This window comes from Toxotes jaculatrix, chromosome 14 (assembly GCF_017976425.1).
Source record: "Toxotes jaculatrix isolate fToxJac2 chromosome 14, fToxJac2.pri, whole genome shotgun sequence".
In the NCBI taxonomy this organism is placed as follows: Eukaryota; Metazoa; Chordata; class Actinopteri; family Toxotidae; genus Toxotes; species Toxotes jaculatrix.
The window spans coordinates 6,510,725-6,648,104 of NC_054407.1; the positions used below are offsets into that span (position 1 = coordinate 6,510,725).

Below are 137,380 nucleotides of genomic sequence, written 5' to 3' on the forward strand. Positions count from 1 at the left end.
TCACTCGGCCGCCGGTAAACGTTTCTTCCGTGGTCTCGCGGTAACGTCGCCGCCTCTCTCTGTCTTGTCTGCAGTCTCAGTTCAGTTCAGTTTAAAACTCCAAACGGTCTAACGGCAACAGGAAAGTAGACTGCACCTTCCGTTGGCATGAACTGGGTTCACTGTCTCTTCCTCTCATTGCCCACGTCCATCCGTCTCCCCTCCATCCACCCCCCCACGAGCACAAACGTCCCCTGTTGCTGATTGGCTGGAGTAGAGTGGTGTCCGAGTCACTTTGTTGCAGGAACACCTGATTTCTTTTCAGCCATTTTTATTTTAATTAATCATCATTAAATCCTTATGTTATTACTTAAACCACACTCTGATTGGTTCAGAAAGGCACACACCTGTGTATGTAAGATCCCACAATTCACACTAAGAGCGACGAAATGAAATATAAACCCGTTTCTAAAGCAGAGCACAGTGGCCTCAATAATTGTGAAATGGAAGATGTTTAGAACCACCAGGACTCTTCCTAGCATTGGCCATCTGACCAAACTGACCGAGAACCTTGCAGTCACTCTAACAGGGCTTCAGAAGTCCTCGACAGAGATGGGAGAACCTGCCGGAAGGACAACCACCCCAGCAGCGCTCCATCAATCAGGCCTTTGTGGAAGAGTTGTCAGACAGAGGCCACTTTGAGTAAAAGTCCTATTACAGCCCACTCAGAGTTTGCCAAACAGCATTTAAAGGAGTTTGAGAGCACAGGGAAGAATATTCTCGGGTCTGATGGGACGAACATTTAGCTTTTTGCCCAGAGTCTGGCAAACACCAGGCACTGCTCATCACCTGGCTAACACCGTGAAACCAATAGTACGACAATGACCTGAAGCATTCGGCCAAGACGACCTGCATTTTAGGGTGGAATTACTTCTTGTATATGTTACTCAGTGCATGATCTGACATTGTGAATCAATAAATACACCTTAAATGTCAATATGGCAGCTGACCATTCCATAATGTTTTTATTGGCTCTCTTGTTTGTCATACACTTTGAAGATGATTGTGTCTTCAAGCACTTAAAAATGTATAGCAATTTCAGCCAAATTATGCAAACTGCATTTATTCCTCACTTTGGGAAAAAGAGAAGTGATGGTGCCAAGAAGACACAAAGATGTAATTGCTTCCAAAGTGGGCTTCTACCAAGTCTTAAAATAAGAGTCTGAATACTTTTGCAATTGAGAAATTTCAGTTTTTGATTTTTTTAAATTACATTTTAAATAAATTCTAAAAACACATTTTTACTTTCTCATTATGGGATATTGAGTGTAGACAACAGGACAAACGTGGCAGTTTTATGCAATTAAAAATTAAAGTTAGAACACAATGAAATGTGAAACAAGTGACGGTGCCTGGATACTTTCTGAAGCCACTGTATATGATGTCCACCGTGTATGATGTTGGCGTGAGTAATGTAAGTATAATTTGTTTCAGGCAATTTGACCTTAGGGAAAACAGGATAATGCTGTTTTTCTCATTTTTTGTTACCTAAATGTTACATCATCAAAACATATAACATTTCTTTTCCATTTCAGAGTACTTCATGAGGCTTTCAGACAAAAGAAACCCCTGATAAATACATTATACGCTTTAAGAAAAACAAGGAAAGTGAGTACCTTGAGAGAAACTCTTTCATCCATCATAAATAAATGAAGAGTTCCTCAGAGTTTCAAACTGAACTTGGTAGTCACAATGCATTGTTAATGTGTAAAATGTCTGGAAATGGATCCAGTGTCTGAAATTGTGTGATTTGAATATGTGTATATGTGTGTGTATGTGTGTGTGTGAGTGTGTGTGTGTGTGTGTGTGTGTGTTGTCATCATCTTTCATCTTCAAGAGTACAGGCTCAATGTCAAACTGCCAGCTGATGGAAGGCTTTTGTGCATTCCCTCTTTCTGATCTACATTCCCCAAGTAAAGATTTTGCATCAGCGTATCCCTGAAGGAACGCGACCAGACATGGAAAACCAAGACAACAAAGAATACACACACCTGCATAAATATCATAGGAGTTATAGTATAAGGGAGAGGGGGGGGGGGAAGGGGGGGGGGGGGATCTCTACAATCACTTGGGACAGGAATGCAAGAAAAGATGTGCTCGTGAACAACAAACACAACAAGAGCCAAGTGAGTGATAATCACAGTAATGATGATAATCATCAACCATCTAAGCAGAGAGAAAATAAAGTTTGAACAAATCATACGCTGGTTAATTTTTCCCTCACCCAGCACACAGAGAATTGAGTTGGCAGTGGCTGAACAGCTAACAATGATAAATTGTCCATACCTGCGATCATATTAACAATAATTATAGCATTAGTGTATTTCATAGAGTGATGAAAGCAGACTCTGTGAGCAGAATACAAAGTTGAAGGTGGAATGTGAAAGTGGAATTTTTGTCGTTGCTCCATGTAATGTAATTTCCCATCATGTTCGCTTTCTCTTTCATCAGGGGCCGGTATTGTTTCGGCACTGCTCCGGCTGACAGAGTGTAATTTACAGGTGGAGCCAGGCTTCCTGCCATCCACAATAAATTGGTCTCCATTTTCTGACATCTAGGCTTTTGGAAGTATGATTTCTTTGATCTTTTCAGCCCTACCAGACGTTTTCTGGTGTTCCATTTTACATCATCACCCTCTGTGTTTCCTTCGCTCGCTTTCTCTTTGTCCTGTCTAGATCTCTTTCTGTCTCATCAAACTATCTGCCTCCCCTATTTTTTTTTTCAGCCTTGTCACTTATCTTTTCTTTATCACAAGTCTTACTTATCTCAGTTTGTCTTCTTTTACTTTTCCTTCTTGGTGTGCTGCTGTTATTAAGTGTAACATACCATGTCATGCCTTTTCTTGCATCTCAGCAGACCACAAGCTTTGTGTAGTTTTTACTCCATATCTATGTGCGTTTCCGTGTTTGTCTTTTTTCCCACATAATAATAAGCACATCAAAGTACATCCTCTGTGTAAAAATTTAAAAAATCACGTTTATCTCGGAGAGATAACAAATTAAAATTCAGTAATTATATTAAAGGTGCTAATCCCATTAATGCTCCGGTCCTTTGACATTTCGAGGGGTTAGGGGTCCAGGATGTGTGAGCTCAATCAGCACTGAGGCTGGAGGTTTGCAAGGTAGTTAGCCTCTTTCAAAAGAGGAGGAAAACACCTTTCACTTACTCCAAAGTTCTCTGATTGACATATTGTGTCATGTTGGCATTCGTTAGCTTCCTTTTAGAAATAGCCTGGGTTTTAACGAGAGGACAGGACTTTGACTTGGAGTGTTACGTGAATGTCGCTAGGGTGAAAAGCCAGTAAATACCTCCATACACACTCTTTTCAACAGGTTTGGAAAAATGTACATATGCACTGTTCTCTTTTTAAAAAATTAATTACTGGGAAATGGTATTCATGTCCACAGTCCTCATTTCCACTCAGTTAGCTATGAATGGATGCACCCTTAATCAACCGTTCATGAGTCCGTCCGTCTGCTTCATAAGTCTTTAGACCTGTCGATGAAAAGCCAAAGAGGAATGATCATTTTACCATAAGTCTATACTGTGTCAGCGAGAACAGAACGGCCATCTAAATGCATGGCTGCAGCTTTTTATAGCAAACAAACTGTAAATAATGAATCTTAAATCATACATGCAACTATAAACGATCATGTTAACAGTAAACATTCATACATCATCACTTGTTAAATGGGAACATGCTCACATTTATAACGATCCAGTGGCATTAATACTAATACAGTAATATTAAAGCAACTATTATTCATTTATTTGGTACAAAATCAATTTTGGCCAAAGTGGGCAGAGAGCGGCTGAGGCTGGATCCACAATATTCAATATGTGTATGGTCCTGGGCAGACGGTCTGGGCCAGAGCTCTGATGTTTTTCATCTGCAGGTCCCTATGCCTCAGTGTAAGGGGCCAACTCAATCGCCAGATGGGCAACAATTATTCTCACTTCTGCTCGTCAGTTCCATTTCATATTACACATATTCCACAAGTCAAAATGTAATTTTTTTTTTTTTTTTTTCCTGGAGAAGTGATCCAAGGTTTGAGTGTTGGTGTTACCAGCCTGGGTGTTACACAACTCCATCTAGGCTTTGGCCTCTCTGTCCTGACGATGATGGTTTGTACACCAAAAACACATTACACCTTTTTGCTCTTGTACTTTTAGTTTTCTGCACAACATTCTTACCCTGTCTTTACTCCTTTTTTATTTCACAAGGCAACAATAAAAGTCTCTTGTTGCAGGTCTGATCATTTGCGTGTGTGTATGTGTGTGTGTATTTCTGAGTGACTGTGCTCCACATTACACATGACTGAAATGTAGAGTAAGTGTGTTTTATAATTATCTCAACAAGCTATTTATGATTAGGATTACTTTGGATTTTTTTTAATGCCAGAGCAAAAACACCATAAATCAACAAAGTTAATGACTTTACTTGCCAGTCACTTGATAGTGTGAATTTTTTACGATTTTTTTAAAAACAAATATTGGCCTAAAATACTTATCATTAGCTTGTTTTCATTAACAGTGGTGCCAACATTTTCTGCAGCACAGAGGAAAAGCCAAGTCTAGTTTGTATCAACTGCTCATGCAAGTGGACGATGCTTCCGTCAATTCTTTAACTCTGATGCTGAATCTTTGCTCCCTCAATTCAGAGGAATATTTGAAAAATATTTTCAAAGGCTCAAAAGTGCTCATCCTGAGGAGGTGCAAATGCAGCCTGGACGAGAGGCATTAGAAAAATAGAGTACCTAGAAACTTAAAAAACCACATGTGGGAAAGCTGAAACAGTCCGACCAGTCTGATTAACAATCCAATTCATTTGTTTCGAGTATTTCCAGGCTCCAACCAGTGCTGCTGTGGCAGCTGAAGCAGCAAGAAAGGGTCAGGAAGGGAGAGCTGTCGCTAATGAAGAGAGACGTAGGAGAGGAGGACAGCAGCCAATACTCTGCTGTAGGAGAGCCAGCTAGGGCAGAAGCAACAGGTGAGACTGACAGCAAACACAGAGATAGAGCTGTATAAACTCTTCAGTTATTAATTTGACACAGAGTGCTTGGCTATTAAAATATCTGCAGTGGAGCACCTATTGTAAGGTATTATTTAACAATAGTATATATAAGGTATTATATATTGTATATGCACTACCAGGACAAAGGTTTTCATTTTTCCAGCTGTTATTTAAATTGACATAATTCAATTGCTCAGTGTTTCTGAAATGAATAAACTGAACTTATTAAACTACAAGAAACAGTTGGAGATTTGAAAAACAAATAATCATGGAATCTTCTTGATGAACTAAATTTAATCTAAATTTTTGACGACTCATGCAGCAGTCAAACACACTCAAATAATGTTCAGTTAGTTCATCCCAACGCTGTTGTATCTTCAGAAAAAACAAAATGTCCATAACGTCCAATACTTCAGAAAACATCACTGAACTATTTGATGTTCCTCTCACAGCTCTGACCCATGTTTAATTTTTTACTTAGGCAGTTTACCACTGACCTTTGTACCACGTAAGGTCAGTCCTGGGACCTGACCTGCTGATATTTCAGTAAAAACTGGAATAATGTGAGTTTTCTAAAACTTTTGACCTGTAGTGTACACACTCCCACCCCACCCATAAACATTCCCCACACAAACACAACACACTCACTCCTACACCATTCACAGACACAATATTTCCCATGAAAACCCACCACCACCACCCCTCCTCACACACCCTTCCAACTCTCTCTCTCTCTCCAGCGCGCCCTCCCTCTTCTTTTCATCTCCCTCGCTTTTCCTCCATCCACCAGATGGCTGACCCATCTGCTCCCCCTCTCTTTCCCTCACTCTCCACCTCCATCCCTCACTCTCTCTCCACTGCTGCTCTGTGCTTCATGTGGTTTAGATCCAAGTTCTGTACACACAGGACCCTCAGTTCCCTCCGACGCTGTGTGCTCATTGGGGGTGACTCGCTCCCCTCCTGCACTGATTGCATGTGTTTGCACGCATCTGCTCGGTTGCCAGTTTCTGTGCATGTGTGCTCGCGTTTTGAAGCCATTTTTGACAACAGTTCTTGAAACTCATGTCTTTCCTTGCACATGTGCATTTATGTCTGTGTACACATCTGCTTAGGTAGCCAAATTTGTTTGTGTGTGTGTGTATGCCACACACCCACCATCTGTTAGAGTATTTTTGCATTTGGGGGGTGTTTGTGTGATTAGAGGGTAAAATGTGTTTTGCTTGAGTGTAATATGTACATGTGATATTTGAGTCAGCTTTGCTTTATCTGCATGCAGAGATGCTTCTTCTCTGTCTTTCTGAGAGTCAAATGTGAAGATTGATACCACTTTCATTCCTGTATTAATATGAAGGTACAGGCAGGTGCTGGTTAGCTTAGCTAACAGATAGCCTAGCTCTGCCAAAGGTAAAAAAAAAAAAAAAATCGGCTCTCCACCTCTAAAGCTCACTTCTGAACATGTTACATCTCGTATATATGCGTGCAAAGCCCGAAGCACAAAACTAACACATGGTGGAAGTGGAAGTTACCTCTCTCAACCAAGAAACAATCCAGCACATAATCGCCATGAAGTCAAAATGTTGCTTTTACTGAAGTGTTTTTGTACAGATTAAACACAACCTACAGATATATCATGTTAACTAGTGATTGTAGAGGAGCTGGTCAGTAGATACTGTACAGAGCCAGGCTGTTTCCCCCAGTTTTCTGCCTTTATGGTGAGATAAACTCCTGGTTGTTGCATATTTAGTGCACAGACAGGAAAATAATAGCCTACAGGATTTTCACAGGACTACTCAACCAACATTTGACATTTTTTTCCTCTGTATAGACGTTTTACAACAATTTTTAATTAAAAAAAAAAAAAGGTTTCGTTTTTATATGACTGATTGTCATTTCAGTCAGTTTGCCAACTTGTTCACTGCTGAGATCAAGGACTGTGTCAGCATCTGTAAAAAGGCAGATGATCAGACAGGTGCTAACAGTTTGGCCACATTATTTGTTGGTAAAACCTAAAATGCCATGTCAGAAATAATCTGTCACTGCACATGAAAACTGTCTGGTAAGTAAGGTGGAGCGAGTTAGAACCACAAAGTAAAGGCCTGTAAACTGTCATGAATGTTTTCAACAAACCCTTTTGGTGATCACTTTACTGTCCAGGTTTTCTTTTCCAGTTGGTCTGTTTCAAACGAGTCTGGTTGGCTTTCTTGCCCAAGGTGATGTCTTTTAGCAGTCTATTCCCAAATTTTAGAAACTGACTTAGCTAATAAATAATTTTAAAAAGATCAGAATTGTTATAAAAAGCACATCTCCCTCAAGGCTTCCTCCTTCACACTGCTGCTTTGAAGGTTCAGTGTTAACTCTACCTGCTTCTGCATGCCTGAGTCACCGTGACCTTGCCGTTACAGATAGCTAATACCCTGCCGAGAGACGTTTGACTGACAGGTGGACTCGCGGTAGCCTTATACAAACACAGAGATTGACGTGCAGACACACACGTCCTAAGCCCACATGTGAATGGATGGGCACAAACACATGTAAGCACACACACGATCCATGAGACAAATTCGGGCACAGACAGAGATAAACAGCATAAGCCTGAGGACGGCAGTTAGTGCTTCAGACACACGTGGCAAGAGTCAACTAGGAGAATAACAGAAAGGGAAAAAAACGGCAAAGCAGACAGTTTGACAGGCATGCTGGACAGTCACACAGATCCACAGATGGGCAAAATGACAGATAGACAGACAGACAGGCAGACAGACCAGCAGACAGGCTTGATATTTTGCTATGCAAGCCCCTGCTGCCTTACCCTGATATGAATATCTAAGCACAAGCATGGCGTAGAAATGAAAAACAAACTGAATTTTGACATTTTCAAAAAAAAATGCACCACATACACCTCCATAACCTTCACCAGTACACAGCCTGTGTGTTTCAGATGTGGAGACAGTGATATTTGGTTTAGAGATAGAAGAGTTATGTCACAAATGTGATCACAGTCATCTGAGGGAGAGGAGAGGGAGCAGAGAACGCAGTGATGGAACACTTCCTTAGATGTTCTGTTTGTTCAAATATTCAATAAAGGACAGAAAATAATGTGAAGTGTGTGCATAAGGTAAAGAATCATCCACCGTTTGCATTCACATTTGTGTGGATGGTACTCACACTCAGGCTCTGTATATATTTGTGTCTCAGTTGGTATTAAGGACACACCTGGCAGAAGCAGCCTGTGCCTTGGAGACCTCAGGTGTGGCGAGATAATGCAGAGCATGGAAGGATAGAGGGAGGGATGGAGGGAGAAAAACAAGGAGGTCACAGGGGTTGCTACCGGCACCAGGCCAACTGTATTCAAGTGGAAGACTATCAGAAACCCACGGCCCCCAATGGACAAGATGAAACCACACGGAAAATAGGGAACGGCGGCCTATATGCCGTCCACTTGTATGTACACAGCATGCACAGATGCTACCCTGCACATGCACACCCTCACACCCTCACCCACCAGATACAAGAAACCACCACAGGCAAAGACAAATGAGCGAAACACATCCCACATGTTAGCAAGCATCATAATTTTCTACAATTTACCCCACAGTTGCCACCAGCTCCTCTACATTGCCTTGGCTAGAGGCTGGGGTCTTGGCAGCAGACAGCAGAGGGAGGAAGGAAGGAAGAAAAAGAGGAGTAGTTGGGTTATGCAGCCTCACACGCTGCCCACACCTCCTGCCCTTTCCTCTCATCTACTGCTTTAACCCTTCATTAATCCCACACAGTGCATTTTAACTCCTCGTCATCTGCGACTGGCGGGCGTCGCAGCATCTCTCCCCTGAAATTCCCCACAGAGGCCATCAGAACCAATTAGGCAAGATGAAAGCCTATGTCGGAGTCGGGCCGCCAGATCACAGGCGGAGAGGAGAGATTATCGAGACTCAGGTGAGAAGCGAAACAAGCAAACAAACAAATTTAATTTACGGCTGCAAATCATTGTGATATCATTTGCAGATTGAGAGGAGGGGCAGACAATGAGAAGTGCAGCGAGACAGGAGCTTCTTTGGGGGTGTTTTTTTCCTCTTCTTTTTTTCTTTTAAATTTAACAGAGCTTACATTTATTTATCGGAATGAGACAAAGCACAAGCAAGCAGAGGGTGGAGAGCATAAGAGGGTTTATATCTGTTTTGACAATGGATAATGGGTACGGTGTTGAAGAAATATATTTATGAAAGGAAAAAGTATACAAAAAGAAGTGTTGCCACACTCAGAGGTGAGAAAAACACTTTAATGTTTTATGTTCTGGGGACAGCGGCAGCGCTGCTGACTGTGAAGGAGACACTGTATAAATACACCTGAACAGTTTTACAAGGTTGTGTTGAAGAACAACAATGCACAGCAGCAGTGAGACGCAGTAGTAAATATCCACAACAAGCATCAGTGCTGGAAGACCCTCCCAAAGTAATAAGAAACCCCACTACTGAATAGTTAGATGAAGGGTATTGTAGTAACAAGCACTATAGGGATTACAGGCAAAGGCGAAGCAAAGACTAGGCTTACTCTGATATGTTTTAACAAGAGAAAAAAAAAGGAAGAAAATGGAAGAGCTGGCTTGTAAGAAACAGACGGGACTGGAAGAAAACAGTGCACAGCAACAATTTTAACATCTGGTAAAGACAATGCCACCCTCCAAAGGAAAAATCCACAGTTAGATATTCAGATTAAAATTTAATACTAATAACAAGCGATGCTCAAAGCTGTTTTGTAAAGAAGTGTTGTCAGAGCAAGAGATTTTGCTTGCAAGAAACATCCCAGTTGTGCCTCCTGTCTTTGCTGCATCAGTCTATAGTCTGCTGAGACCACTGTCTGTGAAGTAATTATCTCTGTGTATTTTACGACGGGGTTCTACCTGTAAAATAGTTGCATCATTGTTAAACGGTGGATCTAGACATAAGCCTGTACTCAGTTACCAAACAGTTACTAAACTGATGTTTATCTTGGATGTTTCCAACAGCTGTGATTTATTATTATTATTATTTTTTTTTTGGCCACTAATCAACAGAAAATCAGACAAAATTCACCAATAGAACAAAAATAATAAATAAATCCAGAAATCAAAGGACATTGCAAACGGGACTGTTTTTTTCCCCCCAGCAAATGTTTTGACTTGTCACAGCAGGAGAAGCGCAGGTGGAACTAATCACATTAATGATGGCTCACGTCCACTGAAGTGTCCCAGTAAGACACTGGCAGTGTGTCAACATGTACAATATCAGGACCCTGGACGTGGCAACACCTGAATGGAACACAGCTATTATTAATGTTATTAGTTACACCTTTCCCTGCTGTACCACGTCAAAATGTGTGTCCTGAAAAAGACCCTTCTTACAGTGGACATTTTGAATTGTTTCACAGAGGCATGACTAATAACATTAATGACAGCTGCATACCAGCTGGATGTTCTCGTTGCAGCACCATGCTATTGTGCATGCTGGAATTATTTCTGTTATGGTATACAGGCACCGTTAAATGAAGTGAAGCCATTTATTATTAAGTGCTTATTTATTAAGCACTTGTGCTTTTCCTGCAATGACAAGTCAAAATGTCCACTGTAAGAAAGATGTGTATTATTTGAAACATGTTTTAGGGTGGACCATAAAGCTGCCCTCATCAGTATTTTTACATTAACAGTCATTCGGATGACAGTGTGTGACGTGTGTTTGCTCATGGTGACAAACCAACACACAAAAATTACTCTAATCTATACTTCCCCTCTATTCTTTTTGAACTTTTTAGCTCATTGTTTTGATTTGCTGTTTTGTTTCACTCTCACTGCTCTCATCAGTGTCATTTCCGGCCATAGGTCTGATAAATCCATCGTACACTACCTGCCCCCGCACCAAATGGTAGACGTAAGAAGTTGACAACTATCTGGTGAACGTAGCGGAGCATTTAGCAGCTACAGAGCTGAAAATTTCCCTCAGGAGTGAGTGATCAAAACAGAGCTAAATACACAGTGACTGTTGAACTTGCATTCATCAGGAGGCCAGAAACACGACTGTAAATGAATGCTAATGTATCATGCACGGTGTGGGAACTTTGAGCACTGAGATTCACTCTCAGTTTTCTGCTTCGTATCTGCACACAGGTGTTCACAAATTTTTCACAGTGTCTGTGTATAACCTCAACACTGATACTGTTCACAGATTATATTCACACACTCTTTTGTTTTTCTTTTTACAAAATACACATTGTTCATGCTCATGTACAAACCTGACTTTTTCACAAAGGTTGATTTACAGCTACAAACTACAAAAAGTATTTGTGAACATCACTTTAGAGGCTCTGATTTTTTTTTTGAGCCCATACAAGTGTGGTCACCAACATGCTACAGGTTTTTATTCCATCCAAAGACCCACTAATTATCTCTCCTTCAGGTACAGAGGAAGAACTCATCAGTAAAGTCACCTGCCAAGGTGATCTGCAGGAATGAAGACATGCAGGCTTCTGACTCTCCATGGCATATGGTTGGCCACCCCAGTTACAGTACATATCACTGTATGGTATCAGTCTGCAAAGGGCTTTGTCCCAGTACTCCCTCTCATTTCAAAGTCACCTTTGTTTAGAGTGGCTCCCGCTAAACAGAGCTATGTGGAGGCTTCTTGTGATCTATGTCCTCGGAGTTAAGCAGCTTAAAACGGAGTAATAAAGACTAAATTGTGCAGCATGAATATGTAACAGTGATTACATTTGCTTCTGAAGGTGCCCTTAAGAGCTGTTAAACTGTGGAAAACACAGCTGCAGCTAATAAAATTACTTATAGGTAAGTTTGATTGTATTTACATTATCAGTAAAGTCTTGGTGCTTACTCACCGACTCATCTAAATCAGACTTAGCTGTTGTTAATTTTATTACATGCAGCTGTGTGTTCCTTAAACAACTTAGAACTGAAGTGAAATCACAATATTATTTATCACATTTTGTCCATATAATGAGAAATAAGTTTAAATACACACTGTTATTCTGCTGAGAAGAACAGGTGAGCGTTGAGCTAAGTGCTAAAGTGTTTATTTTAAGGCTTTAAAAAAAACAGCATGAAATGTTTCTCTCATTATGCAATATTGACATGAGATGTCATTAGCGAGACAACTGTTAATGGGATTCTCTCTCGTCTGGTGCTTTGTTGCAGGGAGACTTTTCTATCCAATAGATCCGCTTTGGCTAACCAAAGAGCCATTCAAGATTTTGCATTATTCCTCGTGGGGCTGCTGGTTCTATCGTCTTTTGTTCATCTGCCCAACTTTCAGTCAGCAGTGGAATTTCTGAGTCCCCGTTCTCTTTAAAACTGTGAATAAAGTCTTGCAGCAAGAATCTTGCTTTCATAAGAAAACCCTCTGGTTATAAAGAGAGAGTTACGACTCTATAAGAAGATGCTTTAAAAATGATTATTTTTCTCACTGTGGCTGCTCTGCATTGCTGCTTCATTGATATTATATTGTCAAAAGATCTGTTGGAAGAGCAGAGAAAAGGAAATACAGTGATGTCACTTCCAATCAATGCTCATTGCTTTTTACAATGCATTCTGGGGGTTTATTTGGTTGGACGTCGGGTGCACTAGAGCAGTTTCGGCCCTGGATAATAGGTTCACCCACTGAACTGAACAATAAACCACTTTACCTCCTGCATGTACTGTGTGTACTGGGACTGTTTCATCAGTAGAAAGTAGTTCCAATTGAATCTGTTCAGAGCGAGGTCTGCAGGTAATTCAGTGTAACCGAGACAGACAACATTTTTTATTGCTTTTAGGAGCACAACCAAAATTTTATTCATCCTACTTGTAGTGGGTTGGCAGCATAAGATTCAGTAGGGTGTGTCTCAAAATGTCTGTAAAACCAAAAGTATGTGCTTCCATAGATCCCATTAGGATTGAGTTAGTTTAGTTTTTTACTTTTGTTTGGACTGACCCTTTAATAGGAGTTCACTTCACATTTAATGATACACCACTAACATCTTCTCTTGTGTACCCCCCCTTAACCTCCAAATCCCCACTGACCCACCAGTGGGACAGTCATTAAAAATCCATGCTGTGTAACCAAGCAGTTTTCAGACCTACAGAACTTCGATTTAAATTCCAGCTGAGACCCCAAAGTATCTACATGTACAGCGCATTCAGAAAGTATTCAGACCCTTCAACCTTTTTATATTTGAGTTTGTTGTTTTGCTGCAGCTTTATACTAACATCGTTTAAATTTATTTTATTTATTATTTTATTTTCTCAGTCTATGCTCAGTAACCCATTATGAAAAAAAATGATTTTTTTTTTACAAAACTTTATTAAGAATGAAAAACTGAAATATCATGTTGACATTAGTATTCAGAGCTTTTAGTCAGTATTTAGTTGAAGCACCTTTGGCAGCAATTACAGCCTTGAGTCTTCTTGGGTATGATGTGACAAGCTTTGAACACCTGGATTTGGGGATTTTCTGCTGTTCTCTGCAGAGCCTCTCAAGCTCTGTCAGGGTGGATGGGGACTGTTGGAGGACAGTCTCAGGTCTCTCCAGAGATGTTCAATTGGGTGAGGACTCTGCCTGGGTCACTCAAGGACATTCACAGAGTTGGCCGTTATCTGCTCCTGCATTGTCTTGTCTGTGTTGCTTAGGGTCACTGTCCTGTTGGGAGGTGAACCTTTGACCCAGTCTGAAGTCCTGAGCGGTGTAGACTGGGTTTTCATTAAGGATATCTCTGTACTTTGCTCGGTTCAGATTTCCCCCAACCCTGACCAGTCTCCCTGTCCCTGCCACCAAAAACACCCCCACAGCCTGATGCTGCCACCACCATGCTTCACCACTGGGATGGTACTGGGCAGAAGCCTGGTTTCCTCCAAACATGATGTTTAAAACCAAGGCCAAAACAGGTCAATCTTAGTTTCATCAGAACAGAGAATCTGTTCTGATGAAACTAACCATCTGGCCACTCGACCATAAAACAGATCTGTGGAGTGCTGCCGTGATGGTCATCCTTGTGTAAGTTCCTCGCTTCTCCACAGAGGAGTCCACTGTGCTCTTGGGAACCTTCAATGCAGCAGAAATGTATCTGTAGACTTACACAGATCTGTGCTCTGACATAATCCTGCCTCAGAGCGCTGCAGGCAGCTCCTTCTAATTCATGGTTTTGCTTTTTGCTCTGATATACATTGTCAGCTGTGAGACCTTATATAAACAGGTGTGTGCTTATCCAAGTCATGTCCAATCAATTGAATTTACAAAAGGTGGACTCCAATCAATGTGCAGAAACATCTCAAAGAACATCAAGAGAAATGGGAGGCACCTGAGCCGGCTGTCACAGAAAAGGTCAGTATGATATTTCAGTTATTCCTTTTTAACAAATTTGAAAAAATTAAATTATATATACAGTATAGTGCTATATTTTCTTTTTTTGCTTCGTCATCATGGTGTAGTCAGTGTAAATTGATGAGGGAAACGAAGCCTTTGAAAGATTTTAGCACCAAGGCTGCAACATAACGAAATGTGAAAAGTGAGGGGGTCTGAACACTTTCTGAGGGCACTGTACCAAATGTGTCAAGCTGAATTTTGGAGAGATGTTTTCAGAATAAGGCACGAGACATCCTGGGGTAGTTTCCTCACAACATTAAAGTTTGTACTGCAATAACATTACATTCACAGGAATGTACAGCCAGATGGGAAAGCATCACAGATGAGGGCAGAGGGAAGAAATGGGACACGGCTTCAGACTGAGGCTGCGCCATTTGCATTTCAGCAAGAATGCGGCGGTAGCAGCGAGAGAGTCAGTTGGAGTGAAGGCAAACCAGAGTCAGCTGCACTGCAGGTAATTCTGAATGAATGAAACATGCGCCATTAGGGATGAATAATAGAAGGTGGTTGTGGTTCAGGTAGTGTGCAGTGCTGGCACTCTCTGGCTGTTGCCAAGATCAAAGGGGAAGTCTTATACCTGAGATCTGAAATAGACTGATTCAGTGTGAGAAACATGAACAGGTGGAACAAAAATTCACATCCAGCGTATTAAATCCTTCCCCATAGTTACCCACACATGCCTGTCTGCACGCATACACAGCTCCCACAACTAGTACTGGACCAGAGTACCTCGTTACACCTCAGTGTTTGCTCCTTCTTCTTTCCATCTACATCTACACCTGGAGAGTCCTTGTTAAATAAAGCAACCGTCGGTACACAAATCTCCCTGTGACCTATATGATAATATCAAGAGGTCACAAGGCTGAGTAGCAGGTGCCACGCTGTCATTGTGCCCACAGAGAAAGAGCCGAGGCTGCTGTCACTGCTGAGTGCTGCTGCATGAGCAAGCTGCAGAGAAAGGCCTTGGAGAGGCACCGGGGAGATAGTGCACCATTCAACTGAATCATCAGGGCCATCAATGTAATGAGAGCAGACCGGTCCTGAGCAAAGAAAGGCAAGGAGGGGAAAGAGGGGGAAAGGGAGCGAGAGAGGGAGTGGGTGAGATGTGGTGGTGGTGGGGGGAATGTAACAGGGGAAAAGGAGGGAGAGAAAGAGGAAAAGTGATGGAGCAGAGAGAAAGAGAAAATGGAAGAGAAGCAGACAGAATATATCATGGGTAGGGTGGACGAGGAAAAGCTGCTGATAGAGGGATAGATGGAAAATGCACTGTGGGCTATGGCTAAAATGGTGAGTGGTGGTAAATGCTTGAGAGAGAGACAAATAAACAATTATTTTTCCACTGCAGTGCTTACATGAAAACATCAGAGGCTTAATAACACAAAGGAGGCCAACTGCTGGGCACTCAAGACTCTGGCACTCAAAGTGTGGGAGAAAAGCCATGACGCAAAGGGCAGGGAGAAGAAAGGATGACACAAAAGAGGAGGATGCACAAAAAAAGAGGCAGTAAGTGGGAGAAAGAACAATGTACCTTAATTTTCTTTGCACCGTCTAAGAACAATATTGATCAGTGAGAATGTCTCAAATGTTGTTCATAGCGGGGTCCTGATATTTAATTAAACTGCCATTTCCATGATTTAGTCCATTAGCTCCTCATTCTCATAACGCCATCAATTCTGTCATTTCCACAGCACTGACAACCTGGGCTATTGTTTGCGATCAGAGAAGCTGAACTTCCAAGAGGTCATTACTCATTTCTGGCATTCGTCTCGGTTCCGGAAGAGAAAGTCATAAATTATTTCACTCACACATAATCCCAGCGCCAAAGCTGCGTGTCAATCACTTCGGAGTCACTCCCGGCCCCCTCACGTCAGTTCCGTCACGTCCGGCCCAGCGGATCATCTATCAGTGGGTGATCGTCCGTTTGGACGGGTACCCTCTGTTATTACCCTCACGTCCTGCCCCCCCCCCCCCCCCCCCCCCCCCCCCCCCCCCAGCTGAATTACAATTGCAGAGTCAGTGAAGAGCCAGGAAGCTGAGAGGGCTGATCCCGGGTAACGAGCTCTGGGGTGGGTAATTAATGCCTCCATTTCCCTGTTGATACTGTCGGTGGGGGGTGTGGAATTGATCAGAGCTCCATCAGAGGGAAGTGGGCGACTGGCCGAGGGCACCATAGGGGGGATTAAGTCAAAATGTAGAACAGAGAAAGGCATGGACGGGTGGTGGGGTGCAACAGAGATGGGGAGGGGGTTGCGGGCTTCAAGCCTGGCAGAGTTGTTCCTCTTGAGATGGGTCTTCCGCTGGGGCTGGCTACTCTGTCAGAAAGCCTGAAGCTCTGACTGACACTTCAAACCAATAAAAAACACACTGTACTTCTGTACTCTTCTGTCAGAATAGTAAAGCAGAGACATCCAGAGGGAGAATAATGTGGAATCCAAGGCTGAATTTTGTTGCATTTTATACAGTAGATGCTGTTGATGCTGTTGATGCTGAACTTGTCAGTGATTTGTTAAAAAAAAAAAATGTCAGCTGCTACCTTTCCACAGTTCAAAAAGAACAACAACAATATTTCAGCAAATAAAAATTATAGAAGCACACTACGGCGTATCAGCTATCGCACAAGGTCAGCCAAACGAAAAACAACAACACTCTGTGAGGGTGCATCACACAAACAAATGTAACTGCTCATATAAGCGGAACTGAACCGCCACTAAAACAGCAAGAAGTCGGAAAAAAGCCCATTGATACTGTGAAACAACAGAAATCCGCAATTCACTTTGCTCTACCCCGAGGGACTTAGTCACCACGTATTAAAAGACGCAGTGCAATATAAAAAAAAAAGCCAGGAGCCACATGCTAGTAAGTGGAGTGACCGTGGCAGCCACCATCGCTCTTACTGCCACATCTTTAGCTGTAGTCTCCCTGACCCTGTCTCTGTTTGCCTGGGAGGCAAGGCCTGGCGCTGCCAACGATAAAACAAACAGACAAGCCCCATTTATACAGTCAGGTGTCATGACAAGGGATAAACAGCCGACCGCTTCGGGCCTCTTGAGGCACAGTCTGCATTAATAGTAGGGGCTATCATCATCCTCATCCTCACCATCACCCTCATGATCATCATCATCAAGAGTAGCAATAGCAGTGTTGGCAGAAGCTCCTAAGTGCCTGCTGGGAATCGGACGAGGACTGACTCAGATTGGACAGAACTCAAGGGCTGCACTGTTTACTTTGCTGGGCTGTATTCATTCGTGTCACTGAATTAATTGAGTCAAAAAAAAAAAATAGCAATTGCCAAAAACATTGCTGGAGAAAAAGGAGAAAAAGGAGAAAAAGGAGAAAAAGGGAGGGGGGGGGGGGGGGCGAAAGGAAAAAAAGAACAGTCTCGAGTAGAGCGAGGCGGCTGTGGCAAGCACGCGGCGGGAATGACAAGAGTGTGACTGTCATCGCGAGGGATGAAAAACAGCACCTCCCAAATGAGGAGAGGCAGCGGCCGCCTCTTGCGCCAGCGAGGAAGGGGATGCGCAGGGACCACAAACGCAATTATCTTCATGCCAGCTTTGTTGTTTGTCATAACTGGCACGCATTTAAGGACTTGGGTGTACTGATTATATGACACCCGGAGAGCCTTTGGGGTGGACAAGAGGCAGCCAGCCGGGAGTCATTACCCAAGCCAAATAGACTTCTCATTTGTTTTTCCGTCGGGGTAAAGCATCAACAGGAATAAACAATGGCTGCCAGATCCTCAATCATCAAAGGCGCGGGCCCTTGCAATTGGTGTTTTTCCTTTCGAAGATCCAATTACGAAGTCCGATGATCAAATCATTGGTAATAACGCCTCATACATAAGGTGCATGTGAATCCAAAAAAAAGGTTGCTGGGGGCACCCTTAGGACTGTGTTCAGATATGATTTGGTGTATGGGAGTGAAATCACATATGACCACCTGACAGATGGCACAATGTGGGCACAGGGGTTATTTTCTGACAGTGTGAAAATCATTGTGCTGGCACCTTTCAATGTTGCCAGCTGGTCTTTTTCATAGCATTCCGTCTAATTTAGACAAAAAAAGAAAGCTATTTTCTTCATTTTGTCATGCCTCCCCATAGTGTCACCATCCTGCCCTGAGTGTAAAGCTTTGTGAAAATATTCTGAAAGCTAGTACTGATAATAGCATCTATTCTGAAAATACCTGTTGACAACCTGCAATCTCATCGGCAGACAGACTACCGTCTACACTGACAGCACACTGCCTACAGTCTGCTGGTCCAGTGCCAAGGTCACACACACACACAGGCTGGGTGAGTGGAAATGTGGCGAAACACCACAGGTGAGAAGTGTTACCTCTTTACATGACTAGACAGATCAAAAGGGCAGACGGATACATCCGCACCAGGAACTACAGATTTATAAACCTAACCCTTTAAACAAAATCAAACCCCGACAATGAGAGCTACTCAAGAATTCAGCATGCTTCAAACGACTTGGGTCATACGAAGTGTATTCTGAACATAAGATCGCTTCCAAGTGGCCACACTCAAAGACAGGAAAGCAGAAAGTCTGCTGTCATAAAAAGGGCAAGACTTACTGAATCACACAGCTGATAAAGTTGCACACGTTTGAACAGTCTCTCTTCAGAGCAGTCATGGTGCCACAGCTAAATGTTAACATCAGTGAGCTGCCACGCTCACAGTGACAGTGCTAACATGCTGATGTTTAGCAGGTATAATGTTCATCATGTTCACTGTCTCAGTTCAGTGGGAACCACGAATGTGTGCACAAAAATAGGTGGATGCAGCCCCCCACGGTTCTGTATTCAGAAAGGTGAGGTGGAGATACTGTTTAACAGTCTGACAACTTCTTCACTGGGAGCATAGTGATGTCTCTTACCCCCCACCCCCAAAAATAAATTTAGCAAGATTGTACTAATATCAATTTCCACTTTTCCGTAGATGACGCGCAACTTTTTCTGTGACCCTGAAAACCAAAACTGCCTTCACAATCTCGTTGTTTGTCTCAGTTTCTCCTAAAACACTGATAAGACAAAGACACTAACCATCTGTGCAGACAGAAAAATTATTGCATTCTCAAATTCTTTAGTTACACTCTCATTCTGTGACCCCGCGATGCTGAAATCTTGGTGTTGTGGTTTGATTACAGCCATAGTTTAGATAAACACATGAACGCTATGGTTCAGTCCTGTTGCCTGCATCTGAGTAACATTTCAAATATTAGAACATTTCATTCAACCAAACACCTCAGAAATGTTACTCTTGCCTTTATCAGCTGATGACGGGAGTTTTATTGTAACCCCCTGGGCTCTGGCATCTGAAAAAAAAATGCCCATCTTTTGTGCTGCTAATTCAAACCTCAGCTGTCAGAAATATCCTGGCATCCCTGTAGTGTCGACCCATTGGTTTTTGAATTAGTCATTAAGTAAATTCTTAGTGATTACTTCCAAAGCCCTGAATAGTTTAGCCTCAATCTTTTTTTTTTTTTTATATATATATATATAATTTACATGCTTTAAAAAAAAAAAAAAAAGTTTTGTAAGTTTTGTAAGTTTTGTGCATACTATGAAAAGCCAAGACAGTGCATGTGTGCCCAAGCATTTTCCCAACCATACTCATTTCCAGTGGATCTGTCAGGGGAGTAGGGATGTTACTGAGTAATGTGCTGGGTGTTTGTTTAAAACGTGGTACAACTGGTTCATTGGGGGGGAAAAAAATAAGTAGGATTTTAGGTTTACTGGTCAAATCTGTCCCATGTGTGCACACATTCCTCTGTGTTTCTGCTCAAATAGTGTCTCATCAACCAATTATGGACCAAAATTGCAACCTCTAAAAGCAGGCTATTTTTTATCAAGGCAAGCTTTCCTACACTATACTTAAATGACAATGCAGTATGTTGGATATTTAATGGCGCTGGAAGCCCCAGCCTTTAGCCACTATTCTGAGGATGTAATTAGAGTCATATTCAGTTCGTCTGTGAAAAATTGTTCCTTTAACCCCTTAACCTGGCTTTGGAGGATGGTTAAGAGGTTTTTAAAGGAGCTTTCTCCACATGTTAACGCTTTTATCCACATTTGCTCCATTTTAGAATATCTCCACGGCCCACACGCACAGTTGCTCTGCCAGTATCGGCTTCTATTGACGGTGCAATTCCCATCACTTCATTTACCAAGAGCAGCACCACAGACGAGACCCGCTCATTTCCATTTATCGAAATCCCATTTCTGTTCCATCTGCTAACTAGTCACCTGTGAAACTAGTTTTTAACCATAGTTTGAAACCGTGCTGGCTTTGGATGTCTACCCCATCCCCTTTATTAGTGTTTATTCCTCACCATAAAAACCAGTGGAGGGGTACAGACTGCCAGCGCAGGTCGCTACATTGTAAAGCACCATGGCAGGGTGGCACACAACATTGCGCATTGAGAAGTTAAGTGTGTCGGGGAGGAATTAAAGAATAAATTTCCCCCTTCCAATTAAAAGACGTATTTGTGCAACGTGAGTGGAGGAAAGGAACATTACCAATGAGGGGAAGAAAACACATTGTTACAACTCAGGAGGCACAATTACTGAGGCTGGTGGTAGACAATTAAATAGTGCTATTTAGACAGTGCTACTGCCTGCTAATAAACACAGAACATATAGAGGAGACAAAACAGGCTTCGCATGTACCTCCCAATCCCAACAGCTGGGGGAACAGATGACTGAAATGTAAACACAAACAGTGGCTAAATGACTACATCAAAGGAGGACGCGGAGACGAGACTATGCATTTACATAAAAGGTAAATCCTGAGAAATACATCAACTCACCATCTTAAGACCTGCAGGTAAAATCAGCGCTTATTAAAAAAATAACAAAAACAACACTCTTGGAAAAAAAAGAACATGTCAGGTTTTATTGAGAAAGATGTAGTTTCCCAGGGTAGGATCCAAATTAAATGTATGTAGGCCAAGCACCACACTACTCCCACACTGGATTAAAGCATGTTTGAGTCATCGGCCCCCTCTCTGCGGACCCTCAAATCATACTCTGTGCGGGGTGAGTGAAGCTCACTGAAATTGTTAAAAATGTACAATATAAAGCTGTAAGCTAGCAACAAGTCAAAATGGGTCACAGATGTGATACAAGTGGAAATCAATCGGCAGATGAGTCCTTTTTATTCATGTGTCAACCCTACTGACATTTCGGGACATCTTAAACACTGGATACTAGAATAAACTCCTAACCCTCCCCTGTTCCTCACTGTGCCTGATCCTTGTACTGCTGGTGCAGCACGAGCACGTCTTCCTGGGAGACCCTGGTCCAGCCCTCGCTGTGGACGTGGTACAGGTTGACCTGCCCTCCGCTGTAGGCGTCGCGGTACGTGGCCTGGTAGATGGCGCGGCGGCCGAGCTCGCAGGCCTCCTCCACAGTTAGGTCGTGTCGCAGGCCACTGTCCATCACACCATAGGCGTACATGGAGCCCGAGCCCACGGCGAACAGGTCGCCACACACCCGGTTTCCCTCTGAGTCGACGTAGTACAGTCCTGAGGAGAAAGGACATAAAGCAGGTCAAGAGAATGGAGGGACAAACGGAAGTAGGAAGACACTGTGTAAAGGGAGTTGTGTTTCCACAAAAGTATCCTCCGATTTCCTGACTCAGGTGTTGAGTTTTGTCGGAAAAACCGAGATGAGATGGTGTACATCTAACATCGCCGCTCTCTCGCACAAACAAACACACACGAACTTGGAAGCGCGTGCACACATCACATCCTCAAGAGAGAGAATATGAACAGCTGCAACCTCTCCAAGTGAAGTAAGGCTGGCAGATATGAACAGCTGCATCCTCTTCAAGTAAAACGAAGCCGGCCGCGGAACCTGCTGACGAGGTGTGGGCCACATCGCTGTCTGCCCAGGGGCCTTACTCCAGGCCTTATTGATCCCTGCAAACACGCCAAAAATTAACTATCGACCCGCAACACGAGCTGCACAGGTAACTGTGCCTCGGCCCTCAAGAGGAAGGGCGGAAAAACAACAGCGCACTCACACTCATATCCTTCCGCACATACACACACACACTTGTTTCTACAAAGATACTTTTTCTTCCTCTCCACACATACACACTCTTGAATGACACACAGAGCTAAGAATTCACCCCGCACCACACCACACCAAACCGACTAAACATGTAATCCCATGTGCTCCGCAGACCCACAATGCTCTGACGGACCTGTGAGGGACAGTTTGCTCCACACCACGCTTCGTGGACACATGCGAGACATTTTGTTCCGCGCCATGACACACTCGCTAGGCCTGATCCCAGAGTGACGTGGAACGGGTGACTAGCACCAGCCTGTGAGCTCGCCCACAGCCAGTCTGCAGATGGTGAAAAGACAGCCTGTAAAAAGGCATGTTTTTCATAGCGCTTCACAAAGCGAAACCTGTGAAAATGATACTCACACAGAGAAACACAGGGACACATGCATATAAAATTGCCTAATATCCACTGCTATCGCTCATCTCGCACATTAAAAAACACTTCAAAATGCCCTCAGATTGCACATCCTCGCTTGCAGAGTTCCTCAGCTAAACTAGTGACAGTCTATTAGGGATAGAGAGCCACTTGCTTTTCTGGGAAAAAAAAAGAAGCTTACCATTGCTTTCAACTGGCAAATTGCAGCTTCCTCAGCCTGTCGTTAGCTTGCCATGATAATCATCCAGTGCCTGCCTATGCTCGGGGGTAATTTGCCATTCTGAGACCTGCCTGTTCCTCTTGAAAACTGTAAGGGACTCGTTAAAAACATAATAGGCAGGGAGAGGGAGTTGTAAAGGCAGCCTCTTGTGTTGAGTAGCACAGTTGACGGAGGTGGATGAGGACTCTTTAGGAGGTCCAAGTATAGAAGCAGAGCGGCACCAAAAAACACTTCCCACATCCATCTCTTTCCAAACCCACCTGGGGTCTTTGTAGAGCCCAATGCAATATCACTTAACAGTCTCTGCACCTCCTATACTGATGCAAAAAAATAAAAAATAAAAATATGCAGGCGTCAATGAGTGCTCAGGGAACCAAAAAAAAAAAAAGGTGGGGGGGGGGGGGGGGGGGGGGGGGGTTCATACATTGAAGCATAAGTGGGGGCACTGTGAATGGATGGTGGAGCATTTCACCAGTGTCCGCCAAGACAGGCGCCTTCCACTTCATCAGACAACTGACAGGTGCTTAAGGAGGCTTTTTTTTTTTTAAACAGCGGCCAGTGCAGCTGGCTGTACTGACAGCTTTTAGAGGTAGGTGAGGAACACAGCGCGATGGATGGGCAGCTAGAATCAAACGGTTCGGTGTCTGTCCGTCATCTGTCCTTCCCAGAAGAATTCACCACTGGATCAACAGTAAAGACAGAGCAGCAGCTGAACACAGGGGTGGGGGTGGGGGCTGCGGGGGACTCATGTCGGCCTCTTGGGAGTGGCTGCAGAGCTGACAAGGTCTCACATCATACACTATTTCACTGTTTTGTCATGAGGCTACATCCCATTTAATCACATATCTCTTTATTACAGACCCTTCATGTCCTTGTAGGGAGCAGCAGAGGGTGCTGCACCGTGTGTTGTTGCTTTCCTCGGTCTTTGTAAAGCAAATTCGAAGCATCGGCTATTCTGTGATTACAAGAGTCACAACATTTAATGTTATTACATGGAGACATATTTGTCAAGCTCCTCAACGTGGCTTTTATTCCATTTATTTTGCATGGAGCTTAAGACACTCCATCAGGGGAATAAGTGCTCTTGACATAATTGTAGACGGCTAATGAGCTTCCCGCCTAATCGCGATTGATTTAATTTACATGACATTTACCTCTCCATTCAATCATTGGCATTGTGGGGGCCACGGCTAAGCTCCCACACCTATTGAACTTATAGAGGGATCATTATTTTCCCAATTGATTTCCCAAGATTTAACGTGTGCCATTTACATTTGTTGGCATACTGGAGGGTCGTCATTGTTCACACAGACCTCTCTACTTTCCAGACAAAACCGACATCGATCTCAGCGGGTGTACGGGCATTATGCATGCGACCCAATTGTCCGGGGCTGAGACCCAGCGTCCATCATCCCACGGCGCTCCCCGCTGGCCCGCAGTCCCAGCCTCATCGATTTCCCATTACTGTGTCACTGTGGCGGCCTCTTTAAGCACACCTTCTGTGATGTACGGCCTCACACTGCGTGGCATCCAAAAGCCACAGCTTCAAGTAGAAGCTGGGCTGAGCATAAGAGGGGCTGCAGTACCATCTAGTGGGTAACTCTGGGAACTACTGGCGTGTTTGCGCTTCAGTGCAGCAGAGCATGTAACTGGAAAAACGAATCAACTGACAGTTCTGCTGCTAAAGTGCAACAAAAGAGCTAGATTACAGATTTGTGTTGAACAGATAAAACACACAAGTTCAGCCACATTTTGAGAAATAATGGATGCTTCCAATAGGGACACGCTGACAAGTGAAGCTGACACATGATCTGTGTATTTAAATGAGTGAAATATTTTACTTATCACTGGAGCTGTGACTCAGAATTAGCATGCCAAAATATGACTCTCTCTGCACAAACGTGCTAAGAACAGGCAACTAAGGTGAGATCCGTATGTATGAGTGTGTCACACAGAAGTGAGTCTATCAGTTTTCAAAGAATTCTTGAGTTATGGCCAAAAATGGGCCACAGTCTTTAACCTTTGACCTCCAAATTCTAATCAGTTCATCACTGACTCCAAATACCAGGAAAGAGAAAAACATACCCGTGAGAATTTTCAAAATCACAGTCATTTCACCAAACTGTTTGCTTTTTCTGACCAACACTTCTAAAACATAAAGATGTAAATTTCACTATGACACAGAAAAATAAAGCAGAAACTGCTCGCTGCTTTGTTGTCCTATATTTCAAATCTGTCACTCAACAACTAACCCTGGATACATCCTATTAAGTTTGGGAAAAATGAAATTTATAAAGCAAGATTTTTTTTAAAAACACCTGAAAAACTGATTATATTGTATACATAAATATCTTGAGTTGGCTCCTTATGGAAATCTCACTTTATAACAATACATAAATACCTAGTATATACAGATACAGGCCAGATGTGTACGTGATATACAGCTGTATTTACCTGGGCCTCTCTTGTCCCAGCCACACACCATGGTTCCCATGCTGAGTCCCATGCCCTTGTACTGGTATACCATGTTAGCAAGCAGCTTGGAGGCTGCTGCCACCGAGATGCGCTCCTTGTTGCGAAGCTCGTAGATGCGGCACTGGCGGGCCAGCAGGCGTTCCCAGAAGCTACAGTCTGCAGCTCCTCCGGCCATGGTACCCAGCAGGTAGGGGTTGATCTCAATCACCTTCTTCACTGTCTGCGACGCGATGTAAGAGCCCGCCGTGGCCCGAGAGTCCACCGCAACAATGACACCATGCTGGAACTGAGAGAGGCAACAGCGGGGGAGAAAGACGTCAGTGAGGCACATTACAGCAGGAGGGGAAAACACTACAACACAGCAGTTACTGCCAAGTATGTCATTCAAATTTGGAAGCAGCATTTCTTCTTTCTTTTTTACTTCAGACTCCAGAGTCAGCGACTAACAAATCCATGCAAGTATGCATGTTTTAATAATTACTGCATGTTTGTTTCCCTTATTTCTGTGTGAACAAGGCAGAAATGCGTTGCTGCTCTACAGCTGTCAGAGACAGAGCAGTATATGGTTTAAGTTCTGCCAGAAAGCTGCTGGATAAGAGCTTAGACTTTTGTTCTTCCGTCCAAAATCCTTTATCAGTGAACTGACAGTCACAACAGCAGTACATTACTAAAGTGAAGACAACAGATTTGGACAGTCAGAGGGAGATGTCCTCTGGGGAGGTTTTCATTGAACCAGCTTCCACCCCACTCAGGGATTAAGGGATAAGGTTGGTGTTATTTATCTCTTCTTTTTATCAGCAAATCCCCTGAAGAGACCAAAACCAACTGAAGGAAGAGCATTCAGTGTTTACACTGCTCTGCTTCATTTGACAAACTGAGAGGAGAAAGCTACAATCCATGTTTTCATTGTAATGACAAGATATGTCACCCAGATGTAATTGCACGGTTCTCTCATGTGTTTTTAATAGTTATTGGACAACAATGGGGATCTGTGGCACAGAGACAGAATTTATAGCAGCCCATTACACAATCCTGCTAGTAGCATAAAGTCTCTTCTTGGTTTGGGCGTTTGCATGGGACTTGTTGATAATTACACAATAACAGTATCCACTTATTCTTTAAGTGGAATGTAAACCCACCTGGACTCACTTTAATCCACTTATAAGCCTTTCCAAAATCTTTTTAGCACAGCTACACATTGTGCATTGAACTTTTTAGAAATCCCTGTTTGATGATATTATTTATCAGTTTTAGGATCTCCTACTTTGTTCTGTACTCCTACTACATCCAGGAAACATGTCCACATTTTGTGTGTGTGTGTGCAAAATATCTTATACTTAATATCTTGAAGTTTGATCATTTTTAGAGAAAACACACATTCATTATTTCTCCATCAGAATTTCATGCCTGGTTACACAAGTATTTTTAGAGCATCGGTTATGAACACTCAAAGTTACTCAGTCACACACATCCGCAATAAGAGGGAAAACATTACAGAAAGTACAACAGCATAATAACATGAAAAAATAATACATGTGAAAAATAGATTGTAATTAAAAAATTGCACAGGCTGTTCAGCTTCCTGTTGTATTTGTTTTAAAAGGACGTATCATCCCTGAATACATTAACTTATTAAAACTTTGATCTGCCTGATCCTCTGGTGTACAATTATACAGCCTCATGAGGGAATAAATAGTTTATTAGAGTTGTTCCAAATGTCAAATCCTTTGAGTAAATATGTCTTTTAATGTCCCTGTCTTCTTTGCACTCCTGAATATGATTTACTTTAAACAGCTTCTTATTATATTCAGCTGCTATTCCATAATACAAAACTGCACAAACTGACAGAGCATTGTGTAAAATACAATGCATCTTTATTTCCATTCATGACCTGGCTAGGTACAAATAAAGTCACAGGACAAAACATGTATAAGCAACTGACTTGAATAAGTAATGTCACTGCTGTCAGAACAAAACACAGAAACAACCTGCTCATTTTCCCGAGATGCTTTTAAGAAACAAACGTCAAATACAAACCATCACAAATGGCTGCGCGAACATCTAGAATGAGAAAGCGGTTTGTAGCCATGTTAGCATAGTAACGTTAGAGACGGGTCGTTATGCTGTAAAGAGTGGTCTTTAAAGCCTGAATGATTTATCAGACGTTTACTTTGACAGCTATGCAGTTCGTTAGACTTGTACGGTGCCAGCTAGCTACAAATATCTACTCGTTAACTTACTTTAAAAGCTAAGGTGGTGGTTCCGTGCAGAAACTCTATTTTCCTCTCGACGCCATCCTCGTTCCCTGCACACTGCGGGTTTTTCACGGAAAAACTGAGGCTGTCTCCCGGAGCCGCCTCAAAACCCAGACCACTCTGTCCGGGTCCACTACCAGACGCAAAGGGCTGACAATAATCAAAAGAAAAATCCGCACAATCACTGTTCAACACACTAGCAAGAGCCATCTTTGAAACTGTCTGACGGACGAGCAGCTTCCGCCGGGTAAGTGTAGGAAAATTTATGGAGAAAATTTATGGAGAAAAAACACACAGCGCCCCCTGTGGCTGTGGCGGACCGAGGCTTTAGTGCAGTGATGTGCACGTGTATAAAATACTTAGGTAAACTCTGACAAGAGTCAAGCAAATAACAAGGTACTAGTACTTCAATATAACATCGCTTGTTATGGTAGAGTCTATGAAATTTGTCATTAAGATTTTTTACTGGCAAATCAATGTGATTAAAATATGAAGAATGTGGCTAAAGTCCAAGCAATTTTATCTCTAAATATGTCACTATCTATAAAATTTTGCCTCCCCTGACAACTCCCCTCTGCCCACATACAATACTGTGCTTCACGTAGGAACTTTCAGTTCTGTCACTCTTTTTCTTTCCTCCATTATCTTTGCCCTCCTCTCCATGTCTCTATAATATTCCTCTCTCAGGTCCTCCCTCTCTCTTTGTTTCCATCCCTGGGCAGTGATGTGGAAGAGGTCCACACTGTTTCCTGAGTAGGCGTCCCTGTGAGTGGCTCTGAATACGGCTTCTCTTGCCAAGGAGATGGCTTCTTCTTTGCTCAGGCTCCACCTCAGTCCACCATCCAGGACTGAATAAGCGTAAGGAGAACCTGAGCCCACAGAGATGATATCTCCCTGCAGTCGGGCTCCATCACTGCACACATATATCAATTGTGGGCCGCTGTTAGAGGATGCAGAGCATGGCTTTGAAGTAGCATCTTGGCTACTAATGATAGGTGAGGAGCTATCACCAGTCAGAAAGGATGAGTCTTGTGGCCTTTTTGCACAGTCAGTGTTTCCTGCTTCCTTGTCCCAGCCGCACAGTGTGAGAGCCACACACACGTCGGTCCCTTTAAATGGGTGCAGCATAAATGATAGGAGTTTAGCCGTGCCACGTATTGACAGGCACCGTCTGTGCCGTAGCTGGTAGAGTCTGATCTCTCTCGCTAGAATTCGCTCCCATAGCATGCAGTCTGCACCGCTACCAGAGGAGGTGACCACCAAGTGGGAGTGAATAGGGGTAACTTTATGAACGGCCGGGCAGGCAACAAGTCCCCCAGCACTGGCACGTGTGTCTGCAGCTGCAATGACTCCACCTTGGAAGATGAAACCAAGGGTCGTTGTTCCATGAGACAGAGGGAACGGCCTGCGGACTGTCACTGAATGGTTGGTGGGGAAAAAAGGCGATGAAGGTCTGTGGATGAATGGGCCAGAGTTTGGTAAAGTTGGTACGAAAAAGTGCAGTGGAACCCTCCAGGTTGTATCACAGTTATTTTGTCTCCTCAATCCAAAGCTGTAATAGTCACTCATATGAAAAGATGAGACTGTACCTTCCAAAGATGAAGCAGAAAACCACTTGTGACACGCAGGAGTGTCCTTGAAACTGCAAATATCTTCTAAGGCCATAATGGAGTCAGTGAAGCAGACACAGAGAGTCCTTGGTCTGAAAATCAGAGAGGCTGACAGGCAGAAAGTACTCTTCAAACACAGATTAAACCAGAGTCCATCCTTAGGAAAACTGTCCAAACAAAGTCATAAGCTTTGTACATCCCACAGTGGTTTGTAGTGGTGGCTGCTGCAACCTCCTACTCTCTCATCTACTCTACTCCAAATAGACAGTATTTCAACCCTTTTATAGCCCTCACAAACATGACACCTTGCACAACCCCCCCCCCCCCCCCCCCCCCCCCCCACACACACACACAGGCCTGTCCCCAAAAGCATTTGAGTGGATATAAGTGATATTTTATCCTACTTGCTGTGAAAGTGATATCCAGAGAAGCCACTCTCTGCAAACTTTGTATGTTTTGCTTAGTGAGCAAGTCCATACACACCTTTCACATTTTCATATTGTTGTTAAAGGAAGGCACCAACCACCAACATTAGCATTTTCATTTTCAGATAAACCTGCTTTCCATACTGTGGCCCTATCTAAAGTATAGCTACAACAATAAAATGAGGAGGAACTGAAGCAATAATCTATATGAGTCAACAGTAATTATATTTTTCAAATTATTCAGACAGTAGATTCTATTTTCATGATTCCTACTTTTTTCAAAAAACATTTTACAGCATAAAATGTATTTGTCTTGCAAAACGTTTCTGCTGAAAGATGGACATCAACTGCTGAGTTCAAAATTCATAAAATGAATGAATACCGGAGGTGCGCAGTTATCGCGGTAACTTACGAGCCATGCAACTGACGTGGTAGCGAAGCCATTTTGGGCCTAAATTACCTTATTACCCAATGAGCACGTACGTCATTGCAGATCCAAGATGGCGTCAGTTTCCTCGAAAGCCTAGCGCAACGAATTGCTCCCAGTCAATCATTCATTGGGCTAAAATCATGGCGTCCGCCAGCACGGGGAGCAGGGTGTCCTGCGGGAGAGATATGAATTGTATACCGGAGGTAGCCGACACGTTAGCTGCGGTCGCCAAGCTCGGGTAAGGAGCGTGCTGCACTTTTTCGGTTCTATTGTTTTAGTAGAAGTGAGCTTAACGGCAGGGACGCGCCGGTGTGCCAGTGCGTGATGCTTGCTAAGCTAGCCGGTGAATTACCAGCACGTGCCCAATCACAACGATGCCGGACTCTGATGCACAGTGTCTCCAATGTCCACACAGGCTGTTCTGTTAAAGTTTGCGACCTGGCCGGGGGATAGTTTAGCAAACAGGTTTACGTTTCATCTCTGGCTGACATTAAATATCACACCAATGTTAAACCGCCGCTTTCTCTTTTTTTGGTACCCAGGTTTGACTTCCTGTGCATGCCCCTGTTCCACCCGAGGTTCAGGAGAGAGTTTGAGCTGGAACCCGCTAAATCCCGACCCGGTGCCCAGACCCGGTCAGACCTGCTGCTGTGTGGAAGAGGTTAGTCCTTACACTCACTTATTATGTCCAGCGCTTTTTTTAGTCATTAACTTTGTTTTACTTCCTTTCTAGACAGTTGATAACTGTACCCCGTCAGGTTTTAATAGGCCCCGTGTGACAGCACAGAGATATAGATGGATGGGTGACTTGGTGATTAATTATTATGGTTCAGGACTGAACGTGTTGGTAAAATGTTGAGTCAGAAAATGAATTCCAGTTCTTCTGGTTGAACCACTACAATTGACTTCCCTTCACAGTAACATCCACACCAGTTTTGTACATCTGTTCAGTTGTATTTTCACTCACAAACACTCAGTTCAGCACTTTGATTTCCAAAACATTATAGTACCTACTAGTACTAGTGTACTGTTCAACTAAGAGCATCACAGACTCGCTTCTCAAACCTTCAAGCCACCCCCGTTGTTTATATCTTAGTTTATGTTTGTTTTCCTTTGTTGGTATGAGACCTTGAAAAGATTTAATTATTTAATCAAAATCTAGTCACATAATCAATCGGTTTAAAAGAAGTATCATAGACATGCGAAAAAGAAATTGGAATATAAAAGACAACCATCGACATATTTAGTGCATCTTTCATTATTATCTTGTGATTTGGCTTCTGTAACACTGCATTTTTAACATTGGGATAAATAAAACACTCTATTTTATTAGTAACAAGAGGGATTCTCATATCAACTACTAAAGATAAAATGTCAACTTGTTTTTCCAAGTGTGGGGACTATAAAAATAGATAGATGTTATCACTGAGAGCTTAGAGGACTCATGACTCATTGTGCTTTTTCTAGATTGGAATACTCTTATTGTTGGGAAGCTCTCTCCATGGATCGACGCAGATTCAGAAATCGAGACAGAACGCAGAAACTCAGAGGCCGTAAGTTCCTCCCTTCTTTGACATGCACTTTGTTTAAAAGAGGGTTCTTTGATCTCAAGATGTCGTGACAAGAATCAGAATCAGTTTTATTGGCCAAGTTTGTGCATACAAACAAGGAATTTGACTCCGGTTTTATGAACTTATGATGTCCAGTCTCGTCTCCACCCCTACTACCATGTCTCCTCAAGTCCTCCCCTTCATGCTCTCATCATACTTTTTCCTGTGTTTCTCTCCAGGCTCTGGCACAGGAGCTTAACTTCTCAGCCTACCTGGGTCTGCCTGTCTTCATGATTCCTCTGAGGGGTCCTCATAATGCCAATCTTGCCCGCCTGCTGCTAAACCACATCCACACTGGACACCACACCTCAAATGTAAGGCATTAAAAAAAAAAAAAAAAGCTCAATATGCACACGTAGATTGCTTTTAGATATCAGAGAAGCCAGACAGGAAACCGAAGTTAACTGCTGTTGTCCTCTGTGTCTGAATAGTTCTGGATACGTGTCCCACTAATGGCGTCCGACGACATGCGGGAAGATCTGATTGAGAATGAACCGACCACTTGCATCGATGACACGAGTGTTGATGAGAAAACCTGGAGCTGGTGAGTTTCACAACAGTCTGCTTCCTGAGCGGCCGAGTGCTGTCTGCATGCTAAAACAGCTGTCATTGATTTCCGTTAAAATGGTGATTCATTTTGTTTACTCTCCTCTGCTCCTTCAGGTGGCACTCATTTAGAACCCTGTGTGATTACAACAAGAGGATCTGTCTCGGTGAGAGAGCACACTGCGAAGCAGCTGCCTAGGGGAAAGTCAGTGTATCAACAAATAATTATGGGCATGTGTGATGTTGAAAATGTGCTTTTTCTTTTTGTATCCTTGAAGCTATTGAAGTTGGAGCAGACATGCCGTCAGATGCTGTGATAGATAAGTGGCTCGGGGAACCCATCAAAGCAGCCATCCTTCCCACCAGCATCTTCCTAACTAATAAGAAGGGCTTCCCTGTTCTGTCAAAGGCCCATCAGCGAATAATCTTCCGTCTTTTCAAGGTAATTTTACTGATAAGAAAAAATTCATGGACCGAATGTGGAAGTGTTTTGTTTTTTTTTCATTCAATAAAACAATCTCTTTGCATAGTTGGAGGCCCAGTTCATCTTCACGGGCACCAGTCGGCACACTGACAAGGACTTCAGATCCTACCTGCAGTACCTGGAATACCTCAACCAGAACCGACCCGCACCCAACGCATATGAGCTCTTTGCCAAGGGCTACGAGGACTACCTGCAGTCTCCCCTCCAGGTATTGAAGTGCTTATTTGTGTTCACGTATCTGAAATGTTTTTTTTATTTATCTTTTGACAATGAAGACTGAAGAGTTTTTGTCCTCTCTTCCCTGCAGCCCCTCATGGACAACCTGGAGTCTCAGACCTATGAAGTTTTTGAGAAGGATCCTATTAAATATTCACAGTACCAACAAGTAAGACCATTATACAAAGCAGCAACTGCATCCACTGAAACATTTACACAGTGCTGGATAACCACAGAGCAGGTTTACAAGCCACAAAGAGAAGAGATGCAAACACAGCGTATCCTCAATGCTATTTTCTTTTTCTGTAAAATTAAAGCAGCAGTATCTCAACGTCACCTAGAACCTAAAATTCCTATTGAGGCAGAGACTTTTGACATATGTAGACTTGACGGGGATCCACACCTACAGCAGTGGTGATGTGTTCATTGAGCTGCATAGAAGCACAAATTAACAGAGTATATTGACTTAGAGATAAAGCAGAGTTTTTTTTCCCCTCTCTGTGTCTGGTAAACCATAAACCCTGACAGCATCCTTTCATATTTATATTCATATTCATAGTACACACCACTGGCTTGTCTCTTTGTGTGAATTCAGGTTAGAGATAAGCTGTAAATGGTGCAACATACTAATATACCTGCTTTGTGTTTGTCTTTGCAGGCTGTATATAAATGTCTACTTGACCGAGTTCCAGAGGAGCAGAAAGACACAAATGTCCAGTGAGTAGCAGGACACAACTCTCACTGTGAATAATGACCAAAAAAAGTTTCTAGGTTCATCATTGCAATGTTCTTTAAACTTCTGTTTGTCCTCTCTTTGACACAGGGTGTTGATGGTATTGGGAGCAGGTAGGGGTCCCCTGGTCAATGCGTCCCTGCGTGCTGCCAGACAGGCAGACAGGAAGCTGAGGGTGTATGCTGTGGAGAAAAACCCCAATGCTGTTGTCACGTGAGTAGAGAACTGCTCTTTATTTCAATATCCGTGTCTGTAGGCGCTGAAACACACACACCTACGTAGAAAAATATCAACACAAACACTGGTTCTGTGCTCTATTCAGAACAGATGATAAAACATCTGTTTGTGGTATATCGATGGACCACAAACAGACAGTTGTCCATGTTAAAGAATAACTTTTAAGAAGTGAGGCACATCAGGTAAAGTGGATACAGGTGTGCAAGGCAACCCCGAAGCTGCACCGCCACACATTTTTAACCTGTTTTGAATTTTTGGACTCTGCACATAATGACATACCAGGGCGAACATTTGAATGCTTATGTTACTGATTTCCTGCACTACTGACATTTTAATTGTGACTTGTTCAGGCTAGAGAACTGGCGCTTTGAGGAGTGGGGTGATCAGGTGACCGTGGTGTCATGTGACATGCGGGACTGGGCAGCGCCAGAGAAAGCCGACATCATTGTCAGCGAGCTGCTTGGATCGTTTGGTGACAACGAACTGTCCCCTGAGTGCTTAGACGGAGCGCAGCACTTTCTCAAAGGTACTTCACTGTTGTGGTTTAAGATGACTCTTACTGTAGCTCCTCTACACAGACGCTGTAGCTGCAGAGTCATTGAATGCAAAGCACCGTCAGTTGTTTTCTACATCAAACAATGTGGAAAGCATTTCCTATCCTCCGTTGCCTTCCATGCTTCCTTGCAGCTCAAATCACTTTCTCTTTCCCTCCCCCCGCCTCATCGTATCACCTTCAGATGACGGAGTCAGCATCCCCTGTTCCTACACGTCCTTCTTGGCTCCTCTGTCCTCCTCCAAGCTTTACAACGAAGTACGCAGCTGCCGGGAACGTGACAAGGACCCAGAGTGCCATTTTGAGACGCCCTACGTGGTGCGTCTCCATAACTTCCACCAGTTGGCTGAGCCCAAACCATGCTTCACCTTCACACACCCCACAACAGGTAAATAGAAACACACTACACTCACATTGTAACACTTAAAAACAAGAACTCGAGACAAATTTCCATAATGCAATATGAATATGTAGACCACTGTTTCTCTCTTCTTTCAGATATGAACAATAACCGGTATCAGTGCCTCAGATTCTCAGTGGGTTGTAACTCAGTGCTCCATGGCTTTGCCGGCTACTTTGAAACCACACTGTACAAAGACGTCACACTCAGTAAGTCGGCTTAAAACAATGAGGAAGTGGTGTTGTGCTGAGATTTGGTCTAAACATGAAATGTTTACATTGTGTGTTTGTGTCAGGTATAAAACCAGATACACATTCACCTGGAATGTTCTCCTGGTTCCCCATCCTCTTCCCCCTCAAAGTGAGTTTTATACTGTCACTTCTTAATTCAAATCCTTTTTAATTTTGAGTTTAAAAATAAACATTATGTTCATTATATATAAATGATCTTATTCCTCCTAATAGCAACCCATCTCCATAGCCCGGGACGATGATGTTGCAGTGAGATTCTGGCGGTGCAACAATGGGAAGAAGGTGTGGTACGAATGGGCCGTGACTGAGCCCTCCTGCTCTGCCATCCACAACCCAGCAGGCCGCTCCTACACCATCGGCCTGTGAAGATGACACATCAGCGCTCTCGTACACGTTTCAGTGAGACTCGGTGGCAGTTGAAGTGGGGTGGCCTCGTTCTTTTTACATACACAGTTAAAACCTGGACTCGAGGTGTGAGCCCTTAAGTCAGTCTGGTCTGGGTTTTACAGCACCATCGGTAGCACTTTTGAGCCGGCAATGAAAATAAATGATTTGCTGAAACCAGATGTCTTTGTTCTCAGAATTTGCTCTTGAAGTGTGTTTCAGCCGACATGGACTGTCACCTTGACTCAAAGCGTATTATTGTTGTCAGATTAGGTCAAACACCTCCCCACTGGTTTGTCATGCTCCATGGTTTGTTTTTTGGTTTTTTTTCCTACTGTTCTGAACAGGTGTTGCAGATATACACACTCAATCCATCCGGACCTATGCCTTATCAAACACACATTCCATACCGATTCTTACATACTGACAAAACACTATTTTCTTCAGCACAACAGGGTAAGAAGAAGGTGACGTTATCCAGGTCTCGTACCACGCTGTTTTGGGGCTGTCTCTTCATACCTTTGTTACTTTTGTTTCTGTATGTTTGAACCATGTCAATAAAGACAACACTGTAATGTGCTCCACATGCTCTGCTCTGCATCTTTATAGTTTGTTTAAATGAAATGGCAGCCTAAGCTGGAAGCGATGTGATTTGTCCAGTAGATGTCGCCCTCAGGTGACAATCTGGAGTCTAACACACTTTCTTTTTACACATATGAACACACTCCACCTCCTGATAACCATCTATTCTATACCTCTCTTTCTCCATGCTTACTCGACTATTACCATTACTTGCATCTATGAGGATGTATATATATAGGCCCTCAAACACGCCCTGCCTGTCCTTCATGTTCAGCATGATAAGACCACTGCTTTGCACATCATACAAGTTGCAGTTGCAGATAGACACACAACCAGGGCTTTAAATGTTTTGCCTGTTTGTGCAATTCTGACATGAAATTTTGATAATTTTTTAAAAGCATTAATTATGTGTTTATGAGAGATGAACTCTCATGTGCTTGAGTACACTATCTGCATCTGTATTAGGTTTACACTGCAGTTTCATAGATTTTTTTTTATTTTTTTAGTTGACATTTTGATATCGAACTACAAAGATGCCAAGAATGTTGTGATTAAAGTCCAAGATTTATTTCCACAGTGGTCAGTGATTTAATTTAAACATCCAAAAACTAAAAAAAAAAAAATATATATATATATATATGACAAATTCCATCCAAACCATAAATATGACAATAAGTTTGAATCCATAAGTTCCCCATAAGCCATAATTTAACCTTTTTTTTTTAAACCGATAAGTCAACTTATTTCATGTTAATTTGAGTACTCGTTGTGTTTAGCAGTGTATACACCACCTTCACTAGAAATATACAGTATTTTGGACAGGAAATAGTATGACATCATCACAAGATAATTTTTTAAAAGAAAATTATAAAGGTTTATTAACTCTAAGCTTTACTACTGAAGCCAGTTAGTATGGCTATTCCCATGCTGGAGGTATTTATTCTTCTTCTTTAATTTTTCAATGGAAGAAACTGAACAGGTTCTCACTACAGAGGGCGGGGCCTGACGCGATTTGGGCCGCGCTGATTGGTTGAAAATAAACGGCTTTTGTATTTATCGAGGCTGTCAGCTGGAAGTCTTTTGTTACCCTCGCTCATCACGACCACCCCACAGGAATAATGGCAAACATGAAGCCCGTCACATAACAGCGAGTTTTCCGGGGGTTTCTGGGGCTCTCAGGTCACGGCAGCAGCTGAAAAGGTGGGTCAGTAGTTAGTAAGTAGACTTACTTCCTTAAGTTTTTATCCAGTAAAACAAAGAGCAGGTTCCCGCTGATGAGTCAGTTACAAATTCCAACTGCCTTCTTGTTAATTACAGGAACAAAAAACAAACAAACAAAAAAAACAAAACAAAAAACGGGTATGTAGAGATTTATACAGTTCTTTGTTTAGTCCAACACGAGGCCTGTGCAAGTGGTGAATTTGAACTTGTATCAGGTGTAATGTCATAGCTCTCGCTGGGTCTGTGTAACAGACTCTGATGGTCTCCAAGTGTTTGTGGTCAGTGCTATAAGCCCTCCAGGTGTAGTGGCCGGGCTGCTCGCCGTGTCGCACTCTGAATTATTAATGCTTGGATGTGGTTTCTAATTTTAGCTGTACTGTAGCCAGCTGAAGAGATGGAAACCACTGCCATCAGCATTTTTAACATCTAACGGGTCGAAGGAAAGTTGGGGGGGGTGGCAAATTACTCAGCAAATGGGTCCGGGAAATAGGTCTGCAGAGCAGTGTTTTAATTAGTATTTATTTATTTTAACAGTGCTACCTTAATTCTTAATTGCATGCATTGGTAGGCTTTTTAAGGGAGACGCTGCTGCCCCCCGAACCATAAAAGAAGGTGGAGGGGGGACACACTGGACAGGATGAGCGAGGGTCCGAGGAAGCGGAGCGGCAGCACCAGCGGCAGCGGCGGCGGCGGGGGGAGTAAGTCGGAGCCGCCGGACTCTCTGTTGCCTGAGGGGGAAGATGCGGAAGGAAGCTCCGGAGTAGCTCTGAAAAAACAAATAGGCCTAGTCAGCGCCTGTGGTATTATAGTGGGTAAGTCCATCCATGTGGTGTTTGCTCCACATGTCATGTTCATACTGCCATGCATTCATCTTCTAAGCATTTGTGGGCTTAACAAATGGGGTAAGGCTGAGGTGAAATCAGTCTGCCCTCCACTACATCCTTTAACTTAAGAAGCCCCATGTCAACAACCAACCAAAAACCCAGGAGGTATGGTATTGTTTAGATTGGCAACAAAAAATCACTCACTTTATTTGACTTGGAATTCATTACAGGTATTTGACAGCTTGTTTGTGTCAGATATCATTAATTTGGAGTCATGAGGTATGTTTTTAATTTACATTTGTCAGTCTTTCCATCGATGGCTGGGCAGTCCCAGCATCATGCATCATGCATGTGCTCTTTCATAGTGACTGTTATGTTTCCAGAGAACTGTTGTCTGACATGAAAGCTCCTCAGTCCCTGCCCACCTCCCACATGTGCAGAGAAAAAAAAAGAAAAGTCAATAAAAAAGCAATCCCACTAATGGTTGTCCACCGTTGTTGAGACTGCAATTTCCATCACTATCAGAAACATTGTTGGAGCATGGTCGCTGCGCCATTGACAACAAACAGCTGTACCCTCATTTTTTTGTGTTGGCCCCAGTATGGTGTATGGATTATTATGGATAAATGGGTGCTCCGGCTACCCAGCAAACAAGCCATTTGGTCCTGTTTGGAGCCACTGTGTTGAAACCGGGCTTCATTTGGTCAAGTCAAACAGAGGGCCCATATCTGCCATCACATGGTGGCCATAAACTGGGATTAAACACTGGCGACCAGCTGAAGAAGAATGTTTAAATTTATTTATGGTTAATCAAATTAGAAAATACAGAAATTTCAAAATAATATTATCCAGTCCTTTCAGGTTTGACAACATGTCAACAGCTGAGGTTAGATTTATTCAAGATAACATGAGCTCAGTGTGAGGATGAGGGTGGTGAAACTTGGTGGTGATTACCAATTCTCACGTATTCCCCCTTTAAAAGACAAACATGTTCTTCACCACAACAAAGCCAAAGTCAATATATGACAGAAAAAATATTAGTTAACACCAAAGTTGCTAATAATTCTGACCAGCAGTGACTTTATAGGGGATATGTGTTTGGTCAGTCCAAGCTCAGGCTCAAGATAATCAAAAAAATCCTCATTATGGTCCAATGTTTAACTGTAGAAAATCAGACTATAGACCTCACAGAGAGCCACAACTAAATGTAGAAAGCCCATTGGACATTCACACAATTCACAGTGCTGAGCTGACCAAAATAATTCTCTGTGTTATCAGATGCAAAACATGAGCACCACAGGATGAAGGACATCACATGACAGGAAATAGTAGCTTTCCCGTTATAGTCTGCATTCTGCTTCGGTAGTCTCATGATTCTTATCCTGTTTTTTCTCACACTCCTGATAAGCACATCAAAAACAGATTCTTCCTATCCGAATTCACTATATTCACTCAAAAGCTAACTTTGACTACAGAGCATCTGTCTCTCTGTCTGTTAGTTCTTAATCTGTGTCTGTCTGTTTCGTTCTTTTAGGCAACATCATTGGCTCTGGGATCTTTGTGAGTCCAAAGGGGGTTCTGGAGAATGCCAGCTCAGTGGGTGTGGCCATCATTGTGTGGGTCACCACTGGAATTATCACAGCCATTGGTGCTCTCTGCTATGCAGAATTGGGTGTGACCATCCCCAAGTCAGGGGGAGACTACTCCTATGTCAAAGACATCTTTGGAGGTCTGGCTGGGTGAGAAGAAATGTTGTTTGTCTGATTTATCAGGAAAAAAAAGTTGTTGTTCCAATCCAAATTAATTCCAACAGTATTTTGTGCAATTTCCCCATTGGGGGACTATTAAAGATTTATCTTATCTTATTTTAATAATGTATGATAAACTTATTTATGCGGCACTTTAAAGAGCACAGGAACAAAGTGCTTTACAATAAAAACAGAATGCAATTTGAAACGCAGAAAGATTAAAATGAAACAAAACACCATGAAATAATAAATAATTCAGTGAGAAAACTGTTTTAAAAAATGATTTATGTTAAATGATGCATAAAAGCAATCTAAAAAAAGAAAATGACATAGCAAGGTTGTGGCAAGCCTTTTGCGATTAATGAGAATTATTAGAGTAAACTGCCGTCCTCACGCCTCCTCCTCACAACCATGCTCGTCGTGTTATTAAAAGCCTCTCATAATCTGGTTTTATATTCCCAGTGTTCCAGAATGTCATTGACCCAGTTCCACTCGTTTCTCTTGTCTTTAACAGCAACGCTCCAGTGCATTACTATAATGAACTTATCTAAAATGCTTAATTACCTTTGTTTTCCATTACATTTCCCTGTAACGAGGGCTGTTATTCTCACACACTATGCTGTGCCTGTTTGTGGGTGTGTATGCAGTGTGTTTCCATTTCTTATTAACCCCACTTCCCCGTGTTGTTTTTCAGGTTTCTGCGTCTGTGGATTGCAGTGTTGGTGATCTACCCCACTAACCAGGCTGTGATTGCTCTCACCTTCTCTAACTACGTCCTGCAGCCTCTCTTCCCCTCCTGCCTTCCCCCAGAGATTGGGCTTCGTCTGCTGGCTGCCGTCTGCCTGTGTGAGTGATAAAATAAAACTCAAGGTTACATTGCTATCAGTTGAGGCCGGTGCATTAACAGATACAGATCATGAGGCAACAGAGTGCAGCCAGCTTTGAAGGATCTTTGTACATGTTTTTCACATCATTTGTTGATGAAAGACAGAGCTCAACTCTGAAGAAACATTGATAGGTGGCAGATTTAATTGTTGGTATATATTGGTGAGAATAAAGCTGTGCAAAAACTACTTTGCTTGGCAGTGAATGCACACTCAACATTCACAAGGGCACTACACAACCTGTATAACCTGTTTTGCCTTTTGTGTCTATGGAGGAGTTTTGTCAAGTCTCAAAAGAAAAAGAAAAATAACACTGAGATAATTTGGCTTGAGATTGGTGACAAGTTTGTTACAAACCTTGAACAAAAAGCCTGTGCTGTGAACTGGAGGCAAGGAGTTTGAAATGAATGTACCAGAAAGTGAAGGTCTAACAAAAAATGCCACTGTGTTGCATTATGGGCCATGTGGGAGCTGGAGTCACAGTATAGTATTTAAGTAAAGCTGTACCTTTGCTATTTATGTTTGCTTGTTTGTTTTAATTTGCCACATAAGTTCCTCAACTTCATGGGAGTTAAATAACAAATGACCGGAGGGCTCCTGTAGCATGTACATTAGCAAGCAGATTCATTCATTTACAGTGTAAAGGAGAAACTCAAAATGAAAACTACAAATGAAAGTCACGTGAGTTCCACACAGATTGTCAGAATGCAAATGCTGGCCTTGTTGCCACCTTATTATGAAACAGTTGGCATTTAACTCTGAGTTTGAAGTTTTAAAATACTTCATACAGAGGCTTTAAGATGTTATTTGAACAGTGAATAACGTGGACACGTAGCTCAGTTCTGCTGCTCCTGAAGATAATACCCTCTAAAAGACAAAGAATTGCTGTGCCAGTATGAAAATTTCTTAAGTTAGACACATTTTATTAAATTAAAACGTGAAAACAGCTGAAGGCAGGCTAAATATTTGTTAAGGCAAAACAACTCTTTAGCCTCGAGGGGAAAAACTAATGATGCAGTGATGCAACTAAGCACATTTATTTTCAAATGATTGTGACTAAAAATGAAATCCTATCTTTTTACACGAGTCAGTTTTATCTTGATACGTCATTAAGGTACAAGAACCAATGTTGTTTTCGCCTTAATTTGAAATTTTAAGATGAAAACAACCACTGTTTTGTTTTTTGGGGGGTTTTTTTTTCTATTTTTTTTTACTTGCATATTACGTAAAATGTTTCTGCTTTTGCTTCATGTTTTTAGGAATGTTTAACAAGTCTCTGACCATTTGTTTGCTGCAGTTACTTTATCAAAGGGTCTTGTCTTTGTTATGTTGAGGTGAAATAGACTAGAAATTCTGGTACATTCTGTATATTAGCACTCGCTGCTTGAGCTCCATTTTTCTCCTTCGTAGACTGTCAGTGGATGAAACTAATATCATCCTAACTTAAAGTGATATTGTGTCCTTCTGTCCTCAGTGCTGTTGACATGGGTGAACTGCCACAGTGTGCGCTGGGCCACGTGTGTCCAAGATGTCTTCACCACTGGCAAGCTTTTGGCCCTGGGCCTCATCATAATCATGGGTTTCATCCAAATTTGCAAAGGTAGATTTTTTTTTTTTTTTTTTTTTTTTTATACCCCTTTCAAACATCTGTTTGTTTTGCTCATTATAAGAAAATAATCTCCTGTTCTCTGTGTCTCTCTTGAGATAGTGGTTACAAATCTTATTAGCTTACATCCTTTTTTGAGATAAGCATTGTCAACTTAGGTTGCATATGTCTGAGTTGTGAGTGACGTTCTCTTCCGAGTGTTTCCTTTGAACACTATTTAGAGATCTGAAGAGGTACATTTATCCAGAATTTCTTATTAACTGTAGTTTTTTGAATAATCTTATTTCTCACTAATCTGTCTCATCTTGTCCTGACTCCTAATTGGTAAATCTCTGTCTTGAGCCATGATGCTAAAACATCGGCCACGTTTCAGCTACCATCACAGTGTAGTCCCCTGTGCCTCTCACAGGATTTGTGATCCTAATGTGGAAGAGAGATTACAGGCTCTCATAGCTCTTCATCTCACTCATAATCCACACGCGTGCGTGCACACACACTCACACACTCACACACTCACACTCACACACACACACACACACACACACACACACACACACACACACACACACACACACACACACACACACACACACACACACACACTCTGCCAGGTCCAGTTACAAACTCATACATGTGACTTAGCTCCGTCATATCCTTTCTTTTTTTTTTTTTTTGTCAGGGATAGAAGATCGAGATGCAGTCTCATTAATTTATCCCTTTTATCCAGAGCTCTGACTTAGTCCAGATCTGGTGCTGACTATTTCTTGCCATTTATTAGAAAATTTGACAACATTTACTGGGATAAATTCTAAAACTGTTCAAACTGGGGAACATAGTTAAGCTTAATTTGACTGCAGTCAACAGCAACAAGATGTTTGCATAGGAGTGGAATAAAATGGTGTAAACAGGTTTCTCTAGGTCTCAGGAAATTAAATACTTAACAGGAATGGCACTCAGTAGAGCGCATACCTCCACCAAAGCCAAACAATCCAACATGTCTGCCCAGCTCTTATAATGGAAACGTAAAAGGAAAAAGGAAGTAGTCTGACAACAAACATGATTTATGTCATAAAACAGTACAACAGTTACAAGTAAATGAGTACAACTTGATATGTAACATGTATAGAATTTTTTTTTCTTTTTTTTGACATCATGATCCGTACATGTTGAAAAATATCTCGTGATATTAAGGAGAGTAATTTAGGGGAAAAAAACCCTTCCTGGATCTGTATGTCTGCGCCAAGATTTAATGGGGTCTTCTGTGGCCCCAAGTTTGGAGGTAATATCAGATATCTGATCTCAGATCTCTGTATGTAAGTCATTCATAAGATGAAATTATGTAACATGGAATAATCATAAGACAGAGACCTCCTAATGTGTAAAAACATAGGTTGAGTTTGGTGCCCTCTGCTGCTCAGACTGTGGTGGTGAAAAGTAGATAACATCAAGTTGGATTTGATCTCAGTGAAATTTGAAATCTGTTTTTTGGGTGTTTTTTTTTTTCTTGGTTCTCAGGTCACTATTACTGGTTGGAGCCAGCACACGCCTTTGAGACCTTCCGTGACTATGATGTTGGTCTCATAGCTCTGTCCTTCCTGCAAGGCTCCTTTGCTTATGGAGGCTGGAACTTCCTCAACTACGTCACAGAGGAGCTGGTAGATCCGTACAGGTAACACATGCATGTACACAATCCCACTGTAGCCTCTGCATATCAGCACATTTTTACAATGGGATCTTTTATCATTTAATTAAAAAAAATAACATAATACATCAAAGGATTAAAAGAGGATTTAGGTACGGCTAAAACCCAAACAGTCTTATGAAGACATCAATAAAAACACAATACATACACACCCACATAGATAAAAATACATGTTAAATATATATCCATAGAGTGGCACAGTGGTTAGCACTGTCTCCTCACAGGTTCTAGGTTCGAACCTCGGTGTGGGTTCTTCTGTGCAGAGTTTGCATGTTCAGTCACAGAAATCTATGTTTAATAAACCGCGAACCGCAACTTTGTCTTTCATCCTCAGGAATCTACCACGTGCAATCTTCATCTCTATCCCTGTGGTCACCTTTGTTTATGTGTTTGCCAACGTGGCCTACGTCACAGCCATGAGCCCCCAGGAACTGCTGGCCTCTAATGCAGTAGCAGTGGTGAGAGAACCGACCTTCAGTCACTCAAATCTGAATGAATGTGTGGTTACGCATGTAGAGAGTGCACGTAGTTAGGAACTTATCTCTGAAATCACCTTGAAGTGGACGCACATTGCCCGGCAGCCATTTATAGTAACCACACTGATCTGATGCATGCTCATTGTAGCATAGTTCCTGTAACACTTAGCCTGTCGTCCTTTTGCGCTCAGTTTTGAAATGTCTTAATTAGACGCTGTTTATTGAGAATGTGTTTCAACTGTTTTCCTATTTTATCCTCCTCCTCCTCTTTCTCTCTGCTCCTAATGTTTCTCCCAGACATTTGGAGAGAAATTGCTGGGAGTAATGTCATGGATCATGCCCATCTCTGTGGCGCTCTCCACCTTCGGGGGAGTCAATGGCTCCCTCTTCACGTCGTCGCGGTCAGTTTGTCAGTTTGTCCTCCCCCCGGCCCCTTCTGTCCTACCTGTCTTCTCGTCACAGCTTCTGTGACTGCTCTGCTTTTGTTTTTAGTGCTCTCATTGCCATGCTGATTTTGTTTAGATGCACACAGAGAAACGGGGTAAGCAGGATGGAAAAATGAAGAGCTAAACAGAAATACTATGCTTCAGCAGGGTAAAAGCAGGGTAAACACTAATCTCAACCTGCATTTCAGACTGTAGGGAAAGTGCCTGATTAGGAAATAGTTTGACTCTGGTAAGAGTCAAACCCACTTGAGCGACAGCAAATCTCAAACTGAGCCCATTTTTACTCCTGGTTTGGTTCATTTTTCACCCTGCATTTCCGCTCCTGCTGTTTCTGCACTGGTTGTTTCCATAATCACCTGAGCTGTGTTTCCTGAGCTGTTCCCTCAGCTGGTGAGTGCACACGGTAAGCAAGCACCATCTGGCTCTTCTCTCAGGACGTAAGTGTCTTTGGTTCTCTCCTGTCTCACAGACTGTTTTTTGCCGGAGCAAGGGAAGGCCATCTCCCATGTCTGCTGGCCATGATTCATGTCACACGCTGCACGCCTATTCCAGCATTGCTGTTCACCGTGAGTCCTACCCTGCTCAACACGAGACTCCACATTTAGCCTTTGTCCTCCCCATGTGCAGAGAATAACTTCTTCTACCCGTCTCTCACCACATTCAGCTGATCTCCACTCTGCTGATGTTGTGCACCAGTGACATTTACACCCTCATAAACTATGTGGGTTTCATCAACTACCTCTTCTATGGTGTCACTGTCGCTGGGCAGATAGTGCTGCGCTTCAAAGAGCCTGACATGTATCGACCCATCAAGGTAAAGACACTTGTGGAGTATCATGGCATATTAGCAATGCAGGTTTTACTTGAGGACAATACACTAACAGAACATGTGAAATTTGATGTTATAGTGAACTGTTATAGCTCTCTAACTTCACAGTTTTTTTTTTGTTTTTTTTGAATGGGTATTTGAGGTTTGAGAACACTGTCCCTCGTCCTCCAGGTGAGCCTCGTATGGCCAGTGATCTACTTGCTGTTCTGGGCCTTCCTGCTGGTCTTTTCCCTCTACTCTGAGCCCGTGGTCTGTGGTATTGGACTGGCCATCATGATGACCGGTGTCCCTGTGTATTTCCTGGGAGTCCACTGGGAAAACAAGCCACAGTGTTTTGATGTTTCTTTTGGTAAGGCAACATCATGATGCTATTTTTATGGCCTGAAGGATGTATTTACACAGAGTATTTTTTTATGAAATCTGTCGACCTACTTCAGTATGAGCTGCTGAAGGTAATGTTTGATCCCTGAGTCGCCTGCAAATGTGAGTTTCTGCTCACATTCCAGTGAACTGCAGTGCGGCTCATTACTAAACACAGGGGTTAAGAGGTTACAGCACACAGATGTTCAGTTTGCTGCGTTTGTGGGCACTACATTCAGCCCCGTTTCACTTCTAATCACGTGTCTTAAATCCATAAACAAACACAACAATTCAGCTGGATATACTTTTCCATTATGGTTCAGACCAGAAAAAAACATTGTCTGTGCAACTGCACCTCTAGATTCATTAAGTGGATTCGTAAAGTGTCGACCCAGTTTAATACAGAACCATCATCTTCTGAAATAAAAATGATTTACTTCGTCTCTTCCCTCTCCAACTGTGTCCAGGTAAAATGACTCATCTATGCCAAAAGCTCTGCTTAGTTGTCTACCCAGACATGGCGGAGAACCCAGAGCCGAATGGACCGCAAAAGAAAGATGGAGGTGGAGAAGATAAACAAAGCTCACAAATGGCTAATTGAACATGCACACAGACAAGTCCTCGCACTCAGATGTTGTACGAGGGTGAAGGGGGGAAAAAAAGACGCCTGGGGAAGAACCCCAGAAAGATGAGTACACTTATTCACTTAATGAGAATGTTAACACTCTGATATGGTCTACAGCACTGGACTTTCTTGCTCGGTTTCTGACTGGCCTTAATTCTGGGCACAGCTGTTTCAGCGTATGGTCTGAGAATAGGTGTTTGAGATGAAATGTCACTTACACTGAACAGAAATTATGAATCGTGGTCAAGTGTTTTTTTGTTTTCACCTCACTATTTAAACTATCTCCCTTTTGTTTGTCTTGAGCAATGTATTGTGTGTGATTTGTAAGTCTGGGAGCCAGTGGAAAAATATTTTAATGTGTTTTCATAAGCCTATCATAAAGTTGTATATATAATTCATACCCTGTGTGTTGTTTATGCTATCACCTCTTTACAGCAACACTAAAATTAAATTTTCCATATGGTTTAATGGCTTTTTTTTCTCACTGGACTCACAACATTTTCAACATGTTTTTACATTTAGCTTTCGAGAGCAAAAGTGTGTTTTTCTGTGAACATAAATTTCTATTTCTGATCATCATTCATATTTAGCATATGGTGACCAAGTTCTGTATTAGACACATGTACCTCTAAGGTCATATTAAGGTGCATAGCTGTGGTCATGAAGTCTCACATTGTGCAGGATTGTACAGCACATACTGGAGTGGTGTTGGTGTTGTGCTGCCTGCTGCACCTCCTCATCAATGTTTCATCCACCTGTTGGAACACCTGACGTAGAATGGGCGGAGTCCACGCACAATGAGCGATCAAATTGCGGAAGTCATGGGAAAGAATGACAGGTCTAGGTGGGTCAAAATGACAGATGACAAGAATAAGGCAGGAAACTAGATGAGTCTTGCCTTCAAAATAAAGGCCAGTGACTCTATAACATCTTGAAACGTTGTAACTCATGCAGCTTAGCTCATGTTTAATTGCACATACTTACAAACATACATAATCTCCAGTCCACATGGAAGTCAATGCACAAGGGATTAATTACATTTTTTCTAGATGTCCTGTAAATAATCAGTGAAGCTTCTTTCCAAACAATTTCTAAGGATTTAATTCAGTTACTGCAAAACAATGAAGGTAAACGTGGGCCTTTCCACTTTGGAATTTTTGGTGTTTTGGGATCTGATCTTACTTCTAATTTACTGACATAATAGGCCTTCCACAAGGGGTGATTCACTGGAAAATTTATATTGCACAAAATGTAGCTGAACAATTACATTATTTAAACAGCATGAAAATAATGTATATTTTCATGTGTTTGTTTTTATTTAGCCAAAATGAGTTCTGCTGGGAGAGTTTAGACCTTAGAATACCTTAACTTTCATACCTGAAGGAAATTTACTGTAATTACTGTTAGTACTTGCACCTGTGCCTTTTCTGGTGTGACATGTCAAGTACAATAATAACTAACACAAACCGTCTTCCTGAGTGCAATACATCTAATCGTGTGAACTGATTTCTCCACCCACCTCCGTTAAATCTTGTCAGATATAAAGAGTAATCTGAATGTTTCAATCAATAGTCCAAATGCAACGTTTATGAAAGGTGTTTTATTTTGAAAGTTATGACAGGAAGTGGTGTGCTTATTTTTGACAGTCTTGACACTACATGGACGCAACTACAGTATCGGGGTTTCCAGCCAACTGACTGCTGCCGTGTGTTGGAGGGGGGTCGGCTAAACCGGTTTACTTTCTGAATACTGGCGACTCTCTGTACAGTGTAGAGGTACGGTGTTATTTTGGATCTTAAACCATTCATATAAACCCACTGTCATGCTAACTTAGCTAGCTCCGTAGCTCGACAGTCTCCGAGCGGGCTTGACAGCATCTGCAGGGTTAGCTCGGCTCGGTCAGTTGGCTAGCCTCTGACTCGTTTCACTGACCTGCATCATCGGCCGTGGGAGTGTCGTACTAACTTGTTCGTTAACTCGTAAATTGAAATGTGTTTTTTACTACGTTAGTAAGTAATATATGTGTAGATAACTGGCAGTAACTTTCTATGAAGCTAGCTCTAGGTGTGAATAAATCTAAACAAGCTGTCACCAGAGTGGGCAGCCATTGTTAAATAGACTTGTAGTTTAAGTTGTTTGAAGTTTTTTTTAAATTATACAATCTTAGGTTGTCTTTTATAGTGACGGTACTGCTCATCTTATTGTATAGTAACAGCTTTGTCTTTATCTTATATCTGACACAGTACTACTACATGCAGTATAGTAGTTTATCTCTTAATATTAATTTATAGTTATATTTTAACATATCCTTTATACCCCGCCTCACACACACACACACTCACACACACACTCACACACACACACACACACACACAGACCCTCCCATACACCCATCCACTCACCCATACACCCATCCACTCACCCACATACACACAGCCATGTCTCCATCAGTACCCCTGCAGGAGATGATCCGGGCCATCCGGTCAGCCAGGACTCAGTGTGAGGAGCGGGGTGTCATCCAGAGGGAGTGTGCAGCCATCCGGGCACAGTTCAGACAAGCCGACAACGGGGCGCGATCACACAACCTGGCAAAGCTACTCTACGTGCACATGCTGGGCTACCCAGCTCACTTTGGTCAGGTGAGGGGATTTTGCTAATGCCTGTCATGGGTTTGCTTGGGTTAAATGGGGTTAGCATGGTGAGAAACCATCATAGTAACTGGAGGGACGGGGTTTACTTCATCGCAGAACTGTTCTGAACTGCAGCATACTGGCCCAGTTCCAGTGTCCAACCACTATGTCCTGAGTACTCATCCCTCATAGGCATCATCTGTACACTCAGCAGAAATGTATGAGTGCATGAGGGAGCTCAAAATACTTAGGTTAATGAGACAGCACATTGTGTTTTTACATGCTAAATATAATGACCAACAGTGATACTAGAAATGTTGTGCACTATGTGCATGTGTACTTTCTTTCTCAGACTTCCCCTGTTACTAGAACACTGTGTATTGTGGTTAATTCCCTCAAGAAAAGTCTTCAGCTCTGAGAGTCCACGTCAAAGTCTGTGAGTCCACAAGGGTGGACATTGAAAGTGGGCCACTGAACCCCCCCACCCCACCCCCACAGCTCCAGGGCTCTGTGACTCTGGAGCTGAGCCTGAACTCCAGCAGAGAATTCCCTCAGGGGCATCAGCACTGTTAGTGTAAAAGTCTTGTTGCTCTTCCTATTAGATGGAGTGCGTGCGGATGATAGCCAGCCCTCGCTACAGCGAGAAGCGTGTGGGATATCTGGGAGCCATGATGCTGCTGGATGAAAAGCAAGACGCCAGCCTGCTCATCACCAACTCTATCAAGAAGTAAGGACCAAAACTGAACAATCTGAAGTGTCTACAAGCAGAATGCACCCAGAGCTTTGTGGGTAATGTCGGCACCAGGCTTATATGAAAAATATGACATCGTCTGACAGTGTTATATAAGTGCAGTGCTAAATTGGTGGTGGACTTTTTTAATAAACACTTTATTAATGAATGGCTTGTAATTCATCACAAGCTGTTATATATAATTATATGTGATTACACACATTCTAAAGTATTTAGTAACTTTCTGGTATTTGCCCTCAAATTACAGTTCACAGCGTTGGTGTAAAACATCTGGATTATATGTTAGACAGTACTAAGTTGTCATAGTAAATACAGTAGAAGTACAGTACAGTAGAATGAAAGCACATCACACAGGAGACCAAATGGAGGATATTCTCATATGATTTCTACACATTTCAGACTGTCACTACTCTACACACACTGCCATCTCTGTGTTTTTCAGTGACCTGTCTCACAGTAACCAGTATGTACAGTCTCTGGCTCTGTGCACACTGGCCTGTATGGGTTCAGCTGAGATGTGCAGAGATCTGGCCCCGGAGATTGACAGGCTGCTCCGAGCATCCAACTCCTATATTAAGAAGAAGGTGGGGACCTCCACGGGGAGTTTTGCTTTTTATTCAGCAGCTCTTAACTGTCAGCGGTTTTTGTGTATGACTTATCGAACTCTATTTAATGCTGCGATTGTCTCATTAGTGCATTTACTCTCGTGTGAAAGATAAATTATGTTTTTCCTTTCTTCAAATAATAAACTCAGTAAAACGTTGTGACCTCTGTTTATTATGTAGTGAAAATCTCACCATCCCAGCGTTTCAGTAGCAATTATTAGCCTCTTTATGGCCTGTTTAAAAAACGCTGTCATGCATGGATTTCAGATCCTGTGTCAGCAGTAAAACTCACAAGATCCCACTGTCATCTGTTCAGTGTTGCTGTACTGATGTAATGGTGCTGATGACTTGCTCCACTGTTCTTTCAGGCGGCTCTGTGTGCGGTTCACATTGTGAGAAAAGTCCAGGATCTGGGGGAGCTTTTTGTCCCAGCCGCCCGCTCCCTCCTCTCTGAGAAGAACCACGGTTAGTTGATGTTAATGACACATATCGGTAACCTTGGTCACACACGTCCTGTTTCCAAGTGTTCTCCATTGTTTTTTCCTCTTTTATGTCCAGGTGTGTTACATGGTGCTGTGGTACTCATCACAGAGCTGTGTGAGCGCAATCCGGACACACTGGAGCGGTTCAGGAAGGTACAAGGGACACACACACACACACACACAAACCCTGATCTGCTGAGTTCATTGTCTCTACATGTAGAGTATGTCATAATGTGTTTGTGCTGTGTGTATCCCAGACAGTGCCAGATCTGGTTCAGATCATGAAAGGTCTGGTCATTTCCGGTTATTCTCCAGAGCACGATGTGGCAGGAATCAGTGATCCCTTCCTACAGGTCAGCCAGTTTCACTCACTTCTGATACACTATCACATCTCTCTTTGGTTTTGGTTACTAATTTATTATTTATTTAGTTCCTATTTATGTTTTTTAATTATTTAGTTTAATAAAAGATTCATGAGTAACACTTTAATATCAGTGGAGATACTTCATGTTCTCTGCTTTCATTTAACAGAATCTGTTCCAAAATTCAACAAATGTCATCTCATCAACATGAACCTGGAACGTTTGAGCTCTTGGGAGATTGATTTGAAATCATCATTTTGTTGATTCACACCTGAGATTCTGTCTAAAATGAGTGCAAACCGTTTTACGCACTGGCGACAGTGGTGGCCAGAGGAATAATGTTTTCAGGCTGTCCGTCTCTCCGTACGTATTCTCGTGAATGTGATATCTCAGGAATGCCGTGAGGGAATATCTTCAAATTTGGCACAAGCTTGCATCATGTTCTTTAAAAAAAGATATATTTGAAAAGTCATCACTACATATATCGTTATGTCTGGATAGACATGGATATAAACGGAAACATGACTGGCTGGCAGAGGCGTACAACCCACGAGGGTGTAATTCTAGTTCTTTCTTCTGTTTCATTTTTCTCTTTAACATACACATTTCTCATCTCCTCCATCCTCCTGTTGTTGCTGACTCGCTGCACCAGAATAACCTGTGGTCCAGCTGTTCACTCTAACCTACTTCCGTCCTCAGGTACGCATCTTGAGGTTGCTGAGAATCCTCGGTCGCAACAACGAAGCAGCCAGCGATGCCATGAACGACCTACTTGCTCAGGTCCGTTACTTGCTCACAAATGTGCTCTTGTTTTCTCTGCAGCAGTACATCAACATGCTTACTTTGTGTTATTTTCTAAGTCAGAACAAACTAACAAAGTGCTTTAACAATTTTTTTTAAAAGAGTGTTTTCCTCTGGAAAGACTTACCTATAAATGAGTGTTTAAAAACAGCAAATGTAAAAAGTGGAATCTCTTCTGTGAGTCGATGGTAACGACAAGAAAAAATGATTATTTATTCAAAAATGTCACAGATCTTTAATGTATGTTACAGATGCACGAGTCAGGCAGACTGTTGTATGAGTAATGTACGGATGTGTGTGTGTGTGTGTGTGGTTTGTCGAACAGGTGGCGACCAACACAGACAGCACTAAGACTGTGGGCAACGCTGTTCTGTATGAGACTGTTCTCACTGTGCTGGACATCAAGTCTGAGAGCGGCCTCAGAGTGAGACACTAGCAGCACTTCACACTGTGTTTAACCACATTAATACAGAGACAGTAGTGTTAGCTCATTAATAAATACACACATGCTTCATTCCACTTGTGCCACAGGTCCTGGCCGTGAACATCCTGGGAAGATTTTTGCTGAACAACGACAGGAACATTCGGTCAGTGCGGTTTCCTTTGATTCCTCCCTAACCACATTCCAGTTTGTCTTTCCCCTCCCATCTCTTCCCCAATGCTTCCCTCCTTCCTGTCTTATCTCTAAGGGTCGTTTTACCATTTCTGCTGCATAAGACCGAACAGCGAACCCACTGCAGCCAGAGACAGAAACGTCCCTGGCTGTTATCAGTCTGGGCTCACTAATCACTTTCCCTGGAGCCATTCCTCTAGAGCCACACCACGAGGTCACTGTCTGTCTGTTTATGCTGATCTCTCATTTTTGGGCCACGTCATTTTTCATTAGGCAGCGAGCAGGCCTGTCACAGGTTCCTTGGGGTTTTTGTTATGTTGCTGGTGTTTTTTTTTTTTAGGTTTGTCTCCATAGGGGCCGTGTGGCAAGGCAGGCCTGTCTGGTTTTTACCTGCTGGGTTCCTGCATGTGTCTGCGGCTGTGTGACAGTAATAGGGCTGGTGTATTCCTGTGAGATCCGCCGGACTAGATAACATCTCCCCTGTGCTCACATAAATACTTGATCAGTTCATGAGACATTTCAGGTGGAAAGATAAATGATTTATCTGCCAGTGCTGAGAAAGTTAAGTTTGTACTCCACTAATCTAAACTCATCTTCGTTGTTAGACTGTAGTTGGAGCAAAATGATTTATTAGTTGAAGATTTTGTGCCACACTATACACTCAGAGTCTAAACTGACCTTCGCATGAACCTCAGTTAATGTAGTTCACTCAGAGCAGCATGAAGCTTAAAACTTGACGTCTTTATTGTCTTTGCTGTTGTTTGTGTGTGTCCAGGTATATCGCCATGACCTCTCTTCAGAAGATTGTCGGGACAGACCACAATGCGGTGCAGCGCCACAGGGGAACCATAGTGGACTGCCTGAAGGACCAGGACGCTTCCGTCAAGCGGTAACTTTCACCTCCTCCACAGCTGTTATTACACAGATGTTCAGGGAACCTGACCCTCTGAGGCTGATGTATTTATGTTTGGGACATTGTCTGATTCTCTGAGCAAAAGTAATAATGCGATGCTTTGTGTCAGTGGTCGGTAAATAATGAAACTGAGGAACAAATGTGGCCCTTCAACACATTTTTTTTGGGCCTACTGACAAAAGCTGACATTTTCCCTTTCACTATTTGCATCAACATTTACATGGTTTTTCATGACTCTACTATAGATAACAATATAATACAAGGCCCATTCACAATATATACTACCTCATCTAACAGTGCCTCAGTGTGAGGAGAGGCAGGAGGCAGCTATCTGAACTGTGCATGGTGCTGAAATGAATTCATCTAATAAATTTAGCAGAGTATAACACATAAACAGTGTAATTCAGCCTGTTGAGCAGAAGGCCACTGTTTATCGTGTGTGAATAACCTGTCAGTTGTATCTCTGATGGAAACACTGAATGTACGAGTCATTTCACCCTTACCTCAGATCTCTGTTTAAAGGGAAAGTTTGTATGTGCTGCGTTTCCCATGGCTGTCTCTGTCCTCCCTCCCTTGCAGCCGTGCATTGGAGCTCTCCTTAGCTCTGGTGTCTCCCTCCAACATCCGCTCCATGATGAAGGAGCTGCTCCTCTTCCTCTCCTCCTGCCCACCGGAGCTCAGAGCTCACGCTGCCAGCGGCATCTTCAACGCAGCTGAAAGGTGAGTGAAACACTGCCGACACATAAATGACATACACACACTGGATCTATGCATGCAAACGCACAGACATTCGTGTCCATGTGAATGCAGTTAATGTGCTGAGTTGTGTCAGTCTGCGGTTTGTTTATTAAAAAAAAAAAAAAAAGTGTAAAGACTGCAACAAAAAGTCTCTGTGCTTGAAATACACTGTATGTGTCTCGATGTCTTACTCTGTGTCTGTCTCCACTGGCAGTGATATCTCTGTCTATTTATCTGGCACTGTGACGATGAATAGCTTTTAGTGTTTCTGCTGTATATCACTCAACCACTTGATGTACTCCACTATTTGTGTGTGTGTAAGCAGCAGTATTATCCAGATGCTACTGTGTGTGTGTGCGTGTGTGTGTGTTTCTGAGTCACCCTGAAGCATCACTGAGTGAGCTGTGTGTGTGTGTCTCTGTCTCTGTCAGGTATGCACCCTCCCAGCGCTGGCACATTGACACTATCCTGCATGTCCTCACCACGGTAAATACAGACCGAGTCACTCACCGTGCTGCCTCTCACATGGGTTTCACTCTCACAGCTTTTTTTAAAGTTTTCTGCTGCCATCATTAACGTGTTATGCCTACGTGCAGATGCCAGGGTTCACACGTATAAAGGCCGTAAATACACTGGGAAACTGAATGTGTTATTTGTGCTTATTGCATTTGACAAGAGACGCTGTGCTGTATTAACTTCGTTCCCCTTCTGTACCAACTTTCATACATGAAGCCCAATATCCTGAAAAGGCTTTTTATCCTGTTCTAATTCTTTCCATTTTGCATTCTGTTAAAATCCTTACTTTTCATTCCATCTCAGAGAGTAAATGAACACATGATCTCTGTAAAAGCTGATGCTTACACTAATCCTTTGCAGTGGTTCCTCTAAACGATGGAGAGCAGAGGAAGTGTATAGAAAGAGCAATGGTGGAGATGTAGCATAAATGAAGGGTTAAATCCATTTTGGTAAATATCTATTATAATGTAAATGAACCCCCAGTGAGGTCTTTGTGTCTGGGAGGGAAATGTAGGGCGACCCAAATACTCGGACCAGCTGTCCAGCTATGTTTGAGAGTGTGTTTGCGTGCGCGGGGTTTGACTCTGATTCCCACTCTGCCAGGCAGGGGGCGACGTGAGAGATGAAACCGTGCCCAACCTGATCCAGCTCATCACCAACACCTCCGAGCTGCACTGTTACACCGTCCACAAGCTCTACCGGGCTCTGCTCGCCGACATCTCTCAGGTGTGTGTGTGTGTGTGTGTGTGTGTGTGTGTGTGTGTGTGTGTGTGTGTGTGTGTGTGTGGACGTTTTGTGTTCTTAAAGTTTTTGGCAGGTTGGCTTGTTGGTCAGCGTTTACTCATCCACTGAAACTGTGGGTTGCTTGGTGCTGATCCTTTATCATACAGTAAATAAAAGGATAAAATGTGATTTCATTCATCACAGAATACTTTAACTCTTCTGTTAACTGCAAACATTTTTGTAAATAAAAGTTCTTTTTTATTTTATATCCCATTACAGATTATTGCATTGGACTAAGTCAGGTTTATTTATGTGTCTGTTTGCATAATTGTATTGCACACTGTATGTGTGAGAAACATACCCAACTTCACCAAACTCTTCCCACCAACTTTATACTTCAGAATAGAAAATACATCAAGATGATGGGAAAAGCAACAGGACCTTACAGAAGGTGTCAGAACAAAAACTGGAGGCTTTGCCAAAGACTACAAATGCAAAAAAAAAAAAAAAGAGAAGCTTAAGGACAGACTTTGGTCAGCAAGTCCAGGACTTCCATCCATAGTAGACACACACACACACACATACTTCCACTCTGGGGAAAACAGACCAGTAGAACCACTTGGACGCAGACAGTTGGGGTAAAGATTATCCAGAAACACATACAGAATAACCTGCCATGGATTTTATTATTTCACACACTGGACCGGACTCATTGAAGTATAAATACCCCAAAGCTGTTAATACGGTAAACTAAATAAAAGTATTCGTATCATTCCAAATAGTATTAATTAGTTAATTGTGTAAATATCAAACAAAAAGTCACGAGAGGTTCAAACATTCGAATTAGAGATAAAAGTCACCCTCAGCCCTGAACCAGACAGAGCTGGTTTGGTTCTGTGGCAGCGAGAATAGCTGGGCTTTCAGTCTGAAACTGGCTGATGCAACCAGGTTTATTTTTGGAACCAAGTCAGATGAGCGGCCATGTACTCATCTGCAGTGTGCTGCAGTTTCCCATCTTCTGCCACAATAACTTCCTGTGAATTCAGGGGAACAGTGTCTGTGATGCATCAAACTGCTCGGCTGACCAGTGAGCCAGTCTGCCGAGAACTTGATCGCTGCTGTTGTGATTATATTTTACTGTGACTGTACTACAGTGTAATACACACATACACGCGTGCCACATTTGCTCTGTGTGTATGTGCAGCAATCCCTGGTGCAGGTGGCCTGCTGGTGTATAGGAGAGTATGGAGACCTGCTGCTGAGAGGAGAGTGCCAGGAGACTGAGCCTGCACAGGTACACAGAGCACAACAAATACTGATTCACACTTTCATATAAATGATTACTCTTCATCGCTGAATGGCCTAACTGAGTAGGAGATTTAATGTCTTGCTGGATCATGACAGTTTTTGCATATGCAGTCCCAAATACCCCGTGTGTGGTACTGTAGGGTTTCCCCAAGAAAAAAAAATCCCCCGGCACAAAGGAAGTGCTGTGTTTGGAAAAGCAGACACAAACACAGCAGCTGGTTTGGATTTCATACAGAATCTGGGTAGTTAGCAAAAGTAATATCCTTCATGGTTGGAGCAAACAAAGAGATTTACGTACGGACTGTTACATTTCTGTGGCAGCGTTTGACTAATAAGTGAATTCTGGGAATTGCCCATTTTAGAATGTGTTTGTGTGTGTGAGGCACACATGTACACAGTTTCTAAAAACCATCCAGTCTCAGCTCCCTGAGGTTGATAATCCAGACTGCACATATAGTAATGGTAATGCCTGCTCTTCTTTAATTTAGCATCTGATATTGAATGTCCCCCAGAAGTCCAAGAGTATTTATTCATTCTTTAAATGTGTAACCCTAAACACCAGTGGTGTGTATCTTTATCATACAGGAAGTGTAATGAGTTGTGTTACTGTAGTACTATGAATCTACCAAATGAATGCTGGCAGATAAACAGTGTTATATAAACAGTTCCTGGTTTCAGTTTTATAAAACTGTGATGACCGCTTTCAGACCCTGTATTGACACATCTCTTGATCAGGTCACCGAGGACGACGTCCTGGACGCCTTGGAAACAGTCCTGCAGTCTCACATGTCGTCCCCAGCGACCAGAGGCTTTGCTCTCACCGCCACCATGAAGCTGAGCACACGCATCACCGATAACGTGGAGTAAGAATCGCTCCGTTGGTCAGAGGCAGGGACTGAACGGTTACTTTGTCATGAGTGGAGAAAAACATTGTCAACCTGAATCTGAATGTTACAAGACTGCAGAGGATTTCAGTGAAGGCTAAATGCTGCTTTGTCAACTTAAAAGAGGCTTAGAAAAAACTGCACAAGAGTTTGACAGGTTGACATGTTATTAACAGAAGTTATGAAGTGCCTTAAGTTTAAGTTTGGGGCAGATGATCTAATGTCCAATCACAGTGAGTTGTGTAGTAGAGAGACATGATTTCTAAATAGCTGCAACCATTTCAGAATGGTCTCCTCTAACTCCTTCTCTGTCCTTTCACCGCTCCACCCTTTCCAGTCGGATCAGAAGCATCGTCAGCATCTACGGCAGCTGTATAGATGTGGAGCTCCAGCAGAGGGCAGTTGAATACAACGCTCTGTTCAAAAAATATGACCACATGAGGTACGCAACAGCTAGATGAACACGTCAGCTTTTTCTGTTGTTTACATGCAGTTTATGTGGCTGTGAAAACCTGAAGTAGAGTTATTTTGGGCTCTTGCACGTTGTGGTTCCAGTAATAGTGCAAACCACACCTCTTTTCTGGCCAAAAGCTGAGATGTTCCCGCTCTCCACAGGGCAGCAGTGCTGGAGAGGATGCCTGTCATTGAAAAGAACTCACCGGGTCATACCAACGGAGAGTCGGCAGGGGAAACCACGAAGGAGGTCCAGCCCGTCAAAGTCAAGCAGGGAGAGCCACTGCTGCCACAACAACCTGCTAACCAGGTACGTGAATGATGAGTGAAGATGCTCTGACTCATTATAGTTATTACATAACAATAACCAAGGTCATGTGGTCACGGTACTGATAATTTGCACGTGTCGTCTTGCACATAATCAGTACTGCGTTAGTCAAACAGCAGTGCAGGGTTATGAGCACAATAATGTAAAGCTAACCGGTTTAGCAGCATTGTACAGGTGAAATACACAATGATCAAACACAGGGGGAGGACACAGTCCTGCAGGACAGTTTTGTGTCTGCTCAGTGTTTATTTTTCTTTTTACTGGTTTTGTGAGAATAGTTGCATTTGAATGTGATGATTGAAACGCTACAGATGTTTTACAAATAAAAAATATATATATATTATTAAAGATTCATACTGAAATGATGCTGTAAACAACTTGTTTGCGTTAAAGCTCAAATGAAGAAGTTGTAGTTTCCATTCCTGTCTCTGATTATCTTCAGGTGTGTGACCTCTTGGACCTGCTCGGTGGCTCTGAGGAGCCTCTGCAGCCCAGTCCAGCACCAGGTCTGCCCACCAACACAGCCAGCACTGCAGGAGGAGACCTCCTGGATCTGCTGGGAGGGTTAGAGCCAACGCTCCCTGCACCGGGTCTGTCACACACACACACACACACTACTAGAGCTTAAAAAAAAGAGAAAGAAGCAAACTAAATCTCTATCTTAATCTAAATCTTTTATATCTTTTTCCCATAGCTCCCACAGTGACGGTGTATGAGAAAGACGGTGTGACTTTGACACTGAGCTGTGAGAAAGAGTCAGACTCGGGCCTGACAGTCACACTCACAGCCTCCAACTCCACTGACTCAGACATCAGCGGCTTCACCCTGCAAGCTGCCGTACCCAAGGTTTGTTTCAGCACCAGTAATTAAACACACTGTGCCACGCTCTGTCTCTGTGTTACACCATCTATGTACAGTGGACCATGTGTGTAAACTGCAGTACTGTGAATAAGGTTTCTGTGAAAGTCTGCATGTCCACATACTTGGACAGAAAATGTTTTGAGTTTTACTGGGGACAGAAGTTTAATATGGGTAAAGTTTTTTTATATAACCAGTCTCAAAAAGTAATTGGGCATTTGGGCAGGTGTATTATTTTTTTATGAAAGTGGGACCTCTGACAGATTGGTGTGGTTTGCTGGACTGAACAACTAAATAAGTCTGGTGTGGAAACAGTGGGATTGCGCAGTGGAAAATTTGATTCATGACCTCAGCATGTGTCACGCCTTGGCTACAGCCCTGTCAGTGGGTGTCTGTGTTCGAGTCTGTCGTGTTCTCAGTGGTGGAGTCGGCAACAACTCGAACGCGTCCAGTGCTTTAAACTTCAAAGTTCTATTTGATCTCCCTCCAGAGTGTCCAGTTACACATGAAGGCCCCCAGCGGGGACTTTCTGCCTGCACGAGGCGCAGCTAAGGTGACTCAGACGGTGGTCCTCAACAACCCAAACAAGGTGGGTCTGTAAAGGACACAAAGCAAGGATTAACACTACGTTAACATCAAAAATAAACTCCCTGCAAAAGAAGTTAATATTAGAAGATTGTGAAAATACATCAGAATGATTCTTCACACCTTATCTCCAGACATTTTCACACCACTCCCACAAACCTGTTGTTGTACTCAACAAAAAAAAAAACTATCCATAATTGCAAAAATATGCCTTTTGACTCTTATCCCAGAGCTGCCTCATAATATCTAAATCCTTCTTTCCCCCTCCAGGTGAACCTGAAGATGAGGATCCGTGTATCTTACACCAGCCGAGGATCAGCCTTTCAGGACACAGTCCAGATTGATTCCTTCCCAGGACTCAGTGATGCCGGACACTGACAGCAGTTAGTCAGTCCAACTGGACCATGACAGCAGTCTGCAGATGAGTCAGCAGGCGTCACCCTCACTGACAGTCTAGAGTCCAAGCTGCTGTTTCTCAAATACCCAGCTTTAGTTGGTGTTTTTTTTTTATGGTTGAAAAAAAAAAAAAAAAAAAAAACACCGTTCTTTGACAGGAAATCACAGCCTTGTGTATGGAGTCACAGTCTTCCCCTCTCCTGGAACTCAAGTATAAATGTGATTAATGACACCAGCTGTGGAATATGCAGGTAGAAGATGGAAGTACTAAAACAGTGGTATTTTTTTCTAGGTTTTAAATGATGACTGTCCATACCAGTGTCCATTAAGTACCATCCAGTTTGTTTGTTTTTTACAAGCTACTCCAGCTGATTGTATTCACAATGTTTCACTCCATGATTATGCCCCCCCCCCCCCCCCCCCCGCTCTCCATGTACACTCCAACACTAAGTGATTTCTCACTTTTCCTTGATTTGCCTCTAACTTCTTCACTCAGTTGAAAAGCAGCTCAACACTAATGAGCCACTACTGCTAATATGAAATTCTTTTATCCACAACACTTGATTTTTATGCGGAAACACAAGGATGTGAATTTGAATCTGAAGATTTTAAACACAGCCGTGGGTCTTGCATTCAGTCTTCTGTTCCTGCCTCAGTCAGCTGAGCAGCTCACACTCTCTGAGTTTCCACTTCCTAATTATTTCCCCTGTGCCTTTCATCCCCTCAAGAACTGAGGTTTTCTTTAAAAAAAAAAAAAAAAGTAATTATATTTAATTTTGAAGGCTAAGAAATTATTTTAAATGTAAGTAGTAAAGTCAAATAAACATTTTTTTAATTATTCCCATAACAGCAACATTTGCTTTTCCTGACCATTATCTCCTTGTAAATTGTTTTCAGAAGTTCCTTCCTAAGTTGTTTTATTTTCTGAAGACTGTGTCCAGTGATACAGAAAGGAAAAGCATGATTCTGTTTACAAGATGTATATTTTAGATATTAAGTGAATAAGCACAATCAGAAATGTACTTTGGAAATCTCTAATACAACCCTTTGTTGTAGAGGGACAAAAATGTGGGCTGTAAAACACATTAGATGAACAAAATATACATTAACTTAGTTATTGATGACTCATCTCATTATTACAGAGCTCTTTTTCAAACACTCTGGAGACTGGATGTAAGGTGGTGCTCTAAATTTATTTCAGTGCAATCTCTACCAGACTGTTTCAGATCACTACCTGAACTAAAATGTACAAAAAAGACAAAGAGGGGGTTTTCTGTCAGCTGTTTATATCGTCTTTGAATCTTCGCTCTCATGTCATTTTTCTAATAAAAACAAAAATCAGTTTTCAGAATCCTCAACAGTGACTTGTCGCGGTGTGTGTGCTCAATATGTGTTTGTGTGTGTACTCGAGGACGACACTTAAATTATCTTCAGCATTTATTCACAAGCAAAAAGACCACAGCGTTCTCGAACTGTCTCTTGTACTGTATGGGTGCCTGCATCAACTGGTCAAACTCAGAAAGCCAATGTGGGTTTACAAAAAAAAAAAAAAACATCTACAGAGGAATAAGAACATCCGTTTTTTTGTTGTTGTTATTGGTTGATTTTTGTTGTTGTAGTTGTTTGTGTTAGCCCGGGAGTGTGGGGATTTCAAATCTCCGTGCTGTAACATGGTTAAGACGGTGACAGACACCTAAAGCGTTGGCACTCAGCTGGCCCCATGACAACAGCGACTCATGACAAGGAGGAGAGGTGTATGCAGAGGAGACTGTGCGCTGTGGATCCTCCTCTTAGCGCCAACACAAGATGGAGCACCGAGCCTCCCTGGATCTTGTAGTCTGCTGCCGTCTTCTCATCATTCCTGAGGGAGGAAGCGACACAGGAGTGAGAACAAAAGAGTTTAGAAGACAATGCCTGAGGACTAATCAGAGCATCTTTGCATCTACTACAAAGCGGTGTTCATGGGATAGTTCACAATGGAGGAGCTCACATCTGTTTTCCACTGTAGATGAGTCTTTGCTGCTGCGGGGGGATCCCTTCCTTCTCCTCTACCCTTTCTTTAATTCGCTCCACCTTTATGTGTACACACACACACAGGACATTTAGACATAGTACAGTGCTTTGTGGGTGAACAGTGTTTAGAATTTTGTTTTTAATAAGGAGTATCTTATAAGGTTTAAGATTACCTTGTCTGTGGGCTCAATGTCGATCTCTATTTCTTTTCCAGTGAGAGTCTGAAACATGATATTGACATGATCACATTAGCACCAGCTTTGATTTCTGAAATGACACATACTCTGCAACACAACGAGAATTCAAAAAGACCAATCCACTCGAGCCAAATAAGAGTTGTAGCTGTGTCTTCCCCCCAGTGACTGCTCGATTACTTTTTTTGTCGATCGACTATTAGATGAATGGATTTATCGCTCCAGTCCTTCTAACAGTAGTCGGCAGGTGTACACTCTCTGCGGGGCAATAACCCCTCTTGTAGTTTGTCCTCTAGCTTCACAGAAACTAAAGGGTCACGGATTTTGTTGTAACACCGGCCCATGAATTGGCTAACCTGATTTGGTGTTTGCTTACAAGTTAGCAAGCTATCAAACAACACAGCTACTAAATGGCGACAAGTATGAACCAAAGGGCAGCATGTTGATAACTGGTAAATCCATTTAATACTGAGCCAAAAATCAGGCAAGTATAAAGCTTTTCAACAAAGAAGGAGATGAACCTAAGTTAGAACGTAGTAAGTTCTGCCCTGACATAAATTAGCGAGCCGGTCAGTGATGTTAGCGGGCTGCTCAACAACAGCAGCGACGAACAGGCGAAGAAGAGTAAACGTAAATAAAACAGCGGTCTTACCTTAACTTTGATCAGCATGTTGAATAAACAATATACTACAATTCGAATTGATATAAACTGTTTACTGACCACAACACTAAATAAACTCGCGAATTACAACCTGCTTGTCTGACTGGCTTGACTTTACTTCCTGTGTAGCACGCTAAACGCTCCGGACGTGACGGCGTCACACCCCGCGAGTAAAAACGTTCCGCACTGATTGAAAAACAAAACAGCTACAAACAGACCGCTCCCTTTCAGAGAGTTAAATGAGTAGATGTTAAGCATCATGTGTAAGCATCATTTTAATGTTTTAGCTGGTCCGATTGGTGTATCATAGTTTATAAGCTTATCAAATATTGTAAGTAAAATATTAACCTGTAAAGTAAGTAATTGTGTCAAACAGATGCAGTAGAGTAAAAAATACAATATTTTCCTCTGAAATGTGGTAAAATAGAATTATAAAGTAGCATAAAAGTAGAAATATCTCAAAACAGCACTGAATTGCAATCAATTTTTAAAAATTAAAGTACATAAAAATATTTTACTAAAAATAAAAAATATAAAATACTTATGTACAACTGCACTAGAAAACTGGCAAAACAAATGCCCCAAAGTGTATATAACATTATGAGAATGCACAAAAACACCCCAGCATAAGCAGAAACTCTGACCAAATGCTGTCTTACTACACAGATGTTGATCATTTAGCTAATTAGGCAGGAAGTCTATAAAGTGAGCCAGAGCCAGTGTGCTTTGGATCATTTAGTCATGGTGACTCATCTCTACCTAGGTGTGATAATCTTGGCTGTTTTTGCAACAAGCATCACTAATGCAGGTATTTTTCAGACATGCATGTAAAAACTTGCCAACCTCCTGTTTTAAGTGTTGTATTTACAGAAACTGATACCACAGGAATTTATCTACAGATATCAAAGTAATCTGTGCAAAGGACTCAGTAAGAATCACATGGAGGATCAATGCGGAGTTGGTGCCATATGCAGCTCGTCTCTTCCTTGGAAGCTGCATGCCATCTCAGCTGAATGTTATGACCACTGGCGAGGGGGAAGCACAGTTCAACTACAAGTTTGCTGACTGCAAGTTTAAAAAACTGGTAAAGTGCATGTGATGTTTAACAAATAAATTTCAGCCATTTAGGTATTTTAATAACCAGTTTTCCTTCTCTACAGATAAAGGGAAAACACCTAATCTATGAGAATGAACTGACCTACAGACCACAAGCAAAGCCACAACCTGCATCCTTTGTGTACCCCATCCAGTGTGTTTTTAAAAGGTAAAGCATCTTTTTAAAGATGAAATTCCAGTTTAAAGCTGAAGTGTGCGATGAGGAGCTTCCCCATTATGTTTCAGACCTGAGGGGTGGGTTCCTCCTTTCATGAACCCTGGATCAGGTGTTTCTGAAGGTCGCGGTGAGCTGGTCTTCCGCATGGCACTCCTTAACGGTGAGTACTCACACTGCCAAACACAACATGAGCACATTCAAAGACACATTCTAAGCCTTCTTTACTTCACCTTACAGAGCAATTAACAGGTGTAGCCAAGACAAATGTCATCCCCCTGGGCTCTTTCATGCCAATATGGGCAGCAGTGGAGCAAAAGTCCCATCAACCTTTGCTATTGCTCATGGAGGAATGTGTGGCAGCCACTTCACCAGAGCTGCAGCTTGGCAGCCAGGTTTACCCAATCATCAGCAATAAGGGGTAGGATTCAGGTACTGGTTTGTCTTTACAGTGATCGTGCTGGACAAGAAGTAGTGTTGCTAATCTGAGATTTAAAATTTCTCCAGATGTCTTTTGGAGAGCTTGAGAGGAAACTCTGTGTTCCTTCCTCGGTACCACTCGTCTGCTCTCATCCTCTACCTGCAGTCCTTCAAGTTTGGTCTTGGAGAGGAGGTGAGAGGGTAAATGGCAGCTGAAATCAGGAATATATATTCAAATTAAAACATACTGTGACTCCCTGTGTGCTCCTCAGGTGTATGTCCACTGTAAACTGGTTGCATGGGATCCTGAAGTTCTTGATGAGACAAAGAAAGCCTGCCATTATGTAAAGGAAAATGGGAGGTAATCATAGTTCTGACATTTTGGAAAATACCCTGATTTGCTTTCTTTCAAAGAGCTGGATAAGATCAATACACACTCAGGTCTGTGCTGTCCAAAGTTTTTTTTAAAAAAAAGAAAGAAATACATGAACCAAAATATTACAACAATATGAGGAGTTGTGTGCTGTAACTACTTCTTGGTAACAGTCACTACACTGAGCTGCTGGTAGTAGCTAGCCATTTTGTTTCATCAGCATCATTCCAGTATTAAAAACCCACTATGATTGCTTCTTTCTCAGATGGGAACTACTCGATGACCCATTTCAGAGCTCCCTCTGTAGCTGCTGTGATTCAACCTGCAAGTCCCGACCCAAAAGAGCAGTTGAATGGGGTATTTTCTCATTTTATATCAGCTTGGGTATCTTTAAGCTGTGGTATTTCTTCCATGAAGCCATTGTTAATTCTTGCCCCCCACCAGAATCCTACAGTTGGAGTCACAATTCTGTGTTGGGCCCCCTGATCATCGTGGAGCCGTCTGACTCAAAGGCCCACAACACGTCTGTGGGGTCTGTCACCGCAGATGAGTCTCAGGTTTAACAATAAAAACCACTGAGTTTAAAGTCTTTGTGCTGAAAGAAGTCTGGAGCTCTGTACATGAGGATTAAATTTCCCAACATTTCCTTAACAGGATAGCCCAGTCTAAGCTGATGGAGACTCGATGATCCTGCCCACCAGAGGGGCCAGCAGCAGATGACCTCAATCTCCTTCCTGACCTACAAGATGTTGGGATATGAGCTTTGTATGATCTCTGCTTATGTTTTCAGATTTATTTGAACCTACAGCAGTAATTACCAAAAAAAAAAAAAAAACCTTTATAATCCATCTTCTGACATACAGTAAAACTGGTTTAAACTGCTATGATTATGCTCCATTTATTCCATCTCTGTAGCAGTGTCTTCTTTGTCCTGTTTATGCTGCTATCAAAAAAAACCATTCAGTAGCACTTGATACTGCTGCTGTTCCTCATTTTAGGATTTTTGGTTTGAGTTGTAATGATCACTTCAGGCTTTGGTTTTACTGCTTGAATGAGATGTGGATGAGTTGGTTATCCATTAACTCATATAGTTGCATGTGTCAGCTTGAGATGTGGCCTGATGTTAAATGTCACAGCTTGTAAACTCATAACTTGTCTCAGTTCATCATTAGAGTTTACACTTTAGTCATTTTTAGGCAACTGACTTTCAAGGCAAGGACCTGAATTATTTGTCTCTGAGGCTAGATGACACACTGACAGTTATAATGTGGCCTTCAGGTCTTCAGACTCACCTCATGGACCACAAAAGCTAGAGGATCTAGCCCCATTTTTCTTTCACCTCACAGCTGTCCCCCCCCCCCCCCCCCCCCCCCCCCGAGCACCAGCTCAAAGTAAGGATAAGAGTCTTTGAATTCTGATATGACTGATTAACTGCTCTGTCTCAGATCGTGCCTGTATCAGATTTCAGACCACATATGAAAGTGGTCCAAATCAGTCCTGAAAATGTCAGGGTGATTACTCCTGTTAACCCTGACATTAAACAGCAGCAAACAGCTGAATCATAGAACTAGGTCACTAATGAGATTTGTAGCCTGGGGGTTTTCTTACTCTCTGGCCATAAATATAAATTAAGAGAAGACAGACCTGAGTGCAATAGGCCAGTTTGGTTTAAAAAAGCAACCAAACATACTAAATACTGTCAGAAAAATGATTTGTGAACGTGTGCGCTGACATCAGTCATGTGTGCTGCAGCTCTCTGCATGGATATACTACTTCTCATACTGTTTACAGTGTAACCTGTCTTTGCTGCCTGCAGCATGGTGGAGGAGTTTCTCTCCTCTGTTTTCTGGTTTCACTTATTTTTATGTACATGTGTAAAAAGTGTCACTTTGCATTATATTTTCACGACATAAGAAAAAGTAAGCAATCATAATCAAGTGGAATCACATGTGAGTGTTGCTGTAATTAGGCTGATGGCGGCTGCACCTGAGACTGCTGCCACACACCAGGTGAAATAAGTTAACTTGATTGATGTCTCTCAGTTAGAAACAATAAAAGCAGCCATCGTGTTTGTCTCTCCTGTTCAGTCATGATGGCTTTGTTTTGGCAAGGTGCTCTGCTCTTGAGCCTGGCTGCTGCCATTTCAGTCTATGCAGGTAATCCTACATCAAAATACATTTTTCACCAAAGTCAACACATTAACACTCTCCTCTCAGACTGTTTCAGCACAAATGCAAGTAGTTGTTTTTTTTTTTTCCTTCTTGGGTTGTGTCCCTGACAGACATGAAACTGGACTGTAAGCCTGATTTTGTGATGCTGGTGTGGACGGAAAGCAGACCCCAGGCTGATCCGTCACTCTTTCGTCTCGGTAACTGTTTTCCCACCAGCTTCACTGCCAGGGAGGTTGTTTTCAGTGTGGACCTCAATGATTGTAACTTCAGGAGAATGGTGAGTAGCACCCTTGGAACTGGACATTGTCAGGAAACCACATTTTCTACAGCTTAGTGACATTTGTCTCTCTCATAGGTCACCGGGGATCAGCTGATATACACCAACGACCTGACCTTCGTTTCTTCTCCTGATTCTCACATACTTCCCTTCACACACCCAGTTGTCTGTACATATGAGAGGTGTGTATTCATGCTACTTCCACACTGGGTGTTCAGCAAAAGTGATCTTGATATTAGAGTTGCACAGGTGCATGTGATTAATGGCAGTGGTTGCTGTATTTGATCTGTTTTATCTTGTGTAGGCCAAAAGACTGGTACCCACTAATCTATGATCCTGTGTTTAACACATATGGTCAAGGAGATCTAGTGTTCCACATTGGACTTATGAATGGTAGGTGTCAGGATGTTAAATAGAATCTAAGAGGAAAAGGTAGACTCCACACACTGAGTACTGTGAGTGATGTAACTCAGTGGCTTACCTCTGTCTGTTGATCTAGAGGACTTCTCAGGCCCTGCTGAATCTACTAGTTTTCCTCTGGGCTCCTTCATCCCAATCATGGCCAGTGTGGAGCAAAGGACCCATCAGCCCTTGCTGCTGCTTCTTGAGGAATGTGTAGCTGCTGCCACACCAGAGCTGCAGTCTGAAAGCAATTTATACCCAATAATCACAAATACAGGGTACTCTTGTTCTGATGAAAAGCATATTTATCCAGGACCTGGAAACAACTGTTTTTCAAATTTATTGTTGTTGTTTTTTTTTTTTTTTTTTTTAAACTATACAGATGTCTTGTGGACAGTAAGACATCCCGCTCAAAATTTGAACCAAGGCAAAAATCATCCGAGATCCACCTATTGCTTCAAGCCTTTAGGTTTGCTCTCGGAAAAGAGGTAAACTTTCACTCTGTAATTGCACATGTTCTTTCAGATACAAAGCTTACAATAATCTGTAAATACTGGAATATGAACAATGTTTTGCATACCCCAATTCTTCTCTCAACTCAACAGGTGTTCATCCACTGCAAACTTGTGGCTTGGGATCCAATTGGTCTAGACAACACAAAGAAGGCCTGCCACTATGTCAAAGATCATGGGTAAAAAAAACAAACAAACAAAAAAAAACATCTGGAATGTTTTAGTCTAGTTTACTCATCTGCAATGTGCCCCCTTTTTTTTTTTTTTTTTTTTTTTTTTTTTTAACTAATGACTAATTGTAACTTGTACTAAAACTATGCTGCCTTAAGTCAAATAATACCTAATAAATGACTCTCCTCACATTCAGTTGGGAGCTTCTGGACAACCCTGCATATAGCAATATATGTGACTGCTGTGATTCAAGCTGTAAGTCCAGGAGGACGAGGAGTATAGAGCCAGGTATGTATCTGTGCAATGTCTGAATTGAACTGGTCTCATTGTGCTGGTCTAAAAGTACTTGTTTTTACAGGGAAGCTTGGAATAATACAAAGGGCAGTCCTTGGGCCACTTACCATCACTGATCTAAATTCCTGAGGCATTCAAGTAAGAAACGGTTTTAATTTTACACTTCAACATACTGTGTATTTGTGCTCAACAACTGCCTTCACAGCCTTTTTTTTTTTTCTCCAGAAGTGGATCCATCTTGTGGACCGGTGCCTTCAATCTGAATTGGGTTTTTATTCTTGGTTTTGCAAGCTTCTAAAAGCTTGGTGCCTGGTTGTCTCTTTGCATTTCAGATCTGTGGCCATTAAATATGTATCCAAACCACTTAACTTGAACAGAGCTCAGATCATTTAACCTGTCTTTATTTCTATTTCTGGACAAAACTGATAAGGCATGTGTGTGTACATGCAGATTGTCATTACAAGGGATTTATTATTATATTATTATTATAAGTAACCTGAAAATTGATCAGTTTCTCTGTTCCATTGAACTCTGATGAAAATGTGACCATTTATCAGTTTTATTAACTTTATTTATTTAAAACATTGAACATTACAGATGATGTGAGACAAGCACTCCCGAGGGAGGAAATCTGAACAGCAGAATATTCTGTACTTTAACTACCAAAACAGCACAGACTCAGTTGTGCCCAAAACATCTTGCAGGAAGCTGATTTACATCTGCTCTGGGTGAGCTGTCATAAGACCTGCCAGTGTTTGATAAGCCAAGCAATTGGCTGTGTTGTACAGTAGACTGGCTCTTGTGACTACAGCGTTGGCTATAATTAAAGATCCTTGACAAACTGTCCTCAACTGACATCAGATCTGAAATCACAATGAAGCTTAAACCAAGCAGCACCTCATGGTGTCTCCTCCAGGGCTAAGCTCAAAGTAAAGCATACTGGTCAAAAGGTCGCTCTAACCTGCAGTATGGTGAAGTATAATTTAAGTTGACCATATACTGCCTTTATTGTTCCACCAGGTTCTGCACATGCACCCTCACTCTGAAAGCCAGCTGATCCTGAAAATCTACTTTATTAGCCCATCCACCCTGTCAAACATGTTGACGTTAGTAGTGGTTTATAGTTTCAACAGGCACAGATTAATGATTAAGCTAAGGCTAATATCCTGACTTTGGAGTCAAAAAGTGCAGGTCATGATGTGGTGCAACAGGTGTCCTTGATGCGTTCAATCAGAAAAATATTTTTTGTGCTAAAAAGATCAAGTTAATGTTTTTAATCATATTTTCATTATCTTTTTAAGTGGAAAGAATAAAATTATTTCCAGGAACGCTCACATCTGGAATAAAACAACAGGTTAAAAACTTTTCTAAACAGTAAGCTTATCTTGTTTTATTCTTCTAATTCTTAGTAGTAGTGGGACTTTTTTTTAAAATTACTAATTGTAGGCGTTACCATGGCGTGTTAAAATATCGTCATCCCTCTTCCTGTCAATCACAGGAGAAAACGATCAGATACTCCGTATTAGTGGGAGACCGCGGAACAGCTTGACAGGTTTCAGACTTCAGTTTCTGCTGAGCAGGGTCACAGGTAATGTAACAGAGATGTGAAAGTAGATATTTTCTGCCCATCCATGGTGAGAAAGTGTTGAGTCTCTTTCTTACCTTCTGTTTGTCCGTTTTCAGCCAAATGCACTTTGACGCCAGTTAAGCTAGCTAGCAAACAGCTTGCGGCTAATAGTTGTTGTAGCATTGTTGATTAACTTCGTTAACTTTATATGTGACTGTTGTATCTAACTCTTAATGCAAAATGATTTAATGCCAAATTGATTATTGATTAAGCTGGGGGAGGGGAACAATAAAGTGTATCTATGTATCTGTCTAATCTCAAATCCACTGGTACTGATAGACTGTTTTGATATCAAACATTTTGTTATGTAATAACAGGAAAAACTGATAACATTAAGGTCAGTGTCAAACAACATACTAGAAAATCAGAGACAGAAATTCAAATTCCTAGTTAATGATCTGGATCTGTTGCTGGGTTCTTCCCTGGTGTGTGCCCCATCCCTCCAAGTTCTGTGCAGATCAGTTCAGTAGTTTTTGTGTAATCCTACAGACAAATGAACAAACCAACCAACAGACACAGGTGAATACATAACCTCCTTGGGGGATGAAACAACTACAGTCCATTTGGCTGAGCTGTTAACACAAAGTTGGAAGCACACTGTTATCTAAATGTTGTTGTGTGCAGTAGGATTATCCCAGATCATGAAAAAAAAGCCCAAGACCAAAGGTACATATAAGTGCAGTATGTAAACAGGGTTGTCAGTGTACTTATGGTTATATAGTATAATGCAACAGTCACATTTGCATATTGTGAATGTGTGTTTGTTTACAGGAAGCACACAGGGCTTCAAATGGACTGGTTCCACTGTAACCAGTGCTTCACAAGAAGAGGGTCGATGTTTGCTGTGTCCAGCTGTGGCCACATCTGCTGTGAAGCGTGCGTTAAATCCAGTAAGACGGTGATATTCTGTCTGCTCCGTGTGATCATTTTTTCCCCCCACTTTTTTAACTATTCTTATCTGATCACCTCTCAGATCTGACACAGTGTGACAGAAAATTTCAGGCTTCTTATCCCTCATGTGATCATGTCTCTTCCCTCAGAGCAGTGCAGCGTATGTGGGGCCAGCTGCAGTTGTCTGCCCATCTCTGATGAGGTTTGTGAGTTTGACATATTCACTGCAGCTTTATTGTCTGAGGCCACCAGCAGAGGATTGCTTCATTTCACACTGCCAACATATTATAAATGCACACATTTCTATTTTAGATGAAGCCACAGGAAAAGGTGTTTTTCAAGGACCCTGTGAAGCTCATCCAGTCACAGCTGGAGCACATATCACAGGTCTGTCTCCTCTGTGCAGCGTGCACCCCGAGCTCCCTCTCCTCTGTCCTTTTTAATTGCCATACCAGGATTTTAAATGTCAGAGCAGTCAGTGAGTCATTCAACAAAAGACTGAAAGATTAAAAGGTTCACCTTAGTATCATTATGCTATAAAATCATTTGGGAAATCCCTGAGCTATTACCCACGAGCCAGAGTTGATCTACAGAGTCTTTTATTTTCAATGAAATTCAGTTCCTCCCCTCTACACACATCTCCATCAGTACTCTGCTGTTAAACTGCCGTTAATTTACTGCTGACTCACATTACACTTTTCATTCAGTTTACCTTTGCACATTACGGTTAATATAATGTTAAACTACTTTGCACGTTACCATTTTTACACTTTGATTCTGCCGTGCGCATTACTTTTTTACTTTCTTCACGCTTCTCAGATTGCACATTTTCAGCGGACACAGATGGAGAGAGTCACAACGCACTTCAGGCGTAAGTCTGCTGAACTGGAGGGACGTCTGAAGGAAGTCAATGAGCAGGGCTACAGGTGATTTCAGTATCTGTTATTGTACCTCTGTGGCCGAGTAAATAAAACCCTGATTGCAACGCTATTCTTCCCACGTCCGTTATCACAAGGCAACTCTCCGAGCTGAAAAGAGAGAACGCTGTCTTAAAAAAGCAACTTTCAGAGCTGAGAAGAGAGACTGCTGAGTTGAAAAAGCCACTTTCTCAGAGGAGGGTAAGCGTTCCTAAATTCTGTTAACTAAAGTTTGTCTTTCTTTAAATGCCAATGTTAAGGTGGTACATCAGATGTCTGATTTATCTTGCACACGTTCTGCTTGCCACAGGTTTCTCCGGGACAGTTTCAAAGGCCAGGACACTTTCAACCAACTTACCCATCAGAATTATTGTTTGATAATACACCCTTCAGTGTTCAAGTTTTTTAATTTATTGAATATACGTTTTTCTCCCTAAATACAGTTCTCAAAGGATGTCACTCCCCGTGGCCGTCACCTCCCCGGGTAAACCCAGATTTGAGCTGAATTATCACACTTTTGTTTTTAGTGTTGGCCAGTTTCATATTTTCTGAGTTGAATAGGTTGTGTACATGTTTTCTTTTACCAGTGACCCTTCGTTCAAGAAGTGTCAGGTATGTGTTTGATTCTTCATTTGCTACACCATCACATATCTACACTTACGAGAAAGAATTGCGTAACATCTCATGCTTGTCTGGGTCTCAGTCATTTAGGCTCGGCAGAGTCCCAGGGGTGGGCCATAGACAGAGGTGCCAGTCTCTCCTCCCTCACAGTAAGTCTCCCAGTTGCATTGGCTTCATGTCATTTCCTGTTGAGCTAAATTAATAGCATGGTTTCAAAACAGTGGAAATAAAATAAATATATAACTATATAGTTTACATTACATTACATTAAAACCTGAAGTCACTTGTTGACTTAGTCATTACAGTTTTTCCAAAAATCTGAACTCAAGATCTGCTTAGTCGTTTTTACCAGAGCTTTCAGCCACATTTCGCTGTCTTCCTCAGTGGATGAAGTGTGTACAGTTGTTATGAAGATGCCATGTCCATGACAACTGAGAAAAGTCATGGAGACAGAGTGAACTCTACAATAATACATTACGTGTATCCTTAATAGTACTCATTAAATGTTCTTCGTGTTCCATAAACTTATTATACAGAATTTTAGAGCAGAAACATAAATTGGTTTTAGCTGTTCTATAAAATCAAGAAAACACTTTGCCCTCTTTGTTTTTGTCAGACTCCTGGATCAGCTGCCTCTATCTCCAGCCACAGTTCTCTTCATGAACATGGACACAGTAAGTGTGACTGCACACGTATTTGTGTCTCAGGCATGTTCTCAGTTACTAAACTAGACACACTGTATCAGATTCAAAACTAAAAGCATCACACCCTGAATCAAAATCCTCCCCCGTTTTAAAAAGGAACACCCACATCCTCCAGCACTTCTACAAGGTAAGAAATTATTTCCATGTAACTCCAGACGTGAAATATTGCATCACATTCCCGAATTGTCATGAGAAGATTTTTCCTGTGTAATTGCTGAGTCAGTCAATATCTGTCATCCTCAGAACTCAGCATCCTGTTTTCCAGTTCCAGTTCATGAGTGGATTATCAATACAGTCTCCCAGGCGTTAATGAAATGGCTCTGTGCCAGTGACAAACATTTGTCAGTTTAAGAGTCATTAGCTGTCGTGTTCATCAGGCCTGTCACGTCTTGTTTGGGGATACAAATTTGTTTTTGCCTAGAAACCGTTGGCACATGTGATTAAATATCCTGGACACTGTTGAATATAAGTATTTTATCGTTGTTAAGCTTACAGGGATGTTGTACTGACATTACCATGTGGTTCTTCTGTTGAGGAATTAAACTGCCATGTTTATCTGGTCAATAGTTGATTCATGCTCGTCTGTTTTTTTCTGGCAATACATTTTAGCAGTTCTGCGGGTTAATTTAAACCACTTTTGGGTTTTTTTTTTTTGCTTGCTCTCAACACAGAATTTACATTGATAAGAGTTTGACTCACTTACAGCACACAAAAATAACCATCGCTGGCACACACACTTATAAAGGCAAATCCTTTACTGGTTTCCAGTGACACAGTTGTGCAAATGAGATATTTTTTTCAAACAGGAAAAAAAAAAACAATGAAAACTGCAAATGGAAATGAAGACACTAAGTGTAATGGACTTTTCCCCACAGCATGACACTTGCGTTAACTTTTCGTGACTAACAGGACAACAAAGCACAGCGATGCACACTGCTTTGTGTTCAGGTCATCTAACCTCTCTCCACACATTTCTAAGGAACTAAACTCTGACTCTGTTTAAAGCCAACTTCACCCCCTGCAGGTCGACTCAGAAGTACTTTAGACTGTGGAGTTTCTTCTTGCAACTCACAGAAATGTATGAAATAGCTAACAAATACATGAATAGATAACCCAAATGTATAACGTTTGCACTGTAGTTCATTATCTGAGTTAACAGAAACAGAATGGTAATTCTTCTTTGGATTCAAATCCTTTACTACTTACAAAGTACATGGACCCTCATCAGTTATCTACTTTGTCTATATTTTAAACCATCAAGTCATGCCCTACACCTAATAAGACAAAAGAGCTATGAAAATACTGACTGAATCAATGAGTGCAAATCCAAATCGAAGTTGGCAATTCTGATACATGTATGATATTAATGTGATTGCTGCTTTCTTAGTACTGTTAATCTTTACTGTTAAAAAAGGTGCAGTTAAATGTAAAAGACAAGCAAAGTATTCAAATAGTAAATCAAATATCACAGTAGACTAAGAGAGAATCAGGAATGTGTTTCAGAAATATGCTAAATGCATTAGTATGATTTGATGCGACAATACTTCCTGTTTTCAAAGGACGTGATCCAAAGTTTCAGTGTTAAGGGATCAAGCATGACACTGTTTGGTTTGGAACTCATCTTTTTTTTGTAAAAGAATTGGATTTAATGAACATAATGGCAGCAGGCTCTAAAACCAAAGTGCAAGATGTCAATTTGAAGTGATCATGTCCAGTGTGCTTTTCATGATAAGGAATTACTGGCTGTAAAGGAATGATGACACACAGTGATCAGTCAACATATTCATCCACATAGACATTTTTCTGGAGCAGTTACTTGTCTGCTATAGTCAGGTACCAAAAGTACAACCAGTTTAAATTATACTGCTACAATAGCATACTAAAAAAAATCTGAAGTAGTGATATCTAAACCAAAATAATAAGCTCGAAAAATATCACAAACCAGTGTACAAGTTACTGCCCTATTTACAGCAACACAGGCAGCACAATTATAATTCAAGTCGAAATATATTAGGATAAGCAGGAAATGCAGCATATATATATATAAAAAAAACAAACACAAACCTCATTTAGGGCTTGTACAGGGAAGACTGGATGTTATAAACCTGCCTCAATTAAAGCAATTTAAACCAAAGTAAGAACTATGCTTGTTGGTGCAAAGGATGTGAGGAGCATTCCACCTACTTTTATCAATGTTCTGAAGTCTGCTTCCAGTGTCTCAATCAGTAATAACAGGTTCTTGGTCAGTCTCCCCACCATCCTGTGATGCAAACCAATCTCGCACTTGCTGGTAGCTCATTCTGGATTTCTTGCATAGAGAGTCAAGGTCTTTTTCATGTAGTGAGCCTGTTGAAAGGTAATATGCTACCAACGGCTGGGTATTAGGGGAATCTGTACTCGTTCCATTTGCTTGAGATTTTCGTTTGCGGCTGCCGCCAACCCGCATAGATGTCCCAGAGCCGCTCCCGTTAGTTAAACCACTGCTACTTTGCTGGGCTGCGAGTTCTGCCAAAAACTGGTCACGGACGCCTTTTACCCAGCGCAGCTGGCCATTTTTAACAGCATACCGTGTGTCACCAAACCACTGAATAACATCTGCCCGGGGTAAACCCGTAAGCTTAACAAGTTCAGTGTAATCGTCACTCTTGGGCCACTGACAGCGTAAGAAGTGCTGCTTTAACACATCCAACTGCTCCTTGGTCTTTCTCGGTCGCCCAGCAGGGGTGAGAGCTGGGGACGGGGATGTAGATGAAGCCCCCGAGATGCGCAGAGGTGTCTGTGAAGGACTGGCTTTGGCTGAGTGGGCTGACTTCTTTGATGAACTGATGTTGTTTGAAGGCGTTTTAATGGTAAGAGGCGGGCTTCCAGGGGGTGAAGAGTATGGAGAGGATTTTAATGCACCTGGTTCCTGTGTAATGTCTGGCTCAATCTTGCAGGTCTTGGTTAACTGTAAGGGTTGTTCTTCACTTTGATCCTTGTCTTTAAAACTGTCCCCATCGCCAGAAAGCTCCTCCATAACATCACACTCTTCTGCCTCAAGGCCCCTTTCTCCAAATGCTTCCAGACTGTTTGACAAAAAGGTCTGAAAGAAATGTGAATTTCTAGTCCCATTACTACGGGTTCCCTCATGGCCCTTCACGCTGTTATGCAGACGAGTCTTTTGAGTAATAAGTGGAAGAGGTTGACTTTGTTGATCAAGTTTACCTCCCACAGCAGTGTGTTGAGAATAGCTCTGGGCTGCTGCCAGGCTTCCTCGGCCAACCCTAAGCTGGTAACGGCTGTCGCTGAACCATTTACGAATGTCATTGCGGCTCAGCCCGGTTTCCTCCTGCAAACGTCTTAGCTCGGCCTCCGCAGGCCAGTTCTCTCTCAGAAAGCTCTTTCGGAGGGCAGCCAGTTGAGCTTTAGACTTTTTGTAGCGCCCGTGTCGATGCTGTCGTGAAGATGACTCTGAAAGGTCAAGGGAGACATCAGTTACTGTACTTGCTGGCGTGTCTGCTGGTGGGCGGTAGAAGTATGAATCCTGAGGAGGTGGAAGGGTGGAACTAAAACACGGAGCAGTGGGTTTGGCTGGTTTACAGGAATCTGGTGACTCACACTTTGGTTTCATCTTCTGAGGGGTAAAGCTGGAGAGAGCGCCCTCCACTTCATCGCTATCCTTATCCTCATTTACCAGTTCCTCACAAATTTTGCTCTTGCTCTTTATTTTGGCTTCCTCAGTTCTTTCGGTCGAGTCATCATAAAGCTCAGGCACTGCTAGCTTTCGCCGTGTTTCCTCTATCTCCTCTGAAGACCAGCTGATACCATATTTAATTCTCTGCACCATGAACCACACCTTAACTTTGTCCAGTGGCAAGGCACATACCCGGGCCAGGGTGTTAACCTCACGGGATGATGGGTATGGAAATAAATTAAAGGCTTGGACCAGCTCTGGTATTGTGTCAAGTTCACGGGTCTGATCAGACTGTGTCCATACCAATTTCAGTCCCTCTGACACCAGAGGCAGGCACACAACAGAGTTGTGGTTAGTGGTGAAACTAGCCGCACCGCTTGTGTTGCTTTCCGCTGAGCTGGCAGAGTGGTGTAAATCCTTGGAGGGCCGTTTGGCTTCGAGCTTTCCTTCACATTCTGTCTTTGTTACTTTTCCTTCAAAAGACTCCTTCACGCCCACAAGTAGTCCATTTCTGCCATTATGTTCGCTGTAGGTTGCCATCTGGGATATCAAAATAGACTCTTTCACCTAGAAGAGAAACACAAACACCAATTTAGTTGTTGATGTTTTTTTGCTTGTCTCATCCACCAAACTATTTTAACTTCAGAGATAAGATTACTGCGGGGAGAAAGGAAAGTTTCTTCTGAAGAGCACAGCCAAGAGTACAGACTATGATGTTTTTAAGAACTTTCTGTCCTCATTCATTCTCAAAGTCAATTATCTGACAGCTGTTCCCCCTTCCCCCCTACTTTGCACTCCTATTCTGAACTCCCAATGAAACTAGTTGTATACTCTCTGTCCAGACTGGGTTCCCCTCCCCCAGAGTGTGGTGACTGACTTTTGTTTTGTGTGAGTGTGTGTGTGTGTGTGTGGGGGGGGGGGGGGGGGGGGGATTGGTCACAAAGGGTGGGAGCGTGTGGAATGGGCATCTATGAGAAATCCATCACGGTCTACCTTCTCACCCCTTTCCCAGTCGGTGCTTTGTTCCACTTCCAAGTACTCAGTTGCAAAAGATAAGTGTAGCCTCTTCACAAAAGGCAGATACCACAACAGAAACCTGTGGAAGGAGAAAACGAGTTGCATTAGTCACACTCAGGTCTATGTCCAGACAAACTATGCACTGAGACAGCATCGAACATCAAATTATCCTCATGAAAACTGGTTGGAAAAACTACAATAATACAAATGTGTTTTGTCTTCAGCAACAGGTGTTTAGCCTGCACTTCAACACTGTGACAATGGATGGTCAGCTTTAAAGGTTAGAAGGCTAAACACAATGAGTTATGATTCAGATTTACTTTCTGACCAGTTACTTGTTGACATCTTTGTCCCACTGTAGTCTTCGCCTAGTTATATGACTCAGTTATTAGTTAGTACTGACTGGACTCTGCCTTAGACATATCAGATTTTTGGAGGAGCCGTACTTGATTTGGGACAGCAGAGGAAATGCTGCGCATTTAGTTAGGAGGTTACGCCATGGCCGACGATTTAGGTCGCTTTGAGCCACGCAAGAAATTTTCAAGTGCACACAAAAAACACACACACACGCTCACAGACAGAGCTAACAATTACTGAGATCACTGTATTAGTCAGCCGTGACACACACACACACAAACCCACGGGGGTGAGATCATGTGTCGGCCTCCCCGGTTTCATGAGATGTTTTACTTTTAATACGCGGTGAAAGTTAACGCGTCGTATCCGTGTTTTGGTGAAACAAAGCTGTAAAAGTTGCTCCCTGTGCCAGTGGCAGTAGCAGTCCAGTGTCTCCCCCCTTTATGGCGTACTAACTAAAACGCTTCACACTGCACAGGCGCACTTCGCCATCAGACACGCTTCAGTGAAACATAAAAATAAACTTACCGAAAATGCCAAAACAGCCCTTTATCCCCGGGGTCCGTTTGAGCGAGAAGAAGACAAAGGCAACGCGGAGCTTCCCCGCTGCCACTTCGCCCCCCTTTTTTTTACGGCTGAAGTTTAAAAGGAAGAGCAGGGAAACAATGCCGTCTGTCTGTTTGACCCTTGTCTTATTTATCACGCACCTCGACGGATTACGGGCGGGATACAAAGATGCGAGGCGACCAAGTTTGTCGCCTTTCGTGTGAGTTCAGTCGTCGGCTAATTTCTCTCCGCGGAGGGCACAAATCTCTCAATCCGTGAGGTCCCGGTCGGAATTGGAGTCGCCGTTACTCCGTCCTCCTCGGTCTGTCCGTTGTTGCTTTTGTTCTTTAACTGAGAAGTGTTTCCCCTGTCCGGCCAGATCGAGGCGAGGCGGAGCTGAGGACCAGGAAGCCCAGAAGGCCCAACCGACTCTCCCACAGTGACGGTGGGGTGGGTGTGCCAGTCTGGGAGAGCAGACCATGGATTGGAGGGAGGAGGCGCTTGTATAATAAATCCGTGGCAGTAGGCTAAATATTTTCACGTCAACCATCCACCAGCACAGCGCCCCCCCGCCCCCGCCCCCCACCTACCCCAGCCAACCCCTTTCCTCTCATATCAGGGCTACAAACATCTGATATGGTTTTCAATGAAATTCATCATCAACTCAAGAGTGAGTTATCAATCTACAGCCATAGCTACCACTAAGCATATTATATACATTTTCACATTTTCTATGCAGGTTTTTGGCAGTTTTAAACCGAGAATATATAAATATATGTTAACAATTTACATTTTCACATTTATTTATATATATATACAAACAATTTTAGGATAACTATATAAATAAATAAGCAAAGAAGACTATTTCCACACTATAAATTTATTGCTATCAGTATGGAGAAGGCTGTCAAACAACATGTAGACCTTAATTTTAGGAATTGAAACTTACAAAAAATAAATTTCAACCCTTAATTGAGCATTTAAGCAAAAAGAAAAATCCAAAGAATTTTAAATTGTGTTAGGGGAAACTCAGTACTTCTAGTGGCCCTGTATCAATGCCGTAAGTGTCACCAAAATTAAGACTCAAAGAGGTTTAGATGCACTGATACACAAGAAACAGTTTATAGCCTGTTAGATTTTTCTTTGTACTGTAACAAGACAGAAGTGTACGATCAGAAGCGTTTCAGCGATACTGTGTGACCTTGAGCAATACACTGAATTCAGATCAGCTTCAGACATGATGTTCTGTCACTGAAAATAAGGCAGTTGTATTTTAGTCATTTCCATCTCAGTCACAGGTAGCATGTATAATACACTGTTAATGCTAAATATTAGAATAACAAGAATTTCTCAAGGGATTCCACTTTATTAAAGTACATATCTTTGTTATGCTTACTTTGCAGAAAGGAATGAAAAGTGTAAACAGAAGCAATTAACATTCTTTTTTTTAACCAGTTGTTATTTGCCAGTCAAATACAGTAATAGTAGCTGTAGTGCTGCAGGTATATGCGTTTAATAGAAATATAACAAATAAAAGTAAAAATAGGTGCAAAAATCTGTAATTATGTTTCTAAAATTTGTAATATCAAGCTTTAGATGTTATACACTTTCTATACTACTGAAACATGACACTACATGTAATAATAATTCATATTTTCACACTGTGGCTTCACTCACAGCTGACATTAGTGTTAAAATACAGAAAAGATGCCAATGTATTATTCATGTTTACTTCATAGAATCATATTCATTAAGCGCTCACCAAGTTAGAATAGACAGATATAGTGATTCAAACAGTATTCCTTCAAAAAACTTTGTATATATACACACACACATTCACAAGGAGTTTGGTCAGTCTAAATGTCTGGGCACCAATAAGCAATCAGTAATCATTCTGATCCATAAACTTTAGCAAGGCGTTTATAGGTTTACACTATCAGTACTGCCACTTCAGTACTGACACAGGAAATGTTTAGAACCGGCCATTTGCCATGTTGAGCACAAAGCGTGGCACACGAAGGAATGAGGGGACAACAACTGAGAGCCAGGAGAAGTACGAGGCCTGGCTCAGGAGGAATTTTAGGGATGTGTAATCAGTTACATTCCGTCCTGGAAATAAGCAGAGGAGCAAAATGTTAAAATTAAGTGCTTGATTAACCAGTTAATTAGGTTATTTCAAAAAGTCTTCAAATGTTAAAGAATTAGTAAAGCAAATACAAATTTACCGTCAACATCTTTTAGCCCATAGCGCCTTGCCAGGTCACAATTCATCAGAACTTTCCCAGTCAGCGACATCAGATTTTTATCTTTCAAGCAGAGAGAAATCATATCAAAGGCTCAGTCTGAAAATAAACAAGCCTCCCTAAGATCAAATATGAGCACACAGTTACTCAAATGTTCACTCCTATAAAGCCTCTCTCGCTGACATTTACTGTCTCCATTTAACAATCTTCTCTGAAGTGAATACCATCACCTGCAGTGTAATCCTACCTTTTGCCAGGTTGACAATGCACTTCCCACTCAGTTCTGTGGTTTCTCCTTCGGCAAATACGTCTTTAAACTGTGGAAAAGAAAATCTAGAGATTTAGCAAAAAAACTGAGGAAGCAACCATGAATAAAAATTTGCTGTTAGACAAAACCCTACATTAGAATTTAATCCGGGTGGTGTATCGGTGTCCTGTATGAACTGAGACACCAGCTCTGTTTGTACTGCCCCCGGCCACAGGCTGACTGCAACCACTCCACTACTTTTCAGCTCAACAGCCATGTCAGCTGCCATCCTGTCACACTGGAAACAAACCAAAAACAGGTTTTTATAAATATAGTATTGACATCTAATTAAATACTACACGTACTGTGTTGGATCTTGATAACATAAATCCAGGACTTAATGAGTAGAAGTCTTACCGCAGCTTTACCAACTCCATATGGCACATTGAAGAGGTACCGCAGCCCTCCCATAGATGAAATGTTGACTATCAAACCTCGACCCTGAGCCACCATCAACCGAGACGCATACACAGAGAAGATATAGTGGCCCCTGTTGGACAAATAAAAGGGGAAATAAGTTAAATATTTGTTGTATTAGTTTAAAATAATCAAAGTGCTGGAATTTACAGAAAGCATCTCAGACTATGTATCACATCACTCTCTTTTTTTTTCTTTTTTTATTGTTGTGTATCCTGACAGAGCTACTACTACTGACAGGGGGAATTCCCACTGAAGTCAAGACCAAAGAAGACAAAAACAAGTTGAGCAACAGCTGATGTCTGGAAAAATGTCATTAGATACTAAGAACTGAGTAAGCCAACTGCTGACACTGACCGCGTCACCTTATCAGACATGACTAAGTATGACAGCATACCTGAGGCCTGTGTTGTTGATGGAATCCCAAATTGATGGATCAATTTCCCAGAACTTCTTGTCCATATTGTTGAAAATAGCCTGCAATAACACACCGCGTTTAGAGTTAAGGTGAATCACACCGAGGGGAGTTTGTGGTTGGTCCACTTGCCAGATGTTTCCTTACATTCCTTTAAGCTACACGGCTTTACTCTAAATTAACAGTACCACAAGTAACTTTACTATTTCATGTATGCAATATGCCAAGTGTCAGAGCAGTATACCTACATATACTCCTGCATAGGCATTGTTAACCAGGATATCCAGCCTGCCGTTCTGTTCACGTTTGATCCGTTTGAACAGTTCTTCAATGTCTTCATCATTTGTAGAATCACAGACAACGGGCACACAGTTCCCACCCCTCTCCTTCACCTGCGTTGAGCAGCAACAAAGACAGAAGCTGTAAATACTACAACTACTACTATGACACAACATAGAAAAACACACCTTTTAACTACAATGTTTTCTAAGTCATCCACCAGACACTGACAGGAAAGAGCCTGTTTTGTTTTTTGTTTTAACTAACAGCTATCTGATTTAGCCCTTCTCAGGAAATTCAGGTCCAAAACGTTACCTCTGCAGCTGTGTCATTCAAATTTTTCTCCTGGCGTCCGGTGATGTAGACGGTGGCTCCTGCCTCCGAAAGCTGGAGCGCTATTCCCCTGCCAATACCCCTGGAGGCACCTGTTACTAAACACACCCAGCCAGACAGGGACATCTTCTCTGGGGGCGAGGAAACAATACCACATATTGCAGGCAGTAAGCTCAAACATACCATGAATATCGGTCTGCGGGGAGTTAAATATGATCAAAGGTCAACTGGGAAATTCAAAAATAAATAAATAAAACTTACAACATGATTGCGTAAATGAAATTGTGTTATCACCCACCCAATGTCCACAGTTCATTTGAAATCTGTAATCAACTTATATTTGATATTTGGTCGAGTCATTGCGACAGAGCATTTTGAATGTGCAGCTGCCATGAACGCTGATATTATAAGAGTGATATCGGTGATTCATCAATGATAAGTTTTATATAACGATAATAATCGTTATATTAAAAAAAACGGAATGTAAACTTTGTCCAAGTCATAGAAGTATAAAACTGTATCACCACTATAAAATGCCATAGCAAACCTATTGCTAAATGTTATAGGAGATAAATACAACACAATAACACCACACTATAAAAGTTAATGTTGAGGTTGGAGGGGCGCTGATAACCACCAGAAACATGTTATGTAACGAGGTCGTTTCACTCATTCAAGACATTCTTCATGTCATAAAGTCCCGTTTTTCTCTTTCTTAGAATATATCAACTCGTTTATTCTTAACAACTCGATTTTTTTTTTGGTTTGAACAAGACATGTCTCGTTTTATTTAACCTTGTAAACTGGCGTCGTTTTAACAACTGGAACCTTTCGTAATGAAAGATTCAGTCAAAGATTTATAATGACTCTTAGGAGAAACTGTCGACTCGTTTACGCGATTTGATTAAATTATAATTCATGCTTACCAGTGGCCATGCTGCTGTTATTTAACAGTTGATTATGAAAAAAAAAAAAAGTTACACATTTACAGAATGTGCGAAAGAGACCACTACCTTATTCCACAGAAAGAGCTGGATCTGGTTGGTCAAGTCCTGAAAATAGCCCCGCGACCAGGAAACTTCACGGCTGATTCCTGCTGCTGCTCTAACGTCTAACAGAGCGGAGCGTCGAGTCGCTGTATTGTGAGCAATGTGACAGTTATACGGATACTAAGGAGCCTTATCTACTGCTCTATCGCGAGAAGGCGTCAGACGCGAGAATCCAGGTGACGCCGGAGATTCGCTGGTGCAGACTTCCGACTAAACGTGAGATAAACATATTTACAGGATCTGAGTGAGCCACAGACGCTCTGAGTGAGCGACACACACACACACACACACGCTGTTGTGCTAGTTGCTAACTGAGTAACAGTCAGATCCAAACAGACCGAGACTGATGTGGTTTAGCTGATCTCAGTTTACATAACGATGGGCAAAAGTCACGGTGTCACGTTTAATTTACAACAATGCACACACGATGGCGCTATAATTCTCCTAAAAATATGCAGCATATGAATATGCAGCATGAATATATCAGTGGATAGGCCTATATATGTATATGTATACATACACGCACAGATAGATAGATAGATAGATAGATAGATAGAGAGAGAGAGAGAGAGAGAGAGAGAGAGAGAGAGAGAGAGAAGACAGTGTAGTTCAGGGGTATGTTAAACGGCTGTAATATGAACATAAAGGACAAGTCTGCACGATTTCTGGTGTAATTACTGCTTCCCTGACCAGTCATTATATGCTGTACCTGCAATTTCACTGCTGACTTTACAGAGCTGATATGAATCTGTTAAAGAACCATTTTGAATGTCCAGGGTGATCTACAGGAACATGTGCTGTTCTTGCTGCCAAAGTAATGTTACTACAATCACAATCCTGCATTTTTTCTGTCCTAAAGTATGCATAACTAATTGTTCCCATGGTATCATACCCAATGTACTGTTTCTGTTGGTAGAGTAAACTAGTGAGTGTGTAGGCTACTGCCTTGGTTTGACATCAAGATTTAGCATAGTAAAAGGTCAAAAAGGTTTCCTCTTAAATCATTTGAATCAGTGGAAGAGGACGTGTGTTTTGTGTCTTACTTGTATATTGTTTTCATATCACCAATTAAATATATTGCATAGTGACTGGCTAACAGGGGCTTAGTGGGACAGAAGTGACTGGTTAAAACGGATCCTGAGAGAGAGCACCAGTTCTATCCTTGCATCAGACCTGCTGAATCAATATCATGTCATGTCAGTACTAACGGCATTAAACACAGTAGCATTAAAATTAGTCTATAGATATGAAATGTCTGGATTAAGGTTAGAGTTAGTTTTATGGTTAGAAATGTGGTAAATTTGGGGTTTAGTTAAGGTTTAAAGATAATATTAATATGTTAATATTGGGTTTATGATTACATACTCATTATGCATAAAACAAATCAGCAATATAAACAAATTATTGAATTATTATCATTATTACCTTTTTATCGCCTGAGTTCAGTATTAATGAAACAAATAATTTGTTACTATTGCCTAATTTACCATTTTTGTTTACTTATAGTGATGGACAAATGAATGAGTAGAAAAGATTTAGTCAATCATTATCAACAGATGAACTTTACGGGAAGCTTGTAGACACAACTGTAAACAGGGGGGAAAAAAACCCTCAAAGCCCTTTTTGAGCCAGATTAAGCAAATCTATTGTACACAATGGTGGACAATATCCTGCATCATGTTACTCATTTAAAAAAAGAGAGATTTACACATTAAGCAAAGTTGCAGCTCTAAATTGTTCATATTAGAGAGTGGTTCTCTGTCTAAGTATTTGCATTAGCCTTGTGACAGACTGGAAACTTGACTTGGGTGTATCTTGTTGAGTGATCCATTATGTGCTGGCAAAGGCCCTTGGTTTGTGTTTTGAATTGAAAAAGTTAGGATTAGGTTATTATCAGGTTTAGAGTTAATTTTATCACCTGTTGATTATTAACACAGAATTACACAAATGAATTGTTCCTTAGCATTCATTTAGTTCCCAGTTTGTCCAGTTTTCTAAACTTCTGGTTACTGATATCTCATAACACAGCAAGAGACCTTGAAAGCATTTCGTCACTCACTTTCAACACATGAACTTTACAGGAAACCTACAAAGAAAATATAGTTCTATTGTGTCTTTTTTCTTGCTTTTTGAAAGAAGAGCAAGCCAATAGCAGAATCATTTAATTTGCCAAGCACATGTTTAAAATTATACGACTCATAGGTCGTATTTCAATAATTCTTATCCATTCAGAGCAGTGGGCAGTGGGCCTCAGATTCCAGGGGGTTTCTTTTTGTTTTTAAAAGCAATGTCAGCCTACTGTTAATTGTATTTTATTTTTAGATAACAAAATTTCATACATTTTCATACACTACTGTAAGGTTATTAAAAGAAAACTGTACCTCGTCATTACTGAAGTTTTCACAGACATGTTCAAAGATGATTTGCCTTTGTGAAGATGAAACTCAACAGCTCTACAGGCCAGTGAAAGGGTGAAATACATTAGAATTTATTAAAGAACTAAAGCCATTCAGATGCTTCTCAAAGGTACATTACCGACATAGATTCCTTCTATTAAAACTCTTGAAAACTCCTGGTTTAATCATTAACCCAGTGTCAACAAAGGTGATTCAATTTCAACTTTAGGACTAAAATTCTGAGCTGAATGAACATCTTATTAATCCATGAATCAAAGTTTGTATTAAAGTTTATTTTTATAAAAGGCTTTTTGGTGTATTTAGTTAAACAAAGTATTTTCTTCTCCCAACTTGGTTGAAGACCTGTGATATTTGAACAAACTAATCTATACTGTTTCAGTCAACATACATTTTCGGCTTATTGTAACTTGATCAAGTTTACAATATTGCTGTTGTCTTTCTGTAGCACTGTATTAAAAGGGTTGTGTATCCCACATGTGCTGTGTTTGGATCCAAGGTCATCGTACCGTTAAATAAAGAAATCAAGTACATCATGTGTGTCTTTACATCATATTTTGACACAAGCAGAGGCCAAAATATCCCAAGCCACGCTCTAAAAACGCTTGATCCTACCCTTGATGCCCATAATGCAAAGCGATAGACTCTTTCTTTAGACCCTCTCTGCTTGGTATAACCTTAGCACTCTGACCTTGATTGATTTCTCTCTGACTCATCACTGTATTTGCTTGAAATAAATATAAACGTCTGCAAAATTGTAACCAATGCAACTCCCCTTTTGAGAAGCCAACGCCAACCCCCCCCCCCGACTTTCACAAGGATCCAGTGGTGTATAAAAAGCATTAGTGATTGTTGAACTGTTAGACACAAGCAGAGAGTTTTATGACAGCAGACAGTCAGTCAGTGCAATGGCTGCATGTTCTCACTTCATTTGGATTCCCCTGCTTCTGTCCTGTATCTTTCCAGCTTCTGACAACAGACATGGTAAGGAACAGCAATACATCCATTTTATGTTTAGTTAATAAGCAGCAAATATAATAGATATATATTTAAACCCTGACAGTTACAGTTGATTGTTGATGGTGATTTTTTTTCATGTTTTCTCAGTCAGTCTGCAGGGGTCCACTTTAATCAGCCGTACAGGACATTCAGAGGTGGACGACATCCTCTCAAAGATCCCAGTGAGTCCCCAGAACTGTGACCTATCAAAGAGGATAAATACATTCATGTAACAAATGTGCCAGACTTCATAGTTATATACACTGTTTTCTACCTTGTTTACCTCAGATAACACTACCAGAAGGAATTGATCCAAAGAATGTAAATATAACGGTATGTGATGAACACTTTTTATGGTTACTGTATTGTTAGTATGCTAACTCATCAAGATTCAAAAATCTTTTCTTTGTCACCTTTTAAATTCATTTCAAGTAATTCATTATATTTTTTACAGTCAATCTCTATCAAAACCTGTACTGGTGAGTGCTTCTTTATACTTATGTAGTACCTACCATATGTGCATGTCAAATAAATCATACAGCACAGTGTCGTTGTTTGTTTTGCTGGCTTAAAATTTAACATTGCTATCATGCCTGATCAGATGCAAAGGGACAGCTGATTTTGCTAAGCAGGCAACTTCAGGAGGCAACGCTCCACAACAGCCAACTAGGCAAGTATTTATTCTTTTAGGACTTGAGGTATTTTAATTATTAGGACTGTTCCTTTAATAAACTGTCACCTCTGCACTTTCTGACAGATGTGGAAGCCTTTGGGTTGAGGAGGGAAATCAGACTGCTGAAACTGCAGCTTGCTACATGCAGCTCGACAGCCTCAGCTATCACTAGCTGTAAGCTCTTCATTGTAAACCCCACTCTACATACAATATGAGCCACATGTGGACATGATACATCCAAACAAGTGCTAAAATGTGTCCCCTTGACCCCTTGACAGCTTATCAAACCCAGCTGCAGAGTAGAATGAAACAGCTGCTGGATACGTTTGATAGTGATACATTTCAGAGTAAGTTTACCGAAATAAAACGACTCATTTTTGTTGTTTATCACTTTTCAGCACACAGTTTCTTCAGATCCTTCATCGTGTAGTAACACATGGCTTTTGTTTTCTAGTTCTGAAAATCATTTCACTCACCAGGGAGGTGGAAATGTTACAGAAAAAGCTCAAAATTGCTGCTAATTCTTCTGAAACTACCCTTGAAACCCGAGGTGAGTGTTGTTTTATTGCTTTGCCCAACATCTGCTGGCAAAGTCTTTTTAATTTAGCACTACAAACTTCTGTTTCTGTCAATACAATACACCCCAGTATTACTGCTTGATGTTTTGTGTGCATTTTTTAAGCTAAAAGCCTGTGAATAAAAATGCTTCGTATCTAACTTTTGTCTTATAGTGCTAAAGAGTGAGCTGCAAAAGAAAATGATTGAACTGAATGATAAGAAGCAGCAAATTGAAGAAAGCCACACAAACTCAACACTAAGTAAGGACATTAAAAAAAAAAAAACACAGGACATTTATGGAACAGAATAAGATACTGATCCTTCTCAGTGAATTTATGCAGTAAAAAGTGGTTATGAACTGGCTGTTATTTGTGTTACTTGTTCAGTTCTTCAGATCATCTCACTGCAAAATCAGATTTGGGATTTAGAACAGGAGGAATCAAGAAGAGGAGAAACTAGTACTCAGCTCAGGAAGAGAATTTTGGGTACGTTGCTGTCTACCTGAAAGCTGACTGAAATATTTGCATGTTAAGCTTTAAAAAAAAAACCCTTCATTCAGGTACTTTGTTTGAAGCAAGACTGTATGATTTTTAGCAATAAAACACACTGTTGCTCAGTTCAATACACTCAGTGGTTTAGCTGCTACAGCCTTTCTAGGTCTAGTGTTACTAATGGCTAATATAAGCTAAAGTTGGCAAACATAAGGGAAATAATGCTATGTGACACATTAATGTGTCAGTTTGCTAACTTTACAAGTCTTCACCATTTACATTCATTCTGTATTTGTATTTCTGCTTAATCACGTCATCAGCTTTACAAGAACAGCTGAACAGGAAGATCAGTGAGCTCCGAGGCAAAGGAGATGCCACCTCAGCTAGTCAGTACTTCCACTCCATATCTGTTAATATTTTCTTTATAATTAATGATATTAACAAATCGGAATCTAACATTTGACGCATGTTCTCTGGTGGTCCTCCAGTGTTGCAACTGATTTCTGTGCACAGTAAGATTGCAGCGTTACAGAGGCTCATCAGTGTCCACATTGACAAATCCAGAGATAGCGCCACTGGTGAGTCCCTAAACATTGTGTCTTGAGATCTCATTGTATGACAGATCCAGTCCTATCTCATATCTCAGCTGTACAATGGCTTCATTCTTGTTTCTTTTTCAGATTACCAGAGGCAATTTAAGCAAAAGACTGAGCTCCTCAAAAAGAAGATTTTACAACTGAATCGTGACGAAAGTAACACAGAACTTAGTAAGTGTGCAGCTCAACACAGTGAGGTTTTTTTTTCTTGTTGTTGTGTTTACTGTAGCATTACTTTGATGTTGTCTTTCTTTTTTTTTTTCCAGCCAAGGAAATTCTGACTCTGCAGGCTGAAGTGGAGAATCTTAGACAGTTAATGTTAAACGCCAAAAAGACACGTGATTCCCAGATTGGAGGTGAATGAGCCTGGCACTGTGAAACTTGAACCTACTTAGATTTATTAAAAATGAAAGTCACACGTATGCTCATGTAATGTGAGAGTATGAAATAATAAACTATAAACAATAGTCTTAAAATATAATTTTAGTATAAGATATCTTGTAAACATTATATATTTATATAATAAATATATACCAATAATAAATATTACTCTAACAACAAAGTTAGAAAAGCATAAATACTTGTTTTTTTCATTCTAGAGCTGAGAGTTGCTTTGGAGGAGGAGAAGAAACAGCAAGAAAACTTACAGAAACAGCTTGAGGAAATAGACTATTCCCAGTCACAACTGAGTAAGTACATGTATGAAAAAGAGCCATACTGATCTCTGCATTTATACATTATAACTGTAGCTTAAAGTGAAGAGCTTACTATAATACAATTTTTATCTTGAAATACAAAAACATCCTTTCTCCACAAGGAACAAGAACAAATCACCCACATACAGCATACACATATTAGCTCCAAAAGTAGACGTCTGTACATTGAAGCTTTTTTTTTTACTTTGACCAGTCATAAAGATCATCGACATAATGAAAGAGGTGAGAGAGCTGGAGGATGATGAGCAACAGCAAACAACATCAACAAGCCAAGCCACCAGTGAGTCCTCCTTTACTAATTCTGTTGTTAAGTTCCTGCGGAAAAGCAGCTAAATTCAATGTCAAGCATTCTTTTCTCAAGACTATCCATTAATATCTATACTAAGTCAACAAGGAAGTACATATCTGTGGTACCCTCGTATGACAGGGTATGTTTATGTTGACAAAATGTTCCTTGCATTTTGTTCACTGTCACTTTCTCTTTCAAATCAAATGGGCATCAGTTTTGACTGACTGTTCATTACATTGTTTTTAATTAGCTCTTCAGGCTCTGCTACAAGCCAAAGAGAGGGAATTTGCCAAAGCTCAGGCTGACATAAAAGGTGAGTTTTTTTATTACGATTATTATAAGTAAGTTAAAGTTCCATGGTACAATTTCAGGTGAGAGCTTGATAACATGACTTCCTCTTTCCAAATGACAGAGCTGCAGAGGAAACTGCAGTTAAAGAGTGAAGAATGCTCTGGACTGGAGGAAAGATATGCATGTAAGCTTTAAACTTCAGACAAAGGCTCTGAAGATACATGTCTTAGTTTCAGGACTGATTTTATTTTATTGGTTTGTTTCTACCAGACGTAAAGAATGAATTAGAACAGAAGATTGCAGAACTCAACAGAACTGGAGACTCCAAAGCAGCACTCGGTGAGTAAAATCTCTCTATTTTAGAGAGGTGCTCAGTTTCTCATCTAAAGTTTTGTTTCAGCATTATAGACCACATACTACATTTTTACTCTGTTTTTCTGGTTCAGTTCTGAACGTGATAAACCTGCATGATGAGCTGCAGACTCTGAGGGATCTGATCTCAGCGACAAAAGACCCAGACAGCATCTCAGGTGAGTAACACAGTGAGCATTTGACACTCCAGCTTTGTGTCTATATTAACCATTTAGTTTTGCATTAAGAAATTTGTGTTCTTTAAAGTGATTCTTTAAATTCTCTCTGCTTCTTTTTGTCCCATCACAGAGCTGAGAAGGCAGCTAAAGGAGAAGGAAGCAGAACTGAACTCTAAGACTGCAGACATAGAGAGACTGATCCCCAACCCCAAAATAAGTAAGCTCACAGTTGGAGTCACAGTTTAAGTCCTAATCATTATTATTTTTAAGGTAAACTCATTTAGTCTTTGTCCCAGCCTTGGGACCTGGACCACATGTGGGTGACTCTTAATGTTTTTTTTTGTACGGTAGCTGTCTGGTCTCAGATTAAACCATCGCCTCTGAGTTCTTCCTTCAGTTCTTCTTCACTTCTGGAAAATGCCCAGTGTGCAGTCCCACTCGCTAATCGTGTTATTAGCTGTTGCCTTAGTAAATCACACACTAATTAAACACAGACTGCTGTACAACTTGGTCCTGTAATTTAATGTGTATAAATCTGACCCAGCGTCCCCTGGGTCTGTTGTAATGAACAGCGCTGAACTGTCTGGAATCGCCAGACTGTTCTGAAATAAGCAAACTCACTACATGTTTGTCTGTTACAGTTTTAACAATCATTGAGCTGCAGGATGAAATATGGGACCTTCAGAAAAAGGCTATCAACGGGACCACAAGTAACCGTGTGAAAGGTTAGTCTAGTTTAAATCCCAATTTCACAATTTAGAGTGAAATGATTTAAGCAGTCAAGCCAGAAATGACTACAAGTAATTTACATTAATAACAGTTTACTTCTTTCCAAGAACTCCAAGACAGAGTGGATGGTCTTATCAGTGAAATAGATGACCCAAACACAAATCTGAGTGAGTTTGAAATAACTGTGAGAAGTTCTTTTCAGTCTTCTAACAGTATCTCTTGGAGTAACTGACAGGTTTGCCCTCTCTGTTGTATTGTTCTTCAGTGCTGAAAATTTTGGCACTACAGAGTCAGGTGGAGCAGCTGCAGAGACAGTTGTCAGGCGTCCAAGTGTTGCAAGGCGCTCACGTAGCTCGTAAGTATCTCCAACAACCCTTTTCAAACCCCCCCAACTCTACAACATACTCACTTTTTTTTTTACAGTAAACAGAGAAGGTTACATCGTGTCTTGTCTTTCTTCACAGAACTGATTGAACTTTTGTGTTTTTAACTTTCTGATTTGTCTCAGAGCTCAGAAATGATCTGGCAGCTAAAAGGAGAGAACTGCAGGAATATGTCAATGAGGTCAATGAGAAGAATCAGATAAATGCTAGGCTGAGTAAGTAAAGTGGGAATATGGTGTTTACATTTATCATCAAGAAACACACTAGTCTAAAATGTACAATTCTATATAATATCATTTTTGTATTCCTCAGTTTTGACAGTCACTGATCTGCACAACCAACTCAGAAACCTCGAAAAAGAATGGCGCAATGATAACACAACATTTTCCTTAACTATCACAGGTAAGCATCTCATTCTCATCCACGATTGCTGACATCACTAAATGATTTTTGGCTCTTTGATAACCTTGAGCAAAACTGATTTTTCTAGAGCTGAGGGAACAACTGAGGGCAAAAAAGGTGGAAAACTCTCGTGATAAAGCTGAGATCCAGAGTAAGTTTTGATTGTTGTAGAATAATTAAGTTGCCGCCAAAACAAACAAACAAACAAACAAAAAAAAAAAACAGTGCTAAGTTTACATTGCATTGTTTTAAATCAGCCCTTAGGAATCTGCTTCAAGCCAAAGAAAGGGAACAGGCCATCGCTCAGGCTCAGGCCCTTGGTGAGTTGATTTTACTCAAATCAGATTGTTGTGATTAAGACTGCTCTGAAGGGAGACCTTTGATTACCTGGCTTTCTCTTTTTATACAACAGAGCTGCAGAGGAAACTGCAACTAAAGAGTGAAGAATGCTCTGGACTGGAGGAAAGATACGCATGTAAGCTTTAAACTTCAGACAAAGGCTCTGAAGATCCATGTCTTAGTTTCAGGTCTGATTTTATTTTATGGGTCTGTTTCTACCAGACGTAAAGAATGAATTAGACCAGAAGATTGTAGAACTCAACAGAACTGGAGACGCCAAAGCAGCACTCGGTGAGTAAAATCTCTCCTTTTTACGTGAGAGGTGTTCTCAGGTGTTCTCTCGGTTTCTCATCTAAATCTTTGTCTCAGAATTAAAGACCACATACTGATTTTACTCTGTTTTTCTGGTTCAGTTCTGAACGTGATAAACCTGCACAATGAGCTGCAGACTCTAAAGGATCTGATTGTGACCACAGAAGACCCAGAAAGGGTCTTAGGTAGGTAACAGTAGTCACAGTCAAAGACTGAGACTACAACTGTGTCTGTATTAACCATTTTTATAGACTTACAGACGTGAACAAGATCATTTTACTAGTCTCCAAGACTCAGTGACCCAAGACTCACCTTCCATTACTTCTGCTTGTCTCTGTCCCTTCACAGAGCTGCAGAGGCAGCTGCGGGAGAAGCAACAAGAACTGAGCTCCAAGACTGCAGACATACAGAGAATGATCCCCAGCCCCAAAATGAGTAAGTACACTGTGATACACCGTGATCATCTGGGTCACAGCTGAAGTCCATAATCTCCAGAGCTGTTGTCAGATTTGTCACCGCCCAAAAGATCAAGTTTGATGCTGGAGTTATAATAAGGATGAACATGTTTATTATAACTCCAGTACATCATCTTTAGACTGAGACAAATACTAATTATTGTACATGTGATCGCAGTTTGAGCCTGTAACATGCAAAAATCAATGTAGAATTTTGTGGATTTAGCATAAATACAGTTTGATTCGCAATTGGTGCCGCTGAGAGAATTATGGACTAACAAACAGAGTAAACAGGCATTTAGACTTTAATGTGGAGGACTTGTAAGACAGATTTGTGAGGCAATGAACCCGGTCACAATCACTGCTTGTTTGTTTCAGTTTTAACAATCATTGAGCTGCAGAGTGAAATCTGGGACCTTCAGAAAAAGGCTGCCAACGAGACCACAAATAACCGTATAAAAGGTCGGTCTGTTTTAAAAGTCAGTGATGTAGTTGAGAGTAACATGAAAAATGAATTCACATGAGCATAAGCTACATGAAAAACATTTTTTTCCTTTTCTTTGCCAGAGTTGCAAACCAGAGTGGATGGCCTCATCACTGAAATAAACGACAAAGGCAACGACAACACAAAACTGAGTGAGTGTCAAATAATCACAAGCAGAAAGAGCTGTCTGTCAGCGAGTCTTTTATGTTCCTTCAGTTTTTGTGGGGATCCTATTGCAGTATCTCTTGAATTAAGTTATATTCTGTTGTGTTGTGCTTCAGTACTGAAAATCATGACACTGCAGAGTCAGGTGGAGCAGCTGCAGAGACAGCTGTCAGACCTCCAGGTGATGAAATACACTCAGTTAACCCGTAAGTATCTCCAAGAAAATTTTACAGTTCCCAAGAAATTAAATCATGACCTGATTGTTAAGGTTGTCAGTAATGTTGTCTTTATTGTGTCCTGATATTCTGCATTTAACTAATAAATATATTTTACCTTCTTTAAATTTGCCTCAGAGCTCAAAAACGATCTAAACACCAAGAAGAATGAGCTACAGAAATATGTCAATGAGCTGAATGAGAAGAATGAGGCGAATGCCAGATTGAGTAAGTAAAGAGGGAACATGGTGTCTACATTGAGGAAATAATCTAAAAGGCTTCCCAAATATCGTATGTTCTTTCTCTGTTCCTCAGTTCTGACAATCACTGATCTGAACAACCAGCTCAGAAACCTACAGGAAGAAAAGCAAAATGACGGCCAGACAGCTTCTGCTACAATCACAAGTGAGTGTCTCATTTTCCTTTGACTTTACTGAAAACATGTTTTAGCTGTGACTTTTTTTCTGAAGCTGAAACGTCACCTTTTTTTTTTAGATCTGAGAGAACAACTGACCGTAAAAGTGGAGGAACACCTTCGTGATCAGGATCAGATCAAAGGTCAGTTCAGGTCCGATGTGTAACGTTTCTGAGAAAGAAATAACAACAGATAATTCATTTGAATAAGAATGTGTTGTTTGTACCAGCTCTGGAGGATAAACTGAACCAGACAGAGGCACAGTGCTCCGATCGGGAGCAGAAAATTAAAGGTGAGTGTAGTCTCCACTGACTTGTTACTTACTGTCCCTACTGGTCAGCAGTGTGTGAAAAACTTTGAACATCTTTTTTTGGTTGTCTTTTTTACATCTATGTCTAAATGATCTGCATGCAATAATATGAAATGGGCTCTTTTATGGACAGTGATAGGCTCAAGTGTTTGTGATTGTGGTTTGAAAGGCAAGTGAACAATAAGGAGAAGAGAGGGCAACCCTGGTGAGAGCTTGAAATAGAAGACTTTCAGATGATTGATTCATTTCAAAACCTACAGCTATGGGGTTAGCATAGAGGCACATGTCTTAGAAATAAATCATTCACACTCCTCAGATAACCCTGTTTAAGGGATTCAAGTGTTTTCTTTTCATCTGAGGAAAGACTAGCTTTTACCCTAATAACCTGATCTGTGAGTGGGGCCATGAGCTGTCGTGAATGTGTCCTTGTAGATCTGCAGAATGATCTGGATGAGAAAATGAAGGAGCTGGAGACCCAATCTGATGGTGTCACTTCACTTGGTAAGTCATGGATCTGTATTTCTGGTTTTCTCATTCACCAAATGTAATTTCTAGCCTCTCAAATTTTCCCTGCCCAGTAATGTGCGAGTGGATTGCAGTTTACATCGTAGTTTACGTAGGTGGTGAAACTAAAATTCTCTGGTTCCCGTGAAGAAATGTAAATATGTGGGAAACTCAAGGATTTTCTTAGATACACCTTCTCATTTTCTTTCTGTTAACTCATGGACAAAACAGACTTCACATGTGACTGGAGCTGATTGTCGGTGTGAATGCAGGAAATTGTTTATTTTTCTGTTTTGCATAGAACGTCTTAAAGATGAGGAAGAATTTGAATATTGTCCTTTAGTCTAACTGTTTTTAAATATGATTCTTTCAGCTCTTCAAGTTTCTACATTAACCCTTCAGCTGGAGGAGTTAAAGAGACAGCTACAAAATACTGATTCCAAAGCCAAGATAAAAGGTCAGTGTGTGTTTCATTGTCAGGTGAATAAAGTGGATGCACAGAAAAATGGCACTGATAAGCTGAATAATGATCATCATGTTGAGGCCTGTAAATTCTGTCTTTCCTCCACAGAGCTTCAAAAACAAATAGAAGAAAAGAATAACGAGTTGGCCAAAAAAACAGAGGAGCTGAAAGCAACAAGCACCCAACCACAAAGACGTGAGTAGAACATGCAAGTTTTACAGATCGCTCATGTTTGCATTGATTAACAACCCCATAAAAGCATCAAAATCACAGACTAATACCGTACACATTGTTGATATAGGAAATTGTACATGCTGGAACAGGATAACACCAGTTAATGCTGGTTTAATGTGTAACTCTTCTTTCAGTTCTACAGATTATCTCAATACAAACAGAGATAGAGAAATATGTGAATGTGGCAGCAAACGACTCAGATTATGCCAAGATTAGAGGTGAGTGACAGAACCTGATCTGCCTGTTCTGAGGACTCTAGACCAATAACACTGTATAACATCTAAAATTAATTAAGAAAATAAATCAGACACAGGTGTCTCATTATATGAAATGATGGTTTTCTATGTCTCCTGTCTGCAGCACTCCAAGACCACTTGAATTATCTGATTGATGGAATTAAAGATGAAGACAACGAAAATACCAAACTGGGTGAGTCATCAACAAAATAAGAGTAAAATGAAATGGTTCTGTCATTGCGGATCATGGTCCTGTTTATCTAATCCAGCCTTTCTGCTGTCAGTGTTTAAGGTCTTGTCTTATCAAGATGAAATAGCAAAGCTGAAGAAGCAAGAAGAGAGTCAGACCAAAACTCTGTTAGAGAAAATTAAAGGTGGGAAGCTGTAGGAACTCCTCAAATTTATTATGAATACATTTTCATCTATTTTGAAAAATCAAACTATCCATTCTGTGTCGCTTGAAGAACTGGAGAACGAACTGGAAGACATCAGAAATCAGATAACAGAGAAGACGCTGGAACTGGACTCAAGTGATACAAGGATTACTAATCTGTGTAAGTGTTTTGGTGAGAAAAGAAAAAGCGGGAAAGTGATTAATTCAGAATACTAAAAGTAGCTTGTTTTGATGTTTGTTTGTTTATTTTTTAGCCGCTCAAATTATGGAGCTTCACCAGAAAATCAAACCACTGGAAGATGAAATATCATACCTTAAAGAAACAAATACTGACAATCTTTCAGGTAAAGAACAGAAAGTGACAGTTTGATTGTAATATACAATAAAGTACTGCAGGCACAAATTCTGATTTTATGATTTTTATATTTCATTAAACTATAAATCATTTTCAGAGCTTCAGAACAGACTGAGTCTGACAGAGAAGCAGCTGCAAGACAGTGAACTTCGACTCAAGGATTCAGATGCAAAGAATTTTAACTTGAGTATGAAAAATTCCCATTTTTCTGATGTTTCATGTCATGTTGTTTGCTTCCTTTAAGCATGAAATAACATTGCATCTGTGTCTCCACTAGTAATGGAGATTGCTGATCTGAGGACACAGCTGAAAAAGGCTCAGAGACAGACATCCAAAGCTGCTGAAAAAAATATCAATGGTTTGTCAATCAGTTACTTTCCTACTGTGTTCATCCCACAATTAGTTTCCATGCAAGCTAGAATAGATGTTTTAAATATTCCGAACACTAACATGTGATGACTAACATCCTTCAGTCTTCTTCATTTTCCTGGGATCCTGGTGAAAAAAAACAAATCTATTTGGTTTTTCATAGAGTTGTGGTTATTTTTGTCTTCTCTCTCAGAATTGGAGCAACAACTTCAAACACAACAAAGAGAGAACAGAAAACTTGAACATGCAAATAGGGGTGAGTACTGTACACTGTAATGTCTTGAATAAAGTTTGCGTTTTGGGAACGATGCTCATGGCTAAGAAACAGTCCAGGATATGAACCCTCATAAAACTACAAGAAGCCGCTTTTACACACTTACACAGAATAAACAAATGAGATATAACGTGTTAATTAGTCATGTGTAGAGGTGCTGGTTGGTGGATTTTTTATTTGCTTTGGACAGAGCCAGGCTAGCTGTCCCCCACTCTTTCCAGTCTTTATGTTAAACTAACTGGAGGAATCTTCATATTTACCACACAGACATGAGAGGGGTGTCGAATCTCAGCAAGAAGGCGAAAAGACTCATCTCTCAAAATGTTTAGCTATTCCTTTAAATCTTGTCCTTGACATTTACCATGTTGGTTGGTGTTCCTCTGTTTCAACGTCCTCCCTTTCTCAGACTTAAAGCAAGAGGTCAAAGAACTGAAAACATGCTGCAGTGAAGACAGCATCCATTGTGAAGGTGAAATCCCCAGTATGGGCTTATTATCATTCTACACATATATCTGTCCTTGGCGTCCATTTGATGTAGTTTTTGAACTGAATATTTCATCAAACAGGCTTACAGAGACAACTGCAACAAAGCCAGGAGGATGCGGACCGCCTGCAGCAGCAGCTGCAAGACAGGGATACCTACATCGAACAGCTGCAGCAGGAGCTGAAAAACCAGACCGGTGAGAATAACAAACTGCAGCATGAACACAGCAGCATATTCACCTCTTTGCTTATACATAAAATAAGTAAATTCAAGCAAAACATACAACCCCAGTTCCAAAAAAGTTGGGATTATGTATAAAACTTAACTAAAACAATGAAATAATTTGCTAATCCCTTTTTGATGATCCAGATTTGAAAACAGTTAAAAGAGGATATATATAAAGCTTTATCTTATCACCTTCATTGATTTTTGTAAACATATGCTTATTCTGATTTTTTTTCCCCAACAATGCATTTGGATAAAGTTGGGACAGGAGCAACAAAAGACTGAGATAGTTGTGAAATGCTCAAAAATACATAGAACATTCCACAGGTAAACAGGTTCATTGGTGACAGGTGATAGTATCATGATTGGGATTGAAAGGGGCATCCTTGAAATACCCAGCTGTTCACAAGCGAGGGTGGGTTTGCCGCTCTATGAAAAACTCTGTAGGTAAAAAGTCCAGCAGCTTAGGAACAACATTTCTTGCAACACACAATTGCAAGAAATTGAAGGATTTCACTATTTACAATCTATAATGCCTGTGACCTTCGATCCCTCAGGCAGCACTGTATTAAAATCTGACCTGCTTGTATAAAGAATATTGCAACATGGGCTCCGGAACACTTTGGAAAACCACTCAGTAAACACAGTTCACTGTGTCTACAAATGAAAAGGACCATCCAGACCATCCAGCGCAAAGTTCAGAAGTTAGCATCTGGTGATGGTATAGGGGTGTGTTAGTGCCCATGGCATAGGTAACTTGCACGTCTGTGAAGGCACCATTAAGGCTGAAAGGTACTACAAGTTTTGGAGCAGCATATGCTGCCATCCAGACGATGTCTCTTTCAGAGATGTACCTGCACAATCCAGGAAGACACTGCAAAGCCACATTCTGCATGTGTTACAACAGCATGTCTTCGTAGTAAAACATGCCTTTGTCGCAACTTTTTTGGAATGTGTTGCAGGCATCACATTCAGAATAAGTATATAATAATAAAACAAACAGAACAATAAAGTTTCTCTATTTGAACATTAAATAACAGAAATATTAAATTATCAACATCATCAAATATCACAGAGGAAAGGTAATTGTTAAGTTAAAGCAGAGATTTTAATAGTGGCATCCTGTACCCTTGAGATCCAGTGTGTAATTTTTGATCAAACAGACTTAGAGAGACAACTGCAAGAGACCCAGGACAATGCTGATAACCTACAGCAGCAGCTGGATAAGAAGGATGACATCTTCACTGATCTGCAGCAGGAGTTAGAAGCACTGGCCGCGGAGAAAAACAAACTGCTGGACGACTACAACGGTAGGTTCAACCCCCTGGATATGCTCATACACACAATCAGTCGATTCATCCAGTATAACAGGGGAGAGGTAGCAGCTGCTCCGATGAAATGTGTGAACCTTGCTCTTTTCTGTTTTAATGCTAGACCTTCTAAATGAGAGGAACAAACTTGAGGATACTGTACAAGGTAACTATTAGTTCTGTTCAGCAAAGTGCAGTGAATACACTGTGATATTACTACCACCCCTCCACCCTAAAAAAAACAAACAAAAAACGTGCTGTTCTTACTCTCTCCCCAGATCTTCAAAACAAATTACAGGATGTGGATGAAAAGACGATCTATACCAGTGAGTCACACACACACACACACACACACACACACACACACACACACACACACACACAGTCCATTTAATTTCATTTACATTTCTATTTAGTTTTATCATTGAAATCCTACAGGATAAAAAATATAACCATGAATCTAACTGTACAACTGGCTCTAAAGGTGCACTCCACCAGTTTCACACATTAAGTTCAGCTTACTTTGTTAGGGCTAGTTCTACTCACCCTGTGATAAAAGTTGAAAAATATTTTCTGTGACTCTGAAGGAGCTTTGTCAAGTCTAGGAAAATAAACTTCAGCTTGAGTTTGGAGACAACAAATGTTTAACAGAGAACCTGCATTGAAAACTGAAATGTGGCATAAGATGGCCTCTGCTTGTGTTTTGATGTCAAAATATGATGTAAAGACACACATGATGCGCTTGATTTCTCTGTTTACAGGTAAGACGACTTTGGATCCAAACACAGCACATCCAAGGATCGTTCTGTCTGCAGATAATACTGAGATGTCCACTAGTGAAGAACTACAAAATGTCAGTGACAACCCAGGCCGGTTTGACGTGGTTCTTGCTGTCCTGGGCAAGACTGGCTTCTCAGCTGGCAGACATTACTGGGAGGTGTCTGTAGCTGGGAAGCTTTGTTACCACCTTGGGATGGCCAGTGAATCTGCTCCAAGAAAGGGAACAGTTACATTCAATCCAAGAAATGGCTTCTGGACTATAGTCCTGAACAAACAAGGCCAGTACAGAGCTATTGATAGGATACCTGCTTCTATTCCAGTTGAGACGCAGCCTCTTACATTGGGTATTCTGCTGGACTACAAAAAGGGACAGATCTCTTTTTACGACGCTGGTGCCAGATCTCATTTGTACTCGTTTACAAGTCAAAAGTTTACAGACAAAATCTATCCATTTATCAATTTTTGTGTTGAGGATGTCGAAAATCAGACTCCAATCGTAATACTTACTGCTGGATCAACTGACTGGATAAAATAAGGACCTGTTCAAGTTAGGTTTTGTCTTATGTCAAACCTTAGCAATGTAGCTCATTTATTATCTCAGTAGGTTGTAAAATAATTCCCGTGAATGCAGAATAGTTCATTACATATACTTCTGTTGAATGTTTCAGACAAGAAAAACACAGCAAATACAAAACAATGCATTCTGTTTAATCTTTTATGTATAAAAAAGGATGGATCCATTTGTCTGTATCGTTCCAGGCGATTTAATCAATGAGCCCAGAACAGAAAAAACAAGAACCAAAACAAAACCTGTTCATTTCAAGTCGCCGCTTCACTCATTAAACAAAAAAAGTACTGCACTGAGTATAAAAAGTGTTATAACGTGATGCAGCCCTGGAGAACTGAGTGTAGGAAACGGAATAAAAACAGCTTGAACTGAATGAACATTTCTCTTCTTTATATGAAATGGTTTACCTTCAACAATAAGTCACGCACATTTCTCATCTCACATCTAATACACATTCCCCACCTCGTGTCACCTCTTCAACACATTTTGTTATAACCACTTGCTTTTCTATCACAGTGCAAACATTGCTCAGTCTCTTCCTGCTGTTCCGGCTACACTGTTATAAAAGAGGGCCACAAACACTGGATCTCGTTCTTCCAGCATGTGCAGGAAATGATTCCTCTCCTCTTCTCCCCATGATTCAAACCACTGGGTCCACAGACGCAGCTGGCACTCAAAGATGTTTGGTAGTCGGTCTTTAACCTGGTCAGGGTGCAAACACAAATAGCAGTTGTTAGATGTCAGCAATGATATAATATCACTCTCTAGATCATTTGGTTAGAATAGACAGTGCATAAAGTACCTCAAGAGTACTAAGTGCATCTAGGAGGGTACAGACTTTCCCGGGCACAGCTTTCCCAAGCAGGTCCTGCAAGAACCGCTCCCTCTGAGTGGCGGTCCAACCCTGGAACCAGCTCAGGACGCACCGCTGCTCTTGGAGGGTTACATAGGAGATGGGCTCCGGCTCTCTAACCTGACCTGCACTCGGAGAAGCGCAGGACAGGCTCTCAAGGCTGGGGGGGCTGGTTACACCCTGGGGAGCTGGGGGAAAGTCCTCTGGGCTGGGATTGCAGCAGCCGGTAACACCGGTCCACTGTTGTGTTGCCATGGTCGGTGATCCCTCTGTTGGACCAATGAGTCTGGACTGACTACTACACTGTATGTGGCTGTGAGTCTGACTGTCAGTGGACTGCTGTTACTGCAGCAGATTTACGCATTGACTGACATGATCAAACCACGAAAATTTTGGAAAGCCAGATTTGTTAGCCCGAGAAAAAAAACAGTTACTCCTTTGCTGTAAGTAAACAAAAATGCTCCAGTATGGGTATAACGTTATTTAGCTTAGCGTACATCTAAGCAAAGCCACTGACTAAATGTAAAGTCAGCATCACAATTAACTGTTGTGTGTACCCATGTTTTTAAAACGAGTTAAATCACCGTATAACTGAAGTACAGCGATGTTGGACGAAAGTCGCTAATCCTGCCAATAAACATATACAGGAAGAGTACGCAGTTAAGCAGCTTTGTTATGTAGGAAATCAAGCTTGCGCAGATTTTGCGCAAAGTTCGTTGTTGACCAAAAATAAAAAACATTAAAACCAAATTTTGGCTATAATATATAAAATAAATGAACGTAATACTACTAAATGCAAATTTAATATTTTCTGGGCTTAACATACCGAGAAACATTGTGTTTGTTTGATATTTAATTAGGGGGAAGTCGTCGACGATGACGTTGGGTGGAGGAAGGCGTTGCTCGTCGCTCTCGCTGGGAACTGACTAGAGGAACGGAAAATGGCGGACCTCGAAGACGTTACGCTGGACGGGAGACCGCTCCAGTCCCTTCGAGTAGCTGATTTAAAAGCTGCTCTTGAGGAGAGAGGACTCTCGAAAAGCGGGCAGAAGAATGCTCTCATTAAAAGGCTCAAGGGGGTGAGTTCTGCTGTTCAGTACCGTACCACGGCTGCTGTGAGCTAACGTTAACGATGAGACGGGCTGATGCTCTCTTGAGGGCCGACAACTGAGTATCGTTACTGCTGAGCAGCGTAGTAGAGTTATGGAGGTTGACGACCACGAGTCAACTGGAAACGCGTTTATTCCACTACGCTGTGGTTTGAGCAGCATGTTCATCGCGCAGAAACGTACCTACCGTATCACGAGCGGGACTTCAGACAACTTAGTGGCTAATTTGAAAGTGTGTGATAGGCTGATGTTGTCCTGTTAGCTCGTTAGCTCTCCTGGCTAACGCCGTGAGTTGAGCGGTGGCCTTAGCGACTGGCTCGCTCTTGTGTATGTTGCCGTTAACAGTGTCCGTCCCGAGCACTGCTGGTGTGCATGAGTTTAGCCGTACTGTTGACGTTACACCAGTTATTTAGTTGCTCGACAACTTTTATCGGCTAACACCGAACGGATAAGAATGCAATTTATTTTAATCGACAGATTTTTCAATGTTCCGCCAAATTTGGGGACAGTGTTGCTCAAAAATGTGTCACAGGCCCGCGAGCTGCCATTGGTCCTGTATGAGCTAGTTTGTTTACATTGCGACAGGTATTCAACCTTATCTACTCGGCCATGAAAGTTGGGCCATTCTTTTCCTTTCTTTTTAAACTGGGTTGTCCGCTTATTATTTCTTCCCTTAATTGCGCCATGAAGGCAGCAAGTGGTGTTTACATTGGCTTTTCCATGTTCATTTTTTAAAATCCCAGTACAGCGTTATGTCTCCCTCGTCTTACTTCTAAAATCTAAAGGCCGCGTTATTCATTTGCAGACATGTAACTTGTTTCTGCATTGTTCCAGATTAAGCGCTGTCAGAGTTAAAAAGTGGAAGTTCTGATTGCACAGTTGCATACAGTTGAGGCCTGACGCTTCCAAAGGCAAACCACTGACCTGAAAATGTAGATTTAATCTAATATAATCACGTGTTGTTTGCTTTACTGCTTATCACTGACCGGGATTTTTGGGGGTTGTGCTATTATTGAACATTCCACTTTTTTATATCCTAGGATGTGGGTTGCAGGGGAGATAATATAAGCAGCAGAATAGTACAGATGCTGCATGACTAACAGTGAGTGTCAAGACAGAGATAGATGGACACAGCAAAGTGTTTAATTTAAAATGTGAAAATTTTAAACATAGTTAAATCCAGCACCTTCTGGTTGTAGACATTATTCTCAGTCTGGTTGTAGACAGTCTGGCTGGTGAGTTGTGTTGCCCACTAGAGTCTGATTGAACTGTATGACCTTTAACATGTTGCTTTTTTTAAACTTCTGGTCTGGCAAATTTGTTGTATGTCATCCTCCTCTATTTCTCCAGTAGTTACTGTTTGCTTTCACCTTGAAGTTATATTAAAAGCAAAATTCTCCAAACCTAAATTGTGTAAGCAAGAGAGGCAGTGATGCCGAACAGTGTTTGTCCCATCTATGCTGATGGCATAGATTATAGCACAATTTCCTGCTCTAACAATTCTGAAAGAATACCTGCATGTTATTTATTGTGTATCTATTTGCAATGAATGAAGTCAGTATCTTGTTTTAATAACAGGCTCTCATGCTGGAGAATCTGCAGAGGACCTCCACCGCTCACATTGGACTGCAGCCAAACTCTCAGGTTAGTGTCTCCAAGATGCTTTTATATTAATTTTAAAGGTTGAAGGTTCTTCATTTGTAATTACCTCTTACATAGAAATGACATGTGACTTAGCACAATTCTCCTAAATGCCTGCAAAAAGAATGTGCAATTGGCCTTGAAGACTTTTAGATTTAGATTTAGATTTTTAATGGTGTCTCTGAATTTAGATTGGTGAGGAAATGAGCCAGAACAGCTTTATCAAGCAGTATCTGGCTAAACAACAGGAGCTCCTGAGGCAGCGTCTGGAGAGGGAGGCTCGCGAAGCATATGATACAAATGGTAAGTGTTGGTGAGCTTCTCCACTGCAAATAAGTCAATTACTGTACTCATATTTAGTCATATGCAAAACATTTTTGTGATTTTATTTATTTGTCTTTTGTAAACAGAGCAGCAGGACCACACAGAAGTTAACAATAGTACCTCATGTCCTCCTCCACCCCAGGTAGGACCTTTTTTTTTTTTTTTTAACCCATGGCAATTGGTCATGTTGTTAGAATTGTGCCAGGTCATTGACATGGAATAAAACTGGCATAGTGCTATGACAAACTAAGTCTCAATTCTCTTTCTGTTCTCATCAGGATGTCACACCAGCTTTGGCTGAGCAGCACAAGCCACCTGGTCCCTCTGGTGGAGATGGGTTGTTTGGTGCAGGGAATGAGGGAGAGGGTAACAGGAACCAGGAGGCTGACATGTCTGGTCCTCCTGCATCTGGCTCTGTGGCCATGCGTGTTCCTGGTGGTGAACCCCGGCCAGAGAGGGGTTCTGCGTCCAGAGAAGTTGCAGCTGACAGCGACGATGAGGACAGCGAGGATGGAGAAGAGGATGGTGACGATGATGATTGGGACAGCGGTGCTCGGAGGAGAAGCCTCAGAGAGCCAGCCAGAGTACCTGCGACCAGAGAGAGGTCTGGAGCATCCTGTCAACCCCAGCAGCAGCAGCACATCCCTTCCCTTTTGTCCCCTCAGCTCCGCCAGCCAACACCTCCCCCCTCCCCTCCTCCAGAGCTGTCATTCCCCTTACCTGACACCCCTAAACAGAGTCCCCCTAGTCCAGATGTAGCCCCAGCTAGGCACTCACCCAGTACCTCCAGCTCTGGTTCCTCCAGCAGTGGCAGCCGCAGTAGCAGCCCAGAGCCACAGAGGAGTGGACATGCTGAGCGCAAGCCTGGCCCGCTTACCCTTCTGGCACGTAAAATGGAGTCGGAGGGTGCTTTCTCTGGAGCAGTTTGGCACGGCGGCGAAGGGGAAGGCGATAGGCAGGATAGCAGTTCGCCATCAGCTACATCGTTTCCTGGCAGAGGTCCTCCGGAGGGTCTGGTATCTGCCATTACTCACACAGCCAACACTGCAGGCCATTTGCCATTTCCCATGATTCCAGGCACCAACCAGGGTGTCACAGGAGGACATTCGGCCCATATTCAAGTACCTGTGAGTGTGCTGAAGGCCACTGCAACAGATGAGAGGGACAGAGAGAGGGTCTCTGAGATAGAAAGAGAAAAGGCCTTTGAGCTGGAAAGGCAAGAAAAGCAGAGAAAACTTGAGCAAGAACGTGCAATGGAGGTAGAGCGGGAAAGAGTTCTTGCACTAGAGAGAGAGGAAAGGCAGAGGGCTTTGGAGAAAGAGAGAATTGAGCGACAGCAGGCCTTAGAAAGAGAAGAACGAGAAAAAGCTTTACAGCGGGAGAGGGAACTTGCTCTGGAGCGAGAGAGGCAGGAGAGGGAACTAGCCTTGGCTAAAGAGAGGGAGGAGCTGGAGAGGCAGAAGGAGCTCGAAAGACAGAGGGTCCTAGAGCAAGAACGTTTACAGAGAGAAAGAGAGGAGAGGGAGAAGCGAGAGAGAGAAGAAATGGAGAGGGCGATTGAGCTAGAAAGAGCAAGGGCTTTGGAGAGGGAAAGGGAGGAGAGAGAAAGGGCTCTTGAGCAAGAGAGGTTGGAGAGGGAAAGAGTGTTGGAGGCTGAGAGAAAAGAAATGGAGAGGATTGAAAGAGAGAAGGCTTTGGAGCAGGAAAGGTTGGAAAGGGAAAGGTTAGAGAGGGAGAAGGCTTTAGAGCAAGAGCGAATAGAGAGAGAGAAAGCCCTAGAGCAAGAGAGACTAGAAAGGGAGAGAGCCTTGGAGCAAGAGAGGATAGAGAGAGAGACAATTTTGGAGAGGGAGAGAATTGAGAGAGAGATGGCCTTAGAGCAGGAGAGAATTGAGAGAGAGAAAGCCTTAGAGCGAGAGAGAATAGAAAGAGAAAAAGCTCTTCAGCAAGAAATGTTGGAGAGGGAGAGAGCCCTAGAGCAAGAGAGGTTGGAGCTTGAAAGGAAGGAAAAAGAGAGAATTGAAAGAGAGAAAGAACTGGAGCGAGAGAGGATAGAGAAGGAAAAGGCCTTGGAACGAGAAAGGGAGGAAAAAGAGAAGGCGGAGAGGGAGGCAGCTCTGGAAAAGGAGAGGATGGAGAAGGAAAGAGCTGAAAAGGAGAGGAAAGAAAGGCTGGAGAGGGAGAGAGCTCTAGAGCAGGAGAAACTTGAAAGGGAGAGAGCTTTGGAGAAGGAGAGGAAGGAGAGAGAGAGGGCTCTGGAAGAGGAGAGGGAAAGGGCTTTGGAACGTGAAAGATTAGACAAAGAGAAAGCCATACAGAAAGAAAAGGAGGAGCAGGAGAGGGCTCTGGAACAGGAGAAGGAGAGAGCTAGGATGGCTGAAAAGGAGAGGGAGAGTCACCTCCCTCCATCCAAACGTGGCCGTGAGATTGGTCTCACCCCCCTGCCCACTCCTCCTCCCCTCTCCACAGGGCCAGCTAGAAAATCTTCGACTGAGGCAGGAGAGCAGGAAAATGTCCATGCTCCAATGTCCTGGAGTGAAACCCAAGCAGCAGAGTCCGGTGCACCCATGTCACCAACACCTCTGTCACCACAATCCTCATTTAAGAAGTTCCGGTTCTTAAGGGACTCTCCACTTCAGCCCCAATCTTCCTCCGCTTCCATGGTTATCAAGCGGCCCCGTACCTTCTCTGATACCCCCCAACCTCGGGCTTCACCTGTCTTCTCCCCCACCGGTTTTGGGGAACGACAGCAGGAAGGACACCAGCTCTCTGCTGATCAGGAAGGTCCACACTTACCGACAAAACAGGAGGTTGTTGCTGGACCACCGGGATCCGTTGGGATCCAGTCCGAGAAGGAGACAACTGCTGGCACCACAGCGAGCCAGAGCTCCACAAAAGAAGGGCCCACAAGCCTCGTATCAGAGGACAAAGAGCAGGCAGATTCAGTGAAGACTGAACGGGCTGCCAAGGAATCCACCAAAAAAGCAGAAGTGGATGAAAGCCATCGTCCTTCAAGCCCGGTGCATGCTGCACAGAGGAAGGGAAGAGATGCAAAGAAAGACGAGAAGCAGACAAGACAAAGATCATCGTCTAATGATTCCTCTTCCTCAGAATCAGACTCTGGGTCCTCATCATCTCGGTCCTCAAGGTCATCCTCGTCTTCTCAAGAGGAAACTTCCTCCACCTCCAGAGGCAGAAGGGTAAGTGGTCTAAAAGGAACTTCTTTCTCTGTCCTTTACATACACATAGATAAAACTTATGTATTTTTACACTGATGAGCAGAAAAAAACTTGTATTGATGTAAAGTGAAATCATCTCTAGTTTGTTACTGAAATTGGCATAACAAATTGAATGTAAATCACATGTGTAATCAGGGATCCCAGGACGTTGCGTCTATCCATGCTGGTGTTTCCACCAGGTGGATTATGCTGAATTTCCACTGAGTTTGGTTAAAGGTGTTACAGGGACTCCACAATGTTTATTCACCTGCGACAGGCCCCTGTGTTTGCAGTTTTAAGCACCAAGGCAGCCAGCTATGCATAATATTACTTCAACAGCAGGGCCTGGTATTGTTTTTACCTTGTGAGTCTGTGTTTGTCTGTATCATCATGGGAGAATGTGGTCTTGGAGACACCTACTATAGCGGTACTTTGGTAGATGTTAATATGTCATGTCTGTCTGTGGACAAATTTTGTCACCACGATAGCGTCACAACTGTGCAAGATGCATTCCCAAAACTTTACAGTTGTGTGGCTGAGATCAAAATGAAGGCTGGATTGTGGGTGTGGTCCAACCCGTGATTACTGCATACTCATGTAATAATGTAGTAATGACAAGTGAGTACTCATGGGTTGGAACGTCAACATGTTGACGGGCGTCGCGGCTGGAGTGATCCCGTCAGTCACATAGCATCAGCGCAGCAGGTCCCGCTGCTTTTTGCTACTTTCATTTGCTCTGAAAAAAAACTTGTAAAACTATATTTTCAGACATATGACTACAAAGAAGCAGGCTGTCTCTTGCCTGGTGACATTATTTGCCATTGCAGTAGTGTTGCATGGTATATACTGATAATAGAAAGCATTGCAATACCCTGCCATTAAAAACAGTACTACGCCCCAGATTAGTAATACTGGTATCTTAAGAATGACAGTGTTTTAATAAGAGCCCAGTTTCCTATGAGTTGCATTGATGTGTAACTCTGGCATTGAAGCTCAAACCCAACGTTATTAGCTTGCACACTACTGTGGTGCACTGATAGGTAGATATTGTGTCAGAATCATAAATTTGGTGTTTTAACAACACCACATCGTGGTTCTTATTTCTGCTTTGGAAGTGGAGATGTTTGGTGCAGGGACATCCTCTTCTGCAGACTTGCATTGGCTGGTTCAGGAGCTGTGCTGTTGGTTTTGACTCCTACATGTCAGAAAGCATTTGAATAAAGCTAAAACTTGTCACTGAACTTTTCATGGACAGAGCCCAACCTTTTTATATCTATATGTCTGAATGCACCACAATGCTACTCGCAATACACACTCAACACTTGCTGGCCTTTAATGTGAAGACACCTCTGGAGGTGTGTAATGGATGTATTTGTGTAGAATACCGATGATACTGCATGCAAAGTTGTTCTTATTATATGTATAAGAAGATGGTGTATATGCCCTCAGGTTAGGATATGGGAAAAGATTCAACATTTGTTTTCAGTAGCACTGTTTTCATCAATGTTTAACTGTAGTAAAATCAAAGACCATTTTGTATGATTTTTGTATGTTTTAGCCCATAAAATGTTGTTGTGTTGTCTGTTTTTCCTAGGAGGGGAAACCTGGAAGAGATTCCTTACCACAGCACAGGGTGACAGCTGAGGCTCAGGCTAAGGGCTTAAAGGAAATCCCAAAAGCCTCCCCTCACAAAAGAGAGATGTCTGGAGAGAAGAGTAGCAAAACTGCTGATGGAGACAGTCACGCCAAGGTCAGTTGCATATAAGTTGATGCACCACCATAGTGTTTTAAACAACTGTGACAACCATGTGTATTCAAATCTAAATTCCCAAGAAAATAGGTTTACCTCAAATCAAGTTATGCTACAGACAAACCTCATGATGGCTTTGTATCTGCCATTTATTTTCCCTTTGGTGGTGTTACTTTAACTACCTCGAGGACTTTGACATACAGTACATCCTCTACATCTCATTCCATGTCCTGCCCTTTTAAATCCCCAGAAACCTTTCATTGAAGCTGCAATCCAAGAGGGGACACAAAGAAAAAGAAAGGCCAGCGAGGGAGAGGAGGAAAAGGACAAACAAAGGTCTGGTTTTCAGCCTTGGTCTTCTGAAACACATAAACATTGTCTGTGTGTGTGTCAGAGTTACACACACAAGCGCATGAATCTGTGTCCTCACAACATTTAAATCTGCAACAGGGTGTCGAGTGATAGTCCAGCTCTATTGGACTCTGTCGTAGTCAGTCAGCAGGGTCAACAGTGCGTTTTTGTTGACTCAGCTGTTCAACAGCTAGTTATGACACATCAGTGTTAAAAGCAGTGTTTTAAGTTTAAAGCAGACAGAGGCCATATTTGAACACCACATCAAGCTACATATAAACTTGGTTCCATCCCTTTATGAGAAAAGATTAATGCAAAAATATGATTGTTTCCAGACAGTGGTTCGTTCAAGCCAAGGACACTTAAGATCTTATTTTGCTGTGCCATGATGTCAAATACATTTCAGTATTCTCATTATAAGACCTCTTCCATTTTTTTCTTTTATGCAGTGCTCTAAATATGAATATTTTCTGGCACTCTCTCTGACACTATCCTTATGGTAATGGTAACACATGCTAATGGTATTTTCTTTTTCAGTTGCTTTTTAAATTTGTTTAAAACTTTAATGAAGACATACTCACTGGATGTGCAAATGTAGACAGTCTTTTCAAGAATGCCCTCTTCATTCAAAAGCTGAGTAGCAAATTGCACCTTATTGGTCAGAAGCAAACAAAGTGACCATCGTCTAAATGATGATTGAACTGCTTAAGACAAGGATAAAGGTTTTAACTTCACAGATGAGGTCAGTTACATGTTACAGGTAAGAGGCAGGTGTGTGAATAGGTGGAAGGAATATTCAGTTTGAAGGATGTTTTCCCAGTTGTAGAGCTGACATACATAGGATCAACTCCACATCGACATAAAGACTTACCACTTTGTTCTGTAGACCGTATAGGCTGTGAGAATTCATGTTTCAAGTGGACAGCGGCTCTAAACCCCCAGGCTTATCAATATCCCCAGAAAAATCAGGAAGTGTTGATCCCCCGCACCACAATGCCACTGAACATTCAGGTGCTCCCAGAGGACACAAAAAATGGTGGTACACATTTCTGAGCAAGGTTATAGAAGTCTGCAGTATTGTTGTTGTTTTTTGACAATATTAAATACACGTCTTTTGTTTCATAAATAATGAAACGAAAAAAGTAATCAGTCATCGAGTTTTTATATTTAGCTTGTTCACATGAAAGCGCTCAACAGTGTAAACTGTTACGTTAATTTATGGCCATTGTTTGTATGGCAGATGTTGCTCGATGATTGCCCTGAAGATCTGCATGATTTGTGAATGCAACACAGCGGTGTCATAGGAGATCATAAGAGATGCAGGGTATTGAATTTACCATCAGGCGATTGATGGGACTGCCTTGAAGCCGGTGTGGCTGGGAAGATGCGGGTCCTTCTTTTTATACATGATCATTTTTTTCCGTTCGTTGCAACATGGCTGTGCTCCGTCGATGGTGTTAGCTGCCGATGCCGGCCTGTGCCTTTCCCACTCAGCGGCTCAGTTAAACAGCAGGAGAGGCTTTGTTGTCGCAGGTTTTGGTTGACAACCGGCGCGGACATGAACGCGTTCAGAGGAGAGTAGTCTCTGGTGAGAGGGAGATAGGAGGGAGGGAAGAGAGGTGGCCCATTGCGACGCAGTCGTTTTTAGCAGCAGTCGCAGCCTGTAATCCTGCGTTTTCAACCGAGCACGCTTCTCCTCTCTTTACTGTGAAGTTAGCCCAAGTTCATTTTTAGCCGGAATGAGTGGACCCCTTCGCGTGTTCGCACGTGAGGATGGCATGACAACGTGAGGCGCGCGCTCATTTGTCAGGTATTGTGTAGCTGCCGTTGAGCGTGGGGTAGAGTGTGAACGGACTCCGCAGGTCTGAGGGAGGACTGCGGTGGCTGGGCTCTCCCTGACTCCTCTCCGCAGCTCCGTTCTTGGGGAAAAAAAAAAGAAGAGCAACGCATTTGAGAAATGACAAAGTGACAGTGGTGAAGCGCGTGGTTTGTGTTGAAGGCGCAGTTGTTTGTGTATTTCACCTGCAGATATATATATATATATATATATATATATATATATATATATATATATATAATATATATATATATATTTTAAATACGTTCCTCCTATTCTGACTTGTTTTTTTTATAAAAGAATTAATATTATTATATTTGGGGATACATGATTTTTTTTTTACATAAATGTAAAATGTAGTTTAAAGGAACATAGTAGTACTTTGCACATTAAGTCAATTAAAACACAAATTATGTGTTCTAACTATTGACAAATTGCCACAATACCAACCCTAATAATTTAGACCACATGCCCATATTTGTACAGCCTTATTCTTATTACCTGTTTTTAAAAATAAATTATAAACCAGATTTTTCCTGTTTACGGCCCTAACCATCCTCTCACCTGTTCCCTCTTTTCCTGCTGTTATGTGTTTTTCACACTGTGCAGGCAGGTGAAGGAGACTGCCATGGCAGAGCCAGAGAAGCTTCCAGAGACCAATGAGGAGGTAAGGCACCTGAAGAATCATGAATCATCTTGGTCCTCAAAACTGTCAGCAGCTGAGGACTTTGATGGATGGACCCATCTGAACCTTTTGTAGTTGTTGCATCTCTGTGAATGGCACATAGTTTGTATTAACCTGGATACAATACAGTATAGATAATTTGACTATATGTGTGTATTCTTTGTTGGAAAGTTTTGCTTTACATGAAAAAATATATATTTAAATGAGATGGCTTAATGAGCACTTATCACAAGTGTTAGAATGTTTGTAGGACGTTACATGTTTTAATTTGGCTGTTTGTAAAACCTTTGTTGGCACTGTCATAGGCAGAAACAGCAAGGGTATTTTCTCACTGTGGCTGATGTTTAAACCCCAAATGATTGCTTTGTTATAAAGGTGCTCATGCCTCTTCCATTGCCCCTATTGGTTACCTGCCACTACTTCTACTTCTACTACTACTACTGCTACTGCTGCACCTGTTCCACTGTCCCCAAGAATCCAGAGTTCACCACAGCTAAGTCCCAGAGGCTGCACTGCAGAGGGACATCCCTGGCAACAAAGGCTGCCTCATTTTCATGGATGTGGCTGGCAAGAGCTATTGATCGGACTAGAACATGCAAAGAAGCGGTGGGCTAGAAAATATTGCCAACCTCTCTTAGCCTTTTACTCACTTATGTGACCATGTGACCTTAAACTCAGCCTGGACAAGAGACAGCTCAGGAAGTGTGCTCACATCAAGTTAAGGCTGCTACGGCCGCTCTGAGACCCTCTCAACAGCTGAGTAGTTTTCAGCTTGTTTCACTTTCAGACATTTTTGACCCACGTGCAAGGAAATGTGGGACATAATGGACATTTCATTTGATGTGGCTGGTAATGTGCATACAATGGACATTTTGGATTTTGTTAATCTCTTGGAATGGGATTCAGATTTCTCCATCAAATACCCTTCTTGGATACTAAATGAGTGTTCACAGAAGCCGATGCTTTTATCTGGACTCAATGGGCTTGACGTTTTTTGTGTGAGCTGAAGAAGGACTTGCCATTCAGGCCCGTTTCTGCCACAGCCATTGACTGATTTTTGCGACTTTGACACTCAGTATTCAGTTTCTGCTCTCCATATACAACTGAACATTAAATCTGAAAGCTCTGGATTGTGTGCACAGTGACTATTGACGGGAGTCGTCATCTGGTCTGCTGCTACCTCTTCATCTTTAAAAAGGACTAATGCCAAAACACCTGAGGATGACTGAAAGCATGTCCAAGCCCCTACTCAAATGAACTTTTGAACCCATCCTGCCAGCCAACCAGCATTCAGATTTCCATCCAAACATCTCAGCCACCTTTGATTGGACCCTTGTTGCCTAGATACAGTACATGCAGTCGTGATTGGGCCATATCCAAACCAGTAAGGATCAGGTGTCAGTGGTATCAGGGAATAAATAGATGTTTACTCAGTGTTAAATTTCATAGTTATTTTGAAAATGCTTAGTTTCCAGTCATACTCTCTGTAGTCTCTGCTGGGAGAAGCAGCCTTTTTGGGGAATGTTTGTCTTACTGGTTACTGCAGTTTAATCAAATTTGTTCTAAACTTCCTATTTATAATATTTTAATCTTCAGTGAACCGTATTAGTTTTAATGTGTCGGTTGAGACACAAAGTTTTAAAATAACTAAATTTTATCTCAGGAATTTAAACTGCAGTATTTCCACCATATCATTGTTTGTTTGATAGAGACTGCAACTACAGTTTATTCTTCAAAAGCAAGTTATATTCAGGAATGTATAGGTGTAGATTATCAAATAATTATGAATGGCACGCAGTTAAGTTTAACACAGAACAGCACAATTTGGTGCGGTGTAGACTTTAATTTGAAAAAGACCTTGCACAGCAGTTTCTATCATTCATTCTCAGTCCCTACTTGTCCTTCTTCCTGTTATTGTTCCACCTTTCCTCTAACCTGTCCTTGACCATTTGTCTCTACCCATGGTGTCGGTGTCTGCCTCTCACCTCTCCCATGTATCGTGGGTTGTTTTTATCTTCTTGTGTTTCAGACACCGAAGGCCTTCTCAGCCCGTAAGATCTCCCTTAGCAGTGAGTACACTCTCCCAACTCGCTCTCTTACTTACCAGCATGTGTACTGATTATTAGGTTAGGTTTTGTACCTTTTCCAGTCCATAATATTGGCCTTTATAATCATATATTTATACTGTATGGTCATTTGATGTGTAACACGCTTGACAGGGCAGTGGATGGATTGGATATACAGTAAATGGACTGTGGTTGCATTAGTTTGAAATAATTAGTACAAAAGAATCACGTGGCAGTTGAGATTGTTTTGAGCTTGACTTTTTGAAAACGTGACAAGCCTAGTATGTGTTAATTTTATTATTATTCTGAGGATAAATCTTTAAAAAATGTGGCTTATGTGATCATGATCATCTGTATTTCAAAACTGTGCTTCCAGAACACTGAGTCGAATGGATCGCTTGGTGATGTTATGTCATATATGCTTATACTGGACACACCATGTGCATGACAATTCAGTGAGTTCTGTTTTTCTCGTCGTCTTGCTAGGCAACAAATTGTCCCCTGGCAGCGCAGACGGTGAGCAGGAGTCTGGGGCTGCAGCCGGTCGCAAGAGGAGGTGGGGTTCCAGCACAGCTGTCACTGCCAAGAAACCTTCCATCAGCATCACCACAGACTCACTCAAGGTACTTGCAGCTTAGTGAGACTGATATTATGTTGTTGTTGTTGCCAGTAATACTCATGGGGATGCTGTGAGACAGTTGTCTCACAAACTGCCTCTGTCTTCTGTGCTGAATGTGCCAGTCATGTGTGTTATCTGTGTTCTTTGCCCTCAGTCTCTGATCCCAGACATCCGACCTTGTCTTGGTCAGGAGGCAGTAGTGGATCTGCACCCAGAGGAAGCTGTTCTCTCTGGGGTTGAGGATGAAGAGAGAGAGCGCTCTGACCAGGACCTTCAGATCCGTCGCACCGTCACACAGGTTGGTATATAAGTTCATTTTTAAAATGACAGATTGGGAACTGTCTTTACTGTGAAGTGTAAGTGCCCTTCAGGAAGGTCAGATGTTCTTCTTTTTTTGTTTTTGAGAATTGCTTACGTTGATCCTTTCCTTTATTGCAGGTGGTGCACTCAGAGAGCCAGGAGAATGGACAGAAAGAGGCGAAGAGGAGCAGACAGGAGGAGCTGGAGGAGGAAGATCTACAGGGAGACAGAGAAAGAACAAGGCCGCAAGAAGAGAAAATGGACACCTCCTTTCCCGGAGCAGAGGAAACCCAATCACCATCGCACAGCAGCCATGATGTAGAAATGAACACTGGTAATAAAACCATTGCAGAAAATTTATTTATTGGTTATTGAGTGTTTTGCTCACAAAAGTTGATCAGGGAACACAAATGAAGGTCCAGGTGTCTCTCCATTAAAGACTATAAGGATTGTAATGTTGACTTTTTCCCCGCTGTCTTTATCCTAGTGACCCCCAGCGACACCCTCATTCGACGCTCCATCAGCCAGCAGAAAACAGGTGTTTCCATCACAATCGATGACCCTGTTCGCACAGCCCGCCAGCCTTCACCGCCTCGTGGCAAGGTGTCCAACATTGTTCACGTCTGCAACCTGGTGAGAAAACACTGAACCGTTGTCATGCATATTTGGCCTGTTTTGATAACATTTTTGAGCCTGTCATGCTTGCTTTGGTTAACACATACTGCTGGTGGGTGGGAGACTGCAGGCAAAGCAGAAGATACCACTTTTCATGCATACTTGTTTGTATTTAATGGATATTTTGATTAATGATTCTCAAAAGGTTTTTATTCACAAAGCTTTTATTGCGCATATAGAAACTAGCATAGTTGTTGTCAAATGGATTAACAACACTATCATGATGGAAGTGCAGGGTGGCATTATGACTCTAATCTGTGATCTTAATTGGATGTTTTGGGTTTGGGGATGACAGTGGCATAGGTTATGTGATATATATCAGCCTTTGGCTACACAGACAACACTTGTTATGGTGTTGGTTTTGTTGTTAATAAAATCTAAAGTGATGTTAGGCTTATTCTTGAAATGTGCTTGGTGTAGTTCAGGATAGGTTTTGGATTTTTCCTGGATCATCTGTTATGCTATCCTATGCATATTCATCTACTTATTTCCCTCCATGAAACCCAGTGTATCTTTCATAGGCCAAACAACCTCAGTCACTTTCTTAAGAAATATATAAGTTATAGTTTATATTTGTAGTCTTTAATTGGGAGTATTATACAATATATATATAAATATAAAAGTATCTCTATCTCTATCTATCTAAAAATATGTATCTAGGCTCAGTATTTGTGCTCATGTTATTATTTGTTGTGTAACTGCTCCGTGATGCTTTGTTTAGGTGAGGCCCTTCACTCTGGGGCAGCTTAAGGAGCTGCTCAGCAGAACTGGCACCCTGGTGGAGGAAGGTTTCTGGATTGACAAAATCAAGTCTCACTGCTACGTCACAGTGAGTTACTACAAGCATGTGTTGTCTCCAATAGTGGACTGTAGCTCTGAACAAGTAGTTTAGACCTGTGGAAGGATTTTCCTCTGTCTCATGGAGCCATTGTGTTCTCTCTGTGTTTAGTACTCGAGCTCAGAGGAGGCCATTGCCACACGGGCAGCTCTCCATGGAGTGAAATGGCCTCAGAGCAACCCAAAAGTCCTTAGTGTGGACTTCTGCCAGCAAGATGAGGTAAGACTTTTTGCGATCAGTCTGTTTTTGTCTCTTGCGCCCACAAAGCCCAGCCATCTGTAGCAAATGAGAATATCTCTGCTTTGTAGCTGGATTTCCACAAAGGCTTGGGCGCAGCCGACAGACCCGGAGCAGAGGAACAGGGGCCTGGCTCCGGCCGTGGTCGAACATCAGGGCTGCCCTCTCTTCTCCCTGAGCGAGACCAGTGGGCTGAGCGCGAGCGTGAAATGGAGCGTCGGGAGAAGGCCCGAGCGGAGCGGGAGTGGGATCGTGATAAAGTCAGAGAGTTTGGCAAACCGGGAGAGGAGAAGGAGGGAGGTCCTCGAAGGTCACGCTCCCGAGAGAGACGACGTAAAGAGAGGGGAAAGAGCAAGGAGAAGAAGACTGAAAAGAAGGGTAAGACGCGCAGACGTGGGGTTAGACTATATTTACAGTAGATTTAAAATGGACTTGTTTTTAATATTGTGTCTGTTTTTCTCTGGCAGAGAAAACGGCAGAGGATCCCCCTGCAAAGCTGCTTGATGACCTGTTCCGCAAAACTAAAGCAGCTCCCTGCATATACTGGCTTCCACTTACAGAGGAACAGGTGGGACACAAACCACTTTATATGGATTCCTTGCAGCTTTTAATGAAAAACTCAATTAAATGACCTGGATATCTAATTCAGGTAAAGTCTTACTCTGTGTTTTCCCCTCCTTTTAGTTTGTTCAACGAGAAGCTGCCAGAGCAGAGCGGATGAAGGAGCGTGAGAAACGGAGGAAGGAGCAAGAGGAGGAGGAGGAGAAAAAAAGGGAAGAGGAGCGCAAGGAGAGGATGAAAGCTGGAGGTGGCACAACAGGAGACCGGAGTGAGGGTGAGAAGGATAAGGACAAGGACAAGGATAGAGACAGAGACAGAGAGAGGGACAGGGACAGAGACAGAGACAGAGGTAGAGACAGAGACAGGGAGAGGGAAAGGGAGAGGGAAAATGACAAACGCAGGGATGGCTACCGTAGGCCAGGGGGCAGCGGGGCAGGCGGGGGCCGGCGCTCACGCAGCCACAGCGACCCACGAGAAAGGCGGCGTTAACGGCAAACCGACTGATGGACCTGTCCTAGAGACCACCCTTTTCCATTTGCCTTTCACTACATGTACTTTGTTACAACTAAGACCCAACAGAGGACCAACTGATGTCGTCACCATCTCTCAAATTGTCACCTTTTTTAAAGCACATCTACACCTACACACAGTCATGCTTAAAGGGGACCATGATTTTTTGCAGTGTTGTTTCCCAGAGTGCTGTACGTCTTGCTCCTGTCGAGGTTTGATATATTTTTCTTTCTACATTTGCCTCTCTTTTTCTTTGGTTTTTGTTTTGACGGCATAGCAGTATGGCACACTGGGTTATTTTGATTATTTCCCCCCAGTGTTCCCCACTTGCCCCAAAGTGTAGGTGCCAATTATGATTTGCAATCAATTGTCGTCGCCTCAGTGTTTAACAACTCTGCAGTTTGAATGAGGAATCCTTTTGTTGCTGCATGTAGTCCAAGGCTCTCCTTGCCAGTCCTGCCTAAAGAGAAAACTCAGCCCTTTGTGCAGAGGCTTGCATAAAATCAGAAAATATTGGAATAGGTGTGTTTGGCGTTTTGTACAGACATATAAGATTAATCAAAATCAAGACTTTAAATGAGGCAGCTCGGGTATTTTTGGACAGGTGTGGAATAACTACTAAGGCAATGCAGTGTTCGTCTCTCCGTCTGTTTAGTTGAAGAGATGAGACGATTCTCTGTGGGAGAGATTCTTACGTCTGTCGCACCTGACACAGGTTATGATTATGTCCTTGATCATTGATTCTCCTCTTCCTCCTTCCTTTCCTCCTCTTCCTCCAGTTCTCTTACCCTGTAGTGTCCATACAGGCCCAAGAGGGGAGGCTGCATTATGAGTTTTCTCACCAATGGTTTTAATATTGTTTTTTAATCGTTATTTTATCACTTAGTACAAAGGTTTGTTTTCTTTTTTTTTTTTTAATTTCTTCTTTGAGTACGCCTATCAGTGGTGAATGTACAAATAATAAAAATTGAAGTTTGAAATTACTGTGATGTTTCTTTTTCCATTCTCCCTGCTGGTGGAGGTTGCACTGATTTTTTTTTTTTTTTCTCGTTGCTCTTGGGGATGGCGGTTCGAGAGTGGAACCTCTTTGCATAGACAGGTACTGGGAAATGGCTTCGAGCTGCGCACACATTCTGCAGATAAAGTCTTGGTTGCACTTTGAATCCACAAGGTGTCAGTCACACCACACTGTGGCTCGGCTCAGTCACAGTATCTGACACCAGGAGAATGACTTTGTGCAGTTAAGTTAAACTCAGAATATGATAGAGAATATTTTTGTGCACAGAAAACATGCCCGCATCTTCCATAGTCTCTGTTTTGGCTTAATGCCCCTTTTCTTCAGTGCCATGTCAAGATAATGACTGATGCCATTTTCTTTGATTTAACAGTTATCCTAACCTTGTGGTTTCCTCCAAGTTGGAGGTGTTTACCCTCTTTACCGTCTCTATCCGTTATCCACCCTTTCCTTCTTTTAGTCCTTTGTAACTCCTGTATGTGCCCTCTTCCCTCCTCTGTTGCCTTGTTCCATCTCTCCAGTCTTGACGTTCATCCTGCAGAGCTCAGCAGTGCTCCTATGTAATTACAGCCCTATGGTCGCTGAGCATTACATTTTTCTGCCCTGATGCAACTCAGTGTGTCTGGACTCTGCGAGGACCAGTGAATCTTTACCCCTGGCATCTCTCTGGCAGCCCAGGGCAAATTTTCTTAAGTGGGGCAGCCTGGTTGGAATGAGTGCTGTTGATCTAGCATCACAAAGATTTTCGACGAGAAAAGCACTTATGTGAGCATGTACTCTGCTGGTCAAAAGTCTTATAATGCCCACGTTTTTCCAGTTTTTAGTGACATTTCGACAGTTTCCGTCCAGTGAGTCAGTGATAAACTGCTCATGGTAAAAATAAACATAAGTAAATTAAGCCTTCAAAGTAAATGCAAGCGACTCCTACAGGTGCCCAGAGTTTTCTTTATGATTCACAAACCGACTATCTGTACAAAGGTAGTGTAGCAACCAACGGTGTTACTACACCCTCTGATGTATTATTAGGACTGTATTATTAACGCTGTACTGCAGGAAGTAGTGGTGAGGAAATAGCAACTAACCAATAAGAGAGACTGGCTGATCTGTGTTGGGCTTCATCCTACAACAAGATAAAGGAAAAGAACTAGATGGTGGCTTCACGATGAAGACCAGCACAGTCTCCAGACTTGGATCCGGTTTGAAATGAACTGGACAGAAGGTGAAAGCAAAAGTCACCTACAATTACCACATTTTCTTCTGAAAGAGTGTTGGAACAAACTTTCCAAACGATGTTTCGTTTCCATGGTAGAAAGAAGGCAACAAATATTTCTGTCTTATGCATGAGTCACTGCCAGTTTCAGTAACAATTGTAAAAATGGAGGTGTGATAAATCAAAAGACCAGTAGACTGTATGTGTCATTATGTCTGTGAGTGGGTTTGTACGAGGCAGTTGGAGGTTTTTAAGATACGTTGAACTTGAGGGCAAAGTGCTAATGTCCTGCCAAATAGAAAGTAAAGAGGGATTGTTTCTACTGAGATTTAGGAGAGAGTGTGATAAATTGAAAAGAGGGAAGGAAAGATAAAGAGCCTATGATGTTGTGGCAATGAGTTTTCTTAAAGAAAATGTCAAAAGGCTAAAGGTCAAAAGTCCTGGTGCAGCTTTACTCGTTAGACTAGAGGAAAGAGCAGTCAAATGAACAAAGTGTCCACCTGCTCCTGAGGGAAACATGTGGCCCTTTGTCCAAAAGCTAGTTGCTAACTTTTCGGTGCTGGGTAAGTAGTGTACAGTTTGTTCAGAGCTCTTTTTTATTTGAATGAAAGTAGCTGTGTGCTGCAACAGGAAACGATGTTGATCAGAGTTATCGGTCACTGGCATTTTGTGCCATCAACAGCTAAACTGCAGCTTTAACCCAGGATGAGCAGGATTTCTCTCAGTTCAGCTCATGATCAGGAAGAGCAGTCCTGGACCGTCCCAGCTCTGGGAAATGCCAGACTTGGTAAAGATCCATGAACCCAGCGAATCTAAAGTGGAACAGCTGGACAGCACCGTGTCCACAGATGTAGAGATGACTCAAAACAATGTTTCTACAGTTGTGGGTCTTTTACAGAACCACTGGTGAAAGCTGGGGCACCACCTGTGTCTGGCTGTAGAGCTCAGGTCGGTGGTAAAGGCCTCCATGACCAGCCGGCAGTCAGCTGAGCAAGGCAACTCACATGCTGATGAGTGGGCAGTAAAGACCATATGTTTTTGCTCTGTAAGCAGTCCCCCTCCCCCCATTCACCCCCTGCCTCCTCTTCACCTCCCCTCCTCTCAGCCCTCCCCTCGTCAGCATAACCACATAGGTCTTTGTGTCCACCACTGTTAAGAGCTCAGCACAGAGGCCCTGTGAGCTCCACTTTCAAAGGCAACCTCTGATGTGGCCTTTCTGATCTCTTTATGTCTCACTGACTTTCCTCTTACTCTGACTTGGGAGTTTTTCTTGCTCCGTCTGTCTCCTATTTACCCCATGGTTTCCCTCGCTCTTGCTCTCTCCCTCACATGCATACTTGCTCTTATGGATTTCCTTTTCATCTTCAGTGTAGGGAAGCTGGATTGTGTCAAGAAAACATATGTGAGTTTGGAAGAGATGATGAACGACAGCGATATCTTGACAGTCAGTCTTTGCACTCCTTAAACTTCCCTTGATATATACACACCCTTCCCCCTCCTCTTTTAGTGCCCCCCCCCCTCCTTTGTGATGACATGTATGTGCTTATGGAAACCAGATGTGGCCTGTTGCGATGGAAGAGGTGGTGAGAGAAAGAGAAAAACCATGCATGAGGTTGTGTGATACTTCATTAACAAGCTGCAGGAGATGTGGGGAGGGTGAGGAGGAAGAATAAGGAGTTTTTGGGATCTTGCTGCCTTTCTCTTGTGGTCTCAAGAGTTCAGACAGTGACTGTACATATATTTAGATGTCAGATGAAATGTGCCCACCATCCTGTCTAGGCCCTGAGCGAAGCAGGGGGGTTTCCTTGCGGATACGGCTGGGTCAGGGTGAGGGTAGCTGGGCTTGTAGAACTTGAATCAGCATGTTTTCCTGCAGGGCTTGTGAGACTTGCAGGGGTTTGAGAAAGAAAAAAAAAAGGCGAGCTAAGGAGGTTGAAATGTTGATTGTTCAACTTCCTTGCACCTGTATTTTTTTCACCCACACAATACCCCATTCTGACATTTAAAAGCGACTGCTCCCACTGCACCACACCCAACTCTAAAGTGCAGACATTGTGTTAAGCGGAACGAAAACAGGCATGCAGCTTTAAACTGATAGCTTTAGGCAGATTCAGCAGTGAGGGGGCAGAAACAGACAGAGCTTCATTGCTGAGAAAACAAAGATCACAAACCAAACATTTGGTGAAACACATGATGAAACAGAGAAAGCTGAGACCAGGGACATCTGGGGCACTCAAAAAATATGTTTAACCAATAGGGGAAAAGTTATTTTCCATGCATAGGTCCATGTGTAGCTAAATGGAATAATAAGATGCAGACAGAACGGAAAAAGTCTTAGGTATTGATCCCTCTGCTTTCACTGGCACAAATAAACCGTGTGAGAGAGAAAGAGAGAGCGAGAGAGGGAGATTGCAGCAGCTCTGAAATACTACTACACCCTTCCACAGTGGATAGTAACTTGTTTAAAGGTCACCAGATTTTCTATTCTGTATGTGAGCAGACCTCCACTGATGCCTGGTAGAAATTTCCTCAGCATTTGACGTGTCAGAGCAGGAAGCACACAGGCGTAATTAACAACTGTAACAATGGCTGCATTCCATTTACGGTATACCAGCCAGTTGTCCTGGTATTGCATATACTGGTTTACTGGCAGGGCTTACTGGAGTAATAGCATGGAAGGATGGAGGGATGATTAATTGTTTACTCTCATTCATGATTTTTCCTGATGTGATACATCAGAACATCTGCTGTGAAAAAGGACAATAATCTCTCCAGTTCACTGTGCCCTGTGAACGTCTCTGAGTGTCTGCATACAGCCCGGAGAATCACTGTTCAAGCTTTATCTCAGCTTTGGCTTGGAGACTGAAAATCTTTCACAGAAAACCTGAGTTACAAACCCGGGAGTGTTGGTTTGAAAGACACTGGCATTTTCCAGATATGGAGAGAAAAAGACTATCAAATTGCATTATGGGAAGTGTAGGATCCAGTGCTTTTGGTGCTTGACCCAAACTGGGGATTGTCGTTGTGAATGTGATATATCAGGAACACCTGGAGGGGAATTCATTACATCTGACACAATCATCACTCATCACTTTAACTCGAAGATGAGCTGATTAGAATTGTGTAGTTAAAGGTCAAAGGTCAAGTTAACTATGACCTCACTATACGCGTTTTTGGCCACAGCTTAAGAATTCATATGCTAAATATGATAAAATGCTCTCAATGCATTTTCTTAAATTCCTTCAAAGTCTTCACTACATATATGAGTGTGGACAGACATGGATGTGAACTGAAACTTGACTGGTTGGCAGAGACATAAAACCCTGAGGTTGTAGTTCCAGTTTTAATGTTTTTCACAAGTAATAGGAAATTGATGTGCTACCCCTTTAAGGAGCGATAAGTCAGCAGAAATGCTTATTTGTAAACTGAAAGTAAGGCCTGATGGCGGTGCTCAGAGGGTAACTATGGTCACCTAATGAAGAGAAGTTTTTTTCTTCGAAGCACAAACATGCAAAACATCACATGGCAGTTAAAGTGAGTGGCATCACCTCCAGTGGCTCTTTGCTGGAGGGGGTGAACACAAGCTCAAACCCTGCATGTCCTATCTCTACATGTCTTTTTTGGTTGTGTGAGAGTAAGAGAAGACAGATGATGGCAACCCCTCTGTTCCTGTTTGTTGTATTAGTGCTTGGTGCAGGATGTGGCAGAGCTTTAACTGATGCAAATGAAAACCATGTGTAACCTATATAGCCACTCACCAGTTCCCTTAAGAAATGCTCCTTTCCTCCATCCCACATCCTTGTTACCACGCAGAGTGCAACGCTAACCGTTCTCTGTTCATCATTCATTCTCATTTAATGGGGGAATTTACTCAATCTTCTCTCTGAGGTTGGTCCTGCAATTGCAGTATGATGTTCGGTTTGGCTATTACGAGACACAATAGCCAAGAGCAGGACTTCCCCTATTGGGAAGTTTCCATTCATCAGCCTGTAGGCAAAACACACGCCAGCTGAAACTGGCACAGGAAGTGTCCAGCACAGAGACAGACACAAACATAAAAGGAGCTTGCTTATGACGTTTGATGAGTAGAATGTAACTATAGAGAGATGACATTCAGGATAGTTGATATGATGCTATACACTTGGCATGAGCGAATGAATGGAAGAGTTTATATTTGTGGCTCAGCCTTCGTAAAAAGACAAGATACACAAAAGTAGCGCTGGAATCAGGGCTAGAAATAACTTTTTCACTTATCTGGGTGAAATGTGAGAGCAGGAGGAGCGGAGATGGCTGGAAGAGGCCGGAACATGGTGCTGTGGTCTTTTGTTAGTCTTTTTTGTGAAGGAAAAAAAAAAAAAAAGAAGTGAGTCGTTTCACAGACAGTGAAGAAAAGCTCTCCAGTTACACGCAGAGAAAAGAAAAGAGAGGACTGTGAGGAAGAATTATGCTGAGGCAATTCTTTTCTTTCTTTTCTTTTTTTTTCACCCTGCAGAATCAGCTGGGGAAGACAGAAAACATCAAATTGTGACCCATAGCTCAATTTCGGACTTTCTGACTGTGCAGGTTACAGAAATGAGTAAACATTATACACAAACAGACACATACTGAAACCTGCTGATCATTTATTTCTTCACGTATCATTTACTGTGACCCTGATTTAGTCATAAATCCAATTAAACGGATCCAAACCGACTCCCATCCCCTCATCGCCATGTCCTGCTGTTTGTCTGTCTGACCCACATGATGCAGTTGGAATTCCAGATGTTGCTCATGGAATTCTGCTCCATCTCTGGCCTCCAAATGTGACTTAACCCTCCTCCCTCCTCCTCCATCTCCTCCCTCCTCTCCCCCAGAAATCCTCGTGACTTCTCTCCCGAGCTCCAGCTCTTCAAAACACTGCAGCAAAGTGGAGACAAATGGGCGCCCTAAATCTTTTAGGCACAATAGGAAAATACCTCATCATCGTAATTGCATAAAGCCCCGTTGCTGTAATCATAACATATCATAGAGACCCTGACCCCCACCCACTCTCTTTCTCTTGCAGTCAGTTGTTCATTAGTGGGATCATTAAGGAGTGGGGAGACGCCTAGGTTTGCTGTTTGAGCTTTTATTGGCTCATGGTGGATGGGAGTGTACACATACACAGTGCATAATGCACAAATAAAAGCATTTATAGCTGTGCAAAACATGCATGAGAGCCTGTTTGTATTACTATGCTTTTGAGGACCATTCACCCACTGACCCCATGACGATGTCTTAAATCTCTCCTAAATCCCAAATCTAAAACCATTACCCTCGTAGAAAAGACGTCCTCACTTTGCATGTTTTTCCTCATCGTCCAACTCTTTGGTGAAGGAACTTTGGTCCTCATAAGTATGGCAGCACAAGAAAGCACACACACACTCTCTCTCTCCTTAACTGTATAGCTGTAGAGATATGTTTTCCTGCTGTGCAGCAATGCCTTTACACAATCGTCTTCATCCCTGTTTCTACTTAGGCTTTGGATCCAGTCCGTGTTTTCCGACCCAGTTTCTGGCCTGCCAGTTTCCGAGCCCCAGTAACGCAGAGTGGTGCGGTCGGGGAGCAAGAAACCTGGAGGTCCAGGAAGACTGGGGAAGACCAGATGGAGGGAGCGATGTGATCAATATGAGTCTTAAAAAGGAGAAGAGTCTCGGTAAGAGCTAGATTATATGAAAGCAGTTAAAACATTACTGTATTAAAGGAAGTGAGCAGCACCAGCAGTTAAGAGAAAGGTGCCAGAAAGAGAGAAAAACGAGGTGAATGGTTTACAAAGTGAAAATCAAAGCACAGAAAGCCTTTTGAAATTACTTTATTTTGTAAGAAAAGCTTAAAAATATAAGTGAGTAAGGACACACACAATCTCATTGAGAAAACTAGATCATTATCATTATCATCATCACTAGTATCATTATCATTGTTGTTAAACTACTTATAACCCCTGACTAGTAATGTAGCACCATGATTTGAGAACTGTAAACAAGTACAATGACAAAAAGGAGTCATTTTCAGATTGTCAATTTATTTTCATTTGAGATGGATTCAAGGTAAAAAAAAAAAAACAAAACAAAAAAAAAACAATCAAGTTTCAAGAATACATAACCCCCTTCCCCATTCACTGTCCCCACAAATATAAAATTAAGGCCACTTTCAAAACTGTATGTCACTGTCCAGCAGGACTTTTTAATGACAATGTACAAAAACACATTCTTTACACGGAGGACAACAACAATAATAATAGTAATAGTCATAATAATAATGACAAAATCATTTATAATAATAATCAGAACTAGACATTGATATAAAAAAGGGAAAAGACACACATGTATTTATTGCTTTGCTCTGATATGAGCGTATCTCATGCTTCATAAGGACTTAATCTAATGTTTTGTTTCCCTTTTATGGTCCATACTGGCTCTGACTCACGTTGCTTTACTGGAGGATTAAGAAACACAGTGACTACGCCACTGCGGTTTCCAAAAAGTGTGTGTTTATGTAATTGTGTGCAAGTTAACAAGGGGGAAGAACGAACGAATCAGACACACAGTTTACGCGAAGGAACATGCTAGGATGGGCGTCGTGAAGAGGCAGGTTCAAAGCGGAAATTCACAAGGACACAAACACTGACCACTGACAAAAACTAAAAATATGACATTGAAAAAGGCTAAAACAAACAGCAATTCAGCTGGCGTCAGTAACCATGTGGAGAGAGGCAGAGAGAGAGAAGGGAGAGAAAAACTAAAAAAAAAAAAAAAATGGAAGGATGGAGTGGTTGAGAGATAGAGCAAATGGAATCTGGCAGTGGTAAAAATATTTTAAAATGCAAGTCTGGCGCTCTTCCTTCTGCTCTTTCTCTTGTTTTACCTCCTTCTCTGCTGCTCTGTTTCCTCCCCCCCTTTTTTTTTCTCCCTCTCTCTCCCCGTCTTTCACTGCCCTCTCCCTCCCCTCCTCCTCCGTCTACACCTTGTCCAGTAAAGATCGTTGGCAGTAGAGGAGTCGGCGTGGGGTACCATACCGACGGAAAAACACCAAGACTGCCAGCAACATGATTACGCACACTAACAGGAACAGCGGCACCACCACCGCCGCTACTCCGGCTCCGCCACTTTCCTCAATAATGATCACTTCCTTCTCCTTCTCCCTCTCTTTCTCCTTCTCCCTCTCCTTCTCCTTCTCCCTCTCCTTCTCTCTGTCCCTCTCTCTGTCTCTAGCCCTGTCCTTGTCCTCCCTCTCCTTGTCTTTCTCTCTCTCCTTGTCTTTGTCATGTCCGCCTCCGCCTCTTCCTCCGTCCGTCTTGGGGTCTTCATTGGGGCATCCCATCCAGTCGCGAAGAGCCGATTTGGGATACCCTGGCTCCACACGCATCATCTGGTTGTTGAACTTCCAGTACTTGTTGGCTTTGTAGAAGTAGGTGTACGCTGAGGGGTGGGAAAAAAAGAGATGTGAGTAAGAAACCTGAAATGAAAGAAAAAGCGACTTCTACATGCCAAGGTGTGACAAAAGAATCCAGGTAATATTATACACATCACCCTTACCTTGATCTTTGCTCATGAAGGCTGCCTTGATGTTGTCAGGCACTCCCTGCCACACATTAATAAGTTTTGGATAGCCATCGTCAACGGTCTGTGATTCTTCGTTGAAACGGTAATACCTGAACAAATAATTAGAAGGGGAGGGTAAAGAGAGGAACAGCTATGGTGAGTTAATGGTCACATTCAGAGCCCTGAAAGACTTGCATCCTGACGTGCACTTTTATTATGAAGACTTGGACTTGCCCTCAAGGACTTGAGTCCTGCTCTGACAGATTCCCCCTCGAAAACTTGTTCTGACAGACTCGAAACCTGATTTGGACTTGCCTTAAGACACTTGACACTAAACATGGACTTGTCTTGATTAACTTGAGACTTGGCCTAGACTGTCCCTAAAAGACTAAATACTTGAGTTTATGCCAAATGATTGTAAACATGACTTAGACTTAGACTAAAAGATTAAACTTTAGACTTCATTTGACGGGCATGACTTGGACTTGTCCTAGAGGATTTGTGACTTGACTTGAGATTTGTTGTGACAGACTTGAAACCTGCATCAGACTTCCCCTAAAAGACTAAATACTTGACTTGGACTTGACCTAAAAGACTTCAGCATTGATTTGAGTCCTGACTGGCTCTTCACCTCCAAAACTTATGCTCTGAATCAGTGTGTATGTTCCTGCTTAACTTCTTAACACTTGGCTGACCACAGAGTCAGTGTTGTTTCTGCAGAATGTACTGTACAGCAGATGGAGTGGTGCACGCTCTTCCAACAGGTCTTGTCTGGTCTTAGGGAATGTGAAATTTCAGTTTTCTTTTTAAACATAAACAAACTTTTTTTTCTGAAATGTCATGGACAGTGTTCATGTAGGTGGCTGTTTGCACTACCATAATCACTGACTGCCACATACTACCCACCTTTTTTATAACAGTGCCTATGGTTTAAATATAGGGAGGCTTAGCAAGCTTTAAAGTTCCCTCAAAGATTGTTTCAATGTTTAAATGGGAAGCAGGTCTGTAAGTGATTGTGTTCATGTGTTTGAACCTTATGTGGTCAACATTCAAACAAACACTACCTTTGGTAAGGGTGACGCAAATGGACTTTCCTTGGACTCATTACTTTATAAACTTCCCCACAGTTTCACCGTGGCATATGACACACACACACAAACACACACAAACTGAAGATGACTAACTTGTTTGCTCTGAAGAAGAATGTCTGTCCAGTTGGTGTGTAGAAGAGAGCAGCATCTATTCGATCTTTGGGAAGCCCAGTACCCATTTCCTTCAGACTCTTAGGGTAACCAGAATCCAGAATAGATTCACTGAACACCCAGTACCTGTCCCCTGGAGTGAGAGAAGGGCAGGACGAGGCAGAATGGGGGACAAACAGACACGAAAACAGTGAAACATATGAGCTGTCTGTGAGATTTCTCCTGTTTGGTAAAGACTGGTTTTAATGGTTTTAAAAGGGAAATGTTTTGTCAGCATACTAAAGCCAGGCTTACCTTTAAAGAAAGCAAATTTCCCATCTTCCCTTTCAAAAGCAGCATTAATATGAGTGGGCAGTCCTCTCCAGAAGTGACCAATTGGCATTGGGTATCCATCTAGCACATGGTTGTTACGCACCCGCCAGAACCACTTATCCTGAAAGGGGATAACAAAGAGGGATTTTCCACACAGCCCAGTCAACAAACTGTCAAATCAGAACTTCAACCATGTGACGTTGGTTTACCTTGAACACAAACATTTCTCCTCTAAGAATTGCTATGGTGTCAAAATGTCCGTCACAGATGTTGGGGCCAAACCGAGGCTTGTCTGGTGAATTCGTGGGGTGTGGGGTGTGGTAAGGCGTACGGGGTGTTACATGAGGGGGCTGAGGACCTGATCCAGACCCTATGTGAACAAAGACATAGGAATTTTCTTTAGAAGACCTAAATTCAACTATTAATGTACAGCTTTTGTCCAAAGAGAAATCATTTTATAGTAATATCTTTCTGACAGTGATTTGGACTATTACTTTGTCGATAACATACCATAAAGTTGCTGTATGCCTCTGCGGTCATCGTCAGGAAGTTGAAAGTTTTCGGTGTCCATCCACTGGTAGAAGGGAGCCATAATGGCCGAAGGGTCATTGGAGTGCTCCAGACCCAGAGCATGGCCCAGTTCATGCACCGCAACCAGGAATATATCATTCCCTGAAACGTTACCAACACCAAAAGATCATTTATTAGGACTTTATTTCTGGAAAATGAGCATCGGAGACTTCAAAAAAATGGGTTTTATCATATGCCAATGAGAGAGTGAGTTATACAGGAGGAGTAAATGTTCCTGTTTCCTCATTTTGAAGTGCCTCAGAAGCACACCATTACGTGACATGTCAGGAGATCAAAAATAAAATCAGCTGCAGGTCATGTGTTTAAATCAAACAGCTGACACTGCAAAGCCGTGTGACTGCTACAATCCAGAAATAAACACTTCTCAATTTCTGCAGTATCAACATACCCCGGGGTTTTCACTCCCTCAGATGTACTGACACAAGTCTGGACCTGTTGCTGCCCATGTTTTGCTTGTGACAGCAAAACAAAAAGTCCTCACTCCAATCATGCAAAGTAACTCCCAGCATTTAAGTTTTTCTTGTGTCATCAGATTTAAAAGAATCGTTAAAGAAAACAAAATCCTATTTATCAGAGTGTCATTTTCTTCACAGCCTTACCTAACAGATCCTGGTTTCCAATCGTCCATGGCTCAGCAGCATCAAAGTGCGTGTCTCCACCGATGCCATTACCGGGAAAATAGGCGTGTGCCAGGAAGCCCCCCTCCCCGTCGAACGGGCTGCTGTCACCATGGAAACCCTCCGCAAAGAAGATCATGATGTCAGCAAACTCCTCCACCTTGTCACGTATGTAACTGTAGGGGATTTCCCTGAAACGGAGTGGGGTGACGCTCTCCCACACCTTGAAGGCCTTCCTTATGGCCTCATGGGTCTCGTACTCTCCCACCTTTGGGGTGTAGTTCTGTATACTAAAGAGCATTTAAGAATGTGTGAGGGGGAAGGATGGGGAAAGTAGGACAATGAGTTATTTCCTCTTTATTTATATTTTTTGGTACACATACATTACGCCTCTACAGACTTATCACATTCACATGGAGCCCTGTGGACTTACGAGAAAGTGATGTCTTTCTTGTTCCACTTCAGGCCCTGGATAGCGTATCTCTTCCTCCTCAGGTTGGTCTTCAGCTCGGCACCAAACTTATCTGGCACTCCACAGCGAGGTCGCTTCATGGCCCTGCCAGACACGAGACATACTCCGCTCACAACAAGGTAAAAAAAATAAAAAATTATGGTACCTGTTGATCTTTTTGAGCCAAGCTACGTGTAGAATAAAGCTGTTTGATGGTGCTCACGAGATGGTGTTGTCGTCAATGGTTCCGGTGACAGTGAGGCCATAGAACCTCTGCATGGCAGCGATGGCCGAGGGGACGGAGTGAGGAGAGCGGAGGGAGTGGGTCCTCAGGTCCCCTGGCGGCAGGTAACCATACTGCTGCAGCCATGACTGCAGAGCAAAGCCAGAAAAGGAGACTCATGAGAAATATACTGCTAAATGAAACCAGAAATAACAGTTTAAATTAGAGACAGACATAAAAACAAGTCAGAAGTCACCTGATTTTTACTGGTGATCCAGGGAAAAAGAACTGTTTGGTATATTGTTGATCATCAGTTGCAGTGACTACAGGTCCAGTATGTTTTTATGCTCTTGCAGCAAAAACACATTCCTCACTGACAGTGAAAATAAGCTCTTAAATAATGTCTTTCAGTGTTTTGGTATCTTGTAACCAGCAGGAGCAACATCAGTTTCAAGAACCTGGCATGTCTCCATTTAATGACTGAACACAAAAGCTATTCAACCATCAACATTCAGCTCTCCAGTGAGCACCATGGTTAACTGAAGCTAAGGTCAACATGAAAGAACACTGCCAAGTTAGAGCTAACCCCCCCCCCCCCCCCCCAGGAAAAAACTTCAAACAAAGGCAGCTCAAGTTCCAATAAAGCTGGACGAGGAAATCCCCCTCAAAGAGTTAAAGATTAACTTCGGTTTCTACGTTCAAGTTATTCTGTAGCTCCTTGTTCATGTTTCGGTGCCAGTTGTCACAGTTATAACTGAAGTCACTGAGTTTGTACACGATGAAAGCGTTTGTTTAAACCATTTGGAGCACATATTAAGATGGTCACTGAGTTCTTCAGTGATCCAGATCCCTCAGTCTCCGCTACGACTGACCTTACTTTCCCCTGGAAACCCATTTTGCTGCGGTGCTGGTTTGACATCTGGACAGGTGCCAGCGGCTTCGCTCCGCACCTCTCCCACACAGCTTCTCCTAAACTCTTTCCCTCTCAAACTGGAGCTGAAAAATAACACTGGGGCTTTTGTGAGCCCAGCGAAAACCGAGACCACTTTGATATTCTGCTGTGCACAGTCACTTTGTGAACTTGTAATGCGCTTTTAGGATGTTTCATTGTTTGGTTTGTATGAGCTTGAATGATTAAAGTTACCTGTAAAAAAAATAACTGACAAATAACTTTTTTTTGGAGGGAGGACGCACATTGCACAGTAGGACTTGATGTGATCTGTTGTTGTAATTATTCTTTATTTTGGATGGTTCTGAAAAGCCATAGTCATAGTGGGTGTATGTGCTGAGAAGGGGATTGAGAAAGAAGAGAGAAAGATAGGGAGTGTCCCAGGGTGAGACTCAGGCCTTGGGCAACCTCAGCCAATGTCTCCAGTCGAGCAGCAGCGTCAGTCAGTAATTTAAGTGGGAATTTCTTGCTAGTCATATCCAAACCTCAAAGTCAAACTCTTCCCCCCACGTCCATGTCTCTGCTGTCTTCGCCTCATCACTCCTCCCCTTCTCTCTTCTCCCTCATCCCTCTCTTATGGAAAACCCAGAGACTTGAGGGTAAATACTTACGAACAGCCACACCCAGAGCCACTCGATTATTACTGTATAACCTATCTGCTGCTAATATTTGCTAAATACAGTGAAGGCAAAGCAAGTTTAACTGCCATGTTTTTGTTATTTTCCACTGGAAATGTAGAATACAAAGCAAACATGTGCAAGCAGTGCTGCCATAGATTATCTGAATACATGCTCAGGTCTATAGATTTCATTTACGCATGACTATACTTGTATGAAAAGCCTTGATGATTATCCAGCCTTGTGTGCAAGTTTGGGCGGCAGTGAATGGCAGTATTGGAACAACTTGAAGGTCTAATCTCTCCCCCTCTGTCTGTCTTAGGGAGACATGGAGGTCTCAGTGTTTAGACTTCATCCCTGAATGAGCCCTTTCTGGTTCTGACTCACCCATGCAGCTCCAGTGGACACATAAAGACTCACTGTTTGCCACTGTTACAGCACATCCACATACGCTGGAAAGAGAGGGACGCAAGGAGGGAAAGATGGAGGTTAGTCACATCTTGAGGTTGTAATTAAGAGTCCTAATGAGACTCCTGCAGTTATGTGTGTAATTATTAACGTAGGCTATCCTCTCCTGAAGTTCAGCGTAAACTTCAGCGTCTTAGAACTGGATGTATTTCACTGTGAATACAAGAAAAACTGTGTTGAAGGCCTGATTTGATGGTGCTTGAAACCTTATTCTTCTCCTTGACACATTCACTATGTTTTCTTTTGTACAAAATCCTAACTGTGCCCTCAGCTCAGTCAAAGGGCTGCTGTTGAATGACACTGAACGCTTGTTTTAACGTTAAGGTTTCCACACCTCTCTCATGAGTCCCTCAGGTGACTTGACAAAGTCTTATTCACTGTCACACTCGACTATTTTTGACCACGCTAATGGGCTGAGTAACTAAAGTAGTAGCAGGAAGAGGAAATGGTCACTATTTACAGTGGCATGGGAGATGATAGTCCAAGTTACTACAGGCTTTTGATGTGGAGCAGTGGTTCCCAGCCTTTTTTTTGTCAGTTGTATCGCCAAAGCTTAGTCAGATGAACATGACAATCCATGATTTCAATTATCTATGCATTACTTTAAGCTATTTCATCACTTATTTATTACTTTAAGCTAACTGTTTCAACTGCTTATCTATTTCTTTTAGTCATTTCACCATTTATCCGTTATTTTAAGCTGTTTTAACCATTTATCTGTGACTTTTAACTAAAGATTTGAACTGTTTATCCATCACTTTGCTTTCTATTTCAAGTATTTACCCATCACTCTTAGCTGACTTAAATACTCTACTTGCTTTTTAACTATTTTTCAGGGACTTAAAACTTGATGTTCACTTGCAGCTGACTTAATAAGAGGATATACTTTTGAAATTCAAAATATAATTTCTGTTTTTCTAAATTAGTTGAGTTAATCTTTTGAAATACCCTCTTACATCTGCATTAGTGCTGGGGTACAGTAGCCCTGGTGGAGATTTGCTGATGTAGAATATTTAAAACTGTTGCATGGAAGCATTTTAGTGTAAAAGTCCATTTTAATTTATTGATTTTTGAGCAATGCACAGGCATAGAGAAGCACAGAGCAAAGGGACTTTTAGAAAGCCAGATCCAGGATTTTGAGGTCAAGGGCGCAGCTCGCTCATAAGCAGTGATGTGAGTTTATTGTTTAATGGAAGATCTGCAAGAATCAAACAACGGTTGCTATGGATGTCAGTGGGCAGAGTGCTCATTTTGCATAGGATGAGAAAGAGAGGAGGAGGGATAGCATTTCAGAAAAGAAAGAGAGTCAGTTGTTCCATTCGGTGAGGGCCAACGGAAAGAAACTCTGGTCAACAGCGATGGGAGTCCAAGTGAGGCATGCTGGGTATACAATACACACACACAGCTCCACTCACTTTGTCCAGAGATCTGCAGTATTATGTCACATGTCATAAATGTATGAAATTATTGCTCCCAATTCACTTGCAACAGCTCGTTATTGGCTGTTAGC

At 42.0% G+C, this 137,380-nt stretch overlaps 15 protein-coding genes across 18 annotated transcripts in view; 8 read left to right on the top strand and 7 right to left on the bottom strand.

Annotated features, from left to right (window-relative positions):
• Positions 1-21,304: 21,304 nt before the first annotated feature.
• On the bottom strand, positions 21,305-28,073 carry psmb5 (proteasome 20S subunit beta 5). The gene is made up of 3 exons (XM_041056022.1): positions 27,824-28,073; positions 25,563-25,869; positions 21,305-21,962 (listed from the first exon to the last, which is right to left on the bottom strand). Exons 1-3 carry the CDS (start codon positions 28,046-28,048, stop codon positions 21,676-21,678), a joined length of 819 nt encoding a protein of 272 aa, XP_040911956.1. The 5' UTR covers positions 28,049-28,073; the 3' UTR covers positions 21,305-21,675.
• A 362-nt stretch (positions 28,074-28,435) lies between these two features.
• Positions 28,436-29,503, bottom strand: psmb11a (proteasome 20S subunit beta 11a). The gene is made up of 2 exons (XM_041055167.1): positions 29,428-29,503; positions 28,436-29,256 (listed from the first exon to the last, which is right to left on the bottom strand). Exons 1-2 carry the CDS (start codon positions 29,501-29,503, stop codon positions 28,436-28,438), a joined length of 897 nt encoding a protein of 298 aa, XP_040911101.1.
• A 937-nt stretch (positions 29,504-30,440) lies between these two features.
• Positions 30,441-36,296, top strand: prmt5 (protein arginine methyltransferase 5). The gene is made up of 16 exons (XM_041056270.1): positions 30,441-30,541; positions 30,846-30,964; positions 31,771-31,856; positions 32,093-32,227; positions 32,345-32,457; positions 32,577-32,626; positions 32,738-32,901; positions 32,990-33,151; positions 33,251-33,328; positions 33,818-33,876; positions 33,983-34,105; positions 34,480-34,655; positions 34,867-35,070; positions 35,181-35,291; positions 35,378-35,442; positions 35,547-36,296. Exons 1-16 carry the CDS (start codon positions 30,444-30,446, stop codon positions 35,697-35,699), a joined length of 1,896 nt encoding a protein of 631 aa, XP_040912204.1. The 5' UTR covers positions 30,441-30,443; the 3' UTR covers positions 35,700-36,296.
• Positions 36,297-37,355: 1,059 nt separating this feature from the next.
• On the top strand, positions 37,356-47,483 carry slc7a8b (solute carrier family 7 member 8b). The gene is made up of 12 exons (XM_041054333.1): positions 37,356-37,499; positions 38,089-38,332; positions 39,879-40,083; positions 40,787-40,938; positions 42,451-42,576; positions 44,098-44,251; positions 44,619-44,742; positions 45,058-45,161; positions 45,676-45,772; positions 45,871-46,020; positions 46,207-46,384; positions 46,863-47,483. Exons 2-12 carry the CDS (start codon positions 38,158-38,160, stop codon positions 46,994-46,996), a joined length of 1,599 nt encoding a protein of 532 aa, XP_040910267.1. The 5' UTR covers positions 37,356-37,499; positions 38,089-38,157; the 3' UTR covers positions 46,997-47,483.
• Positions 47,484-48,667: 1,184 nt separating this feature from the next.
• ap1g2 (adaptor related protein complex 1 subunit gamma 2) lies at positions 48,668-61,767 on the top strand. The gene is made up of 22 exons (XM_041054332.1): positions 48,668-48,795; positions 49,397-49,659; positions 50,253-50,377; positions 50,844-50,985; positions 51,375-51,471; positions 51,565-51,641; positions 51,746-51,841; positions 52,550-52,630; positions 52,977-53,075; positions 53,183-53,238; positions 54,040-54,153; positions 54,757-54,897; positions 55,347-55,401; positions 56,035-56,157; positions 57,359-57,448; positions 58,198-58,325; positions 58,684-58,788; positions 58,962-59,109; positions 59,570-59,717; positions 59,822-59,973; positions 60,476-60,574; positions 60,841-61,767. The coding sequence occupies exons 2-22, from the start codon at positions 49,459-49,461 to the stop codon at positions 60,946-60,948; spliced, it is 2,385 nt and encodes a 794-aa protein (XP_040910266.1). The 5' UTR covers positions 48,668-48,795; positions 49,397-49,458; the 3' UTR covers positions 60,949-61,767.
• Positions 61,768-62,336: 569 nt separating this feature from the next.
• Positions 62,337-63,972, bottom strand: nedd8l (NEDD8 ubiquitin like modifier, like). The gene is made up of 4 exons (XM_041054334.1): positions 63,826-63,972; positions 63,153-63,200; positions 62,957-63,039; positions 62,337-62,827 (listed from the first exon to the last, which is right to left on the bottom strand). The coding sequence occupies exons 1-4, from the start codon at positions 63,841-63,843 to the stop codon at positions 62,701-62,703; spliced, it is 276 nt and encodes a 91-aa protein (XP_040910268.1). The 5' UTR covers positions 63,844-63,972; the 3' UTR covers positions 62,337-62,700.
• A 601-nt stretch (positions 63,973-64,573) lies between these two features.
• zp3f.2 (zona pellucida glycoprotein 3f, tandem duplicate 2) lies at positions 64,574-66,772 on the top strand. The gene is made up of 10 exons (XM_041055344.1): positions 64,574-64,642; positions 64,734-64,918; positions 64,995-65,098; positions 65,176-65,267; positions 65,345-65,525; positions 65,612-65,717; positions 65,797-65,885; positions 66,163-66,254; positions 66,342-66,454; positions 66,552-66,772. The coding sequence occupies exons 1-10, from the start codon at positions 64,576-64,578 to the stop codon at positions 66,564-66,566; spliced, it is 1,044 nt and encodes a 347-aa protein (XP_040911278.1). The 5' UTR covers positions 64,574-64,575; the 3' UTR covers positions 66,567-66,772.
• A 1,183-nt stretch (positions 66,773-67,955) lies between these two features.
• On the top strand, positions 67,956-70,087 carry LOC121193160. The gene is made up of 10 exons (XM_041055345.1): positions 67,956-68,053; positions 68,179-68,345; positions 68,424-68,527; positions 68,650-68,738; positions 68,845-69,025; positions 69,130-69,235; positions 69,353-69,438; positions 69,627-69,718; positions 69,789-69,862; positions 69,950-70,087. The coding sequence occupies exons 1-9, from the start codon at positions 67,987-67,989 to the stop codon at positions 69,851-69,853; spliced, it is 957 nt and encodes a 318-aa protein (XP_040911279.1). The 5' UTR covers positions 67,956-67,986; the 3' UTR covers positions 69,854-69,862; positions 69,950-70,087.
• Positions 70,088-72,141: 2,054 nt separating this feature from the next.
• Positions 72,142-74,794, top strand: LOC121193570 (RING finger protein 212B-like). Its single transcript, XM_041055937.1, has 12 exons — positions 72,142-72,241; positions 72,392-72,444; positions 72,555-72,629; positions 73,062-73,168; positions 73,258-73,360; positions 73,470-73,489; positions 73,594-73,643; positions 73,747-73,771; positions 73,863-73,929; positions 74,397-74,454; positions 74,581-74,611; positions 74,728-74,794. The coding sequence occupies exons 1-12, from the start codon at positions 72,142-72,144 to the stop codon at positions 74,792-74,794; spliced, it is 756 nt and encodes a 251-aa protein (XP_040911871.1).
• Positions 74,795-75,224: 430 nt separating this feature from the next.
• On the bottom strand, positions 75,225-80,501 carry homeza (homeobox and leucine zipper encoding a). 3 transcript variants are annotated; one of them, XM_041055637.1, is made up of 4 exons: positions 80,060-80,501; positions 79,151-79,253; positions 76,669-78,724; positions 75,225-76,227 (listed from the first exon to the last, which is right to left on the bottom strand). In XM_041055637.1, the coding sequence occupies exon 3, from the start codon at positions 78,695-78,697 to the stop codon at positions 76,703-76,705; it is 1,995 nt and encodes a 664-aa protein (XP_040911571.1). In that variant the 5' UTR covers positions 78,698-78,724; positions 79,151-79,253; positions 80,060-80,501; the 3' UTR covers positions 75,225-76,227; positions 76,669-76,702. The 3 variants fall into 3 exon arrangements, with proteins under 3 accessions (XP_040911571.1, XP_040911570.1, XP_040911569.1); XM_041055636.1 differs by having other exon boundaries at positions 75,225-78,724; positions 79,159-79,253; XM_041055635.1 differs by having other exon boundaries at positions 75,225-78,724.
• Positions 80,502-80,948: 447 nt separating this feature from the next.
• Positions 80,949-85,471, bottom strand: dhrs1 (dehydrogenase/reductase (SDR family) member 1). The gene is made up of 9 exons (XM_041056224.1): positions 85,085-85,471; positions 84,054-84,202; positions 83,708-83,851; positions 83,442-83,521; positions 82,985-83,117; positions 82,722-82,865; positions 82,568-82,637; positions 82,303-82,383; positions 80,949-82,186 (listed from the first exon to the last, which is right to left on the bottom strand). The coding sequence occupies exons 2-9, from the start codon at positions 84,195-84,197 to the stop codon at positions 82,050-82,052; spliced, it is 933 nt and encodes a 310-aa protein (XP_040912158.1). The 5' UTR covers positions 84,198-84,202; positions 85,085-85,471; the 3' UTR covers positions 80,949-82,049.
• A 2,909-nt stretch (positions 85,472-88,380) lies between these two features.
• On the top strand, positions 88,381-103,455 carry si:ch211-14a17.10 (putative leucine-rich repeat-containing protein DDB_G0290503). 2 transcript variants are annotated; one of them, XM_041056099.1, is made up of 56 exons: positions 88,381-88,518; positions 88,642-88,715; positions 88,822-88,866; positions 88,988-89,012; positions 89,135-89,203; positions 89,291-89,380; positions 89,485-89,553; positions 89,661-89,756; positions 89,938-90,024; positions 90,151-90,249; positions 90,576-90,641; positions 90,744-90,833; positions 90,936-91,022; positions 91,118-91,207; positions 91,451-91,540; positions 91,761-91,847; positions 92,107-92,169; positions 92,269-92,331; positions 92,418-92,486; positions 92,594-92,677; positions 92,808-92,894; positions 93,319-93,402; positions 93,514-93,573; positions 93,672-93,761; positions 93,915-94,004; positions 94,102-94,191; positions 94,280-94,342; positions 94,449-94,511; positions 94,604-94,666; positions 94,753-94,821; positions 94,944-95,027; positions 95,191-95,277; positions 95,676-95,759; positions 95,865-95,933; positions 96,063-96,152; positions 96,300-96,389; positions 96,477-96,566; positions 96,657-96,719; positions 96,806-96,868; positions 97,319-97,387; positions 97,764-97,847; positions 97,962-98,048; positions 98,222-98,305; positions 98,448-98,516; positions 98,608-98,697; positions 98,788-98,877; positions 98,972-99,061; positions 99,170-99,259; positions 99,350-99,430; positions 99,635-99,697; positions 100,122-100,184; positions 100,282-100,395; positions 101,588-101,734; positions 101,859-101,900; positions 102,013-102,060; positions 102,496-103,455. In XM_041056099.1, exons 1-56 carry the CDS (start codon positions 88,443-88,445, stop codon positions 103,047-103,049), a joined length of 4,863 nt encoding a protein of 1,620 aa, XP_040912033.1. In that variant the 5' UTR covers positions 88,381-88,442; the 3' UTR covers positions 103,050-103,455. The 2 variants fall into 2 exon arrangements, with proteins under 2 accessions (XP_040912033.1, XP_040912034.1); XM_041056100.1 differs by lacking the exons at positions 92,594-92,677; positions 92,808-92,894; positions 93,319-93,402; ... (6 more) ...; positions 94,604-94,666; positions 94,753-94,821.
• On the bottom strand, positions 103,307-104,601 carry c14h14orf119 (chromosome 14 C14orf119 homolog). Its single transcript, XM_041056101.1, has 2 exons — positions 103,885-104,601; positions 103,307-103,784 (listed from the first exon to the last, which is right to left on the bottom strand). The coding sequence occupies exons 1-2, from the start codon at positions 104,188-104,190 to the stop codon at positions 103,611-103,613; spliced, it is 480 nt and encodes a 159-aa protein (XP_040912035.1). The 5' UTR covers positions 104,191-104,601; the 3' UTR covers positions 103,307-103,610.
• Positions 104,602-104,865: 264 nt separating this feature from the next.
• Positions 104,866-121,633, top strand: acin1a (apoptotic chromatin condensation inducer 1a). Its single transcript, XM_041054537.1, has 18 exons — positions 104,866-105,014; positions 106,623-106,688; positions 106,877-106,988; positions 107,096-107,151; positions 107,288-110,209; positions 111,822-111,977; positions 112,228-112,313; positions 114,775-114,832; positions 116,880-116,919; positions 117,403-117,539; positions 117,690-117,833; positions 117,974-118,169; positions 118,323-118,468; positions 119,232-119,339; positions 119,460-119,567; positions 119,657-119,963; positions 120,053-120,153; positions 120,270-121,633. The coding sequence occupies exons 1-18, from the start codon at positions 104,877-104,879 to the stop codon at positions 120,633-120,635; spliced, it is 5,247 nt and encodes a 1,748-aa protein (XP_040910471.1). The 5' UTR covers positions 104,866-104,876; the 3' UTR covers positions 120,636-121,633.
• A 7,423-nt stretch (positions 121,634-129,056) lies between these two features.
• Positions 129,057-137,380, bottom strand: part of mmp14b (matrix metallopeptidase 14b (membrane-inserted)) — a 12,175-nt gene continuing 3,851 nt past the window's right edge. Inside the window, exons 2-10 of the mRNA XM_041054539.1 lie at positions 133,837-133,985; positions 133,596-133,718; positions 133,145-133,452; positions 132,465-132,626; positions 132,164-132,324; positions 131,937-132,075; positions 131,625-131,775; positions 130,435-130,550; positions 129,057-130,317 (exon numbers count right to left, since the gene is read on the bottom strand). Coding sequence (XP_040910473.1) covers positions 129,857-130,317; positions 130,435-130,550; positions 131,625-131,775; positions 131,937-132,075; positions 132,164-132,324; positions 132,465-132,626; positions 133,145-133,452; positions 133,596-133,718; positions 133,837-133,985 — 1,770 coding nt within the window. The 3' untranslated portion in view covers positions 129,057-129,856. The remainder of the gene's footprint in view (positions 130,318-130,434; positions 130,551-131,624; positions 131,776-131,936; positions 132,076-132,163; positions 132,325-132,464; positions 132,627-133,144; positions 133,453-133,595; positions 133,719-133,836; positions 133,986-137,380) is intronic.

Coding starts and splice junctions, on each gene's coding strand:
- LOC121193160 (XM_041055345.1), top strand. CDS start 67,987: ATGATGGCTTTGTTTTGGCAAGGTGCTCTGCTCTTGAGCCTGGCTGCT. Junction 68,054..68,178: donor TGCCATTTCAGTCTATGCAG/GTAATCCTACAT, acceptor TGTCCCTGACAG/ACATGAAACTGGACTGTAAG. Junction 69,026..69,129: donor CCAATAATCACAAATACAGG/GTACTCTTGTTC, acceptor TAAACTATACAG/ATGTCTTGTGGACAGTAAGA.
- prmt5 (XM_041056270.1), top strand. CDS start 30,444: ATGGCGTCCGCCAGCACGGGGAGCAGGGTGTCCTGCGGGAGAGATATG. Junction 30,965..31,770: donor CCTGCTGCTGTGTGGAAGAG/GTTAGTCCTTAC, acceptor TGCTTTTTCTAG/ATTGGAATACTCTTATTGTT. Junction 33,877..33,982: donor CAGAAAGACACAAATGTCCA/GTGAGTAGCAGG, acceptor TCTTTGACACAG/GGTGTTGATGGTATTGGGAG.
- ap1g2 (XM_041054332.1), top strand. CDS start 49,459: ATGTCTCCATCAGTACCCCTGCAGGAGATGATCCGGGCCATCCGGTCA. Junction 51,472..51,564: donor CCTCTCTGAGAAGAACCACG/GTTAGTTGATGT, acceptor TTTTATGTCCAG/GTGTGTTACATGGTGCTGTG. Junction 54,898..55,346: donor ATCTTCAACGCAGCTGAAAG/GTGAGTGAAACA, acceptor TGTCTCTGTCAG/GTATGCACCCTCCCAGCGCT.
- psmb11a (XM_041055167.1), bottom strand. CDS start 29,503: ATGGCCTTAGAAGATATTTGCAGTTTCAAGGACACTCCTGCGTGTCAC. Junction 29,257..29,427: donor TTCTGCTTCATCTTTGGAAG/GTACAGTCTCAT, acceptor CCAACCATTCAG/TGACAGTCCGCAGGCCGTTC.
- homeza (XM_041055636.1), bottom strand. CDS start 78,697: ATGGCAACCTACAGCGAACATAATGGCAGAAATGGACTACTTGTGGGC.
- si:ch211-14a17.10 (XM_041056099.1), top strand. CDS start 88,443: ATGGCTGCATGTTCTCACTTCATTTGGATTCCCCTGCTTCTGTCCTGT. Junction 98,049..98,221: donor AAGCACCCAACCACAAAGAC/GTGAGTAGAACA, acceptor CTCTTCTTTCAG/TTCTACAGATTATCTCAATA. Junction 98,698..98,787: donor TCTGTTAGAGAAAATTAAAG/GTGGGAAGCTGT, acceptor TGTCGCTTGAAG/AACTGGAGAACGAACTGGAA.
- psmb5 (XM_041056022.1), bottom strand. CDS start 28,048: ATGGCTCTTGCTAGTGTGTTGAACAGTGATTGTGCGGATTTTTCTTTT. Junction 25,870..27,823: donor CCACCACCTTAGCTTTTAAA/GTAAGTTAACGA, acceptor TGCCTCTCTCAG/TTCCAGCATGGTGTCATTGT. Junction 21,963..25,562: donor CTGGGACAAGAGAGGCCCAG/GTAAATACAGCT, acceptor CTTTCTCCTCAG/GACTGTACTACGTCGACTCA.
- zp3f.2 (XM_041055344.1), top strand. CDS start 64,576: ATGGTGACTCATCTCTACCTAGGTGTGATAATCTTGGCTGTTTTTGCA. Junction 65,886..66,162: donor TATGTAAAGGAAAATGGGAG/GTAATCATAGTT, acceptor CTTCTTTCTCAG/ATGGGAACTACTCGATGACC. Junction 66,255..66,341: donor CAAAAGAGCAGTTGAATGGG/GTATTTTCTCAT, acceptor GCCCCCCACCAG/AATCCTACAGTTGGAGTCAC.
- c14h14orf119 (XM_041056101.1), bottom strand. CDS start 104,190: ATGGCAACACAACAGTGGACCGGTGTTACCGGCTGCTGCAATCCCAGC. Junction 103,785..103,884: donor ATGCACTTAGTACTCTTGAG/GTACTTTATGCA, acceptor CACCCTGACCAG/GTTAAAGACCGACTACCAAA.
- dhrs1 (XM_041056224.1), bottom strand. CDS start 84,197: ATGTCCCTGTCTGGCTGGGTGTGTTTAGTAACAGGTGCCTCCAGGGGT. Junction 83,522..83,707: donor ATGCCTATGCAGGAGTATAT/GTAGGTATACTG, acceptor GTGTTATTGCAG/GCTATTTTCAACAATATGGA. Junction 83,118..83,441: donor ATCAACAACACAGGCCTCAG/GTATGCTGTCAT, acceptor TTTGTCCAACAG/GGGCCACTATATCTTCTCTG.
- nedd8l (XM_041054334.1), bottom strand. Junction 63,040..63,152: donor ACATTGAGCCCACAGACAAG/GTAATCTTAAAC, acceptor GTACACATAAAG/GTGGAGCGAATTAAAGAAAG. Junction 62,828..62,956: donor ATCTACAGTGGAAAACAGAT/GTGAGCTCCTCC, acceptor TTCCTCCCTCAG/GAATGATGAGAAGACGGCAG.
- slc7a8b (XM_041054333.1), top strand. CDS start 38,158: ATGAGCGAGGGTCCGAGGAAGCGGAGCGGCAGCACCAGCGGCAGCGGC. Junction 38,333..39,878: donor CGCCTGTGGTATTATAGTGG/GTAAGTCCATCC, acceptor TCGTTCTTTTAG/GCAACATCATTGGCTCTGGG. Junction 45,773..45,870: donor TTCCAGCATTGCTGTTCACC/GTGAGTCCTACC, acceptor CACCACATTCAG/CTGATCTCCACTCTGCTGAT.
- LOC121193570 (XM_041055937.1), top strand. CDS start 72,142: ATGGACTGGTTCCACTGTAACCAGTGCTTCACAAGAAGAGGGTCGATG. Junction 72,630..73,061: donor AGCTGGAGCACATATCACAG/GTCTGTCTCCTC, acceptor CACGCTTCTCAG/ATTGCACATTTTCAGCGGAC. Junction 73,644..73,746: donor CGTGGCCGTCACCTCCCCGG/GTAAACCCAGAT, acceptor TTCTTTTACCAG/TGACCCTTCGTTCAAGAAGT.
- acin1a (XM_041054537.1), top strand. CDS start 104,877: ATGGCGGACCTCGAAGACGTTACGCTGGACGGGAGACCGCTCCAGTCC. Junction 111,978..112,227: donor ATGGAGACAGTCACGCCAAG/GTCAGTTGCATA, acceptor TTAAATCCCCAG/AAACCTTTCATTGAAGCTGC. Junction 119,964..120,052: donor GAAGAAGACTGAAAAGAAGG/GTAAGACGCGCA, acceptor TTTCTCTGGCAG/AGAAAACGGCAGAGGATCCC.